Source organism: Cyclopterus lumpus, chromosome 16 (genome assembly GCF_009769545.1).
Source record: "Cyclopterus lumpus isolate fCycLum1 chromosome 16, fCycLum1.pri, whole genome shotgun sequence".
NCBI classification, from domain to species: Eukaryota; Metazoa; Chordata; class Actinopteri; order Perciformes; family Cyclopteridae; genus Cyclopterus; species Cyclopterus lumpus.
The window spans coordinates 15,919,070-16,061,791 of NC_046981.1; the positions used below are offsets into that span (position 1 = coordinate 15,919,070).

The 142,722-nt window shown below is 42.9% G+C and overlaps 9 protein-coding genes across 12 annotated transcripts; 5 read left to right on the plus strand and 4 right to left on the minus strand.

Annotated features, from left to right (window-relative positions):
- Positions 1–28,819: 28,819 nt before the first annotated feature.
- Positions 28,820–29,894, minus strand: hamp (hepcidin antimicrobial peptide). The gene is made up of 3 exons (XM_034553477.1): positions 29,614–29,894; positions 29,436–29,513; positions 28,820–29,276 (listed from the first exon to the last, which is right to left on the minus strand). The coding sequence occupies exons 1-3, from the start codon at positions 29,698–29,700 to the stop codon at positions 29,169–29,171; spliced, it is 273 nt and encodes a 90-aa protein (XP_034409368.1). The 5' UTR covers positions 29,701–29,894; the 3' UTR covers positions 28,820–29,168.
- A 7,034-nt stretch (positions 29,895–36,928) lies between these two features.
- On the minus strand, positions 36,929–51,479 carry LOC117745674 (upstream stimulatory factor 2). Of its 3 annotated transcripts, XM_034554160.1 has the most exons (12): positions 51,374–51,479; positions 50,121–50,329; positions 49,634–49,674; positions 49,229–49,326; positions 47,599–47,718; positions 46,775–46,928; positions 44,192–44,279; positions 42,497–42,535; positions 40,586–40,644; positions 40,157–40,251; positions 39,946–40,074; positions 36,929–39,047 (listed from the first exon to the last, which is right to left on the minus strand). In XM_034554160.1, exons 2-12 carry the CDS (start codon positions 50,153–50,155, stop codon positions 38,958–38,960), a joined length of 948 nt encoding a protein of 315 aa, XP_034410051.1. In that variant the 5' UTR covers positions 50,156–50,329; positions 51,374–51,479; the 3' UTR covers positions 36,929–38,957. The 3 variants fall into 3 exon arrangements, with proteins under 3 accessions (XP_034410051.1, XP_034410050.1, XP_034410052.1); XM_034554159.1 differs by lacking the exon at positions 51,374–51,479 and having other exon boundaries at positions 50,121–51,367; XM_034554161.1 differs by lacking the exons at positions 42,497–42,535; positions 51,374–51,479 and having other exon boundaries at positions 50,121–50,364.
- A 253-nt stretch (positions 51,480–51,732) lies between these two features.
- On the plus strand, positions 51,733–63,505 carry etfb (electron transfer flavoprotein subunit beta). The gene is made up of 7 exons (XM_034554162.1): positions 51,733–51,882; positions 53,026–53,184; positions 54,153–54,311; positions 54,728–54,790; positions 57,633–57,791; positions 57,986–58,201; positions 62,905–63,505. Exons 1-6 carry the CDS (start codon positions 51,829–51,831, stop codon positions 58,154–58,156), a joined length of 765 nt encoding a protein of 254 aa, XP_034410053.1. The 5' UTR covers positions 51,733–51,828; the 3' UTR covers positions 58,157–58,201; positions 62,905–63,505.
- Positions 63,506–64,603: 1,098 nt separating this feature from the next.
- vsig10l (V-set and immunoglobulin domain containing 10 like) lies at positions 64,604–70,185 on the plus strand. Its single transcript, XM_034554366.1, has 12 exons — positions 64,604–64,676; positions 64,953–65,282; positions 65,682–65,954; positions 66,044–66,307; positions 66,606–66,848; positions 66,957–67,235; positions 67,841–67,933; positions 68,311–68,535; positions 68,638–68,757; positions 69,072–69,112; positions 69,297–69,383; positions 69,472–70,185. The coding sequence occupies exons 1-12, from the start codon at positions 64,604–64,606 to the stop codon at positions 69,544–69,546; spliced, it is 2,103 nt and encodes a 700-aa protein (XP_034410257.1). The 3' UTR covers positions 69,547–70,185.
- Positions 70,186–75,904: 5,719 nt separating this feature from the next.
- Positions 75,905–78,557, plus strand: lim2.5 (lens intrinsic membrane protein 2.5). The gene is made up of 4 exons (XM_034553968.1): positions 75,905–76,102; positions 77,547–77,696; positions 77,974–78,108; positions 78,473–78,557. Exons 1-4 carry the CDS (start codon positions 75,925–75,927, stop codon positions 78,532–78,534), a joined length of 525 nt encoding a protein of 174 aa, XP_034409859.1. The 5' UTR covers positions 75,905–75,924; the 3' UTR covers positions 78,535–78,557.
- A 357-nt stretch (positions 78,558–78,914) lies between these two features.
- On the minus strand, positions 78,915–81,353 carry si:ch211-231m23.4 (free fatty acid receptor 2). The gene is given in 4 exon segments (XM_034554367.1): positions 78,915–79,006; positions 79,009–79,276; positions 79,278–79,759; positions 81,269–81,353. Coding segments are annotated over 4 exon segments (927 nt in total).
- A 13,314-nt stretch (positions 81,354–94,667) lies between these two features.
- Positions 94,668–101,224, minus strand: LOC117745596 (NLR family CARD domain-containing protein 3-like). Its single transcript, XM_034554031.1, has 9 exons — positions 101,118–101,224; positions 99,250–99,485; positions 98,804–99,145; positions 98,335–98,412; positions 98,138–98,188; positions 96,211–98,017; positions 95,958–96,044; positions 95,435–95,602; positions 94,668–95,312 (listed from the first exon to the last, which is right to left on the minus strand). Exons 3-9 carry the CDS (start codon positions 99,129–99,131, stop codon positions 94,979–94,981), a joined length of 2,853 nt encoding a protein of 950 aa, XP_034409922.1. The 5' UTR covers positions 99,132–99,145; positions 99,250–99,485; positions 101,118–101,224; the 3' UTR covers positions 94,668–94,978.
- On the plus strand, positions 100,281–106,147 carry LOC117745597 (sialoadhesin). 2 transcript variants are annotated; one of them, XM_034554033.1, is made up of 8 exons: positions 100,281–100,408; positions 101,171–101,569; positions 102,582–102,893; positions 102,979–103,242; positions 103,899–104,171; positions 104,609–104,711; positions 104,799–104,964; positions 105,074–106,147. In XM_034554033.1, the coding sequence occupies exons 1-8, from the start codon at positions 100,366–100,368 to the stop codon at positions 105,227–105,229; spliced, it is 1,716 nt and encodes a 571-aa protein (XP_034409924.1). In that variant the 5' UTR covers positions 100,281–100,365; the 3' UTR covers positions 105,230–106,147. The 2 variants fall into 2 exon arrangements, with proteins under 2 accessions (XP_034409924.1, XP_034409925.1); XM_034554034.1 differs by having other exon boundaries at positions 100,284–100,408; positions 101,174–101,569.
- A 15,578-nt stretch (positions 106,148–121,725) lies between these two features.
- Positions 121,726–138,518, plus strand: xrcc1 (X-ray repair complementing defective repair in Chinese hamster cells 1). The gene is made up of 18 exons (XM_034553596.1): positions 121,726–121,744; positions 122,148–122,211; positions 122,335–122,427; positions 123,089–123,196; positions 123,301–123,459; positions 124,118–124,195; positions 124,392–124,515; positions 124,766–124,872; positions 125,301–125,463; positions 125,560–125,794; positions 126,712–126,828; positions 129,710–129,791; positions 129,904–130,003; positions 135,937–135,985; positions 136,351–136,487; positions 136,753–136,843; positions 136,956–137,031; positions 137,461–138,518. The coding sequence occupies exons 2-18, from the start codon at positions 122,161–122,163 to the stop codon at positions 137,566–137,568; spliced, it is 1,878 nt and encodes a 625-aa protein (XP_034409487.1). The 5' UTR covers positions 121,726–121,744; positions 122,148–122,160; the 3' UTR covers positions 137,569–138,518.
- Positions 138,519–142,722: the final 4,204 nt, after the last annotated feature.

Below are 142,722 nucleotides of genomic sequence, written 5' to 3' on the forward strand. Positions count from 1 at the left end.
CGTGACTTTGAACATTTCTGAATATATTTCTGAATATGTACTGCAATCACTCACCTAAACTATCTCGCTAAATCAAAACTTGATTTCATTTTCATTTCATTTCCAAATGTGATAAATAATACTGCAGCTGTTTAGCGTCATAAAACGCTGCTGTCAAGTGAGCCGTTGTTTGAGAATTCTGATGCACTTGTATTGTTGCTGTTACATTAGGCTACCGGTACTCGCAGCGGCCAAAAAGGATGAAGAAAGACTCGTATTCCAGCTGCAATTTCTCATGTCACTATCAGCAAAGAAGACCAGATTTGATAAAACAGTTTCCATTAATAGGTTTTCTTTTTTTCCGCAGGTCCAAATGTTTCGACAGCTATTGAACAGACTGTTGAAACTCTCAGAAACAACTAGTCGTGCAACTTTGGAATCACAACACAGAGTCACGTAGGGAGAGCTCAAACCACGGTACAACGGCTAATAACATTGACCCTTCTGAGAAACTGCCTGTGTGGCTGCTGGCTGCAATTTACGTGATATTATGAAATGCTCACCCACACAGATATCACTATCCAATTACCAGTACCATCAGTGTTGCAAGCGAAGTACCGGCCTTGGAGAACAACGATGTGGGGGGCACTGTCACACTACAAAAATGTATTACACATAAGTTTGTTCAAATAATTGCAAAAAAGTATCAAATATACTCATTTCTTAACAATGTTTGTAATGTCATTGTATTAAAAGCAATGACTTTCAGGCACCGAACAAGTTTAGGATTATAAGCATTATAATATTGCCATATTGTTAAAAAGAAGTTGTAAAGGTGCAAAGCAGATCGTTTGGGAATAAGCGATCAGCTCATCTAGCTATTAGTAGACTTATATATCTTTAACTCAGGAGATCCCACTAAAGCTCAATATATGTCACCTGCATTGTCACTTTTTAACACCTGGACGGAATATTTCGCCACGATCTCATCTTGATAATGAATAAAAGTGACTTGCAAGGCCATTGTGCATTCTAAATGTCACACCCTGTCTGCAATACCCACTCTGCTCCATGACACCCTGTGCCCTGCGGCAAAAGAGAAGCAAAGAAGTTAAATGAAAAAGAGAAAAATGGGCAGACAGACACAAGAGGCTGAAGCCTCTGTAGTCTGAACAACATGTCTCAGGCCACAGTAATGGAGGTGAAGAGAGGACTTTATTTATTTATTAAGACCTGGGAGATGTATTAAGTAGCATATTTGATCAATCAAACGCCCGAGGAGTCACACACACTGTGGGTCAAAGGTGAGTTATTGGACTGAACACTTTTTTAAAAGATTTTACTTACAAAATGTGGTCACTTTCTATTTTGATGCATGCAAGGTTAACAGAGAATTGTGTGAAAATGGTGTCTGTATATTAAGTGTTATAATCACCATAACCTCAGTCGCTTTTCATTCTTAGGGCCACTAATAAAAACACATGCATTGATATATCCACAATACCGATGGCACAAAAAATGTATCTTTCTAAACATGTCGGACTCACATTGAGCTGGAATTAGTGTTTGTACCTTATTGCTGAGCCATGTCCTTTTTTCCCTTCATTACAAAAGGAAGAAAGGGAGTATAGGTTGCATGTCGCTCAACTACTATTCACTCTGCTGCTGGATAATAAATTGGATCTCAAGAGGTCATACGATGTTATGGGCTGAAAAAGAATGTGTAGTCATGTAAGGACCCAGCTTTGCAGTTTGTCATCAAAGAAGAAAAAGAAGGAAAGGAAAAATAAAATAGAAAATAATAGCTTGCATTACTTGAATGATAAAGCTGAGTATCTCTGTGTGGTTTCCTGATGTTCTGCTGTGATGCATGCAGTTTTCTTTATTTCACCACATGACGGGGAAACTCGGGCATGGGAGGAGTTCGGGGAGGCCATGGAGAAGGACTTTCGGTTGGCCTCAAGGAAGTTCTGGCAAACCATCCGACGGCTCAGGAAGGGAAAGCAGGGTCTACCCCAGGCTGTTCTCAGCAGGGGGGGGGAACTGCTGACCCGGACTGGGGACATCGTCGGGCGGTGGAAAGAGCACTTTGAGGAACTCCTAAACCCGGCCAACATGTCCCCCGGAGAGGGGGCAGCGCCGGAAGACTTTGGGGTGGATTCACCCATATCCCTGGCAGAGGTCGCTAAGGTAGTCAAAAAGCTCCTTGGTGGCAAGGCGCCAGGGGTGGATGAGATCCGCCCTGAGATGCTGAAAGCGCTGGACATTGTTGGGCTGTCTTGGTTGACACGCCTTTTCAGTGTCGCATGGGGGTCGGGAACAGTGCCCATGGACTGGCAGACCGGGGTGGTGGTTCCCATCTTCAAGAAGGGGGACCGGAGAGTGTGCTCGAACTATCGTGGTATCACACTGCTCAGCCTCCCGGGAAAAGCTTATGCCAGGGTGCTGGAGAGGAGGCTCCGACCGCTTGTCGAACCTCAGATTCAGGACGAACAGTGCGGATTCCGTCCCGGTCGTGGAACAGTGGACCAGCTCTTTACCCTCGCAAGATTACTGGAGGGGTCCTGGGAGTTTGCCCAACCAGTTTACATGTGCTTTGTAGACCTGGAGAAGGCTTTCGACCGGGTCCCTCGGGGGTTTTTGTGGGGGGTGCTGCGGGAGTATGGGGTGCCGGACCCGTTGGCACGGGCCATCCGGTCTCTGTATGCCTGCAGTAGGAGCTGTGTTCGTCTCCTCGGTAGTAAGTCAGACACGTTCCCGGTGGGTGTTGGCCTCCGCCAGGGCTGCCCTTTATCACCGGTCCTGTTCGTGACCTTCATGGACAGGATATCTAGGCGCAGCCAGGGGGCGGAGAGGATCCGGTTCGGGAGTCTCGGGATCGCCTCTCTGCTGTTTGCGGATGATGTGGTCCTGTTTGCCTCCTCGGACCGTGACCTCCAGCATTCACTGGGGCGTTTTGCAGCCAAGTGCGAAGCGGCAGGGATGAGAGTTAGCACCTCCAAATCTGAGGCCATGGTGCTCTGCCGGAAACCGGCGGATTGCTCCCTCCAGGTGGGGGCAAACTGCCTACCCCAAGCGAAGGAGTTCAAGTATCTCGGGGTCTTGTTCACGAGTGAGGGTAAGGTGGAGCGGGAGATCGATAGGCGGATCGGTGCGGCTGCAGCAGTAAAACAGGCGCTGTACCGGTCCGTCTTAGTGAAGAGGGAGCTGAGCCGGAAGGCAAAGCTCTCCATTTACTGGTCGGTCTACGTTCCAACCCTCACCTATGGTCACGAACTCTGGGTCGTGACCGAAAGAACGAGATCTCGGATACAAGCGGCCGAAATGAGCTTCCTCCGTAGGGTGGCCGGGCTCAGCCTTAGAGATAGGGTAAGGAGCTCGGACATCAGGGGGGAGCTTGGAGTCGAGTCGCTGCTCCTTCGTGTCGAAAGGAGTCAGCTGAGGTGGTTCATCTAGTTAGGATGCCTCCTGGACGCCTCCCATTAGAGGTTTTCCGGGCACGTCCAACTGGTAGGAGGCCCCGGGGAAGACCGAGGACACGCTGGAGGGATTATATCTCCCGGCTGGCCTTGGAACGCCTCGGGATCCCCCAGAATGAGCTGGAAAGTGCTGCGGGTGAGAGGGAAGCCTGGGTCGGCCTGCTGAACCTGCTGCCACCGCGACCCGACCCCGGATAAGCGGGTGATAATGGATGGATGGATGGATGGACGGGGAAGCTTTTACTGATGATAGGCATATATAGTGACAATGACTTTTGTGAGACTTGGAACCTATTGAACATCTTTAGAAGATTCCACCCAAAAGAATACGAAAACATATTCTTGCTGTATTGATGTGTGAGCCAACTTAACTCTGTGGCCTACGAGATCACACACTGCTGAACGTTACCAATAAATATGCAATGATATTTGAGCCACTTGGGGAAAGTGGAAACAAGACGTGAACAAAACACCAACATTTGAAGTTGCTATGATCTCAATAATGTCTTAACAAACAGCCTTTGGGTCATTTCTGGCCACAAGTCTCATTCACGCTCTTTTTAGCTCCGTTTTTGGTCTCCACCGACTCCTGGGGGAAATTTCTGGCTCTTTTTTCACTTCACTCGTTACTCGTTATATTATTATGTACACATTCGGTCGGGTCACAGTAGGCAGAAGAGAGGACATTTCTAATCTTGAAAAGCAATAACAATTACTCTTTTCTAAATATTGTTTTCTGTTGATATTGTTTCCGACATGAATAAATAATGTAATCCATATTTACACCTGAACAGAGTTTCCCTTGAAACATATCCTCTTTTTTTCCATTCCACTCTCCTGTTTGGATGCATCAGCTCTGGATTATCCAATTAATCATTCCAGTCTGCCTACTGTAAGACAATACAGCGCTGCGTCTCCCTGTTCAGTCTCCTCTTCTGCCCTCTTCACCCTCCCATCCTTCTCTCTCTCCTCACCTTGCCGAGCAACTACACACACACACAAACACGCATACACCAGCACACACACATGGTGACGGATGACACTGAAGGCAGGGGGTCTGTGCCAGTCTCACCCCTCTAGCTTGGCATATGCCAGCCTCTGCACCAGTGCCGCCATCACCTGCTCGACTCTCCACTAATGGCCCCGCGGACAGCGATGCAGCCCCTAAGTACTTTGCACTAAACTGTTTGACTTTCACTCAGCGTCCCAGGGCTGTCCATATCAGGGATTTAGTCGGCAGCCTCCGTCTTTGTCTCTGTCTGAGCGCATTTAGGGGAAGCAAGGAAGACACTTCCATTGAAACAGCCTGCTAGCGCATCGCCAGCCCGTCAGGCTTTTCTGTCACACGCCACTGCTTCCTCTCTGCTCTGTATGGCATTAAAGTGCATGGGCACACTCAAGTGCATGTAGTCCCAGGCTTGGATCAGAGGGAGATTTCCCAGTATTGTAGACGAAGGAACACGCCAGAGGAAGAGGAAGAGAATTGCCCGTGGACTGTGATGCCTGTATTCCCCTCCGATCGCTGCAGTATGTTAAAGTTTTTAACATTGTGAAATTAAAGCGGCTCTAAAGTAGATTCCAAAGCAAACTCACATGAACAAGCTTCAGTAACCAATTGATTCATCACAAGGCTAACGTGTTAGCAAAACAATTGCCAAACATTACTCGCACATCCGGAAAACCAGAGCAACATGGGCATTCAGTGAGAGCTCTCCTTCTCACCACCTGTTTGGTGAAGTCCAATATTCACTGGCGCTTTCTTCACGATTTTCGTCTGCCAACTCCTGAGAAAAAAACATCTGGCCCTCTCTGGCTTCCTGGATGTTCGACTGTGTTGACCAGCCACTCAGTTACTTTGGCTCTCCTCCATTTCATGCTGGGCAGGAAGCCCAATCAGTTTGTGTGTGGATGAGAGCCGAGCGCGGCTGCCCACAGTTTTATGCGCAGGGGTCGGTTGAGAGCCGGAGTGACTCAACAATGTGGACCAGCGAACCCAAAACAGCGAGCTGAAAGGGACTGAACCTGCCCTCTGGTGCAGATGTAACCGACTACCTGTGGTATCAGAGTTACGGGGAGTTATTGGATTGAATGTGAACAGCAAAAGTATTGCTACACAGACCTTTACCTTTCACTGTAATACCCCGTGCTGTGAATACCTTTCATTTGTCAGCAGAGCAAAATGTGAAATTAGCTGCCTCGAGACTGGGAAGATTACAACAGTTCAATCAGGGAGAGACCAGTTAGATAAAGAAAGGATGCATGTTTATTGTTAACAGATGATATGAAATGATGAAGGCTCAGAGTCTTTGGCGCTTGGACTCTGGGGGGAGATTTGCTATTGAGGGCCGACGCCCCGATCAGCAACGAGATAGATCCCCCCGTGGAGTCCAGACCTGGTGGTGATGAGCTGATGGAATGATGAGTTGATGAAGCTGATGGATCTGATGAAGACTGGGCGGAGATGGGGAGGTGGAGGGGTGCGTAACTGCAGCATGAAGAACTGAGAGACAGTAATATTTAAATGAGACAGCAGCAAGATGATTGGCTAACCGTGCCAGCTCGCAGCCTTAGATCCTCCGGTGGGGCCCTTCAAGGCCCTTCAGGCCCCTCAAGGCCCTTCAAGGCCCTTCTGGCCGTTCCAAAGTCAAGGCTTAAATCAAAGGGTGACCGTGCTTTTGCCATCAGAGCCCCTCGACTTTGGAACGACCTACCTGAGGGGATAAGACTAGCAGAATCAGTAGCTTCTTTTAAATCACTTCTTAAAACCCATTTTTATAGAACTGCTTTTAAGTGATGTCGTCCTTTTATGCAGTTTCCCCTATTTTAGTTTGTCTGTTCTGCTTTATTTTGTATTTGTAATTTTCTATTCCTCTATTGTGTTCATTGCCACATGTATTTTCTGAAGTGTTTACTTGTATTGATGTTATGTTTTTACCTTGCTTATATGTAGAGCACTTTGTAAACTCTGTTTTTAAAGGTGCTATATAAATAAATGTATTATTATTATTATTATAAATAAATGTATTATTGTTACCGTGTGATTATTGGATAGAGGGGATCAGCTGATCTGCGCAGCTGGTGATTGACGGCATGCAGGTTGGATCCGCAGCTTAATGGGCCTTGTCCGTCTCTTCTCCTTTCCCTCAGCCGGTTCTATAGACCCTGGCTACAACCGTCCCTGCTCATCCCTGACCCAGTCGCACACATCCTCACGACACACTCCAATGGGCCCCCGCTCTGTTCATTTCATGCCCTTCACTCTGCGGGCCACAAATCTCTCTTGCATTCCTTTGCCATTTCTCCCTGTGTACACTATCTCGATCTGCTTGAGGTGCGCTGTCCCATTTGCCGTACCTGCAATGTCAATTTCGGTCTGCCCGTGCTCTGTTTGCATCTCCTCCCTCTGCTCCTCCTTTCATAGGAGTTCTTCTTTTCTGTCTTTCTTGTTCCTTCTGTTCCTTCTGCTCTCATCTTTCATTGCTTCCTCCCTTCTTCCCTGCGGTAACCCCCCTCTGTTCCCGCTGCCTCTTTCTCTCCAAATCCCCCAATGTGCTTTATTGGTGCGGTGTGCAACCCATTGCCAACACAATTCTCGTGGTTGAGGTGTAGCACCACGGTCGAATATAATAGAATCTGTCATGCAGGAACATTACAGGACATACATATTTATTCTCTGCTCTTCATTGCTGCCTTCTCCATCTTAATGTGTTCCTCTCCAGGACTCCCACCACCCACCTCTCTCTATATTATTTTCCATAATTTCTTTTTGACTGCTCTTGTTCCAACATGTGCTGGGTTGGTTCCAAGCCTGTGCCTGTGCTCATGCGGTGAGGAAAAGGCCCTTGTGTATCAAAGAAAAACACTTCTGAAGAATTGATCCGCCATATCAAAGACCTCACCCCTTGATGAAAAAAAATAAATCCATTTCTGTGGTGCAAGCCAGACCAATCAACATACAACTGATGTGTTTTTGGCAGTCTCTGTTGGACTGGTAGAAACAGTACATTTAAGCAGAATAATTGTGTGTAGGTAAGAACTGGGAGAATGCAATCATCCTTTTTGCCTGTATTATTTTGCATATCTCTCTAATTATATCTTCTATTTTATTGTGGCCTTTGAGGGACGGCATCCCTTGCAGAGAATCTCACTGAAAGTCTAATTTCTGTTCGCAAACAATAAAACAGAATTGGTGTCCTCGATTCCATTTGGCCACTTGCTTCAATTTTTATCCCAGGGAAAAATGAAAACACTTCATCCCTCAGACTAAACTAAAATTCAGTATCAAGATAATTTGCTCATTAAGTCGGAAACCCGCAAACAAAGCGACCTGAACAATTACAACAGAGTCCCACTAGCAAAAGGCTTTGTGTGACCGGTGTAATTATAATGCTTATACGTTATCTGTCTCTCTTTGTGCTAGTGTTAAAGCAATTTACTTTTTTCCACGATTTACCTGTTCTTTGATCCCATCTGTTATACTTTACAATGTTCACTTTCAATTACTACATTCACAAGTTAAAAAAAAAAAAATCTAAATTCCTCGGCCTTTAGTGGTCACATTTCTCTTGACCTTGTGCCACCTTCTGACCCTATGCGTCCTACAAAGGCTGTAACTCTGACATGTCCAGGCGTCTCTCACATATCTGATCAGCTGGTTGACACCGTGTGCAGTCATGGCTGGGTTATGAGTGACAGGAAGGCACTACCTGGTAGGAATAAAAAAAATGTGAAGTAGAGAGTTGGTTCCCATAGCGCCTGGAGCTCTGATTCAGCACAGGGACGAGCGAGACAGGGCATCAATCACAGTGCCAGTCTGTGTCAGCCTTTTTCCTATTTTCCCTGTAGTTCTCTGCAGGATCAGTGCAGGTCCTACAAATGAGTCAATGGTGCGATAAAACCTGAATGACAATAGGTTTTGTGGTCATGCAGGACGTTGCCTTTGAAGAGAAAAATCGGTTGATAACACCGGGTAGTTTGAAACAAAGTGGAAATGTTATTTATGCATATGTGTTCTTATGCACATGCAGGCTTTGACTGAGTACTGCTCTTGTGGAATTTGAACACTAGTGACTGATTTCCTCTTCTGTGCAGCCAAGTTCCATTTTTTTCTCCCTGCCGTTCACACTCGGCGCCCGTCTATGTCAGCGGAATCACAACCGTGAGAATAGCAAGGTATTTATGATGTTGCTCAATGCGTGTGTGGAAGCGTCTGGAATAAGAAGGTCTTCTCTCTGATGCATCTGTGTTTCCTCTTCTACCTGTCCTTGTTACATGACTGCTGCCTGTAGCTGGCACCACCTGCAAGTCTGCGTTAATTAAAGTGTTTGATCTCCTTTCCCTCCCCACCGAGACACACATTTCCAGACCGGCAAACACTGCGCTGTTGCCACCGTGATCAATGACTGAGGGAGAAGTGAGAGTCACAAACTGACAGCACAGAGATTGAACAAGGAGGTGTGGGGACGGCGAGGGAGGGCAGCAGGGCGGAGAAGCGAGGCAGAATAAGTTAGTTAAGAGGAAGAGTGAACGGGACGGGGGTGAAGTGAAGGCCGAGGAGATAAGATGAGGAATGTACCGGCTTCACGTTGGGCTGCGCATTTGGGAAAAACATTAAAAAATCTCAGTGTCGTCGCAATGTTCATGTTAATAGAGGCTGTATTTTCCCCCGAAAGATGTTTCACAAATCAAGTTTCATGACAGAGAAAATCACATTTTGATTAAAGCAGATCCTATAAGCAGTTGCACGCTATACAATAAATGATGTAATTTAGAAAGAGCGACGTCCTATTGCAATTTGTATTTAAACAGCATTCGCTGCACAAAATAAAAGAGCCACATGATTTGCAGGCCAAGCTCTAAGTGTAAAGCATAGCAAACACATTTTGAAAAAAAAGAAAATGTTATGTGGTTTTTTGTTACCCTTATGGGGCACAACATTGATTTTTCTGAGCTATACTTACTCAGCCGCATCCACTAAGAGATGATCTAGTGACATTTATACAGTACAGAGGCTCACATACATACGCGCACTGAGTAAACACACACACACACACCTAAACATGTGGGTGTAGGGAGTAACAGCGATAGCCGAAAGCAAGTTTATCACAATCTAAAAAGATAGGATGTGAGGTATCGGAGGAAAACAAAGATGCCCCCACACATCAAAAATGGCCTTCACACTATAATGCTGCAATGTATTCTGGTTTATTAAAGCTACAGTTGGTGGGGGAAATATTGTATATCTTCCACTTACATATCTTAAAGGAAACCCTTGCTCTTTGATTCCAAAAAACGAAAACCGTGTCAGCCAGACATGTCTCCCAAATCTCTCACACTGCTGGTCACGTCTGGAATAAGCTGGCGAAAGGTCCTGTCATAGTTTTAGAGAAGGATCTAAAGAGGGCAGATTAAGCCACTGTGTGATGATGCAGAAGAGAGGCAGTGTTAGCTTGTCAGTCTTGATTATAATTGCCCTGGGGATGTCCCATGAGCAGAATGTTTTAACAGTTCTAAACTTGTGAAAGCTTTGTTTTTTTTCCTTTATTCACAGATCTAAGTCCAAACCTTTGTCATCCTATAACCAAATCCATTTCCTAAAAACACTCACGTTGAAGTTAAGAGCAACTAAAATAACCTCAGTTTGGAGGAGCCTCATATCACTAGGAGTTACTTTTGATGATTAAAAATGTTATATGAAGGTTAGTTTGTTGCATTAGCATTACGTGTCACAATAATAATAGATTTGCCATGATTTTTGAAGATACTTAAAGTACTATAATACTAAACACACAAAAGGCACATACAAATTAAAGCTGGGGTCCGTGACACTGCCAGACCCAGCAACAGTAGATAGTATATCATTGACAAACCCAGTCCAGTGGTGTTGTCCAGTACGGAGCAGCACCAGCTCCAAACATCGCAAAATCCAGCAAGAGTCGGCAACACCAACAGCCCGTCCCTTCCAAAGCCAAACCCCCACATAAACATAACATAATGGACGTAAACAACGGACATGTTTTTTGTTAGCAGGCTACTCGCTGACTGACCAGAGTAGAGGCCAGAGTGTTTTACTCTGTGAAATCAATACTGCACCCAGCTTAGGTACAAGTCAGCTGAATATGACCAGAGAAATGGATTTCTGGCGTAAAACAAACGGGTGTGGTAACACAAAAGCTTGTAAATATTGGTGGATTATTCCAGAGTTTGTGAAAATAGGTGGTAACATAATAATTAATGGCCACAACAGGAGTTGAATATAGGGTTTATAAGTGAAGCTCTAGGACATAGAATTGAGTGTGCTACTCCATGGACCAGCCCTTGGTTTGCACAGTAATCTATAAATGAATTGAACTTAACTAAACTCAATAATATTGGAAAGTATTAATGTGTTGGTGGACCAGGCGACTTCTTGGCCCGGTTGAAGTTTTTTTCCACCACAGCAGGCGTGCAGTTAGCGCAACAAGCTTATTAAAATCCTGCGACAGCCACGTATTCCAGATTTGTATTTCTAAGAATGTTTCTCAAAAACTTCTAAACGAAGCTTTAAATCAATCATTGACAGGAATTCTTACAGATGATTTATTTGTTAGATACCCCTCAAACCTAGACAGAATTGTGCAGCATTGGTTAAGGTTAGGGAATAATTGTGCTCTTGTTTTAATACGGACAAAGTTTATTGGTTAGTTGGGTTCTGAACCTCGACCTCTGGGGTCAAAGTCCTGCCCTTGAAACAGTCACCATCCACCCAAACGTCTGCCTTATGACTTGCAAGCAATACAAAAATGTTGCACTTGCTTTACTCAGTAAAACATTGCCACTGAAGATGATCCTGGCAGCAGCAATTATGTTTCCCCTAAAATGTATTTGGCAAAACAAGTAAGTAGGTACAAACATAATTTATTGGAGACAGAGTCGCACTGAGCGTAATTGTGGATTATACTCAGGCGTCAAATATCAATGTTTTGGCATTTGAAAAATGTTCTCAAGTTGTTTAAAAATCAAATCTGTTCTCACGATGATAGAATACAAAGTACGCAATGTACAGGCACAAACACACACTTTAGAGCGCCCCCTTTAAGTGAACCATCAAGGTTGATATTGACTTCTCTTCTAACAGCAGAGTTGGGTAAAACGCAGGAACTTGGCCCTGGTTTAATTCCACGAGGCTTTGGAAATCAAAGCGAGACCAGCGCACTTAACTGGAGGTGAGCCAAGCGAGCTGCATGCTGGCAGGCTCTGTCTCGTCGAGATGCCGGTGACGTTTGATGTATTTCCAACACAAAAAGACACACATTGAAGACACACAAGACACACAGAGGGCACACGAAGAGACCTGCTCAGACCCAAGTCATGTACCTTGCTTGCAGACTCCCTGACATCTATCTTCCCCCTCTCTCGCTCACACAAACACACACACACACACACACATATATACTTTCTCCTCTCACCTCTGCCTCTGCCCCCATGCACCTCTCTCTCCCCTCTTCTCCAGCCAGACAGCCATCCCTCCCAAGCCTGCATTCCCAGTCTCCACAGCTCTGTGGCTGGCTGACCTTGGAGCAGCGAGGACGGATCAGAGACAGACAGGCCGGGAGAGGGAGCCGCAATTCATCTTATGTCGGCATGCCAGCCTGGCCAAACAAGCTTGGGGAAACAATCCCTAGCAAGGGAGAACTGGAAGCATCACCGGCCTGAGTGGCACGATCCGTCAAATTACCTGAGCTCTCTGGACGGAGGCCCGGCCCCATATCGGGAGGCCGGCTGCAGCCTCATGGCCGAGCACATAAACACACACAGATGTATAACTCCCCCTCAGCAACTCGGGATCACAGTCTTTTCCATGACATTAATTCTTTTGGCAGAGTTGCTCCTCTGTTGTTGATGCCTTTATGCCTCTGACCTTGTCTCATCGCAGTGTACCTATACTTCTTGTTTGTGCAGTCTTCCCTCTTCGCACTACACATTTGAACATCTCATAACGTCTTAGTTTTATGTTTTTGGGGAGGGATGGGGCAGTTGAGGCTCTCTCAATCTTGCTTCCTTTCTCTCTTCTTTTTGTTATTGTCTGAAAGCAGCTAACCCCGTCGTCTTCTGTCCCCTCCCCCTATCCAGTGGGATGCACAATCAACGCTATTGTAGCCTTCTATTTTTTTCTTTCCCCCCTCTGCTGGCTTCTCCCACCTTCTGCGTTATTTGCTTCTTTTTTTTTAAAAAAGAAGAAAAAGAACCTGACACCTTCAGATCCACTGCTGTGTTTTTTCTTCTTTTTACATGGTAATCAGTTTGCAAATCAACGCGGTGTCAGGGAGAGTGTTGCCAAGTTGTTTGGATCACTCTGCCTTAATCTGCAAGACGGAAGAATGGTTGCGGCCTGCGGAGCACGCTAGTGGAGTGGATTTATGTTTTAAAGGAGGCTCAGAAAGCAGAGAAGAAATAGATATTATATTTTAGAAATTAAGTGCTCTATATAAGCACCAACGATTCAACAGAATAAAGAGGCCCAGAGTCATAATATTCTTTATGATTCATTGATGAATTATATTTTAAAAAGATAGCTAGTTGGATGGTTTTACTGCTGTCCCACTCAGTTTTTAAAGATGGCAAAACGTCTTGCCAAGTTTGATCAGTAACTGGTGGTATTCTCAGCATTGTAATGAAACATGTTCATGTTTAATCATTAATACAGATTTGATTATTCTGTTGTAGCATCCACAAGGAGTAAATAATCACTGGTAAATTGTCAGTGGCTTTGTTTTGTCTCACTACGATAGTCTACAGAAAACAGCTTAAGGTCATAATGGTTTACAAGCTAAAAAGTCGCTACTTTATCAGTCCTGGTAGAATAATGGAGAGCATAAAACTGGAGGAGCAGTAGGTGGATTTTTATACAAGTTCCCCCTGGGGACCTTATCTCACCTCAAACTGTTTCTCGAGAAGATGAGAAAATGAAAAGGCTCTCTGAGCGTGGCGGTTTCTCTTGATAGAGTTACTTCATTACAGCTCGATACCAATAGAAAACACACGTTTAAAAACCTGGTTCTTGGCAATAATAAATCGTATGTGATTAATTGCTTGATTGTTTATTCAGTATAATGAATGATGCCATATGACATTATATCAATAAATAGCTGCTATTTTAAACTTCAAATAGCCCACAGCCATAGACAACAGGTCCCTGGATACAGACCTGCAGAAGAGCAAAGCATCAATACTGAAGGAGACACATGTTGTAGTTTTGTGTCTCTTTGTGTTCTTTGTGTGTCACATTGGTTTGGTGTCTCCTTCACCGTGGTTCCACTGCATGGTGAGGCTCTGATCGACTCAACTCGACTCACTTTTGGTCCCAGGACCTTTTCTCTATGATGTGTTTCAACTGCAAATAGTGCAGGCAGGATTCTCAGTTAGTCGCCATAGCAACGTCATGTGAAACTACCATGACATAATCGTCAATGTGAAACTCGTTGAATCACTTCATCAGCAACCAACCTGAGGAAGGTCTGCTCTTTGTCAATTGAATGGCGCTTCAATCTTGGGAGGAGTGAAATAAACGATAAAAACCCTCGGTTTGTGCAGGATGTTCCGCGTTGATGATTCTCTCTGACCAATAAGTGGTCTTCAATGTTTCAACTCCACCTTCCCTTACCGGCCCAGCTCGCTTGGAACCCGAGAATAGAACGGTTCAATCGGTACCATCCACAACTTTTGCTAATGGCAATGCAAAAAAACTAGTGCTGGGCAAAGATGAACAAAATTAATTGATTAATCGCACGATTTTTCTGTGATTAACAGCAATTAATCGCATTATGCGCAAAAAATCAAGAATTAATTAAAAACTAGTGTATTAAACGCTTTCATTTTAAAGAAATGTTATCAGAACAATATAACAGGCACTCTCACAGCAACAGCAAGTTAACATACAGTATATAAATCTGTTTTAAAAAAATTCTGAAAAGGTCTAGCAAAAAAAGATTAAAAACACTGTTTTTACTGTGCAGGGGACTTTTTTGTCTGTAAAGCAGTGGTCACCAACCTTTTTAAGGCCAAGATCCCTGACCTCTGCCTTGGTGACAGGCAAAGTATATCTGTTGAGGCGTTGAGGGTTAGGGTTAATATGAAGAAGAGAAAATACATTTGCATTGAGCAGGCTGGATAAACCACCAATATTAACTGTTGTATTTATCAACTGAAGTTACAACACAACACTGACAACATGCTCAGTTAGTGCAACTAATGTAAGTTCAGTTCAGCTCTGTGTCCCATCACAATGCCATCAGAAGTCATGTGACTCCAGTCAGTGAGCTGTCTGTGACTGAACACTGTCTGTGAGCTTGTAGTTGGGCTCATCAGCACAGACAGACAGTCTGAAGCAGTCTGTGAATCGGCTCCTGGATTTTGATTTGGTGATTTTCTGAACTCCACTTATGCAGTTTTCGGGACAAATTTGGCATTCATGAAAGTTTTTCTCATCTAGGCTTCGTTCTGAACTTAGAAGATAATAACAATAAAGTGCAACCTGTGAAAAACTAAACTAAACAAAACAAGTTCAAATATTTGGAAATAAAGAGTTTTACTGAGTTTTACACTGAATCTAAAAACAACAATATCGTGCAACCAGTGCAAAACAAAATTAGTACAGATATCTGTGAGCCATCATGTTTTATCAGTATTAGTGGCTGCAATGAGCCGGCTTTCCACTACAAATATTTTTTAAACGGGGTTCGAGGATTGATACGGCCACTCAATTCATGCTCAATGTTGAGCTTTTGTTGGGCAACAGCAGAAAAAACGATCTCACGGAGGTCGGACCTGGCGAGTCGCCAAGAATATTGGCCGTCACGCATGCGCAGGCGTAACTTGTTAACGCCGTAACGTAAACATTTATTCGAAGGTACAGGGACTTCAACATGTATTTATTAATGACTTAGTTTTATGTCCGTGTGCTTTGAACGTGTGTAATATGTGAAGTTCTCAATAAAGGTCTTTCTGCATGTCGCCCTGCGCCCCACCTGTAGCACCACGGCTACTACGTTCCCCTCATTGGGGAGCGCAGCTGAGAACACTTCCGCTGTGGAAGAACACATTTACAGGCGTTCATGAATCAGGCGATCAGAGATCTTTTCTGACGTTGATCTTCCGAAGTCCGTAAGAAAACATTTCAGAAGACACTTCAGAAAATGTTTGAGAATGAGGAACAATGTGTTTCTAAATTTATTTTTATTTTATTTTGGAGAGCGACAGATCGACCGGTGGATTGCGATCGACGGGTTGGCGACCACTGCTGTAAAGCCTCTGAAAAAATAAACACTTTCAGCGATGCAGGTTGAGCAGTTACCCCACCGCCATTTTTGTAGTCCGCTCCGTTTCATACAAATCGTGTATCCTCCTTAAGACTTGAGGCTCATACACGCCGTCTTTCGTTGCGTTCGAAGGACGCTCCTCAGACCGACATCTTCCACGACAGGAATCGGCATGCAGTCCGTTGCTCTCCACTTGGCCAAGGCATTTGTTAATTTTTCCTGCGTTGGTTTATCCACAGTTCTCCCGCACGCCGCATCCAAAGTAGTCTGACGAAGTTTAGCTCCACTGGTTGTTTGGGTAGCTAGTTAATGCTGTGTGACACCATTAAGAGGTACTTCTTGCTTGTGGTGCTCCGGTGATAAGATAACTCCAGTTTAAGTGGTTACAAATAACTTTGCTTTTATCAACTATGCCGTCTGGTAGAGATTTAAAATGCAAATGTCCATTTAAAAGTGCATTTCTCCATGTTCTTGGTCAATGTGTGCAGCAGTGTTAAGGCCCTCCCAATGCAAAAAAAATAATGCCGTTAACGCATGATAGAATTATTGTCAGCGTTAATGGATTGCTGCGTTAACGCATTAATAACGCGTTAACGTGCCCAGCCCTAAAAAAAAATAATAAATGTGAACGTGTACCAAACTGAACTCAACTGCTTGGTGGGAACGTGACCTCTGTGGTCATGTGATTTCCTTTCCAACAAGGGAGGGGATGCCTGCGTGTGAATAATAATAATAATAATAATAATAATAATGCATTTAATTTATATAGCGCTTTTCATAATACTCAAAGACACTTCACATAATTAAAACATCCTAAAAGCTAAAAATAAATAAATAAGAATAGCTAAAATACAGGTAAAAAAAATAAAAAAAATAAATAGGGACTTTTGAGTCGCTTGGACCCTGATAAGAAAGACAACAAAAAAATCACACATTAAAAGCAGTTCTGAACAGGTGGGTTTTGATTTGCGATTTGAATGAGGAAAGATCAGTGCAGTCTCGGATGAGTTTGGGGAGAGAGTTGATTGGCTGCCAAGGGAGTCATGCAGGATGTGAAATGAGCTGATGGGCGCTTGGAGGATAGGTGTGATGGCAGTGGATTAGCAAGGTAGACTAACTAGAGCCAGGATTTGCACAGTTCCCCCAGCTAGATTAATCCGTGCTCCCCTTCCCAAAACTATATTCCTCGCCATTTAGCTCGTCACACAGTGGCAAGCACAGATGGGATGTTTTTTCGCGGGAAAGTCACATTTGATGACACGGGGGACACCAGCCCCCACAGCTGTGCCGCGCGGTCGGCGTTTGGCTCCGGTAATACAATTGCCTTGGAAAGGCCGGGGCCTGAGTGGGACATTTGGTTGCAACAGAGGACACACTGCAACCTCGGAGGACCAGGAGCAGGATTTATGCTCTGGAGCGCAGCTGAAGAGCTGAATCAGCAGGACGGGGAGTGTGCGTGTGTGCGTGTGTGCGTGTGTGCGTGCGTGCGTGTGTGCGTGCGTGCGTGCGTGCGTGCGTGCGTGCGTGCGTGCATGTCGGTGTTAACTCTTCTTCAAGTCGGTGTCTTCTACCGATTTCCACATAGAGGAGGGAGGAGGAGCCTGGTGGAGGCCTTTGCCCCCTGTGTGGAGTTTGCATGATAGATTTTTTCCCCTCGGGTCTGGGTATGACAAGACAGGTGTTCTAACAAGTTTATTGACAATAAGTAATTGCCATGAAAGTGCTAAATCAGCTCTCTGTCTCTCTCTCTCTCACACACACACACACACACACACACACACACACACACACACACACACACACACGTAATGCATACAACACAGCTTGGATTAAGCTACAGTAGCTGCTCAGAGAACAAACACCTTTTTTGAAATCCCTCCAAGGTGACATGAAAAACAAATAATTCTGTGTTGTTATCATTAACGTGTTGCTTTCAAGAGGTACTTAGAAAATCCTGCTACGGCCTTCTCTAAGGGAATACATTCAGAATTACATTAGAGGAGGAAAGGCGTATGCAAACAACGGCACAAAGCTGCAAAGGATTCAGGCGAGGGTTTACTTAATTAGGGCGGATTCTTCAAATGCACTTTACTCCCTTAATGCTTTGGCCTGGAGCATCCTCTGAGAGTCTGCACCACAAGAGATGAGTCACGCAGATATTCAGCTGGCCACAAATCAGCACATGCACTATTTAATCAAATATATTCATGCATCTTCTTCTTGTTTACTGGCCTATTTTCAGATCAAATAATTTCCTTTTCCCCACTTTAGCTGCTTTTGAGAGAAACTCTGTATCATGTTTTGTTTTTCTTGCTTTAATTCTCATCCAGACTTTCTTGGCACTATCTGTATTGAACTGAAATTAAATTGCATTGTTCACCAAAAGAAAATAGCACCGGGGAGTTTATGTAACCGGCTGGAGAATAAGGAGAGCCTTCAGAGAGGACCTTGCCATCAGTGGGGGAGGAGGAACGCCGGATCGATGGATGGATGGAAGTCCGGAGGGAAGTTATTTGTGTATGAGCTCCCCCATGGAAGAGGGGGGAGCAGTAGACACATGCACATTTGCCTACAGATGTGATGATGTCAGCAGGATACATAGCTCCCGTGGGACTCATATCCGTGCACTGTATCGCCACACGTGACCTTACAAATCAGCAGCCTCATAGCGCTCTGGTCCGCTCGCCATGCCTCTGTCGAGCATGTATACAGAGGCGGCTAATCGAACCATCCATTATATGAGGGCAGGCTTGTTTCAGGCCACCGGCCATTCATGGTGATGCATGTGAATGAAGGCTGAGGGAGAGACAGAGAAAGACCTTTTGAGAATGTGGGCAGATTGAGTAAGTCATCAAGGGCATTATATTATACATGAAATGCACTTATGTCTGATCTCAAGGCAATGTACATTCCTCGAATCAGTTTGTGACATAAGGCCAGGACTAATGTTGACTACTCAACTCTGCACACGCTCTCACAGTTTGACAATATGATTCTCCGGGCCACGTATGACTCTTTAAGTCGTTACATGCACATTAACATGCACCAATTCACAAAGCTTCTCTTTGGGGTCGGGCAGAGAAGCTCGTTATCTTATTTGTTAAAAATTGTTCACACTAATCCGATACAGTTACATTTATGCAGCGACACTAAACGACATCCACTTTAGTGTCTCAGCGCTCATTGGCCAGTAAGTGATGGAACGTGTGTGAAACCTGGAATGACAAATCCATGCTGTAGTATTTTTTGTTGCACGGTTTCATTGACTAGTAACACACAGGGGAGCCTATAGAGCTCCATAGTGGAGTATGAGTCAGTAAAACAATGACAAGCCCTATCTATCCACCCCAGGGTGGCTCCCTCCGAAGCCTGGCGTATTAAACTGAGCCCTGAGATAAAGCAGCTTCTTGCACAGTTCAGCCGTGGGGGGAGACGCTCCCACTCTCCTTATGTATTCCAGTCGTGATGCATATATTGTTTGATATCATCAACGTGGACCATGGTGGTATTGCGCAGCACTCAAACCCATAGCCCTCCCATGAGTAATTTAAGTCTGAGTAACACTGACATGATTTATGCAGATTTCAACACATGGCTGTGTGCATTGTTGTTTGTGATGGGAGACAATTTTATGTCTACAGGTTTTGGAACGCACTGACATATTTATAGGATGCTGAGTGATGTAAGAGTGTACAGTATGCACATGCTGGTGTGTGTATATATGTATGTATACAGTGTGTATATGGTCAGAATCCGAGGGGAGACATTGCCGAGAGGTGTTTTCTGTTTGTCAGAAGCCGGCCACGTGGCTATGCTTTGCCCCAAATTATATCTTTTAACGATACAAGTGGCCCCATATCCCAATGCAAGCGGAAAGTGTTTGCATACATCTTTTCTCAATGCACGTATACAATTCCACAGTTCGGTTGGGACTCAAAACGCCATGGAAAAGGGAGAAAAAAAAAGTTTCACATGTCTGAACCAAGATAGGACTTTACATACCAATGGGACTGCCAGAGTGTTGCGGGTTTCCAAAACACTGGACTTATTCCCCCACTCAGTTTGGCATACACTTTGGAAGATGAGGTAGAGCCTAAGCTTTTCCAGTAGGCTGGAAGGCTGTGTTGAGTATTTGACAGCAAGGGACCGGAAGATTTGATAGGTAATGTAAATCATAGAATATGCCTCAGTGGAAAGGAGGGAGGGGGAAGGGTGGGGCAGAGCGGAGCGATTCTATCAGGAACCAAATCCTCCAAATGCAGCTTTGAATAAGAATCAAATAGATAAAGTTAGGAGGAGCCATCATAGGGACTGTAATATTAGACAAACAGGAGATTTGCAATACCGTTTTTGAAATATCACAAGACATTATCAGTGCCTACCGGCTAATCTCGTGCTTTTGCCTGAATGTAGAGGACAGTGCATTTGCTTTTCCTTCGACTTCAGCTAACATGGCGTCTGAGCAGTGAGTGGGTGGAGTGTCAGGGCAGCGTAGGTGACGACAGGTCTTATCAGTGTTGAGAGCACGGGTTAGAGAGGGGAGGCCGTGTTTACGGACGACGGAATCTACCGCTCAACTTCCTGCAACTGTCAGGAGGTGAATCCCATGAAATATCTGGGGAGAGCTGCCCACTTGATAAACCACATGTCATGCTCTCTCAACTCACTGTTTTCTCTCTTTCAGCCAACACAGATTTTCTACAAAGGCCTCACAATATAAAGTGCCGTCTAGATGAATAACTACTTTTGTATCACAACAATTGGCACAATAATAGAAAGAAAGAAACACTGCTTTATTTAACCAATTCAGCCGAGCTCATGTTGACCTGATTATTTATTTCTCCATCCGAACAACCAATCTGTTTTGAATTAATAGAGTATTGTGGTAGAATGAGCCAGTCTGGATCCGTTATATCAATTAAACCCCAATAATAAAAGAAAACAGTAGTATCAGTATTCAGTTGCTCTTTCCCTGAGGGAATGGGTGGGTGGGAGGGTAGAGGAGCTCCTATCACTCCCCTCCGCTAATTAAAACTAACGGCTGCAGGTGCTGCATGTGCTGCACGGCGGCGGGCAGACGAACGGCCGGGCGGTGTGTTTGTGTTGGTGGTTCGCCTTCATTACCGCCACCATCCATTCTCCTTAGGAGCCCACCACAGTATCGACTCGAATCCCAACACAATGTGCAATACAAGAACAAAAGGGGTGATCTAAATGCAAATGGTGCGGTGTGATGCGTTACACACGGCGTGAGGAGAAGTGATATGGGCAGCAGGAAGAAGAGCCTTTCTTTTAGAGGAGGAGGTGGAATCTAAATGATGGCCGCTGGTCAATAGTATCAGGCTTCTGTCCTCCAAAAGCTTGGGAAGGGGGAAGCTGTTTCTCAGCAACTATGGAGTCGATTAACATGTTCTTCGACTCAGCCTTTGAGCAAGATCAATGCAAGACGGGAAGAAAGTGAGAGAGCGACTATGTCTCTTCCCATCCCCGTCTTTTTAAATAACACCAGGTCTCGAGAGGCCTGAGGTCATCCCGGCATTCCTCTCACATGCACATACACACACTGCGGAGTGTGGCTCTAGCCTAAGGCAGCGCTGAACAGATCCATGATTATGACAAATGGTTACCTTCATGATACTGCCAGCAATATCAAGAGTGTAAAATGCAACTGAATTTAATTCTTGGAAATGAATTTGACTAAAAGGGAGTTTGAAGTGACCTTCCTAAGTTCACACTAAATCTCCACCGACGGTGATTAACACATGCGGCAAACATTTTTTAAATGACTAGATTTAAAGATATGATTTTTTTTACACACTATTGTACAATGATCTTATTGAAATTGTATAAATGTCTGTGTGATGTAGAAAGAAAGTGAGAGAGAGAGAGAGATCATTTGCTTCTTGGAGATTTTGCAACGTATTGAGCTTTTTCAACATCAAAGTGTTTCCCCTGTGACACAGGGGCCAGTGATCAGTGTAAAGCATAGACTGTCCATAAGAAGAGGACGTATCAACGTGACGTCACATATTAGTTTGCGGACTGCTGTTTTGAAGCCTCGAGTTCGGCATTTCAGCTGTCGCCATCTTGTTTTTTTGCTAAATAAGTCATTTTGAGGCAACCAAAATGTTATAATTGATTTTAATTAGCTGAACACTGCAAAATGGTTCTCATAGACTTCCATACAATCAGACTTATTTTTGTAACCAGAGGAGTCACCCCCTGCTGGCTATTAGAAATAATGCACTTCCTTATTGTCTTCACTTTGTTTTAAAACACAGCATTCTTATTCACATTTTAATAACAAATAAAACCTTAATCATAAGTATAAGGAAGTATTTTAAACACAAGCGTTGTGACTGGCTAAAAATCCTTCACCTGATCATCAAATATTGTCCCTGTCATAGTCCCAACAGCAACATCTCCCCATCAGCCTTGACTTTGTAGCTGCATCCCATTGCAGAGGCAGGATACGGTGAACTCCTTCGGTAACCAGTCTATCTTCACAGAGGCTAAAAAGTAATTTCCCTGTAGACTTTTTCTGGTGCCGTTTGCAGCAAAATGGCAGCATAACTTTGGTTTATCTGTAATGCAACAACATATTCAGGCTTATGAGAAGACTAATGACTAATTTCAATGACTGAAGTTGATTTTTCATTTACTCAGTGTGATGTGATGTATTTTCCGGTAACTGGTTCCCAAGTTAAGGCAATAAATACAACATAATCGCATTATATTTCTTGTGCGCCATCCCTTTCGGTTGGGACAAAACTGCAGAGACCCAGAGGGGAGATAATCTTGTGTGGCATCTTGACTTTCTAAGTTTCATAAGATTTTTTGTTTCAAGTGATGCGTTTGTGTCCAGACCAATCAGGGTCCTTGGAGGAGCTAATAGCAGCTACGATTTAAGTGTGCGTGACCCATCATGCAGAGTTGACTGCTAGTTCAAAACAACAATATCTCCTCAAGAGGTTAGATACTGCATTAGCGTTGGTTATTTCAGAACTGGACTGTATTTCCTTATAAAAAGAAGAGTAAACACTGGCATTTGTGCTAGAATTTTTTTTTGCTGTTCTTCCAGCTTTGGCAAGAGTTTGATTGACAGATGTTTCATCCAATCACCGCTCTGGTCGTAGTTTAAACTGTTAGCACTGTTAGCATTGTTAGCTGCAAGCCGCCGGCTCAGGCGTCTCCATGTTGATAGGCAATAGGAATGCTCCCAAAGTCTTAAATGCACCTTGATAATAATAATATGATAATAATATGCAGCTTTATACAATCTCACAGAGATTGTTGGCCTTTTGCACAGAAGACAGTTTACCTTGTTACATTCGAAAGAAGCACAGATGTAAATAACACGATTATTGAAGGTTTGATTCTTTCCAACTTTTCTCTGTCAAAGCACGACAAGCTCAGGTGAATGAAATGTCTTTAACAATGGCTCAGTTCCATGCAGTGTCCCAGTAAACCATAACAGCATGACAGTGAGCCAGCATACCAGGACCTCCTCCCCTGTGTGGAATGGAGCCATCACAAATGTTATTAATAAATACACCCATGCTTTTTTTTCAGCTATAAGGCAACTTGCCGGGGTTTGTCTCAAACATGTTACAGAGCAGAGGTGGAAATGTACAATGCAACACACTCATGTATATTGCAACACCTGAGTAATAATTCAAATGAATCTTCTCCCAGACTAAACCAACAGACTGTTTTTCACGGAGCACATCTTTACTCGTCACAGTAGGAAATGCACAGGGGTAAATAATAAAATGAATAATGGCTGAATTCCAGCTTATATTTCAGGAATCGTGCATGCTGGCTCATTGTCCCTCTCACCGGGACCCTTGAAATAACAGAGACAACCATGAACATTATTAGGAGCAGCCGTGGTTTTCCTATGTGACAACTCAAAATGTCTGCAGTGAATAAAGGCTTGTTAAAAGTGGACAATGTGTCCATAAATTGCTCTACAATAGAGAAGATATGAATAAAGAAATGAGAAGTGTTGACCCCCCTTTTGACAGAATTGGGGCCCAGAATATTTCTCTCCCAGGAGAAAGATCCCGTTGTGCTTGACATGAGGGAGTCACGTCTTCTCATTGCAAATTAATGGAAGCGGTGTCTTCACACAGCTTTCCACATTCAGTCCAGTTTCTTGTTGCGCCCTACCTGTCCACCAGACACCTTCAGGGAGTTGTAGCTGACACCTGATTGGCCCCCTGCCTGAGCAGCTGTTTCTCATTTGCACATTAACTCCCCAGTATGGAGGGGAGAGTTTCCCCACACATCATTTGCGTGTTGGTTGAGACGTTCCTGATCTTACTCAAAGCTAAATGCTCTGTAACCCCTCCTCCGTTATCTGAAGTGATGTCTTTCCCACGTCTTCATCCTACACATTAAATGTCCAAACACGCGTTATCACACTTGATGAGGTAACTTTAATTTGAATGAAATCCAATAAACACATTTGCCTGAAGTAGGAGAGCTGATGAGACGACCCAGGGATCATTGTGCTTGTCATTAAAAAATCATTTTGAAGTTGTATTGGTGCTCAACAATGTTGATTTTCTTGTGATGACTCTTTTCCTTTCTCCTCTCTGGCATTTGACTATGTTGGGTAGTTTAAAGGCTGGGTCCTGGCTTTATTGAGTTTATTGGATGAACCGGAGCTTGGACTGAGCTCTCGCTTCTCTTCCCCTGTTGTCGAGTACTAAGAAGCACTAAGAAGTACCTCATGATGTGCAGCTGTCTACCTCTGGCAGACACTTGATTTCTAGAATAACTGGAGCTCTCGGTTAAAATAACTCTTGAGAATGGCACAATTCTGCCAGGTTTGAGTAACTCTGAAATAAAACATTTTACCCTTTTGAGTTTGTTTTTTTTCATTTCGCTAGACATTTAAATTAAAGGGCATTTTAAAAGCTTTTTTCAATAGTATTTCCAATAGAAAACTGGAAATGTGTCTGGCCATATAACAGGGTTATTTCTTCTAAATTGGCTCTTCATTTGATGTGGTTATCTGCAATTGTTTTTAATGAGAACAACCCATTTTGTTGATAAAATGTTGTTGTGATTCATGAACGCTTTTTAACATTCAGGTCGAGCTTTCCTGAGAACAACCATGTGCAGTTTACATGTACATCACAGTGATGACCGTTTATCATCTATTTAGATGATAAACGGTCATCACAAAAAGAGGCAATATTTACTTTTATTTATATGGATGCTAATTGAAAAACAAATAATAAGGCCAAATGAATCCATCATGTGAAAGCACCAATGGCTGTTGTTAGATGATGATAAAGGTTGAAGGATGTCAGTTGCAATCTCACTCCGGAGTGTGCATGGCGGTTGTGGCGATGACGATGCACGGTAGACATGACAATTTCTAAAATGAACACAGATCATTGATTAACATGATATGATGAATAGTCAAAACTGACCGATGGCAGCATATTCTCTCTATGTTTGTAGGTGTGTGTGTGGGGGGGGGCAAGAGGAGACCTGCAGGTGTGTGAGTGTTCAAACCGCAGGCCGGAGGAGGGATTCTAACGACTCGCCAACACATGGGTGTTGGCATGGCCTTCAGCCCAAGGAATGCCTTCAGACTACAGGGGGGCTATTTAACAGCCTGCATACTGAAATAATCAGAATTCTTAAACATAACTTTATTATTATCATTTTAAAAGAAAATGATATGTCTCTCTCAACTTTAGTGGAAGTCCTAACTAGTTTCAGGCCCTGCATTGTGTCAAAATAAAAGGGCAACCAAGAAGGCAGTGGGATAAATAATGTTATAAAATCTAATAATGTTATAAAATCTAAAAATAGGATAAGAGAAATAATATGAATTTCTTCTCATTTAAATGAATCATTCCAAATACATTTAACAACAGACCTCCAAGACCTTTAAAACATTTTCAGTCCAAATAAAGCTCTCCAAGCAGGGTTCTTTGAATTTGTCTGTTGCCTAATATAAAAAAGGTGCAGACTTTAACTGTTAATGATAACAGCGGTCCCCTGTCTGCTCGTACGTAATGACACAAGTTCCCTGTTAAACAGCCTGAAGCGACATTCATTCATTATGGATGAATTAAAAAAGCCAGTAAACGGTGTGTGAGAAGGATGTAAATAGTGCTTGTATGATGTTGCCCTTAACAGGGCGACGGCACAGTGTCTCCGTTGGCCCAACCTGCACATCTGTTAAGTCAAAGGATTGAGACCACACCGAAACAATAAACGCACGATGAGGGGCGGAGCGGGGCGGCGAGGGGAGGTTTTTAAAATACCTTCAACTTTGTGTCATTTCTGGATCAGCAAATCAATAGACCAAAAGTAGTTTTACTGCCATACTGTATATATCCGCCCTAACATTGTCATGGGGGGAGGGGGGAGTTCTATGCTGCCGGAGCTACTTTGTTATTCCAAAAGAAATATAATATAATAGATTTCAAATGTTCTTCTGTGACCTAATATTCGTTTCAGAATATTAAGGACCACAAGTACTTGGCATTGATGGGGATCCTTGATTTGAAATTAGAGCAGGACAGAACTACTCCAGCAAACTATGCCAAAAATAGGTTTCGAGATTAGTAATGCTGTTTATGCCAAATTCCTATATACCCTACTAATGCAGGTCAATGTTATGCAACTTCATAATAGTAAAATCCAACAAGTGTGGTGGCCCTCAGAATCCTCAGAATGAAGAAGACCGCTTGAGAACAATTATATAAAAATTAAGATGGAGGCTCCACAGGATAATTGCCCTCAGTATATCATATTTTTACCCAAATGATGTCCAGATTTTTAGACTTTCTTATATCAAATGGCTTAAAAAACAGTGCATATAGCTGCTGTAAATGGGGGGGACATCTTGCTGCACATCACATGATTCAATCTACGGTGGACACCCAACACCTTACTAAGACACTTTTATTTATTTTTTGTTTCAATTTGTCCCTCTCTAAGGTTATGCATCTGTGAAACATATACAAGTTTGAGTGAAGCGTTTGAAGCACAAAGTGGTTCTACGCATACGTCACGGCTCCATCTTGTTTGCACTCGCTGTGACACATACCACACAAACATCTTTTTGGCTATTGCAAAAATATTGTCTACTGCTGCGAGGCGTGAATAAACAAAGAGTGAAGTCAATTGCAGACTGGTATAAAATATGTTCTTTATCAGTAAAAACACTTCATGTTTAACCTCCTTTCAAGTGTCAGTCACTCTGCCTGTGAGCACTCAGCCTTTCACATTTCTCTCAATTTTGACTGCCTGCATGATATTTCTAGTGTGAGAAGTCTGAGTTTCTGTATGTGGTGCCTTTCCCTCTTTTTGCTCACACACACGTGCGCACAAACACGTGCACACATTTTCTCTGTCGAACAAACAAGGAGTGACACGATGACAACCAAGAGTATCTGTTTGAGATCTCAGATTCCCAACACCATCAGGACCTTATGGAGACACACCAGCGTGACATTTTAAAATAGTTTTGCCTGCAGCAGTTAGTTGATGAAGAGCAGAATCGGGAACGTAACCCACGCGACGCGACGCGTGTAGCCCGAAATAATCTTTCTGGAAAAAACAATGATTCATCTTTCAAAAGGAAAGTTACATGCCAGTCATTCATGTGAGCAACCCTCTTACTGTTAAACCGGATGGTTCATGCATGATGTGCATTTCCAACTGATAATCCAGAGAGGGAATTCAGTCTCTGCTACCTTGTTTTGTTTTGTTTTGTGAAAACACCATAGGATTTTTTTACAACACGATTGTATTTATTTTCTCTGTCTTTTATTGATTTGATTCATTTGATTTGCCATGGTTCAGCAGCAGCTGTCTGAGGTGCAACAGCAAGAGCAACACCTTTTGAGTGAAGTGATTATTGTCTCACCAGTAGGAGCTGCAATAACCAGCAGAGCAAGCAGAGGGCACACTGTCGATAATGGTAATCGGGCGACTCCAGTGCTTTCATGAATTTTCCACTACATGTAATATGTTTGACACAGACACTGACGTGAGCGTCCCTGCTCTCACAGATCAGGTATATGGAAGTGCACGTGTATCTAGATTTCTATTATTTTGCTTTCCAACACTGTCAATACTGCGTGACTGCGTGCTGATACCAGACGCCACTGTAAATCAAGTTTAGCTGCTTTTTATGCAGAACATATGTTCTGTTGTGATGAGGATCTGCAATAAATGCCCAGTATAGCCATCGACCCCCTAACTGCCCCCCCCTCCCTCCCTCAAATAAATTGCAGGACACTTGAACGAGACAATGCTAAGATTCAAAGAAACAACAGGAATTATGTGTTGTGAAAAAATGTCTTTAAGAGTCCTGGTTATCATTGTCATCATTATAATGTAACGTATAAGTAATAAAAAAGATGTTTATATGAACAATGCATATTGATTGTTTAACACTTCATATGTATTGTGTCAAGTGTTTCAAGTGCTATTAAATTCTGATGTGGTAATAAATTGTGACATGTCAAAAACCTCATTGTTTTTTCTGCAGCAGAATCTGACAGTCTTCCCCACGCAGTCCTGGTCCTGGTTCTTCGGTGCTGCGTCCCCAGCGACATGGTCCAGGGGCCCCAGCAGAGCGGTGCCTTGTGTTGGACCAGCGCCCTCTTCCTCCCACCAGAGCTCCCACTGCAGATGGAACCTGGGCCTGCTGGGCGTGTCACTGGCCCTGCTAGAGTTTGAGCTGCTCGGTTTCATCTGATTTTGCCAAAATCTGATTTGATTGCACTGATGAAAATCATTAAGAATAACAGAATAACCTGATCGCCTCGCTGATGGTGTTGTTTTAATTATGCAGGTCATATGGAGGCATCAGTTTGGTTTGAGAACGTTTCATAACCCGGAAAAAGTTTCATTAACCAGTAAAAGTTCTTTACTGGTAGCAACTTTAATATCTTCATCTGATTTAATAAAACATACTAGACAACAGGTATAATATTTCCCACGTGCCCTGATGATCATGATATCTGACTCCATAAAGACCTACTGCTGTTATATATGTCCTCATTAATGACACAAAACAACATCTTAGCAGTTGCTTAACATGTTCATCATTTATTCAACACCGTCTATGTACTCGTTGGACTCAATTTAAATGAAGAAACAGTCACACGTGGATTATTGTTAGAAACCAATTGACATATCATTGCCCTTACAAAAAGACTCTTGTGGGAAAGTATTAACACATATAAAATAAATACATTTTCTTTTCCCAGTGCCACCTCCATGAATCATATACCACATTTTTAACATGGTACATGTGTACAGTGTAGCACAGGCAATACATTGGAGAAAGAGGTCAAGAAAAGGTCAAGACAAGAGAAAGAAAAGAAAAAAAGCGTAATAAATTAATATTTCATGGTTGTTGCGGCAGTCCTCAGAACTTGCAGCAGAAGCCGCAGCCCTTGTAGGCCCTGCAGCAGTTGCAGCACCAGCGGCACAAGGAGAGGTGGCTCTGGCGCTTCGGCCTGATGTGACCCGGCATCTGTGCGAGACAAGAGACACAAGCAGAGTGTTCATCTCCGGCATTTCATCCCCTCCTCGTGTGGAGGGGGCACAGGACACTCCGTGGGGAAAACGCATCCACTCACATTTGAATTAGCTCACGGTAATTGCCTTAATTCATTCAGTCAATTGAACATACCGCCTTCGATTCCATTGACATTTCTTGATATGCCGCAACTGGAGTGTCATTGCTCCCTGCCTCCTCCAGCTCTTGCACCTGTTAATGAATTATTCACATTTAGGAGCCACGTTTTAGCATCCTGTGAAAACATTTATGGCTAATAAGCGCTTGAAGTGAGTTGAAGACAAATTCTTACCCCGGTGAATGGGACGGCAGAGCTCTCCAGAATGCAAATAAAGGCGAGCACGAGTGTCACTGCAACTGCAATGCTGAATGCCTTCATTTTAGGGGTCGGGGGGGTTAAAACGGTTTAGTTATTAAATCCTTTGAAGAGTAGAGTCGATAGGTCTTCTTTCTCATGGGGGTCGGGCGACCGGAGAGCACTACAATATCGTGACGGATGGTGATTGTCTGGGCAAGTGGATTTCTTCAGATCTTTTGGTGACCCCTCAGCTCGTTAGAGTCCTTCCGCTGTCTAGTGGTTGAGTTTGCATTCTGTTATTTATACACACTCGGGCTCAGTGTTGCCTCATCGCTTCGGGAGGCCCGGCCCATTCCTGGCAGCAGTTACCTCACTCCACTGGGGAAGTTTTGACCTCCTCCTCTCTCCCTTCCATAGTGCCGCAACACTGGGGAAGGCAGGGGGGGGGGGTTCTATTTTTGAATGTGGGCCCCACTGTCCGTTCAGCAAAATCAAAATCGGCAATGAACTTTTTAATTAAATTACTTTCCGCAGACAGAACACTGTACTGTAATTCCACACATGAACAAGCTGCCGCTGCTGGGGACCGTCATGTTTTACAATGTATGAGAGCAATATGTACTCTGTATTGACGCGGAGCTTCATCTAAAAATGAGACATTTTTTCTTCTTCCTGGAAGCACCTGGAAAGAGCGCTGGAGATTCCCACAGCAAAGGTCAACACTGCATGGGTCAATGTATTGCGCGGCTGACTGAGCTGCACTTGTTTCGACCCAGGGAATCCTTCACTAAGGGGAGGGAGCCACTTTGGAATATCCATTGCTCAGTCTCAAGGATGTAATTCCAACCTCTCAAATGGAATAATTAGCCCCACATTTTCAATCCATTCAGTTTTTGCATAATACATAGGAACCTGCAGTTGAACCAAATTAAATCCCTTTGAGAGCGGTCGGAATAGTAGCCAGGATTAAAATCCTCCAATTGAGAGTTAAGGTGTTTCAATGTGCATTTATTAAAGATGAATATGATGTCATCTGATGAGGTTTATTATGTCTGGAAGGTGTTGAGTTGCATTGCTCCAGGCACAACTTAACAAATCTGTTGTATATCATGACTACATGACACAATCTCTCTTCGCTCTCAGCTGCTTTTGTTTCATTAAAACAGTTATTAATTTTTCCGACACACCGCATGTTAACGATCGTTGATAGGTTGATAAATATTTCAAACTGTGTGGATTTAATGACAACGTCATAATTACAATAACCCCGATTGTTAACAATGCCGTGGAAAAAAAGCGACCCTAAAAATGGTATGAATAATTCTTCCCCTTATCACTGAAGTGGCGATAAAAAAAACCAACTCAGATTAATTAGCCTGTCAGAGAGAGAACTATTCCAAAACGAATAGTACAAAATCAATAATTGTGGAAATGAAATAACAAAAAAAGGCCAAAATAAAGCTACAAACTGATCAACGGGAAGGCTGTGAGAGCTGATAACATCAGGGGCCTTTTGAATTCTCATTATATCTTCAAAGTGCCTCCAAATTGCCTGTGCTGACTCAATTAGTGAAACAACATGTGGCGGGGCCCCTGCGTCAGTCTGTCTCGTTCACTGATAACCCCGCTGGCCCGCATGCTTGCTTTGGGTGACCACAACATCAGTGTCAACAAATACGACAACGAATGCCTCCACATCTGTTGGAATCTACCCACGCTGGCCTGATATGACGAGAAGGCGTCACACTGTCTGCACTTCATGCATTTCACCCTTTTCTGTGCGTATGTGTGTTTTTATGTGCGACCGAGGGACAGAAACGGGCTCTGGCCCACGACTTGAACCGACACACCGTGTCGAATCAAGATGAACACGTGTCATTTTGTATGCCATGCATCAGTAGGCGTGACTCAGCTCATGAGAAATCTGAATATGTCACTGTACCAGGACAACAATATCATATCCAGGTTCCCTGTGTGAGCATTATTTGAGAAGATTTACCCCTTTAACAACTGTTAAAGTGTTAAAAGTTGTGGGTTTTCCAAGTGGTGTGTTTTGGCCTGTGTTTCCTGAGTGTGTGTGTCTCATATCGGGAAGAATCTTCTGGCCAAACAAAGTCAGGCACCAGCATGGCAGACAGATTCACCTCGGCAGGCGCCACTCTAGCTTTTCCCTCCCCGGTCGAGGGCAATGCTCCCGTTTGTCTCTGTTTCATCATCTCTGTTCCTGCCCCTGCCCATTTCTCACCCCCTTTCCTCTCCTTCCTCCTCCTCCTCTTCCTCTCTGAGCTGCGAGACACTCCACAAATCCAGCTCATTTTCCCTCCGCTATGCCGACAACTCTCGTCACCCCCAAAAAACACAGCCAGGGTGTCGCCTCGAGTGTTTACATCTTTCCTTCAAAACTAGGACACGCAGCAACCGGTGTTAGTGTGACATAAAAGCGTCAATATGTAAATAAACACGGGCCTCCTGACCGTCACAGCCTAAAACAAATGTAGTGTCACGTTTCAGACTCCGGGGGCAGGATGGAGCTCAGGGTGATGGGCTTCTGCATTTTGAGAATGGACTGTGGGAAATTCCATTGTGTGTGGAATTGTAAGAGTGTTGCAATATATTGCTGGGATTTTCCAACAGTCAATCTTAATGGCATTAAAAAAATGTCCTTAGTTTTAATAATAATAATAATAGTAATAAGAGGATTAAACCATATGTATATGGTTTTATACTTGGTTTTATAAAAAGAATGTCGCTCAAAGTTCGTTACAATAAAAAGTCAAGAAAACGCACAGAATAAATGGACGATTGAATAACATTGGTAAAAGTTATATAATGAGCATGAGGTCAAGGCCCTGCCATGAACACAAATGTTCCTGGTTCAAAGTCTGCGAAGCGGCCCTTCATTCCCCGTCTCTCTCTCTCCCTTCTCCACTGTCAGAATCTCTCAAGGCAAAACAATTCCCCAAAACATACTCAACTGAGAAGAAAAAACCAAGGGAACATCTGGTGGCAAAATACTAGTCCAGTTTCACACTGCAAAATGAATATATAGATATAGTTTGACAAATTGACAAAGGCCAGAGAAAATCCATTGAAAGGTTTTTATATAGTCACAGTAATTTTGTAAACAAACAGAAACAGGGAGCTTGTGCTGTGAGTTAAACCCAGAGTGAAACTGCATGCTCCTTCTTTACGTCTTGATAAAAAATGCATGAAAACAGTAACTTACTCGGGCAGCTGTGGCTCAGTCGTCCTCTGAACCGCGAGGATCGATGGATCCTTCGCAGCGGTCCACTGCTCCTAATGGTTAGGATAGCTTAAACGCAAAGGTCAAATTTCATGCATACACTTGTATGTTTATGACGATTGCGATACAGTTTCAGTCTTCCAGAGCATGAATTGGGTATTTCAGGCCTCTTGCTGCCACAACATGGAAATATTCTCCTGATGTGGGATTTAAAGCTGAAATATGAGTCCGATACATCTTTTGTAACGGGGCAATGCATCGTCATGTAAATGCAAAATCACTAATGGAGTCGTCCGCCTGTTTCGCTGGGAGGCTTTGCTCTTCAATATAATCTAAACTACGATCTTGTAGTAAAAAGGTCTTTTTTTTTAAGTTGTTTTACAGCCTGAAAACTTGTTCAGCGACAGTGATGAACAAGAACCCTTCTTTGATCATCGGGCATCAACCATTTCATGTTCTTCATTACATGAAACAATTATCCGGGCTCCAGCCGACCACTGGTCCCTTCTAATGTGTGGGTCAGCTTGATCAAAGCCCGGGATGTAGAAGAATCCTCCAGTCCAATGTTGATTTCAGCTGCTTCACATAAGGAAAAGGTGTTCAGTCGTAGTGGTATATTGGCACAACCCTTATTGGATCCTTGTTTAGTGTTAATATGTACAGGAACTCAACCATTTAATGGACAGAACAGGCCTCACGGACAGAATAAAAGAAGTTGAAAAAATTAAACAAATGAGTATGAATGACAGAGAGGATAACGTCTAATCTGATTCTGACCCGAGTCATCTGATGTTCCTATTTGTGGCTCAGGAAGACTTTTATATATCATATTTAATAATGATAAGGAAGATCACACAACAGAGCGTACAATATCATTTAGAGTACTGCAGAGATGACATACTTCTTTGGCCAGTGAAGGCAGACTACTCGGGTTAATGATGTTTTGTAGTCCCATTGAACCACTTGTTATAGCAACTGCCCTTTTTAAGATGGGTAGAGGCTTAAATATTCCCTCTTGGGGTATGAATTTACTTTATGTCGTAGAACATGTTATAACCTTATTATCAAAAAACATTTTTGAACAAATGCAAACAGAATTTTACATTTGTCAGTTCAACAGCAATAGTTGGTCAAAAACAAGAGAAAATCTCAGATGGTCCATGTGCCCCATATCTTTGTGCTGATGCTATATATTATGATACAGATGCTGTGTAGTTATTCATGTAGGAAGATGAATCAGTGTGGTACACAAGGACAAAAAAACAATCTCTGAGATGGGGAATGTGAATGCTAGTCTGTACTGTCTTTCTAATTTGAACACTTTGAGCTGCGATTTGTTGCTTTTTTACACAAGTGTCTGAAAAGTCAACCAAACCAGCTAGGATTTCAGTATTTGCTCTGTAATCCAAATCTACTAGGGACTGAACTTTATTCTACTTTTTACCTTGAGGTAAACTGATCTTTGTCCTTAATCAGTTTGGCAAGAATTTCACATTCTAGCAAACTGAGACTTCACGGTTAGCAAGGATCACCTGCTTACCAGTATCGATCACTGAGTGGGCAATTCCGCGAACAGATCGGGTCCAGTCTACACCCAGGACATGGTCTAACCTCACACCCCAGCCCGTTCACTTCGCTCGGCTTCTGCCAATCTGCTTGTAGCTCCTTCACTTCGAGCTAAATCACGACTGTTTGCTGTGCCGGCTCCTCATTGGTGGAACGAGCTCCCCATTGACATCAGGACAGCAGAAAGTCTCTACATCTTCCGTCGCAAACTAAAAACACATCTTTTTCGACTATACCTTGAAAAGGTAGCACTTAAATGCCGTAGTAGCACTAAAATGTCCCTTACCGATAGCACTTTAGTAGCACTTAAATGGCACTTACGGATAGTACTTTGTAGTTTAACTTTATTGAAGAAATTGTACTTGCTTGATTCTTGTTGTTCTGAGTTTGGACTCACGGTTTAATGCACTTATTGTAAGTCGCTTTGGATAAAAGCGTCAGCTAAATGACATGTAATGTAATGTAATGAACCAGGCCGAGGCCGAGTAGACATACGTGCTGCAGACAGTGAGCGCCTGTACGGCACAAAGGTAAGACGAGCCTGCAGGACACAAGACGATGCCAGCAGAATGTGTTGGCCAGTTCAATGGAAACCAGTCATCCATGTGCTGTGGTAGACGTGCTTTAATGTCAAATAAAAAGGGTATTTCCCAATTCACATAAAGGATTTGACAGTAGTTGGCTTGGTCCCACCCTCCAGGCAAACGTGGACATTTGCTCGATACTGACCAGACATTGGGCCGCGGTTTCAAATCCATTACAAATAATTACAGCACTAACAATTAACACAAGGCGATGGCACTTTCCTCTTCCAATGAATGCATCAATTAATTGTAAGTGAATTATCAACACCGAGAGGTAAAAAGTGACACTCCCTGGCACCTTCTGGGGTTCTTTTTCCAAACCGACTGTATTTCAGCTCTGCCTGGTTCTCTTCAGTGATCTTTTTACAGGATGGGGGTGAAAGAGGCAGCAGACAGACAGGCATACAGAGCAGTATGTCCCAATCAGAGAGGTACGCGTTATCGGAGATCAGCCACTTCAAACAGAGACAGGAACACACAGACGCCGGGCTGGCTGGCTGAGTGTGTTTTGAATGGCAGCTGACGAGCCTGCAGACTCTGCAGAAGGTGGGGGGTGGGGAAGGGGGGGGAAGACAAAACCGAGGCAAATGTAACACATAGTTTGTCAGCCTAATGAATCCTGATAGATAATGAGTCTGGGTTATAAATAGTCTTAAGGTTTGGGCACGTGCGGCACCCCAGTCTGCACTTAAAAGAAGATTATCCAAATCACTGCCCCCGACCTGCAAAGTCAAGCTCAATCTCACCGATGCCTTTTATCCACCATTGATCTCTGTCGCCCAAGGTGCCCTCTGTGGGTTCTAACTAACTGGTTTCAATTTTACCAGTGTGTTGATCAATCGATTGGGTGAACTGGAGAGCGAGGCTCACTCCTCCAAATGTGTTCTTTCAAACAGAAAGTCTGGAGCTGCAGAGTGACTCGAGCTGATTGGCTAAGCGGTTTTGTAGAACACCTGCACACAATGTCCAGCAATAGTATAGCGGTGTACGGTGGTGATTTGTGGTTATTTTCAGTGGCTCTGACATCTAAATGCATCATATTTGTGTAGATGAAATATGATGCATATATTTCCCTCCCAGAGTAAATGTATCAATCTAAATTTGGTCAAGTACAAGTGTGGCAGATAATCCCAAGTAGCCCACATCAATAGGACATTTCTTGGCTCATCTAAAAGCCATTATTTTCTCAATCAGTTTCTAACTATGAGGAATGAAGTCCTACACCATTTCTTTTTTGCCAAAGTTAGAAAAGTTTAGTTTGCTTTGACAGACTTCTGTGTTTGCGTTTTGGTCTGTGTTCTTCTCCATTGAGACAACAGTGATACCTGCAATCAGGATGTGGCATAAATTGAATCAAACTCTAATGACAGTTGATTGGTTGCTGCCAGCACTGTTCATCAAATCTGGTCAAAAAAGACCCAGTCGTGATGAAGTTTAGCTGAGTTTATAATTATTAATTAACAATAACTAGGTGCGTTTTTCCCCTTAAAAACGTAGATTGTTGCAAATTTAGTCACACATATTTTACGGTTAAAGGGAAATGTCTAACATTTTTAATCAAGTTGTTATGGCTTTAATGGGGCTTCTGTGTACCAAATTTAATAAAGATCGAATAAAATGCGAAGCAGAGTTGAACAAATTCAAGATGGCATATTTGTTGATGGAAACAGGTGAGGACTGCTGAAGAATTCATCTGAAACCAAGAGCAAGCAAAATAGGAATTTTACTTTGAAGCTACATTTGAGTTGTCAAAATGTTAAGTGAAGCCCATGTCTCATTTCACTCAAATCTATTCAAATTATGATAATATTATCCTGCTAAAACTAACAGATGGACAAACACACAAAGACAACAGTAATAAAGTATTGACTTGTATATGTCCTGCAGAAGGACAATGAGCCACAACCAAAGCCCATAAAGGTCATCAGCTAGTGAAAGTTTTATTTTTTCACCATATTACTTAGAAAAGCTGTCTTTAAAATCTAACCTGAGAAAAGTGAGGCTGCTACAGAAAGGACTGTTTTTCTCTCTTCATTCTTTTGCCCTTCTCAAAAAGAAAATTAGCCACGAGTGACCTTTTCATTTGTGAACATCCGTCTTCCAAAGCATTATTCATGACTTCACATTCACATTCTCTGCACTACTCTTACCGAGGTGTAATAATAAAAGAAATCTACCGCAAAACATCCATCATTCAACTTTGGCGAGGCGCCTCGTTTGAGAGTTCAGACAGTCGCAGTATCCATATCAGAGTTGAATCTGGCAGCACTTCCAGAGCACGAGCTGGTAACTTGCACAGTCTGAGATATTAAAAAGTGATGGTCGGCCTGATTTTGCCCGGCTGGATCCTCAGCTGTTGACACAGGGAGACGCAAGCGTGCTCTAATAAGTGGCTCCAGAGCTTGATATCTCTTCCGCTCACATCACCCCAAAGCCGGGAGAAAAAAGAAAAGAAAAAAAAACACAACACATCATGTATATTCATTCACAAAAATCATCAACAATGTTAATATTGGTTTTGCCATTTGTACAACGCATTACAGTTTACTTATTGTTCGCCTGAGTGGGTAGAGCAATACGTGAGCTCATTTCCAAGTTTCCCCACTTTCAAAGTATTCCTTCTTTTCGTGGAGAACAAGTTATGCTCGACTCAGAAGTACGACACAGTATTTTCTGTGTACTCCTGTTCCATAGTGAGCAGAGTCTTTTGAGTGCCACTCTCCGGGGTGTGCCCCCCCCTCCCTGCTTGTGCATTGAGCTGCATTTGAAGTGTCGCAATACCAAAATAGAGCAAACAGCTTGAAATGAAACATGTGGGGATTATTCTTACGCGTATTGAGACGCCGGTAAATCACACATGAACAAAATATGAAAAAAGAAAGTTTGACAAAAGTTGGCATTTGCGCCGCACCCACCTCACTTCACCCCACCCCCTCCTCCTCCAGTCCAAATCCAGCGCGTTGGGTTCGTTATTTGTCGACATGCTCCACACTTGTACATTTCAATTTGTAATAACAGTTGGATCTTTAAAAATGTGATTAAATACCCAACAATTCAAGTATACCACCTTTTTGCACACACTTAATGGTAATTACTACGTCAAAGGGCCACCATGAACTTAATGAGTTATTGATTGTTTACTCCCAGAGATAATCTGCTCTAACGTTGTGTAAAATCTGTATTAAAACACAAGAAGTCTTATTTACATAAATCGGTGGATAAGAATCGTCCGGCACTGCTCCTTGTTTGTGTTTGGGTCTAGATAAGCCATGTGTGTGTAGCATTAACATTAATTCTGTCTGTAGTATCAACAATGTTTTGCATACTTTGATGTTTTCTCACTTAAAAATTAAATCTGCTACTCTGGGGGTGCGTGAGCGTCTGTGTAACTGGTCTCCATCAAGGCTTCTGCCAGCAAGCGGACTAATAAATTAAAGCAGCTAAAAACAAACATTAACACAGAACTCAAAAACACAAACAGAATAAAAGCAAAAACTAAATCAAAATTAGTAATTTGAAGGGGGGTTAAAAGAAATACACCGACGAGGAACAACAATTAAACGGCAAAACATCATCGTCCATGAGTGAGGCTACATAAATACAAAACAAGGGAGGAGTTCAGCAGAGGTTCTCTTTCATAGCCAGTGCTCGTGACGCCATGACGACGTGAGCGGGCATCTTTTCCTCGGAGCACATTTCTACTGAGTCGTAACAGGTGGTTATCTCAACAGCAATTGTCCGTGAAGGATTTCTCAACCTGGGAACCCAGGGAAGGATGCATTCACAAAAAAGATAGTGATTCTTCACATGTTCTTGTTTTTTTTTTTTTTTTTTACATTTTCTTTCCCTCGTCTATCATCTCGCCTCCTCTTCCAATGTGTCGGTTGTGTGTCTGAGTGGTGGTGCCCCTCCCTGTTCTTTGTTGTTTTGGTTTTGTCTCTGCTTCACTGCGGCGGGGTCTCTCCAACCATCTCGATGCCGTGCTGCTGAAGTTGCGCTCGGAGCAAAGCGTTCTCATTCTTCAGCTCTTCAATCTTAAGAACAAAGAGGGGTGGAAAAAAAATCTCATTATCATCGTCTTCATCTCCGTGACAGCTAAATATAGCTCCAAGTTTACAGACCAAACTTTTTCGTTTGAAGACCGAGAGTGCCGGCTGTGTGTAATGCATACACAGGGCTATTCAATCCCCGGGATTATAGAGTAGTGTGTGCAGCCCTTTTCAAATACACCCCTGTCCACAACCAGCTGGATTATCAAATCTTGAGATATGTCATCTATGCTACATTTCACTTGGGGGGGAAACCCAAATTCTCTGCCACCCCACTGAGGGACTGAGGAGACAACTTTGAGCATCAGAATAAGAGTGTATTGCAGAGCGCCTCGCAGACCCGGGACTCAATGGGGAGAAGTGGCAGCCTCGGAGCTGCAAGATTTCACAATACTTGAGTACATTAGCATGCAGTTAGATCTCACACAACCCGTGTATATTATTCCCAGTCTTTCAAAGCGCTGATTTCAGGTAACATTATATGAGTGCAAACTCTTTTGATCCCCTTTTGTCAGGCTGTGATGATCAGCTACATAGGTGGAAGTCTCAGAGGGTTTTTTTCTTGAAAAAGTGAAGGTATGTATGGGGCTAGGTGGATTTCATGCCTCCGAGACTCGAGCGAGAGGATGTTGCAATGCACTCCAAAGCAAACTCATCTATTCAGTGCAGTGGCAATCTTCACAGACACACATGCAGCCCGCTGTGGCCGCCTTATTATTTGTCACTCTTTATCTGGAACACCCGGCCACCTCAAAGGAAGATTTTTACATTATCATTCATAGACCTTCTTTACCCATTGAATTCCTGGAAACTTCACATGACGCCAATATTTGTAGGGCTAGAGCGCATAGCCAAATAGACTCACACAGACTGATACTCCTACCTGCTGCCTGCACAACTCATTGTCCACTTGTATCCTCTCCACTTCCTTCAGGCCCTCCTGCAGTCGCACGTTGCTTTGCCTCAAATCGCGAATGTAGTCACAAGCTTTAGACAGGATGCCCCCTTTGCTCTAGGAAGGACAGAGATAAATGGTGACCATTTGAAAACAGAACTAGTTGGCGTCAGTGTAGAAGTGAAGTGAGACAGCCTACTGCTCCAGTCTTGGTGCTGTCAATATTGCAGTCTGGGATGATCTTGGAAAGCGTGACAATCCAGTTGTTTATCTTGTCTCTTCTCCGCCTTTCAACTGATGGAATGTTAAATACAAAACAGCTTAGGAAATATATAAAAATACAACCAGAATTTTTTATATCGAGAGATCAGAGTTGAAAGAACCAGGTTTTTATTTCTTCCGTCTGGTCATTTCAGTTTATGCCCTCTAGATATGAAATATTGTTTAACTTTGACGGCTTAACAGCACCCTCTAGTGGCCAGTGCAGAAACATACGTTATATATTCCTAATAGAATATTTAGACAAGGCCAGGTGGGTTTTTTTCAACAAAAATGCTCCATTTAGACACCGCACTGCATTGTGTTGCACTGATGAAATCAAAAGCCACAATCGCAGCCAATTACCCACCTTCATTGTGTTGCGCTCTTCTCCTTTCATCTCTCGGTGTTCGCGGTCCATCCATTTTCCTGCAGAAATAAAACACTTTTCACACGCTATAATATCTCCCATCTCCGGCTGCCCTACAATCAGGCACAAATCCAATCCAGTCCCCCAAATTCACCTAATCCTGGGCCTATTGAAAACCATTATTCACTGTTATCTTTAAATTCAAGCCTATTGTAACCACAGCCCTTGCCGCCACCAGTGTGCTGTTTTAAATAGGAGCCTCTGAAGGCACGTAGTTCGTTTGGTAGAAATACAGAAAGCTGCACAGCCATGAGGCCACATATGCAGCCCCGGTAACTCCAATGTCCTGAAGCTGGGCTGCTTTGACTGGAATAGTGTCCAACCATCGTATTCTTATTACTGCCCTCTTCCCAGGTGTGGCCTGAAGGGAGCGCTCTGCTTTATTATGCTGGAAAATTACAACACTGAGAAGAAGAAAAAAACCTAGATGCTGTCTATTGGAGTCTGGGCTTACGGCTAATGACACAACTGTCTCTTGTCTGTGTCCTCCCTTAGGTATTCTGTTAATTAAGTCCCTGAGACGTGACGGGGAGAGTTATCCATCCGGCCACCACAGCATGAAAAGGCCAATAACACACTCTCATGTCAATTAATACATCACTCGATCTATTTATAATGAATCAACATCCATGCAAGAGAACAGCAACGGTGCAGAATAGGATGCAAAAGAAACATCTTGGACAGGGGGAAAAAAAACAAACATGAACTATTGTTTATTGTCTGCATTTCTGCTTACTCAAAGTTCTGATGTCCTGTGAGGTCCCATGTGTTCCTTGTCTGTCGCTCTACGACACTTCTTTAGTCTACAGCAGTGAGTTTGTGACCTATCAACACAACTTGACTGCTGATATCTGTTTTGAGAGCCACACAAAAATGCAGTCCGTCTTGTATCTCAACAGATTTCAGCTGTATAATGGATCACTAACAGTACTCTTAGGCAAAGTGTTTAAAAAAATAAATAAAAATGTGGATGACTGAATAACTAAATGTACAGGCCTAGAGGACATTGTACATTGAGATACAAGTGACTGCAGCTTGGGCTTGATATGAGATATATATATATATATATATATATATATATATATATATATATATATATATATATATATATATATATATATATACACACACATACATACATACATACATACACACACACACAATATATATATATATATATATATATATATATATAGTGAAATTGACAAAACACATGACTTCATTTGTCCCTGTACTGCTGTAACTTCTAGAGTGCTGAAGGAATGTGTGTGAAGGTGTGTATAATCCTGTGACCGCGGTGTGGCTCGATTGTGGTCTAACGTTAGCTTGTTACTTGATTTGTCTTAACTTTAACAAAATACGTAAACATCAAAAAATGATGTTTGCCACAGAGTTTATTATTATTATTATTATTATTTTAATAGTCCAAAGCTTAATGGAAAAAAAAATAATAATTTTTTGCCATTTGGGATCTGGTGTGAAGCTCACGTCATCCTTGCAGCACTCTTCAAAACTAGGCTAAATAAGTAAAAAACTCAAACAGGGGACACTTTGAAAATGATACTAAATTAATAAGTGTGGAACAAGCCATTTGTTTCCGGATGGAGAACAACGACCTGATTTGTTAAATCCTAATGAAAAAACGAGTTTGCCACAAGGACAACTAACAACAATGGATCGGGGTCAGCACTGAAGAAACGCTACATCACGAGCAGGGAGAATCACTGGGGACTTATGGGACGGGAGGGCAGAGGTCTGTGTGCGTCTTCTCTCTTCTCGTGGACTAATTTGATTGGTTAATTTGCGGTGAAAAACAAAAAGGTGTGAGAGAAATGTGGAAACTGTCCTCACCAGTCTAAACCTTCATGCTGCAGCAGCTCGTTTTCATCTCTGCGAACGGCAGAGGGTGGGAAATGTTCATTCATTTTACTCACATGTCAACGATAATGTCACTGTTCATTAGTTTACACCTAAATATAACTCTGAGGCTCGTTCACAAATCATACATTATTCATGAATCAGGAAATAAACAGAAACAAACATATTGCAGATAGGCATTGTGAGAGATGAAAAAAACATTTCAGTTTGTATTTCAACACATGGCAACGTAGACTTGTTAGTTACTCTCGACTGGAGAGCGGTCGGCTGTACGCTGTGAATATCAAGCGACATCAAAAGGTGGCGGAGCGGCTGCCAAATTTGAGGCAGATCTACAACTCTCCGTAATGCGGCCCACAACAAAGCAGCCTAAATCTTTGAGAAATCTTAAGTTCTTGAAAATCACAGAAGCAGTCAACATCCTGGCTGTCGAACCATATACGGCTCCCCCCTCAAACTGACAAATTGAATGAAAGGCAGAGACGGTTAAAAGTGTCTTTCTTCTGTTTGTGTGTTCTTTTAAAAAGAAACCAACAGAAAAACAGGAGCTGGTAGCCAACCGATATTGGTGAGCTAGCTGAATAACTATTAAGTACATGTTAAAAGGTTAATTATAAGGGGCTGGAGGAATATTCACTTAGGTCATTGCTAACTCAATTTGATAAAAGGGTGACCATGTAAGCAAATTGCTGGGCTTTGGCTTTTACCTTATAAGAAACATAGTTACAGGACGTTAAAGAAAATTAGTAGTAGGCGAGAACAAGGCTGGTATCATGCAAATAAAAACGACAGCTCAGTTTGTCTTTGCTCACGTGAGCCTGCTGATTATCTTAATAACAGCAATCACCAGCATGTGGCTAACAGTTGGAGGGAGTCCGAGTCGTTTGATGCATGATTACAATGATACATGTTGTGAATTTGAGGGATAAACATCATATGAAGATATTGGAGAGGGAGAAAAGCCAGGATGTACCAAAATTAAGTAAATAAACTACAATAGAATTTTATGTTGTATGAACTGAGCCTCGCAGTAGTTGAATTATAGTCATACGTACATATGACATACAATAATTGACCAAACTTATCGACCACTAGGCGGTCCATATAAACTGGATTTGGTGCTCAATCTCTCTGCTAAATACCAAATCATTCTACTTCCCCAGCCTGCTGCCGGATTAGCATTTAGATTCCGGAGAATTCAGCACGCTTTGTTCACTCAATATGCGTTGATGTTGATTTAAGGGTTGTATCTGAGGCTTTGCCAGGTGGGGTTTATTGAACTGAAAGAAGTCCCTGTCAAGCTTGTAGGGATTTGTGCTGAAGCGTCACAGACTCAAACGTGTGTGATTCTTGCAGTAAATGGTTAAAACCGGGACAGAAATGTCAAATCGGAAATCATAGCCAAGGTAATGGCTGTGAATGGCTCTGAACACGAGACATTAAAAAGCAATTTGTCCCATTTTTAAACTCCAACCAAAGTTCACCATCAAGCAAGTCACAGCTTGTCAGCTAAATCCACCAAATGGCCTATTTCAAGTGGATTTCCATTGAAGATAACAATGGTGTTTTACGAGAACTGACCAGCAGTTACTTTGTTTTTAGAAATAGCAAGACAGCTATTCTAATAATTCCTTCTGCCAGATAGCAACTGACAGAGCCGATACTCACGCAGGGTAAGACTGTGTACGAGGAGCGATGGTCCGTGGTGTGCCTGTCTGAATGACATCAGGGGGGGTCATCATCACATAAAACTGACCTGTGGAAGGCAGAGCAGTCATCAGTTTGCAATGCGGTGAGAAACAAAAGGGCAACCCGGCATAAAAGGCAGACTCTCGTTGCTCTAATGAATTATCTCACAACAAATTAAGAGTGCGAGGGTCGACTTTTAACGATGCAATTCGCCCCCGGAATGGCTTGATAAGCTTAAAACATTACTGGCTATTTTATCGGTGCTTCTTTACGCTGGGTCTGAGCTCCTCCAACTACGCCAGTTACTGACAGTGCAATAGAACCGTGGCGAGTAAAAAAACAGTAATAAATAAAAAGTTATATTTCAATCCGTTCTGTCTGGAGTTTTACACAACCACAGCTCGGCTAAAAGGAGTGATGGTCCGTGGTGATGGTCAATTATTTAGTAATGAAAAATAACTGGTTAAGAGTATCGCAAGTAATGTCACATAGCTGGCACTACACACCCTGTTAATATATATTTGTTCTGCTGGCGTGTGATATGTATTAACAATGCTTGCACCAGGACTACACTTTGATACTCCGTAAAAAGGTCAAGCCCTTCCCACCCCTGAAACCAGTCTTGTCAGAATGTGGTTCATTGCCAGAGCTCCATGCACTATCCTCCCCTATCCCTCACCTTTATAGGAGATGTCACTATCTCACCCCCTCCAGTGCACTACTCAGCCCGAATGCCATGCCTGCTTAAACTACCGCAGGCTCACAGAAAAGAAAGACTGCTGCCCACTTCCTTCTCCAAGGCCCTGGCCTCGGTCGTTACCCCACAGCAAAGAAACCTCATGATCTTCTTCCCTTTCTGTGGCATCGTCGGGCAGAGCTTGCTTTGTGGGTTTATGCTGCAGACACTATTGAGTAGGGCTGCGCAATTAATCGAATTTTAAACGCAATCATGATTTTGGCTGCCATGATTAAATGAGCAGTCGACTCTGGTCGAGGAGAGAGACAACAGAACAGACGGTCACGGGTGTGAAAGGTCAAAGGTCGGGAGCAGAAGGCTGAATCTTCGTCCATGTGCAACGTCGTCAACCCAGAAAAGCATAACCGCGACCCTGCATAGCACGACAGCGTATCTGCCCAACTCCCAAAGACGCACTGAAATAACGGCTGCAATCACATTTCATTTGGCCAAAGACATGTGTCCAATGAATACTGAGCAATGAAGGCTTCAGAAAAATGGTCAAGACACTCGACAACAGATACGCCATTACTTCTCCAAACAGGCATTACCTGCACTGTATGAAAAACATCGGGGGGAAATACAAAGGGATGTCACAGCTGTCGAGTATTTTGCAACTACGACTGAGCTATGGTCAAGCAGAACAATGGAGCCGTACATTTTAGGTAAACATGTTATTCGTATTTTGGGTAAACATTTTATTCATATTTTGATGCAAAGACGTGTACATTTGTATATTAGCCAGAATGTAACACAACAATGGAAGTGGACGCAGAGTTTTTGTTCATTTAAACGTTAAAGCGCAATGAAAAGATGTTGTTCCTAAAATTAATGAATAATCGTGATAAATAATCGTGATCTTAATATTGATCAAAATAATCGTGATTATGATTTTGGCCATAATCGAGCAGCCCTATTGAGTGCATCATTGATTCTTTGGATCCATTAATCAGCAATTATTAATATAACTATTAACTCTATTATTAAGTGTTTTTCAAGCACAAATATTCTCAAATGAGAGAATTTAATGCCGTTTGTTAACATACACGTCAGTAAATTGATACCATTGGCTTCTGTTGTTGGTCCAACAAAACAAGCATATTAAATCAAGTTCTCTCACATTTAATGAACTAAATGATTAATCAAGAAAATAATCAGCAAATTAATCAATAATGAAAATAATTGTAAATTACAGCCCTAGACTTGTATATGTTTATTCTGGCCACGAGCATATCCCTCTCTTTTGAAAAGGAATAACTAAAATACAACATTGAATCAAACTGGATTACAACTGGGTCTCGAAATGCAGGTACAGGTCTTGTTTGGGTCACGGTTTTTATGCCTGTGCGGAGGACTAGTCTGGGCCAACAGTGTGGCAAACCAGACACCAGCAGAAACACAGGGTTATTAATTACACCGTCCTCCCAGAAACACTGTCTCAGCAACAGGGTACCAGAACAAGCAGCTGTTGGTTGTGTATAACGTCCTGGTCTCCAGGTCGAACAAGCCCTGACCACCCTCATTGACAGTCCACCAGCCTCATCTGGATCCCCACCACTAAATATGATCAGCGCAGCTATCTTCATTTGTGTCTCTTGTAATATTGTATTGTTACAGTATTCAGCAAAAGGCAACATCATTTATGACTTAAAGCATCCTATGTTTTGGTGGAGATCTTGGTTCATCTATAACTATAAAAAAAAGAGCTGCTGTTCTCTCATTTTGGAACTCAATGCACTCCTGTTTGTTTTGGGTCTAGTTTATACAGTATTTTCAGTGACACTGTGGTAAGTTTAAACCCAAATTAAGTGTGAGAACCGACTCACCCCCTGCCTGTGTGAGTGTGGGGTCCGCGGCAGCCTGCACGGACACAGTCCCGTCGCTCACCGCAGTTGCTGGGAAGTAAGCGAAGCGCGTCTCCCCTCCCACTGTCTCTCCTGCTGGGCTTCCTCCATTACTAAAAGGGTTTTGGATCACAGCCTGTGACAGATAAGAGAGAGACAGAGGGGAGGCTTGAACAAGTCGCAATGGAGCGGTCACAGCAGGTAAACGTACACCTCAGTCTCTGTCAGATTTGATACTAGCGTCCCCCTCGAGACCCCCCAAGCAACACACAGTACAGTTTGACAGCTGAGAAGAAAAAAAGACGTAGCAAGGATCTTGTTAGCGGAGATAACGGCAAGGTCAGTCAGGCCGTCAGTGTATTGCAAATGAAAACAAATTTGAATCTGTTCTTGCAAAGATAATTGTATGTTTTGAACCAAAAACATGTTCTGAATCTGGCTATGAACATAACCATGGTGCCTCGTTCGGAAACAGTTCTGCATTTTCATTTTTATTCTCCATGAGTAGCTCCGTGTCGGGCAGCTGTCATGCTCAGACACATGCTTAAGTATTTACATGGCGTTGTGCAATGCTACGTCTCATTTATGTGTTTTTAATAGTGTTTCGACAACACTAACTTCTGTGTCTGCAGAGACGATATGTTAGCAGAATAAATTCATTGTTCGTTTTAATATTTAATCAGAAAGACTTGTTGATAAAAGCTGAAATACTGCAGGCTTTATACTTTAAGTAATAAGTCTTTAAAAGCAGTCCATAGCCCCAGTGGGTTCTCTTTGATCAATAAAAGGGGAGGAGACTTTGGTACCTGAGCCACAGCCTGAGACGCCCCAGTGAAGGCAGCTGTAGAGACGACACTCACTGCTCCTCCCGCATCCTCTCGCCCTTCAAGCTGCTGGTCAGTCACCTGAACAACACGGTACGTCACCTGCAAGGTGGAGAGGAACCAGAGAAACCAGTTGTTTATTCAGGTGGTTTACTCCAGTCCTTGTGACAGACGTACTGTGTCCAAATCGAAACCGTACCCGAATTGTAGATTTATATCTCTAGTACCTGACACTATAGTCCAATACAGTAGCGCATTGATCACACTTCAGGCACATTCTGTAGCATGAGCATATTGTATCCCACTCGATTTGCTGATGCTTCAGAATGTGCCAGATTCAATTTTTTTAAACAAGGTCACATAAATGAGCTTGTTTGTGGCATGAATCAGTGTTTGTAACCCTCCATCATGTGACTCTCCTCCTGACTGACATGTGACAGCATTCCCATGCCAATCCCAGAACCGGCTGCAATCACATGATCACTCACACTAGCCTTGTTTACACCAAATGAGCCACATGGATCCCTGACTTAATTCCCTCCAGTGTAAATCATCTGGAAGAGGATAAACCAACTTTTATCCTTTTCAAATCAATGTATTTGCACTGCTGTCCCATTGTCAATCACTAGGTACTGCTGGAGCAAATACCCCATTAGTGGACTGCAAGAAAACACTCATGAGACTAGAAAAAGAAAACCCACACACTCATACCTTCAGGTAATTTAGAGCCTGCTATCCTCCTGACTTGTTTTTGGTATAGAGGACGGAGCCCAAGCATCCGGAGAAAACGCATGACAACATAACACTGTTCATGAGGAACTCAGGTTCTTCTCACTAATGTGAGCGCACCTACATCAAAACGCTCAGTATGACAGACCATAAATTGCAAAGCGCACATATACAGTACATGTGGGGTGGAATTGTGTTTACAGACAATCATATTATCTACCACTTTCACTTTGCTCTGTAAATGCGTAATCCATTCCACGCCATTTATCAATATGTAATGTGAAGCTCTTTCAGTTGCTAATTATGTCAAACAGCCCGCTGATGTTTATTCCACCGTAGCTATAAAGTGATTCCGAGTCTGTTTTCTGTTGGGAGTGCTGTACAGATGCAATCTAACCCTAAACGTTAGACCAATATGCCATTAGGGGCTGTGGTGAAATGTAACTAAGTATATTTATTCCAGTACTGCGCTTAAGTACAATTTTGAGGTACCTTACCTGAAAATTGATCTGGGTGATTCATTTATTTTTAGCAATTCATGGTTTAGGACAATGTTGTCAAGTAGTTAACAATAGCTACATCTTTACCAGCTGCAACATCAGTGATGCTAACACATCAATGCATCACTAACTATAGAGCAGTAATAAAAATATATTTAGTTTGCAGGGACAGCTCACAATTAAAAGTAATTGCACCAGAGTTAGCTAAAAGCTTGTTTGCATCCAATGTTCCTGGCCTGGATATGACAATAAATACACTACATAAAACAACAATACCACATATACAAGTCTGCATAATGACTATATTTGTATTCTCATCCTTTTGTACTATTACTTGAGTACGCTTCTGCATGCACACTTGATGTCTTTCAGAAGTCACTCACCTGACCCCCCTCAGTGCGGAACTGATAGTGTATGTTATGGTCACCAAACGCTGCAGCCTGCTGAACACTGGCTATTGTCACAGCGGTCTGTTCTTCTCCTGTTCCGTCACAGGGGCGGGCAGAAAAAAATCAGTCAGTCGTGAGAATGGAAAAGAAAAAAAAGCTAATAAAGAAAGCTAACAAGCCGGGAGTTGCTGAACATAATATGTGCCTCCTGCATGATGTAACGTTAGCTAGTTTGAACAGAACAGGAAATACAAGCCATACTCTGTGACACAACGCTTATTTATCAGATGGAGTAGTGTGTCATCCGTTAACGTTATATCTACTTTGGGCTATTGCACAAAATATGTATGCGCAGGATACCAGATGTGATAACTGACAGCTTGGTGAATTCATTCTTACCTTCAGACGTCTGGACAACCTCTTCTTCTTGCTTTTCTTGGCTGCAAACCAAATAACTAGTTTAACGCAACCAGTATTGTGGATACAAATACATATAATTACTTTCATCCTCAACTTTGCTTTAGCTGATGGCAAACTTGTGAAAGACTGCCAGTCGACCAACAGCACGATCGCAAAGTAAAACACAACACGGCTAAAGTCCCTGTACTTCACAGCGGTTGTGTATAAATACTTCGCTTAAGCTAACTTAGCTATTGTGTTATTAGCTAATCATGTTTTACACAACTAGACACTCTGGGATACAATTAGTCGGCTATCCAGCTAGCAAAGTATCTTACATCTCTTTCGAATTCAACCGCTAATTTAATTCGTTTATACAATAGTGTTTTTAAGGTTAGGCCTAAGTCCGCGTCCTAAACTAGCTATCAGAAATAGCATGTTGGAGCTAGCCTGTGCTTGTTAGCCATTTTGACCGAGTCCCGGTTACCTGGCGCTGTCCAGACTCTGTTCGAGCATATCCATCAGGGTTGGAGTAAAAAGTGATATTCGGTGTCACAGACGGAGATGGAAGTGCTGATCACGGGAACAAACACTCGGGTCATGTGAGAGAGACAGACCAGGACACGTGAGGTGTTGCTCGGTGTCGGAGTTAAAATGGAGGCCGCCGCTGCTGCCGTTGGGTGACCCGAGCTGACTCTGAAGATGTGGAACTCACACGGTTAATGCGTTCAAAAACAACGGTTTCTGCCCTGGTCATAATATATACAGTGCGACGTTACCAGTGGGGAGGTTGGTAACCGTGAGAGAAAGTGGGAAAGACTAAAACAGTCCAATAAATAAATAAGTAGATATTTCAAAATAAAATGTCCAAAGAATAACTTACTTATCTCGAGAAAAATACTTAGCAGCTCAAATAATGACTTAGTTGCCCACTAGGCCTGAGTAAAAATATTGATACGTCGATGTTTAGAAATTATAGGACAAAGTCATTATTTTGAGAAAGTGTCTCATTACAAAGCAGGATTTTTTACAATGCAAACAAATCTGCCCTAAATCTGTCTATCACTATAAAGTTTACTTTTACTTCTGAAGTTATGAAGTTTATTATTCATCGAGGGAAAGTCAACTCTTTCAGCTAGACTTAAATGTAAAGGGTCCTTTAGTTTAGGGATTTTGAATGTGGCTACTTTACTTTACCAAGATTCACTTCGTCTACACCAGTTTATTAGGTACACCTAGTTAGAACAAAACAGTCCAATAAAAATGCCAGTCGGTTATAATGTCCATATTTTGTTGAAGCCATTGAGTGGTGGTAAGGCTGTAGTTTGTGGTGTTGTTATATAATGAGGAGTGTTTCTAATATGTGGTCGACCATATATGTGTCAGTAAGGGACATGATATTGCTGTAATTTGAGACGAATGTTCCTCCCTTTTCCTAATTTGAAATTATATTATTGTTGAAGAAAGGTTTCGCTTTCTTTTAAAACACGCCAAGGCAACATAGCATATACATTGGCCAAAGTCAAATTGTAGGTACTTAATAATTAGTGGCCTATGTGGCCAATTAATAACAAAATAGACCAGTAATACAATTTATATTATGATATTTCTTTCTACTCATCTTTGGTATTAGAAGAAAACTTTTCTGAATATCCTAAAATCTGAAATATGTTATTAGGACACTTTTCAGAATATACTAAAATCAAAAATGTTATCAGGTCATCCTTATGTATAACTTACCATGTATCATGTTACATTGACCTCATTGCGTCACTCTGTTGTCCGCCGTGAACTTTGCCACACAGACAGCGGAACGGTTCATTCTTGGCCTTTGTTTACGACGCAGATAAGAGGAGCACTACATTATTCACAGGTGATTTGTCGCGGTTTGAGCTATTTAAATTATCAGACAAATGACAGTGGATTCAACAAGTAAAACAAAAAAATCTTAAATAAGTATTATTTGTCATTAACTCACTATATTGAATTTAACAATGGCTTCAAGCGCGTCTTGGCCAATCAGTATAGAGAGCGTTGCCCCTTGTCTGTTCTCATTGGCTGGAATAGGAGGCGGTCCCCTCAGCTGGAGTCACCCTAAAATACGTCCGACCTCTCCTCCCTGGGTGAAGGTTCACTGCGGTGACACTGTCTCGTTAGCTGTCTCTTGTACCGCACAGGTAAACGCTTCAGCGACAATGTCTGGCCGTGTCCTCGTTGGAGTTAAGCGTGTTATTGACTACGCCGTTAAGGTAAATATCCTTCCACTTTTGCAACGGGTGTATTCACTTTTTTCAAGTGTAGTTTTCCTGTACTCACTCACTTGACTTTCTGTGTCTGCTAGCTAACGTTAGTTAGCCTGCTGGCACCAGCTGGCTGTGGCTCAAGAGCTGAGGAGCAAAACTACCTGGTTACGTATTTGATAACTAAACGCAGTCTGCAGATAAACTGATATGGTCACCTGATCGGATGCAGCATGCATGATTAATCATTTAGATTATTGTCTGCAATGTCAGACTTGCTAGTTTCCATAACGGTTGTAAGGCTCATCTTTGTAAGTTATGTAACCTAATGTCTGTCTGTCTGAAACATGTTCATGTCCTCCACTGAATCAGCGTTTCCTTTATCTTAATTGAGTCTGTAAGACCATGGTGCAGTCACTCAATTAATGTAGTTTTATTATTATTATTTAGAGGTTACAGTCTCCTATTTACAACCACAATCAATATGTGCTGCTCTTTCATGCAAGAACCCTCCTGCTTCAGCTGCCCTCAGCAGGATATGTGTGTCAGTGCTCAATTCTGACTCAATGACACAGGCACGGTATATGACCAAAACAATATGGACACCTCTGGCCACTTACCTCTGTGTTCCTACCACTGTGGCTTTTTCATCAGGGGTTTAAGCAAAGTCCTTTTTCCCCCACTTTGGTTTGGAAGAACTTGTTCCGCCCGGCTCAGAGCCCTGACCTTAAGCACATCAGATGCCTTTGGCATGAATGGGAATGTGATCTGTGAGTTAAACCGTATCACTAGATATCACTGATGCTCTTGCTCTTCTACAGCACATATCAATACTCATGGTTTTAGAATTAAATATCCACATGTTAATTAACACCAGACCAGATGTCATGTTTTATACACTCACAATAAGTTATTCTCTATACCTTTTCAAATAGTGAAGCAGTGCAGAGCAATACAAGAGGTGAGAGCATCTCCAAAAATGAGTGTTTAGCCAGTTGCAGGGCTCCTGTTTTAAACCTGCATCACTAGATGTCTTGCCTTTTCACCTCTCGACATTGTGCGGGCTCACTCTTTCTCCTGTGTTTGGCAGGTTGCCCTAGAATTTGGGCTCCCTGGATTGTTTGACTCTGTCCTGTGGTCTTCCTCCTCCAGATTCGTGTGAAGCCGGACAACAGTGGCGTGGTGACGGATGGCGTTAAGCACTCAATGAACCCCTTCTGTGAGATCGCTGTGGAGGAGGCGGTCAAGATGAAGGAGAAGAAGCTTATTAAGGAGGTGGTGGCTGTCAGCTGTGGGCCACAACAAGCACAGGTAGGTAAGACAGGGCCGGACTCTGCAGCCCTTTCTTGTTAATCAAGTCCCGGAGACATACAGCCCAGGACAGTGTGGCTCTTTGTCCTACTTTTGGAGGAGTTCTTTTAGTGGTTCTATAGGTTTTTGCTGGGCTTCAGCTTTATCCTTAAAAATACTTCAGCAGAATCGTGCTGAAATGAAGCACTGATTGTCCACTCATCATTGTTTTGTATTGATTGCTTCTTTTTTTTTTACGTGTCCTACTTTACATGATGCTGCCGTACTCCTCTAAGTGGTTTATCCTGTTCAGCTATTGTGTTTTGCTATCTCTTGTTCTTGTTTTATATGTTGTCTTTTTATTTGTTGTTTTAATGGCCTCAGTTGAAAATTAGCCTTCAGGATAACACTGGCATATATATATATATACAGTGATGTTGATTAATATCCATTGTTCCTGAGAACAAATAAATACATAAAAAATAGAAATTATGTATAACTCCACTTGAAAATCTCTTCCTGTGCAAATTGATAAACACTTTTCCTATTCAATTTGTACTTTTCTTGTCTTGCAGATGACTTAAAAATAAGTTAATAATTATTGTCAATTGTTTGTACGTATCGCCTAATTAGAGTGCAGGCTTGGTCTATATTTACTTATGACCATTCTTTGGACGGTATATCAACTGAGATTAGTTACAACACCCAGTGGCATTTAAATAGGATTTTAGGTCCAGAATGTTTAATCATTCATACTGTAATTAATCAGGACAAACTTCTGAAGAAAGCCAATATGAGAAAGAAGTATTACAAATGTAGTTATTTTTTAATATGGAGATGAATGTCATATCAATTTGAGTCACTAGCATATTGTGGATTCATCCTTTTTTGGTTTGGTAACACAATGTAGTTTCCGGGAGCAGCACTTCCCAGTTATTCTTATTGACCCTCAAAAGAAGTTCTTTGACCCGTATTTCCCCCTCACTTAGGAGACCATCCGTACTGCCCTCGCCATGGGAGCAGATCGTGGCATTCATGTGGAGGTGACTGGGAAAGACTATGACATGTTGGGACCCCTGCAGGTCTCCAAGATCATGGCTGCTTTGGCCAAGAAGGAGGATGCTCAACTTATCATCCTTGGCAAACAGGTTGAAATCAGGATTCATTTCACTTTCTAAATCACACTTCCTGCTGTTAGTGAATAACTTAACATGGACTGTTGCCTTCAATTAATGTCACTCTTAATCGAAAGACATTTTATTTGACTTGGAGCAAAATGACCGATTAATCGACTAAGAGGGTGAAGCCTTATGTCACTTTACCTTCATAAACTTTACTTCCTGTTTAACCCTCTGTGTATTTATAACCTTTCATATACATGTACATGTTTACGTTCCGATTTTTTATTTTAAATACACGCATGTATGTTACTTTATTTGACATTGTATTCATGTTTAGATATTAGCCCTATAATAGAACTTTAACTAACTCTAATTGTTGTGCATATGATCATAAAGAACTGTAATTCTCAACTTGAAACCAATGACTCGTGTTGCTTCCGTAGGCCATCGATGGTGACTGCAATCAGACCGGCCAGATGACAGCAGCCCTACTGGACTGGCCTCAGGTGAGTTCTAACTTTAATGCAGTTATTCTTAACAGGACTTAAATTATTTAATGATCTGAAAATGTTCCGACTCCTGGCGTGATTGCTGTAAATTGGTTGACCAAGTTTATATTTTTTCGCACTTTGTCCTCACAAGTGTCAAATGACGCTGAAGTAGCAGTGCTGCTATCAATTCATTAAATCTTATGCAGCTCATTGAAAGCCCCACACACCCCAATTCAAAATGTCCAGATAAATCATCTTTAATTGACTTGTTCTTGACTAATGTCCCGCACAAGTATTCTATGTCAGGTGTTTTTGCAAACGATATTAGCGACCACTGTGTGATTGCTGCAGTCAGAAATGCCAAAGTTCCAAAATCCAAACCTCGTATTTTGATAAAACGGAATATGAGTGCCTTTGTTGAACAGGCGTTCTTCCGTGATTTATATGATCTTAACTGGGATCGTATTGAATTAATTAATGATGTAGAGACTGCATGGCAATTTTTCTCTGAAGGTTTATCTTCCCTGCTTGATAAGCATGCTCCCTTCAGAAGATAGAAGGTTAAGGGGAGGGATAATCCCTGGTTCACGCCCGATTTAGCCGATCTACTGCATAATAGAAATCTTGCCTGGGCTAAGGCCAGAAAGACACAGTCTGAGGCAGATAAAATTATATTTAGGCAACTCAGAAATTGTTTTACCTTTCTTATTAAAAAAGCAAAGTCCAGCTTTTATCTCTGCAATAATGAAAAACTTAAACGACCCTAAAAAAATTTGGAAAGTGATCAAATCTATCTCAGCCACTGATAATCATAGCGAACTCCCACCCTGTATTGTTAATGATGCTACCACTGTAACTGACAGGGCTACTATACTTGATTGTTTTAATTATCATTTTTCTGCCTCTGGTTCCTTATTCTCTCGGTCTTCTTCCACGATTGCTATGCCTGCCCTTTTAATATAGCGTCTCCTGCCCCAGATGTTGGAAACATGTCTCTAGGCCATATCTCTGCTGGTCAACCTTCCTTTGTTTTTAGGTTGTTTTCAGTGGAAGAGGTCCGTTGAGCTCTTTGATCTCTTGATATTAGTAAATCTGCAGGCCCAGATCACTTGGAACCATATTTCTTAAAGTTAGCAGCCGATTTTATTGCCAAACCGCTCCAATATCTTTTTAACCTCACTATCACCACAAATTGTATTCCTGAAATTTGGAAAATCGTTTACGTCCTTCCCCTTCTGAAAGGGGGGGGACCCTACTTGCTTGAATAATTATCGACCCATCTCCAAGTTGTCCATCCTGTCAAAGGTCCTTGAAGGTCTAGTAAACGATCAGTTGAAAGATTTTCTTCATACTTACAACATTCTCTCCCCATATCAATCCGGCTTTAGGAAACAACACAGCACAACTACAGCCTCACTCAAACTCTCAAATTATATAATAGACTGGCTGAATCAAAAGAAAGTGTGCACAACTCTCTTTTGTTGACCTTTTCTAAGGCCTTTGACACATTCCATTCTGAAGCAAAGCCTGCTTGATATAGGTTTATCTGAGCAGGCTGTTGGCTGGTTTAATAAATATCTGGCTAATAGAAAACAATGTGTTTGTTTTGAAGGCAGCTTATCCACACTGCTAAATGTCTCTACTGGTGTGCCACAGGGCTCAGTTCTGTGCCCGATTCTGTTTGTTATTTATGTCAATACATTTGGCAGTAACGTCCCAAATGCCAAATTTCATTTTTATGCTGATGACAGTTATATACTGTTGTGGCACCACTCTTGCCGAGGCCCTTGGCAACTTACAAATTGCTTTTAACCTTGTGGAAAATCAGCTTGTCTTGAATGCCGCCAAAACCAAACTGTTGATATTTTCCAATGCCAGGAAAGTGCCTGTGTCTCCACCCAGCATGTTGTCATTGCAAGGGTATGAAATTGAACTTGTGAACTGTTACAAGTATCTCGGCATTTTAATTGATGATCGACTTTCTTTTAAACCACATGTAGAAAATCCGGTAAAAAAAAAGTTAAGAGTGAAACTGGGATTCTTTTTCTGTCACAAATCTTGTTTTTCTTTTTTTTACCAGAAAAAAGTTGATTGCTACCACTTTCCTCCCTGTACTTGATTACAGTGATCTCTTATATATGAATGGCCAAACTGTCTGCGTTCTCTAGACACTGTGTATCATGGTGCCTTAAGGTTTGTCACTGGTTGTAAAGCCCTCACTCAACGCTGCATCTTATATGCTCGAGTTGAGTGGCCATCTCTGGCAGCACGCCGCCTTATACATTGGCATATTTGTATTTATAAAGCTATCTTGGGTCTGCTCCCCCACTACTTATGTAACTACATCTTTAAATCCCAGAGCAATTATTGCTTACGTTCCAATGAGTTTTATTTATTAATTATGCCCAAAGTTTACTCTGAATTTGGTAAGCACTGTTTTAAGTTCACTGCACCTGCTGCTTGGAATGCACTGCAAAAAACTCTAAAGTTAAAGGAGCTCATCAACCTTGAAACTTTGAAGACTCGTGTGAGAAAAATTGGAGCGGCTTCATACCGTTCTTGTTTTGGAGACTCCAGTGCTGCTCAGACAGTCGAGGTGAAGTTCCACTAGTTGACCAGTAGGTGGAGCACTTTGTTGACCTCATCTCACTGGTACAGTTTGAGCAGCACGAGGCATACTACATCTGTAACCAACCCCCAGTGCTGTTAAATCGGACCAATCAGAAGTGACACATTTATTGAACTGAAGTAGCCTCATATCATTTTTGGCTGCCATTGCAGAGAAATGTTTCCCTGTTTTCTCGATGGACCGTTTTGTTTCTGGATTACATTTTATGAATTTTTATTAATATCGCAGGGTACCTTTGCATCAGAGGTGTCATTGGAAGGAGACACGGTGAAAGTGGTGAGAGAAATTGATGGTGGCCTGGAAACTATCAAGATCAACACACCAGCAGTGCTTACCGCAGACCTTCGACTCAACACCCCCAGATATGCCACCCTGCCTAATATCATGGTAGGTAGCAGGAGGAAATGCTGTATTCTGAAAATGCAATTGTAAAAAAAGGCATCGGGCCCAGTTATGTAAATCTTTACAAAATGTTTATTCTACACAGTAATCAATTTTTAATAAATATCGGATTGACGGATAGTGTTTTAAAAATGTAACAGAATATGTACCTTCTGTCTCTTGTGTTTTCTTACTTTCAGAAAGCCAAGAAGAAGAAAATCGCTAAAGTGAAGCCCGCCGACTTGGGGCTGGACATGACATCACGGCTGGAGGTGTTGAGGGTGGATGAGCCCCCACAGAGACTGGCTGGAGTGAAGGTGGAGACGGTCGATGACCTGGTGGCCAAACTAAAGGAGACCGGGAGGCTATAGAGGCTTTAGATGCATGAGCTGTCGATCACAGAACTTGGCAGAAGGGTGAGTAGTTACGCCTTAATTATCCTATTTTTGTCTCAAATTATTTTCCCTAAAAAGTAATTTTTTTTACATCTACAAAGGTACTGTCTCTCGAGTATAAATAAGGTTGAAGGAATTAATGAAATGTATCACTGTATGTAGCAAAGTAGAACCGTAACCTGAAACTAGTTTATTATTATTATTATTATTATTATTATAACTAACTAATAAATTCAATTATTTTAGTATCCCACACATTCAGTGTTTACACTGATTTGTAATGAACAACCAACATTTTATTAGTCTGTTAATTAGTCAGTAAATATTGTTTTCAATTGATCGATTTGAGTTGTCAGGAAAAAGAAAAGTTCTCAGAGCCCAAAGGGACGCCATCAAGTTTTGTCCAACCAACATAAACCCACAAATGTTCAATGTACAAATCATCACATCAGAGAAGCTTAAAAAAAGATCATGTTTGATAATGTTGCTTAGAATATTACAGGGTTATTTTTTGTTTAAGTGATTTAAAAAAAAAAATGTAAAGTGTTCTTTGCCTTAATTAGATCATGCCAGTAGAGAGATGAAGTAATGAGGGCTAGAGATGGTCGCCATCTTAATCTCTAAACTACAAGGGGGTGCTCCAATTATCAAAATAGTTGCAGATTCCTTTTCCCTCAATTGATTATTCAACCGTTACAGCTCTAATGTCAGCCAATTAGTGCGCAGTGCAGAGGTCCCAGTTTATTTCCTGTATGTAATCGACATCGGCTGAGATCAAACATGGACCCAAGCTGTTGCCTAGCAATGCAAATGCCTAAACACAATCTGTGTCTTTACATGGCAAATAGTTGTTTGCTGCTATATTAATGCTCCAAATCTGTCTTATAGCTCCTTTTTAAGTACTTGTAATATTCCTACATTTGAGGCCAAGTTTGACTTTATTTTATATTTTCTAGGAAAGTCAGCAGTAAATCATTGCTGAACAATTCGTAAAAAAAGCACTATACCGAAGAAATGCATTATTCTTTATAAACCTTTTTCAAATGTCCAGCTTGTGTATGCATGCAGAAGGGTGTGAGGAACTATCTGTTCAGATTATTATTGTTGCATCCTTCCAAAATTCACCATCTCTCCAAAAAAACGAGGGCATTGCTTTGACAAAGTGTTTTGTATCTTTTTGGTGATGGAAACAAAGCTAATTCTCCTGCGGGCTTATTTCGGATTTTTATTATTCTTCCGCCAGAACTTTGGTCGAACGTACAAGCAGCAGCATCCCAAAACCTATGGGAAAAATACTTTGGACCACTAAGGATCCCAAAGCAGAGCTCGCAAATGCGTCAAAATACATCAAAACATGCGGCCTGATCGAGAATCGTGTGGAATTACTTTTCTAAGAGATCGGACCGGCGCTTAGCCCCCAAAACGCCAAAAATACTGCAAGAAATTGTCCCATTCATTTGAATGGGGTTTCAGAAGAGAAAGCATTAATCAACGCTAATGTTTGTGCCCACAGTGACTCACCATACGTTAAGGTAGAAACATGATTTAAAGTTTAAAATGTTAACAAAAGGATGGAGCTTATTTGATCAATTAGACATTTTTTCATAGCTAGCACAGTTTAGATAGAATCTTTGTTCAGGTTTCGGAAGATTTCCGAGCTGTTTCAGAGTTTATAATGGGTGTGGATGGCACGGAATGTTCAGATCTAGAGTGAGAGAGCCAACTGCTAGAGTGTGAGGGTGGAAAATCTTTTTTTTTTTTTTAAACGTATTTTGCCACAAGTCTCACAATTTTCATTCTTTTTACACCATTTATGGATCAAAAACGTAGGGAATCTTGTGCTGGTCCTCACATGTGTCGATGGAATCCACAATGTTTCCCACATTTGTCAAGAGAAGCCTTAACGAGGGAGCAAGTCCACCTCTCTGCCCCATAGAGCACCATTATATCTTTCCCTCCAAAACGTCTTCTCAAAGTCGTACCTGGTTTCTAAATCGCCACTAGAGACACATTTCTTACACTACAGTCCCACCGTTCACAGTATCTGTTTATCAAGTTATCCTTCCCCTCAAAAAATATTGGCGAAAGAAACAAAGCTACGGTTAACTGACTTTTTGAGAGAGTTTGGTAGGTGTTCCTTAGCTTTAACTCCATGTTAAGCCTGGCAACTGTCGTCCCTTTGAAGTTATCACTATGGCAACCTTTGATGTTGGAAGCACACAGGTGTTCTAATTAGTGCAGTTTGAAAGACACACAGATTCTCATTTATATGATGTTGTGGGCCACACAGACACAGGCAACTGCAGGCTGCTGACTGTGTGTGTGTGTGTGCGCACACGTGAACGGCCATGTGCGCGTGCGAGCGTGTTTGTCATGTGTTTGTCTTTTTAAATAGAGAGATCAGAGGAGAAACAGCTTCAGAGTTGCTCAGGTCACATTTACTCCACAAACATATCAGCGCGTTTGGCTCATATGCGTTCCTCTCTATTGATGATAATATTTTGGTGATTTGATCATGTTTTTTTTGACAGGGTTTTAAATGGTTTAGTAGAAAATCCACTCCCAGTGTTAAGATATCATCTACCCTTCACCCCTGCCCTGGTTTCTCTCTCTCTCTCTCTCTCTCTCTCTGAGCGTGAGGATGGAGGTTGTGAGCTGAGAGCGTTGTTTTGTGAGTAAATGGTGTTTTTTGTCTGTTTTTCTTGTTGGTAGTGGTCGACAGAAGGCAGTGTATGTTGTAGCGTGTGTTGTAGTGTGTGTGTGTGTGTGTGGGGTTATTGTGTGCACAAGGGGGTTTGGGGGTTTGTTGTGTGCGTGTTGGCGCAGACGGCCGGCGCGCGTTAGCAGCGTGCGATGGATCTCAGCTGGTTGACTCGGGGACATGGCCTGAGAGTTGCACCGGTCTTCGCGTGCTCCGTGGAGGACTGCAGTCTGGCGGTGGGGCGGGTGGTGGGTCACGGCAGCGTGAAGTCCGCCGCCCGCATGAACAGCGCGGTCGTGATCTTCCTCGACAGCGTGGAGAAGGTGAGCACGGTGGACGGCGAAAGGCATCGTGGTGAAGGGCACGGTGGTGCCGGTGCTGCCGCTGGTAACGCCGGCGGTGAGAGTCACGGTGGACAACGTGCCCCCGTTCATTAGGGACGAGGTGTTGCTCGGAGAGCTGGCGAGGCACGGGAGGGTGGTGTCGGGGGTGAGGAAGGTCTCCTCAGGGTGCAGGTCTCCCCTGCAGAAGCACGTGGTGTCGCACAGGAGGCAGCTCCTCATGGTCCTGAATAACAGGAGTGAGGAGCTCAACCTCGTCATCAAGACCAGAGTCGAGGGCTTTGAGTATGTGCTGTTTGTGACCTCTGGAAACGGGAAATGTTTCCGGTGTGGACGAGAGGGGCATCAGGCCAGGGAGTGCCCAAGTAAGCGGTCAGCTGAGCGGGATGCTTTTAGTGAAGCGGCTCCTGAGGGACAGAACCAGGAGGGTCCTGAGGGGGTCGGAGGGGACCGGCAGGAGGCACAGGGGGAGACGGGTGGGGCCCAGCAGGGTGAAGAGGGGGGTCGGGAGGAGCTGGGTGGGGCCCAGCAGGGTGAAGAGGGGAGTCGGGAGGGGCTGGGTGGGGCCCAGCAGGGTGAAGGAGAAGGGGCAGAGGTGGTCCAGAAAGTGGAGGAGGAGAGGGCTGGAGTGTCTCAGCAGGTGGAAGAGGATGGGGCAGGGAAGGAAAGATGTGGGCAGGAGGCGGGTGTCGTGTGGTCAGACGGTGAGGTTGACATGGAGGAGGATGAGGAGAAGGGTCGGGCTCACCGTCTGAAGAGGAAGAGCAGGGAGGATGAGGAAAGCTCACGGGCCAAGAAGGGAGCTTCGGGTAAGGGGGACGAGGAGTCTGAGTCCAGTATGGAGGAGGATTCCTTCTCTGAGGAAGGTGAGGAGCACCCAGACGTGTACAGTGTGGACAAATTAAAAGGGTTTCTAGGCAGGACTAAAAACCAGAGGATTTTAATAGAGGATCACTTCTTGGACTTGCCGAGACTGGTTAAGTCCATCCGGCTCCACACGGCCAGTAAGGCCGTGAAGAGCTTTACCGATCGGGAGGGCTGGAGGTTGAGGAAGATTCCTGTTACTGTCTGTAAAGTGATTAAGGAGTATGAGGCATATTTGAAATGCAAGGGCCGACGTCTAGAGGGCCGACGTCTAGAGGGCCGACGTCTAGAGGGCCGGGGTCCAGAGGACCGTACTGAGCGTACTGACGGAGGTGGCCGGTCCTGAACTGGGAGGCGTGTCGGCGGTGGTTTCCCTGCTACGAGGACGAGACGGAGGTGCTGCAGGACGAGGACGCAACGGAGAGGGACCACCTCTCAGATTTATTTGTTGTTCTATTTAGTTAATGTGTTTACAATGTGTGTGTTTGTTCGTACATTCGTTTTTTTCATGTAAAATAAAGGTTTTGTAAAAGTCTGTCTGTCTGTTTTAATTTCTCTTTCTCCCTCTGTCTGACTTTTTCCATCTCTCTCATTTCTTGCATTGTGGTTCATATCTTTGATTATTTAGATAATAGAGTTTTGCTTCCATTATTTACTGTTCTACACTTCCACTACAAGGATTGTCAGCAATTCAGGTCAATGTTTTTGTGCTTTTCAGCAGGAATTAATTTCTTGCGAAATGTTCTAGTTAAAGAATGTAATTGCAACTCATGTCTTGGATTACATATCTATATCTACATTCCCTTCCCTCCTTGCAGGACTCTCTAATGAATAACTGGACTGCATTGCAAAAGCAAAACCGGAAGACGAGTTTCGGTCTAATCCCTCTTCTTGAGACTGACCCCTGAGGCTATGCAGGGAGGTACTGAGAAACGCTGTCCTGCAGCAGACGAGCCCAAAAGGATCATCTTGTCTTTTATGTGCATTTTTGACTTGCATTCATCTGTATCATAGGCTTATAATCTGACTTGTGACGAGCAGTTTTTATGGACTAATTGAAGCCCAGAACTCTCTCACCATTGTTCATGCTGCTGTTACACTGTACTTTACCAGGACGATGCATTTAACCAACATGAATCTTGTCCGTCTGTAGTCAGACGTGTTAAGACGTGCAGATTTTGTAAATTATATTATGTAGATATGGACCCGAACATGTTGAGATGATTATGTGTCTCAAGATTAGTGTCATATCCGCTGGTAAATTGTATAGTTTGTAATTTGTAAGTGGGTTTCAGGACTGCGCAGACGGTGTCTCTCAGTATGAGCGAGGGAAGATGATCAGACTTTTTAAGCGCCTCAATTCGGATTGTACAGAACATTACCATGACAATAAAGCAGCCAGTCTTTTTCATATCTAAATACACCTGTGAATGTTGTTTTTATTTTCCTTTTGATTTGACCTAGACATCAACAACTCTTAGTAGGTAATTGTAGGATTGTGTCGAAACCAGGGGATTCATTGGATCAAGTGTTTCACTCTGGTGGATTTATAGTATCATGTCCGACACTGTTCTTATCGATTAACGTGCTACATTACATTTGGTCAGTAATGTATTTCTCCGTTATGTTGTGTAAAATTCTGCTTTTATTAGGTACACCTATGTGAACCTAATTGAATTTTAATACAAATATCCTGCAGGAACTCCTCATTTGATGTATATGTTCAGTTTTGTAGTGTTGATCCAACATGTGCAGGTGCACGTCAATGAAGTTCATTCATTTCAGTAATTCAATTAAAACTGAAACTCAGATTCATTACACACAAGGTGATTATATTTCAAGCGTTTATTTCTTTAAATTTGGATGATTATGGCTTACAGCAAATGCACTCCACTCTCAAAATTCAAACATCACAAAAAAAGTTATCCAGAAATGTTGGCCTACTGAAAAGTAGGTCCACATTATTTAACTTATTCACACTATTCTAATATTCTAAAATACTGAGTTTTGGGTTTTCATTAGCTGTAAGCCATAATCATCACAATTAGAAGAAATAAACCCTTGACGTGTGTGTAATGAATCTATTTGATAATTTCAATATTTTAATTAAATTACTGAAATTTAACTTTTCGATGATATTGTAATTCATTGAGATGCTGAGGTAAGCAATGTGGTTCCCAACACACAGGACGGGGATATATATACACTTAAATACAGAAAGTAAATCAACATCATGTGCCGTAAGTAGGGTCACGTAAACACGTTAAAAATGCTAACAGGGTTTAACAAAATCGCCACTTGTGGGAAATTAGATGAGGGGCGTGGCCTCACGTTCACAATCAAGGCTTTGACTGCACAGGTGAGCACGCGCCCTGCTGACAAGCTCCAGGTCGAGAGGGGCGGAGGACACAAGAGACGGATACAGTCACGTGCTGTCCAAGACACCAAGGACGTCTTTTCGTTTAGATTTTAACTTCATAGTACAGCTACATCTCTCGGGTGAATTAATTTTAAAAAATGACGTGGCCGGATGAATTTGGGAGACTAAGCGCCGTTTTTCTGCCTATTTTACTCCGCTTCACTTTTCAAGGTAAGATGTGACGTAGGTTAACCTACATGCCTGCTTTGCTTGGTTTTATCCCCTGGCATTGTACAGGGAAACTCCTGTAACAATTATGTTCCCGTTGCTAATATTTCTTTTTATAATTCACAGCCACTAATATGTATTTGTGCTCCTGTAACGGCCACAACATGCATGCATTGTATGTTCACTTACCTCCAGCATTAACTAATTGAACTGTAACAATGATTTAAGATAACTGGGATGACTATTTCCTGTGTAAAAGGATTATTCTCTCACTGACAGGTGCAGACTGTAAACTGCTGGTTTCCCACGCTGGTCCCATGCTGGTGAACGCGTTAGCTGGCAGTAATGTGACTCTGGCTGTGACCTTCGGCGGTGCGGTGGACCCAGCGGTTACCTGGTGCATGGCCGGTTTACCTGTAGTTACGTGGGCCATCAACTCCGGTGCTCCCCCTGACATAGCCGAGAACAGAAAGAAGGTGCTGCGGATTGAGGCCGATGGGTCCCTTAGCTTTGTAAGTGTGCCGCTTGGATATACCAGTAACTACACCATTGAAATGACAAAGCCTGGAGTGGGAAGATCCGTCACGAATTTCACTCTCAAAATATTTGGTGAGTTTAATAGACAAAACAATTGTAATATGGTTTGGATTCAAAACATTTAATAGGCCTACATATTTGGTATTGGTGTGTCCCACAGATTAGTGCTGTATATTACAGAATGCATGTCTGAATTGGATGAAATTAGGAGAAAATTGTTCATTGGTGACTGCTTCTCCAGAGGACACGGCTTCAAACACCGTTTCCTGGATGATGCTAGACCAAGACTCTGAATACCTCCCAGCTGTGCACTGGGAAGGAAAGGAAAACATGCCTTAAATCTCAGAATTTACTATTTTTTCAAATTCCAGATTATCCATCCAAAAGGAGCTGTTTCCATGGAATTTGTGTGCATTTGAAAGGAAGACGGGTATGTGGTTACTCAAGTACTTTCCATAATTTCGTCCTCAGATGTAATCCAGAATGTGACCCTGAGAGCACAGTCGGGTCCTGCCCAGGAGGGAGCTCACAGGTTCTCCCTGCAGTACAGCATACTGCAGGGAGTGGTCGAGCGACAGATCTGGTTCTTCAGTGGCATGGAGATACAATCCAACTCGCACTACTTTGTGGAGGAAAGGAGCCTTGTGATCCTCAATCCAACCCGAAGTGACACAGGACGGTACACAGTGTTACTGACGAACCCCTTCAGCAGTGTGACAACTGGCATTAACATCACTGTGCTGTGTAAGATTAACTACAGGTCTTTCTTTACCTCTGTCTGGTTGTTACCCTTTTTGTAACTCTCCCCTCTCCTCTTTGTGGTGTGTTTGTAGACGGACCAGACAAGCCCATACTTGAGGCCCGTCCGGCTCGGCCTTTCTATGTAACGGGGGACTCTCTGAGTGTCTCCTGCCAGGCTGATGGGTTTCCACCGCCGACTGCTGAGTGGGTCTTTGACAGTCAGACCGTCGTTTCCCTCCATGGAGTCTTAAACCTAACGCATGTACAGACCAATCAAGGAGGCAATTATACCTGCACGCTGATCAATGGGGAGACGAGAAAAAAGCGTCAACAGTTCACAATTTTACACATTTATGGTTTGTAAAAAACAGTTTTACCTGTTCTGTATGCTTGCAATAGTATTTAGCGTTTTGTTGGTAATTGGTCTTAAGTGTTCCTGAATAGGTCTTAAAGAATATTATAATTTGGCTACTACATAAACTACAGGGTTTTATTCTTCAGTAGAGCTATGGGATTAGAGCCTTCACATTTGCACCTACTGATGACCTTTTGTATAAAGAAAATATCAAAATTAGGAATTATGGACCCAAACATGAGTGAATGCTTGGTTCACTTTAATACGGTCTGATTGATTTTAATTTTCTCTTTGGACAGAGAAGCCGTCGGGGAACCCGATGTGCTCACTGCAGTCGGTGAATAACGTTGACCTGCAGTACCACTGTCGGTGGGCGGGCGGAACCCCACAGGCCCAGCTTTCTTTCCCAGCACTAAGCAACACCAGCAGTGGAGCAGGGAACCTCAGCTTGACCTTCACAGCCTCACATAACCTTGACGGGAAAACGGTCATGTGCATGGCAGACCAGCCTGTTGAACAGAATAACTGCAGTATAACTTCAGGTACGTTTTAATTTTTTCACAGATTATCAAGCCAACAATCAGTTGTACTTGTACGCATTAGTGACTTCAGTCACCAGCCCCAAACGAGAACCGTATCTACCTCCCAAGGTAGTCCAAGGATGTTCCTGCCAGCTGTGGGAACCACGGTTGACTCTACGGGCAAAATAGTGGTGACCATCAACTGCACCAGTGAGGCCTCGCCTCAGGCGGTGGTGTCATGGTCCAAAGGCAGCGAGGCTGTCCCCAGCATGCCACCATACCAGATCAGCAGGGACACCACACAGCTCGAGATACGGGATTACAATGTCAGCAACTTTCTCCTCCAGATCTACACTTGTACCTGTCGCAACCCACTTGGCAGCCAGAGAAGGGAAATTCAGTTAAGAGGTACAATATTGCTGTTCTTTGTTTGTTGGTTGTAACATTGTCAGGGGTGGAACATAACCAGACGCTTACTCGACTATCAAGGAAGGTCTATACAGTCTTTGCAATACTTTTATGCATCTACTACATTTCGTGGACTACCAATTACTTTGTAGATGAAGATTTTATACATCAAGGATTTAAGATGACCTTCGGTGACGCGTTTTAAAAGTAGGTTAAACTACTCAACGGTATATAAATTACATAATTTTAGTCCCATGGGAACCAGATAAAATATTGAAATGCTACTTATAAGTGAATGAATCAGTAATTTGACACTGAAGGGCTATTCCACAAAAAAGGGCTGAAAAGATTAGTGCATCTATTTGCCGATGGACAGAAAATGTATCGGCAACTATCATAATGTGTGTATCTATCAATTCTGCTGCCTTTAGCTTCTAATTTGGGCTTCTTGCATTACCAGAGTAAAAGGAAACAACGGGCCTTTTAGATGGAGAGCTAGAAAACCTGAGATTCCCTTTTTTAAACAAAGCTCTCCAGTCTTTATCTCCTCACCTGCCCTCTCTTGAGCTCCTTCCGGCTCACTCACACAATCCCTCTCTTCTCAGGACCGTCGATCTCGGATTCCAGTTTGTTCACCAATCACAATGGAACCATCGTCACACTGACCTGGGAGGTTCCGCCAACCTCCATCGTTACAGGTAAAGCCGTGATTAACTCTAGGAACGCTGATCTTTAAACATCACGCACAAACCAAACCTTCTTGTTTTGAATTTGTACAGCTCAGCAGAACTCCACAGGGTTGAAAACAAACTCCCCATAGAGGAATAGGGGTGTAAATATTGTGCAATGTGGGAAGCCTCTAGCTGAGCAGCGTTTTATTTTTGTTTAATTCTTTTGGAGCAAAATATATAGATATTTTAAGGACAAAAGTAGTGTGAAATGGAGAAAAGATAAAAGAAACTAATATGTCCCTCCTCAAACAGGCTTGTAAGACTGACAAGTGATAACGCTCTATGCTTTTGATCCACTTTGATGGTATTTGAAACGAAACCGAACTGCATGTGCTTTTGCAAAGGGTTTGACATCCAAGTGAAAGGTCCAGACCGCCTGAGCAGAAATCGTACTGGTACCCAAACTAGAGGCGACTCAAACGGATTTCACACCATCCTGCCGAAACCGGGCCCCGCCAGGAGTGCCAACATCTTTAACCTCAATCCCAAGGTGACGTACATGTTTCGGGTCATCCCCAAAGCTCGCATGACTGGAGGACTGCCGTCTGAGGTCCACAGAATTGGTCCAGGTATGGCAAATTGTTAGATTCTGTGTTTTTTAAGTACTGTATTTCTCATTACAGTGCCAGGCTAGAGAAGTAAATCCCTGCTCACTGTCCTGGTCCCACTAGGTGACGGGCTGAGTGGATCTGCCATCGCTGGCATTGCAGCTGGAATCCCCTGCAGCCTTCTCTTCCTCGTCCTGCTGGGCGGCTTCATCTACCTCTGTGTCTACTTGAACAAGAACAAAAGTATGTGTGATGGGCGACTGTGGGTCAGTGGTTAGCAGGTCTGTCTTTCAATCAGGGGGGTTGGTGGTTCAATCCCCGTCCTAGTCGATGTGTCCTTGAGCAAGAAACTTAACCCTGAGTTGTTCCCTGTAGCTGTTCTACAATGTATGAATGTGACATGATTGTAAGTCGCTTTGGATAAAAGCGTCAGCTAAAATGACATGTAATGTAATAATAATGTCTGCTTTGCAAAAAACATCTGAATCAAGTCTTCAAACAAGGGGACGTGTTTTGTTTGTGATGAATAGGTTTACTTTTTACTTTCTGTTTTGTAGGTCGGTCAACAAGATATCCAGTGTCCAGAGCAGTTGAGAAGGTTAGAAACGCATCACACAACAAAGTAGTTGATGGTTACAGTTTTGGAGGAGCTTGTGGAGTATAAAATATATACGCCATACTCCGCATATCATGCATCGGATACATGTATTCATTCATGAACATGTTGCACGATGAACTCGGCTTTTGGCTGGTTGTTTTAGCTTCTTTCTTATCGCTCACAGGCAGTAACAACCCCAACAGAAACTCCTCCTCACAACCTGCTGACAGGAGGGCTGCAGTCTCCTCCAGATTACAACAGACTACAGCAGGTTGTCTTTCAAATAAAACACATCGAAGTGGAACATTGCTTCTTTTGGGGATTTATAGTATTTTATTTGGCTTGTTTTCTTTTTTCAGACTCCCTCTGAAAGATCAGTTGCTCTTCCAGCATTTCTCCCTCCACCGCCTGTCAGAGTTGCTACGACTGTCTGAAATCCAAAATGTGCTGTGATGTGTAGATTAATTTTGTAGCATGCAATATTTTTGTGTTTTATTTCAAGGTGAGATTTTTCTGTATTTTAACTGAAATGGGGATTGTGTCAAACATGTATTTGCAACTTAAAACTCCATGTTGTAACTTTTATTTATTCAAGTATAAGCCATGCCTGTGAAGTTATACATCACATCCGTGACTATGCTGTTCCTCTATAGGTCCCTCAGTATATAATGCTTCCATACACATCATTTTTGTTTTGCATTATGATGCAGAACAAAAAACATGAATCAATGTAATGTGTTTTATACTTTAGGGTTATTAGTGCAGTGCCTGTCTTGACCGCATGCCCATCGGCTGATCGCTTGGCCCCCAGAGGTGCTGCTGGCAGCGCAGTAGAACGCTGACAAGATATGTTTTGTAATATAAGCCATCAGCATTTGAGCTCACTTAGTGGGCCGTAAAGTTAGTTATAGCGCCTCCATCTGGCCAAATTGCACCAGTTGCATCAGTTCAGTAAACGGTTCTCGATATCTGTGAAGGACAAACCCATCTTTCATTACATTACATGTCATTTAGCTGACGCTTTTATCCAAAGCGACTTACAATAAGTTCATTAAACCATGAGTCCAAACTCAGAACAACAAGAATCAAGCAAGTACAATTTCTTCAATAACGTTAAACTACAGAGTATTATCCGTAAGTGCCATTTAAGTGCTACTAAAGTGCTAAACAACAAAGTGCTATCGGTAAGGGACAATTTAAGTGCTACTAGAGTGTTACTACGGCTCTACCCTCCCTATTCAAGGTATAGTCAAAAAAGATGTAGGCAGAGATTCGTGCTGCTACCTGTGTATCGGATTGGGGAAACGAGACGATCAGTTGGGTGTCATCAGCATAGCTGTGGTAGGTGAAGCCATGCCAGCGAATGACAGAGCCAAGAGAGTTGGTGTACAGAGAGAAGAGAAGAGGACCCAGGACTGAACCCTGAGGGACCCCAGTAGTCAGAGGACAAGGCTCAGACACAGATCCTCTCCAGGTTACCCGGTAAGAGCGGTCGGGGAGGTAGGATGAGAAGAGTGAGAGCGCGGTGCCTGAGATACCAGGTCCTGGAGGGAGGACATGAGGATCTGGTGGTTCACTGTGTCAAAGGCAGCGGAAAGGTCTAGAAGGATGAGGACAGAGGAGAGAGGCTGCTCTAGCTGTGTGAATCTGCTCCGAGACAGCAAGGAGGGCAGTCTCTGTTGAGTGGCCTGTCTTGAATCCAGACTGGTGGGGGTCAAGAAGGTTGTTACTGTGAAGAAAGGAGGAGACTTGGTTAAAGATAGCTCGCTCTAGAGTTTTGGAAAGGAAGGGGAGGAGAGAAACAGGTCTGTAGTTATTGACTTCAGATGGGTCGAGAGTGGGTTTCTTCAGGAGAGGGTTGACTCTTGCCTCCTTCAGAGAGTTAGGGAAACAGCCGGTTGAGAGGGAGGTGTTAATAAGATGGGTGAGAAAGGGAAGAAGGTCCGGAGCAATAGACTGGAGAATGTGAGACGGGATGGGGTCAAGGGGGAAGGTGAAGTTACTGGAGGTGTAGTTATGGAAGATGGATTAGTAAATGAAGAGCGTATGTTGTCTAGCTTTGTTGTAAAGTAGTCAACAAAGTGGCTTGGTAGAAGGGTGGAGTCGTAAGAGCACAGAGAGAATCAAGAGAGGACAACAGCGTTGAGAGAAGTGTCAGTGGCGAAGTTAGGCTGCATGAGTGCGAAGGAATCGGTTGAAGGGAGGGCTGACAGAACAGAGGAGGCCAGAGAGGAGGGAGAGAGGGTGCGGATGTTGCGACGGACAGGTGCAGAATCCGTTGTGGGAGGGTTGTCAGTTCCAAAGAGTGGGAGAGAGTATGAGATGAAGAAGTGGTCAGAAACATGAAGTGGAGTTACAGTGAGGTTAGCTGTAGAGCAGTTTCTGGTGAACATATAGTCAAGGTGGTGTCCAGCTTTGTGAGTAGGAGGGGAAGGACTGAGAGAGAGCAAAGGAAGACAGTAAGAGTAGCAGGTCACATGACTTCTCAGTCTGGATGTTAAAGTCACCCAGAAGGATGAGCGGGGGGCCATTAGACAGATGACAGCGTAGAATTATCCAACAAAGGTCCCAAGGCCAGATTTAAACCACGTGCTGCAGTTACATGGTATACTCTTCATTCTTTGATCAATAAGAAATGCAGTAGGACTCCTGATATTGTATTTTAAGTGCAGCTTTCTTTTTCTTGTAAGTCTTAGGCGGCTTTTTTCTCCTCGTTGGGTCTTTTGCCCTTTCCAAAGAAGCTCTCGAGCGAGGTTCATTTTTGGGGAAACGTATCACAAGACCAAGACGAGCGTCATGACGTGTCAACAGGCACAAACGGTCATTTTTCAAAATGAAACATCTTTCAGACCGTGATAGTAAATCAAATATTCTTTTCATTCATTCCTTATTGCCAGAACGTACCGTCGGGAACGGGGCGTACCATCTCCATCCTCTGGGTCATTTTTGGTGTCTGAGAGGAGATGCAAACGTTCTAAAGTTCAAGGTATAGGCCTGAAGAATAATCTTTGTAATATCTATATTTGTGTCGCCTTTCTTTCAAAGCTGTTTTCAAATATCTTTGTTTAATATGTTTTGTTGGTTTTCAATAAATTCAGGTGATGAAGCTCATGTGACCGCTCGCTGTAGTCATATAAATAGCAACTTGGTTGTGGTTTATTAATTCAAAGTGTCAATATACTCTGTAATTTGCTCATGCATGTTTGGATTTGAGGGCTGAATCCGATCTTTTCACTGCAGACAAAAGTATACGTCGCTCATACTGTACTTTAAGATATAAAGTATATCGGAGACTATCGGAACATGTGCATGCCTTTGGTATTTGAATATGAATCTAGTATTTATTTGAAATATATTTCCAACACTGATATGATACATGTATGATTCATTTGTTCTGTGAAAATAATGTATTCAGAATACATGGCTGTCCACATTAACGGGTAGATTCAATATGAGTGGGCTATATGAGCACAACACTGCTCATGCTTTTAGTTATGTGGGTTTGATCTGCACTAATGTTCTGAGGAGAGCAGTGTGCACCCGGGAGTCAGAGTTACAGTACACATATTACCCTGACGGGTCCTCTGTTGTGAGGAAAAACACTCAAATACCTCGGGTGTTTCCATTGTGGTGATGTGATGCTTTTTCTATGTCTATGTTTGTGCAGCAGATGGAGCTATTAAGCAGTGGTGAAGACATCCCATCGCATTAAGATTTCCTCCAGCTGTTACATTGTCATATTCATGTAATGTGTTTATGTAACTTTGTAAATGCTGTTCATTCTGTACACATGACATCTATTGCATCTGTCCATCCGGGGAGAGGGATCCTCCTCTGTTGCTCTACAGAAGGTTTCTTCCCTTTTTTCCCTGTCAAAGGTTATTTTTGGGGAGTTTTTCCTGATCCGATGTGAGGTCAAAGGTCAGGGATGTCGTATGTGTACAGATTGTAAAGCCCTCTGAGGCAAATTTGTGATATTGGGCTATACAAAATAAACTGAATTGAATTGAATTAGTACAATGGAAATTGAAAACACTTTAATACATATATAATATGCTGCTGTTTTCTCTACGTTTGTTTAATTTAATAAACTCATACTAGTATAATATATATATATATATAAAGTAAACAAACCTTTTCTTTTCTAGTTCATATATGGCACTGTTTATTTCTTTTCTGCCAATTTGAATGAATCACTAGGGTCCATTCTCTTGTCAGCATTGTTTGAGGGCTCCTTTCTACTTCATGCTTGGTGCACGTCATGCTGATTGCTGATGTAGGTCAGTAAAGGTCCACAAGTGCTGTTTGTTAATTCATTGGACCTTTTGAATTCAAACAGCATTGTGTATATCTGCTTCTCTCTGTCTAAGATCTTGCCACAAACCTTCCCATCTGTGACGGCGCTGAGTGGTGGAGTCTTATTTACCGTAGATGGTCTGTGCACCCCGAACAGACAATGTACACATGACATCTATTGCATCTTGTGCAACTACTAACCACATAAGTAAGCGTGGCACTGCTACAGTCTGAATGCAGACTAAACACCCCAACAGCTGTGGGCAGTTTAAAGACTGAGCTGATTTTGTTTGAGTCATACAATGCATCTACAATAAAACAAGCCTTTGACTTTACAACATTTGTGTTTCAGGCAGGTTGCTATACATGTTTATCGCATTGTCAAATAAATTACATGACTGACACAAATCCCTCATGTAGCCTAATTAAGCAGTTAATTACAAAAGATGGAATTCTCTGAATATTAACACCGAGCATCCATCCATCCATCCATTTTCAATACCGCTTATCCTCATTAGGGTCGCGGGGGCGCTGGAGCCTATCCCAGCTGACATAGGGCGAAGGCAGGGGACACCCTGGACAGGCCGCCAGTCCATCGAGGGCACATGTAGGGACATACAACCATTCACTCTCACATTCACACCTATGGGACATTTAGAGATCAATTAACCTGCAGCATGTCTTTAACACCGAGCATCTGATATGTAATTAGCCGTGCTCCCCGTATCCCTTAAATAACCTTTAGTGACCCGCTCATTGTGGCAGTTGTGTCTGTTTTGACAAAGTGTGCAAGCCGTGTAAATGATGTTGACGCGTGTCAAATAGTTCAAGTGTTGATTCTAATATTCTAAATACTATCAGTGAACAATTTAAAGTTTTTGTGTATTACGCAGTATTGGGCAGCTTTTGACCATCAGTGTTTTCACGACGTCATTACATATTCAGAGTGAACAGGTTTAAGCTCTGTCTGCATGCAGTCTGTCATTTTTTCTAAGCAGCTCTTTGGTCATGTGTCTGTTCTGTGTGTGTGTGTGTGTGTGTGTGTGTGTGTGCGTGTGTGCGTGTGTGCGTGTGTGCGTGTGTGTGTGTGTGTGTGTGTGTGTGTGTGTGTGTGACCACACCCCGGCCACCCTGAAAGAAAGTGTGCACTTCAGCATGTTCCATTGACCACAGCAGTACTGCAAGCCTTTGCACATCCACAGTTCCAGAATGCCGAATAGAACAACAGACATGGACTACTAGCGGCCTCCTATCCCAGACTCTCCCCCATCTCCATCCAACACCATCACCCCTCCCCTCTCCCATGACACCCCCCCCACCCAAAAAGATACTCCCATGTAGTTCAGTGTGAAAGAGTCACGTGGCTTTTGGCCCGGCCGCTCAATGCATTTGTTCTGTGCCGATTGTTTTAAAGGATTTTGCCTCCATCAACAGAAAAGTGGAGGGGATAACTTTTTGGAATTCAGCCTAGGGCTTCCTCTTTGACGTTTCGCTCACTCCTGGCTGCACTCTCTCACACAAGGCTGATACTTAAGAGGGTTGATTTATACCGAGGAATCCAGGTGAGATGATGCCGGATACTTCTGTTAACTGCCGATTCCACTTGGATGGAAAGAATGTGGAGTAAATGTAAAAAAGTGTGTGTCTCACCGGTGGGTGGGCTGAGAGGGCCTTCAGCATGGGATTTTGTAAACATTTGATAGATTTGTTGTTTTGTTCAAAATCAGTAATATTACAACATTATCGCTCAGATTCTTTTTACTTAACTGTATGATACATTTGTCATGATCGAATGCCGAATTTGAGATTAGAGATCTATCTGGCTCCTTTCATAATGGTGTTTAGACCCTCCACCTGGTCGACACATGCCCTGTTGTGAAATGCTGATTTCTGTGGCTAGCTTCATATCACTGTGTTTCGATTATGACTATATGCAGTCAGTGCAGCTACATACAGGGGACAGGGGTTTAACTTGGTTGTATAGGGTTATATTTGAGGTGTTGGACTAATTCACCCAAAAATTGCCACATGTGTACATACAGCTATGTTTCGTATTTGTTGAATATATCCACATATAGCTCTAACACCCTCATGTGTTTTCGGGCAGCATCTCCCTTGAATGAAGAACGGAGAATGTTACTGCTAGCAGACTAGTCATATTCATATGACAGCAATATCTGATGTTGATCACAAATTTCTTTACCCTTTCAAAAATTAGTCTACAGGAAGGAGACACCTCTGTCTCGTAATGACGGTTTGATAATGTAATTGTTTGAGTAGATGGTGTCTGCCGAGTTTTAACCCCCTCGTCCTGAAGGGTCAATCTAACAGGAAATGTAAATTAATATCTTCCTTCCCATTTTAATCTGTGGCTGCATATACACTCCTCAATCTATTACCTACTGACACAAATGTAATACAAAGCTGCAACCCCTGTTGTATAAAATGACTGCTGAATCCTATCTTTACTATTTTTGCACAGTGTGTAAGCCTCAACCGCTGTCATAGTGTCACTCATGATGCACAGCTTCATGGGAGGGGGCCTATTTTGTGCCATCGTGGGGAACATCCTGTTGGTGGTCTCCACAGCCACAGACTATTGGATGCAGTACCGTCTGTCTGGCAGCTTTGCCCACCAGGGCCTGTGGAGATACTGTATGTCTGGCAAGTGCTACATGCAGACTGACAGCATTGGTAAGTGGGAAATATCTTATTTGGACACCTAAATGTGGGTCTCTCTCTGACGCAGAACGTACTTCTCGGTGTACTTATCTGAATACACTGTCGTGACTTGGTGCAATAACCAGTCACGACAGTATTCAGGTGATGGCAGCAACAATAGTGAAAAGAATAAATATCTTTCACTTTCAATGAACAGTGGGTAACATTTCTGCGGAGGTATTGATATAAATGGAATATGATATGTTTCTATGTTTTCTAGACTATAACCACCTGAAAATAAGAATGGTTGTGTTTGCTTTACCTTAGAATAAGCAGTTCATATCTACATACTGATCATGAAGCCATCCAACACATTATTATTATCCACCACATTCTACAGTAGCCCAGAGCAGAAAAACCAAATAGTGGATTTAGATAGGGTCATTCGAGTTTTTGGGAGAAGTTTCAGTTCGTTGCAATCTACGACCACACCAAGAATGCCTCAAATCCTACACACTACTAGACTTTTACCAAGACTAAAGAGTCTACAGCCATGCTAGCTGCTCTATGAGGCTGGCACAATGACAATGCTAACATGCTGATGCTAAGCAGATGTAATGTTTACCATGTGCACCAAGTTAGTTTAGCGTGTAGCATGCTAAAATTAGCTAATTAGCACTAATTATAAACCAAAGGCCTGATGATGTCGCTGGATAAAAAAAAGCCACAGGATCACCAAAATCAAAAGGATACATATACATTGTATCGAAACAATTAATTCATGTTGATTGAAAACCATCCTATAGTTGCAGATAATATATGCAACAAAGTTCTGGACTGATCAACTGGCAGACCTGTGATACACACACGTGTGGCTAAGAAATAAAAGTGAATTTTAAAAGTACCCCACTAAAAACAAAAGCACCTTCTTGAAGTAGAAGTGATAGTACGCTGTGATTCCTGATTCATTGTGTAAGCAGTATTTTAACATTCAAAAGCAACTCAATTTGGCAGCTTGTCCAGATGTTAACAAGCCTACAGACTTAGGATAGTGGTGGGTAGTTTCACCACATTATACATGAAAAAGAAGTTCAAATGAAATGGAAAAGAAATGCAATACAATCGCAAAATTGTACTTCAAAATGTTCTTGATTAAATTCACTTCCCTTTGGAACTTGACTACAGTTGACTGTACATTTCCCTTCATACGTACAGTATGTATACCTGTACTGTTTATGATTGCCTGGCTTCACACAGCATGCCACTGTTAATGTGTGAGTCCAGCAGTGCAGTTTTCAAGTTCAAGGCAAAGGTTATGTGGAATAAAATTCCAGTTCCAGGGGTCAATAGAATTCTAGGAAAGATACATTTCCAGGAAATTGTTTTTGGGATTAAACAGTTCATATAAAATGTATATGTTTTTATTTATCTTCCTGCACATATATTTATAGTATGTTCTCTCCCTTGTTTTACTCAGCCTACTGGAATGCCACTCGTGCTTTCATGATCCTTTCTGCCATGTCATGCTTTGCCGGCATCATCGCAGGAATCCTCTCCTTTGCCCACTTCTCGGCCTTTGAGAGGTTCAACCGCTCCTTTGCTGCCGGAATCATGTTCTTTGTTTCAAGTGAGTCATGTGTCCAGTAGATTCAGATTCATTCTGACATGCCGCTATAGAGGAAATACAACCGAATAGTGTCCTATTCATTTAGTTTTTTACGTCACATCTGCCATAAATTCTGTTTTGTATTTGTTGAATTTTCATATCATGTAAATCTCAGACAAATATTAGTTGCTTTATAGCAGGTGCACCTGGTATACTTCCAAATGAGACAATCTGCCAGTCTTTACGATCACGGATATTTGTTGTTCTAAAACGTTTTCCTCCCTGCCCACCATGCCAGCTCTCTTTGTTCTGCTTGCAATGGCCATTTACACTGGAGTGACTGTGAACTTCCTGGGCAAGCGCTTTGGTGACTGGCGCTTCTCTTGGTCCTACATACTAGGCTGGGTGGCACTGCTCATGAACTTCTTTGCAGGTTTGTTAAATAAAAGAGTGCAGTAGAGTTCGGTGTAACTTCCTCCTGATAGTAAGCAAAATCTGTTGTGAATATGTGAATATTATACACAGTTATTGCCGACCAAGTGAAACAGTTAGTATTCCAAATTCAGCTAAAGAAAACTAATCATGGAATCATCAATGCTGTCCCAGGAACATTTTCATTTTCTTGACATTTTATGTACAGAAATTCTTCAGTGAGTTTATCTCATCTCATCTCATCTCAGAAAGCCCACTATACATTCTCAATCTGACATTTATTCACACCATTAACTTGTACTTGATGTGGCTGTACTGTAGAAATTGCTTGTGTGCTAATTACATTCCTATGTTTTGATTTGCAGGTATATTCTACATGTGTGCCTACAGAATGCATGAGTGTAGGAGAGTGGCTGGCCCACGTTAAATTAAACAAGAGATAACTTGTCATGGGTGCAAAGGATATTAATCCCCATTGCAAAATAGAGAATTTATTGTAAAATAATAAAATCTGGAATTTTACAAACGCATCAAACACGTTTTATGGTCTTTGTCATGTCTGTGATTGTTTGGTATGGAAAGCCACTCAAACCCTTTGAGCAGATTAGATCCCCCTTAGCAATTTAAAATTGTGGCCAAGTAACCAGCAAAATCTAGACTTGAGTTCTCGGAAGTGAACTGAACTGTGCCGCAGCACTCGCTCTGTCCATCTGACATGGACATATTGTATGGACGTGTATTTTACACGCCAGTGGTTGCGGGCTGCCTTTCTAATCCTGAAACAGTGAGTACATGCTTGCTAAAAATTTACTTTTTACTTGTGCAGTGGAAAGAGGAGGAGAAGTAGAAGATCATGGGATCAATACAGGTGTTGAAGGTGCAAAGCAGCAATGTGTATGCCTCCATTGCAGGCTCTCACCCTGGAAGTAACCCAGGACATGAGAGAAGTTGTATGGCAGCACACAAATGAGAAACACAGCGAGAGTCCCCAAGGCCATGCCGATGGCTTTCTGCCTCTGCATCTGGGATATCCTTGGGCGGCTGTACAGGATCGTAATGCAGCGCAAGTAGCAGAAAACACAAATCTGAAGAGGTATGAGGCAGAAAAACTCCAAACGTACAGGGAGGAGGATCTCCAACTGCTTCTCAGAAAAGTTCTCATAGTAGACGTTGGGAGTTTTTGCTGGCGAGTGACGGGTGGTGCTGGATGATGAAAGTGATGATGCAGTGTGCTGCTGAAATAAGCCAAATAACAGCACTGACGACTATCACGTACACAGGTTTGAGCAGCTGATGGTAGGTGACAGGGAAAGCTACCCCAATGTAGCAGACCACGCTGACTGCCATCAGTAGCAGGGAGCTGGTGTAGATTGTGGAGAAGAACGTGAAGGTGGTGATGGAGCACAAGAAGATGGACAAATGCCATTTCATGCCTGACGCAGCCTTGTGCATCCTCAGAGGCAGGATGATGAAAAAGAGCAGGTCCGGGACAGTCAGGTTGAGCAGCAGGATGTCTGTTGGAAGCAGCCTGGAGTGGATCTTCACGCTGAACGCATAGAGAGACAGGAGGTTGGCCGGCAGGCCCATGAGGAAAGAAATGATGTAAACTGAGAGGATGACCTCACTCCTCACGACTGACAGGTGGTTCAAATCTACAGATAATTTGTATACCAATTCAATTCAATTCAGTTTATTTTGTATAGCCCAATATCACAAATTACAAATTTGACTCAAAAGGCTTTACAATCTGTACACATAAGACACCAGTGACAATCATGATAAATCAGTGAAGTCTGATTTGGTCAAAATAAGAAATATTCATCTTGTTTTCTGATCCAGAATAAACAGAGATTATGAGGGAATATAAAACATGTTTTAACAACCTCATAATCCCAGTAGCTACCACTTGGCCTAGCCCAGACCACAGCAGTAGCATGCCAGCTACCACCAGGCTACACCCAGGTGCCAGCAGCAGCATACCAGCCACCACTGGGTCAGCCCCAGGCCCCAGCAGCAGACGACGACAACAACTGTAGTATCTTGACTACTTCCTGTTTGATAATAGTATTGTTGTGATGACGTCACCAAGGTGCGCAAGTTTACTTAGACAACTCACTGTCAGTACACACATAACATGGTGTCAGAATAGCTGGTTCTCACTTCGACCTGACGACGTAAGATGGAGAACACAGGCGTCCCCACGCCACGGATGGATTGGGATTCGTACTGCGGTCATGTGGGCCGGCATCCGCGGATACTCCGTCATGTGAGCCGCCGCTTGAAATGTAATCTTGAAATGTGCCTCTATTCATGGTATTACGGTATCATGTACGGCCCGAAAAGCAAGACGAGAGACCAATTATCTCCAAGTCAGAAACAACATTATTTTGGACATTATATGAAATAATATTATAATAACATGTGAAGTTACACTACAGTACTGTTTTTTATTGAAAGTCAGCTCAAATTCAATGATTATATTAATAATTTCACAATATTCTAACTGTTAAAGCAGAAAGCAGAAAGGTTATAACCTTTTTTTGTGGGGCGACTATGGGTCAGTGGTTAGCATGCCCGTCTTTCAATCAAGAGGTTGGCAGTTCAATCCCCGCCCTAGTCGATGTGTCCTTGAGCAAGACACTGCATTGCTCCCCGTAGCTGTGTCTACGGTGTATAATGTAAAGTGTCTTTGAGTATCTTGAAAAGCACTATATAAATTAAATGGATTATTAAGGATCTGCTGAAGCATGCTGAAAATGCTCCACCTTTGTTGGGTCTACGTGCATGTATAGATCTAAACTTGATCAAGCTAGTGCACATGTTTAACGCACAGCCGAAAACACACACCAGCGTCACAGAAGAGTTTGCTGACGTGTTTATAGGCATTGGACTATTCCCCGGAGAATGCACCTTTCACCTTAAACCCTCAGCAACACCGGTGATGTGCCCACTTCGCCGCATCCCATATGCCCTGCGCAACCGACTCAAAAATGAGCTTGAAAAAATGGATATAATCCAAAAGGTCACAGAGTGGGTAAATGCACTAGTGGTAGTGGAAAAACCCAAAACAGGAAAGCTTAGGGTGTGTCTTGATCCCCTCCCCCTAAACAAAGCTGTCCAGAGACCCTACTATCCACTTCCCACTCTAGATGATGTCACACCAAGACTAGCCAGAGCACAGTACTTCAGTGTACTAGACGCTAGATCTGGATACTGGACAATAAAACTCAGCCAGGAATCATCCATGTTGACGACGTTCAACACCATTTATGGCAGATATCGGTTCAAGAGGCTCCCTTTTGGAATCATTTCTGCACAGGATCAGTTTCAGAGGAGAGTTGATGAGGCCTATGAGGGGCTTCAGGGTGTCGCAGCTATCGTGGATGACATCTTGGTGTATGGTCGCACCAAAGAAGAGCACGATGCCAACCTGCACGCCATGCTGGAGAGAACCAGGGAGAGAGGAATAAAGCTAAACAAAGACAAATGCACAATCTGCGTCTCTGAGGTGAGCTATTTTGGACATAGACTGACACGAGAAGGCATCAAGCCTGACCCTAACAAAGTCAAGGCAATTCAAGAAATGGCTCCCCCACGCAGCGAAGTAGAGCTGGAGACCATACTGGGCATGGTCACCTACCTCTCCAAGTTTGCACCTAGACTTTCAGAGACGATTGCCCCGCTCAGACAACTGCTGAAAGAGAACAGTCAATTCACATGGGACTCAAATCAAGAAGCTGCATTCCAACAAGTGAAAGACCTGCTAACGCAGGAGCCCGGCCCAGTGCTCACATACTTCGACCACACCAAAGACGGGAAACTACAAGTCGACGCATCAACATGTGGCTTAGGACCAATCTTGCTTCAGGGAGAGAAACCAGTCGCATATGCATCCAAGACACTAAATGAGACTGAAGAAAATTACGCTCTAATTGAAAAGGAGCTGTAAGCAGTGCTCTTTGGATGCAGACGCTGTCCAGAAAGCCGCTCGAGTGTCTTGATAACTCTTTAAGTGAAGGCATGGATTTACAAATCCACTCTGTGATCAGCAGTGCACTGGTGAGTGATCGCAAAATGGCAGAAATCAAAACCGCCACAGCACAAGATGAGCAACTCTCAATGTTGAGACAAGTTATCCAAGCAGGATGGCCTGAGGCAAACAAACGATGTCCGCCGGCTGTCGCTGAGTATTGGAATCATCGGGACGAGATATCCGAGACAAATGGGATTCTGCTCAAAGGTGAAAAAATCATTGTGCCGCACTCACTCAGAGCTGAAATGCTTTCCCGAATTCACACAGGACACTTATGGATGGAAAAGTGTAAGCAGCGAGCAAGAGACGTACTGCTCTGGCCCGGAATGTGCAAACAGATAGAGGCACTAGTAGGATCATGCAGCATCTGCCTTGAGCGACGCAGCTCCAATGCAAAGGAACCAATGCTCTCACATCCTATCCCGGAACGACCTTGGCAAACAGTAGCCACAGATTTGTTCACCTGGCACAGTACTGACTATATAGTTGTCGTAGACTATTATAGCAGGTATTTTGAGGTAGAAAAAATCACCAGCCTCACATCCACAACTGTCATCCAAAAGCTGAAATCCATGTTCGCCAGATTTGGAATACCCCAGACAGTAATCAGTGACAATGGACCGTGTTACAGTTCACAGAGTAACGGGTACAGACTGTTCAGACTGCCAAAGCACTCATGGACAAAGCACATGCACAGCAGATAGACCCTACTATATGTTAAAGATACTAAAATGCAGCCAACTTATATCCCCCAGTGAAGTTAACATTGAGTCTGTTGGTGTGAAAATCTCTATCTGCTGAAATGTCTTGTGTTTTAATATGTCTGTACCGCCCACCCTCTGACAAAAAAGCTTTCTATGACCAACTAAAAGCCCTCCTAAATCACCAGGCAGACCATACGGAACCAATTGTAATCAGGGATTTTAATATCAACTGGGATGTGAATGTCACGCGGCGGGAACTGTGGAGGAGGACTCGGACGCAGAGTGGAGGTTTAACTAACAGTATATTTATTTCTTAACAAAAAATCACAGGGAAAAAAACCTGGAAACGACTAACAAAAAATCACAGGGAAAAAAAACCTGGAAACGACTAACACTAAGTTCCTGGACATGACCATGACTAGGCGTGTGTGCAGGACGAAGGATCAGACACACTGGACCAGGACAAGGGGAGACACAGACTATAAGGACACATGAGGGAAGTGGGGACACAGGTGGACACAATCAGGAATCAGGGAAGACAATCAGACTGGTGACACAAGAGGAAGGGCACGGAACCTGAAACGAAAGGAGAGTTAATTTCCAAAATAAAACAGGAAGTCACAAAACAAACATGGAGACAGGACAAAAACCCAACTTGACATACAGGTGTGACAGTGAAGAAAGACAAAATCCTTAAACAAACCATGGATCATTTCAACCATTTCCAGCTGATTGAAAAACCCGCCAGGTTAATTTTCAATTCAATTCAGTTTATTTTGTATAGCCCAATATCACAAATTACAAATTTGCCTCAGAGGGCTTTACAATCTGTACACATACGACATCCCTGACCTTTGACCTCACATCGGATCAGGAAAAACTCCCCAAAAATTAACAAATTGGTTGGCCGTAAATGCAAACAGGACAAGGAACTAGAGCTCTCTATAAATTACTCTCTAGTGAGGGATCACATCACTCTGGCTACTAGTCTAAACCACTTTTTTTGGAGTCAGTGGGTGAGATAGCCAAGCTCTTCTCCTCTCCTGAATGCAGTGAGAGCCCGGTCAACTCTATCCAACCTGTTTTTAAGATCACTGAAATAACTGACTCAGAGGTAGCCAAGCTCATTAGTGGTATGAGAATCTCCAAAGCTAACTTTTATAAAGAACATAAGGACTCCTTGGTCCAACCCGTAAATCATCTGGTTAACCTATCCCTCAAACATGTAGTGGTCCCCTCAGCCTGGAAGGTGGCGGTGGTATCTCCAATCTTCAAGTCTGGGAAAAAATCTGACTTGTCAAACTACAGACCAACTTGCATCTTACCGATAATATCAAAAATAGCAGAGAAATGGTTTGCCCAACTTCTTGTAGAGCATCTCAACAAAGACCATCCCCTGTTGTATCCTATGCAGTTTGGTTTTCGTGCCCACCACTCGACTGAGACGGCCCTGTGTGTCCTCATTGAAAAGATCAAGTTGGACAGGAATGCAAGAATTATTATATTATATATATTTTGATATATATATATATATATATATATATATATATATATATATATATGCAATTCTTTTTTATCCATTGTTAACTTTTTATTACCGAACTGTTGTGTATTAGCAGTTATAGACTATAATTGATTGTAGTTTGTTACTACTGCACTTTGGCATGACCTTTTCCTCTAGGACACTCAGCCTGTACATTCTGGCAGGGGGACAGACAATGGAAATCAGCCTTGCAGCTGTAATTAGGGTGCATTTACATTTTAATTTAAAGTGTTCATCAATGTGCATTGTCCCTCTCGAACAAATAAACTTGAATGAATGAATGAAAGTACAAGTCCCAGTCACCTAAATGTAAATCATATGATAGCCCTACCACCAAGAAACACAACACATTGATTGAGAGATATTAACTGGCACCAACAAAATTATCACATTTGGTGCAGTTGTGGGTTTAGTTACATCAGCAATTGCTCAATGTATCTGGTGAAACACATTACTGACTTGAAATAAGAGAAATCAGCATATTTAGATTTCTCTCAGACATCTTGCAGATCATTGCAATACCTCATGTGTTTGCAGGTCACTGAGATTCAATAAAGTGAGTTAGGAAATGTCTTTTCATGATCACAGAACAGACAACACCAGATGAGGAATTTCAATAGCAAAAAGCATTGTCAATGTTAAATAAATATATTTACTTACCCAAAAAGTCTTTTGACCTTGATTTCAGAAACATTGGAACAAATGTCACTCAAATAAGATTATAATAATTTTGCGGTGTATAATTCAAGTATGTTCAAATACCGTCATAATACGTAACTGCAAAACATTTAGTAATTTGTTGACTCTTAAAGCCCTGAAGCACCTGTCAGCTAATCAGGTACAATTTTCTTTCTTTATTTTGAGAATTCATCTTTTTCTTTGAGGGATACCGAAACTTACATTGCCAGATGAGCTGCTGTGTGAATGTGTCTGCAATGGCCCACTGATGAGTTACTGTGCCTTTTTATCAGACCCCTAACCCCCTCCATTCTATTCAGTAACAGGAAACTTGCTGAGCTCATTTAACGCAGTCAGCCTGAACGGCTCTCGTCTCCGGCTTCTCAAATCTGGCAGACGCTTCACACCACTGTTGTAAAGTGCATGTTTTAAACCACGGCAGCAAGTTTACAAAATATGACTACGGTTGGATTGTCCAACTCCAATATTATTTTCAGCCTTACAGAACAAAGGAATGTAGTCTTTTGATGCTTTAATGTTTAAAACAGCTCCAGTCCCAATAAAAGTCTCCTGTCCTCCGTCAGCTCTTCTGTACCAGGTGTAGTTATCTACTGGAGGGTTAGCAGGACTACTGCAGGTCAGAGTGTTATAGAAATCAAACCAGGATCAAAGCAGAAGAGTTGGTTTAAGTCTAAGTCTTGATTAATACGTTCACAATATGTAATAAAAGACTGTTGATACAAAGAGTGTTCTTTATTTTCTGGCTTGCAAGCAGAGAGAAGTTTACACAGCCACGTATCTCAGAGACAGTGGAAAGGACTCACACAGTCTTTCGTTGTTAAGTGCTCAAATCAAAAGGTGAGTTATTATCTGTGTTTACACAGTCTCGGACGGATCCACAGACAGGCTATTATTTTCTAAGAAAATAATGAGGACTTTCCACAGTAAAGAATAAGATCAAAGTTTGAACTGTTTTCATATCACAATCAAAGCAGACAGGTCATATATTTTCTACGAAAATAATGAGGACATTCCAGGCTAACGGTCAAGGTTATTTTATCATTACAAGAGTCACATTACTGCCCTCTGGAACTGGACCAGAAGGACGGACTCACACTGGTGCTTTTGGGTGAATCTGAAAAATGTAAGATAAAGAATTTGTATGTATATTAATTATAGATGAAATATAATCTGGTATTTCAATTAAACAAAGGCAGATTATGTCATTATTTTTCTTTTAAAGTTAGTACTGACACCTTTTTGTAAAAAGTATTTAATTGAACAAATGTACTCTTTTTGCTTTTTAGAGAGATAAAGAGAGAGAGAGAGAGAGAGAGAGAGAGAGAGAGAGAGAGAGAGAGATTCTGGAGCACATTTAAATGGTGGTTGCTGTTTCCCAAAGTGAGAAATTTGACATGAATAATGGATCAGTTGACTCAATAGTCAAAAAAGCTATAAGCAATGACATCATTTCAATTAAAATATATTTAATTACAATGAATGAGGATAAATTAACTCACATGAAATATTAGCTGTTGTGCTAACAGCTGAGTCTGTGCTTCCATCTTGTTTGTTAGGAGATGGTCTTTCCATGATGCTTGTGAGAGACATTGAAGGTCACAACAGAGGTCATGACTTTAGTTTGGTCCTGATTCTCCTGCAGTGTCTCCACACTGGGACCCAGATCGTTAGTCCATGTCAGAGTTGGAGGATGAGACGGACAGGGAGCTGGAGCAGAGCACGTCAAACTCACTGAGGTTCCCTCCTCCACCTTCACTGCTGACGGAGTCAGAGTCGGTCTGGGAGGAGCAGCTGGTGAGAATGTACATTTGAACCAGTCACTAAACCATAATTTCTACATTTTCCAAATGCAGTGAATGCAACACAAGATCAGAGCAGTTCTACAAGGGAAATGAATGAGTGAATGTAAGTAAACAGACTTTAATACCTGTGACTGAATTAGAGATTTGTTCACCAAAATAATATTTCAGTCTATTGTCACATTCCACTCTGAAGATATATGTATTGCTGTTAGCAGGTTGCATGTTGTTCAGGGTGGTGGTGCAGTCTTTTTTTGTCAAGTCTCCTCTCAGTTCTTCATTATTTGTAGTTGTTTGTGGATCATTACATTTACATTACATGTCATTTAGCTGACGCTTTTATCCAAAGCGACTTACAATAAGTGCATTAAACCATGAGTCCAAACTCAGAACAACAAGAATCAAGCAAGTACAATTTCTTCAATAAAGTTAAACTACAGAGTACTATCAGTAAGAGCCATTTAAGTGCTACTAAAGTGTTAAACTACAAAGTGCTATCAGTAAGAGACATTTAAGTGCTACTAAAGTGTTAAACTACAAAGTGCTATCAGTAAGAGACATTTAAGTTCTACTAAAGTGCTACTACGGCTCTACCTTCCCTATTCAAGGTATAGTCGAAAAAGATGTGTTTTTAGTTTGTAGAGACTTTCTACTGTCCTGATGTCAATGGGGAGCTCGTTCCACCAATGAGGAGCCGGCACAGCAAACAGTCGTGACTTTGTTGAGTGATTAGCTCGAAGTGAAGGAGCTACAAGCAGATTGGCAGAAGCCGAGCGAAGTGAACGAGCTGGGGTGTACGGTTTGACCATGTCCTGGGTGTACGGTTTGACCATGTCCTGGGTGTGAGGTTAGACCATGTCCTGGATGTGAGGTTAGACCATGTCCTGGGTGTACGGTTTGACCATGTCCTGGGTGTGAGGTTAGACCATGTCCTGGGTGTGAGGTTAGACCATGTCCTGGGTGTGAGGTTAGACCATGTCCTGGGTGTGAGGTTAGACCATGTCCTGGGTGTGAGGTTAGACCATGTCCTGGGTGTGAGGTTAGACCATGTCCTGGATGTGAGGTTAGACCATGTCCTGGGTGTGAGGTTAGACCATGTCCTGGATGTGAGGTTAGACCATGTCCTGGATGTGAGGTTAGACCATGTCCTGGGTGTATGGTTAGACCATGTCCTGGGTGTGAGGTTAGACCATGTCCTGGGTGTGAGGTTAGACCATGTCCTGGGTGTGAGGTTAGACCATGTCCTGGGTGTGAGTTTAGACCATGTCCTGGATGTGAGGTTAGACCATGTCCTGGGTGTGAGGTTAGACCATGTCCTTGATGTGAGGTTAGACCATGACCTGGATGTGAGGTTAGACCATGTCCTGGGTGTGAGGTTAGACCATGTCCTGGGTGTGAGGTTAGACCATGTCCTGGGTGTGAGGTTAGACCATGTCCTGGATGTGAGGTTAGACCATGTACTGGATGTGAGGTTAGACCATGTCCTGGGTGTAGATGTAGATGTGGATAATGGCTGTCAAAAACCATCTTCTGATCAATGTGTTATCCAAATTTGATTCATAGTGAGCTCGCACATCAAAGGAGCAGGGGATGGTCACACAGGATCCAGTAAGAACCTCTATAGTCTGCAGCATAAATGCCTTAAACTTTCCACACAAGGAGCCTGAAACACATTTTGAATAAAAATAGGTGAATAATACTTTACAGTCATTATGAATTTTAACTGGTAACTAACTCACTGCATTCTTCATTTGCTTCAGCATGTACTATAGATACTGTTGTACTGTGGTGTGAAAACCTAACTAACTTTGTGTAGTTAATTTGTAATACTCAGTGATCCAAATATGACTGAACTTCAGCTCACCTTGCAGCAGAGAACCAATGAGAAGGAGAGTCAGAGCTGCATCCATCTTTGTGTGTGAGGAGAGGCAGAAACTCTGGAGATCACACACGAAACAATTCACATGTTTAGTGCATTTTTAATTCTTAATGAGCTATTTATAGATTATTAAAGCCTTTTAGAGTGTTGTATTAATGAGGACATTATTAAATGCAATAGTTGCAGATGTTGCTGATGGAGAATTGTTTTGCTGAGCCTATATTTCTCTTTTTCATTTTCTTCAATGTGAAGGTTTAAAAGAAGCCTGGATCTGATTCTGAGCCACTGAAAAAAAAATAGAACAATTATCATAAACATTACTAATTTAAGAAATACTAGTTTAGAAAAACTAATAGTTGTTTGTCTCACACTAATATTTAGTTTATCAAGTCATGGAAGATGAAACAATGATAACATGGAGAAACAGGAAGGTAATTGCTAAAAGCTAAACAGACAATCCTACAGTGTCTTTTATTTATGTCTTTAAATGTATTTACAGAGATACTGTTTAAATATTTCAAATATACTCAACAGTAACAATGTCCAAAACCACAATCAAATGACGGCTTAAAAGTTTCAACATTTTAATGGAAGTTTTTCCACCTTTCAATGTTCTTTTTCTTTCTTTTTTGTTCATTAATCTAAAGTCTTGTGACTTAATGTTTACGTATTTTGTATTTTACTAAATTAGTTTTGATTTGATGTGTCATATAAGTTATAACTGACCTTTTCTTCATGACCTACGAGCCGATAGATGGAAAAGGTGTAGAGAAGTGGTGTAGAAAGGTGTAGAGAAGCTGCTTTTACAAATAGCGTTCATGACTTGAAAAAGAGGAAATCACTAGTGGGTGCGACAATGAAACTTACTTATTTATCAGATATTATTCTAGACAGTCCCACATGTGTCCCTCATGAGCCTTTTTGTCAAAGTGATTTACACAGTGTTTTAAAAAAAATATATCTTTAAACTATATACTGAAATCCCACCAATTAGACGTGTTAGTCGTTGTTTAAAATCTACCGAATGAACAATACATCTGGATTGAGAAGGCAATGACATGTACTCAATTCACTTCCCTGTGATAATTAACATAAAACAATAAGTGAAAAATCTTACATTCTTCATTATTAATTCTAATCATCGAATGTGTATGTTAATTTGACATGATTGTTGAACATCTATGTGAATAATGCTGGAACGTCCAGCTCCAAGAAAATGTTCAGCCTTGCAGAAAAAAGAGCCGCTGACATCTTTAATGTTTAAAACATGTCCAGTCCCAATAAAAGTCTCCTGTCCTCCGTCAGCTCTTCTGTACAGGTGTAGTTATCTACTGGAGGGTTAGCAGGACTACTGCAGGTCAGAGTCTCATCACTGCCTTGTGGTCCTGGACCAGAGGGACGGACGCACACTCTGGGGTCTTTTGGTAAAAGTTTGCAAAATCAAAATGTATTATTGATCGGTGTAACATTATCTGTTACAGGTTTCTGTATTTGTGTTGAAATAAAGTTACATCTTGTGTTTTTAAGGATTTTTAACTATTATGTGTATTGTGAAGAAACATTTTTCCTTGTGTTCTTTTTTTTTAAGGAGCCCCCAAAGTCCCAAAAAGATTTTGGTTGTTTTACCTTCTGTGAACAAATGTCCAAATGTACGCACCCACATCAAAATGAAGAGAGCTCAGGAATATAGAAACACATTTTGGTGTCGGCATCGTGTTTGAGAGATGGTTTCTCAAGGAAAGTCTGTTTGCCTTTAGAAGAGCTGCACTTTTACCCAGCTGTTGGATTGCTTTGAAGCCAATACTAATTAGTATCAACATTATGATGCCTAAACATGATTTGAGAGGTTTTGAGACCATATGACATTAATACAATTTTGAAAACAACAGCTGACGAAATTATTTTCTACATTTTAACATAAATAATAATTTATCTCCTTTTTGTATACTATTTGCAAATTGCAATTATCCTATAAACAAGACCAAAGCAGTTCCCCCAAAGGAAACGAGTGAAGCGTAAGAGAACAGACCCTTAAACCTTTGGATGACATATATGATATGCGGTATATATTTCAAGGGATTGTTGCATTCTACTCTGGAAAAAAAATAAATATATATATATATATATATATATATATATATATATATATATATATATATACTGTATATATTGTTGTGAGAAATGTGCAAGTTGTTCGGGGTTGTGGTGCAGTGTATTTTTTTGGATAATTTGGCAATTTATAAATGAATCCCATCTCATGTTGCAGCAGAATGGCAATCAGAAGGAAATTCAGACCTCCAGCCGTCTTTGTTTCGAGCAGGATTTATTTGAAGGCCGATGTCCAATGTGACTTCAAATGTGAAAATAAGTAATATCAAATATAATAGAACAATTACATTAATAAGTAGTCATTTAGAAAATACATATTGCAGATTTGACAGACTGTTTTTTATAAAAGATCTGATCATGGTAATATTCATTCAAACACTATTGGTTAGGATGTTTCTGTACTGTAACGATGAAAGAAATATCTTGTTTTTATCATACATTTCACAACATGGTAAGGAGATACATGATTATCAACAAAAAGAAAAAGGAAGTGATATGCTAAAACATACAGTGACAAGAATTTGATCTACTCTTTTGATTTAAAATCATTTCTAATTAACTAATAACTGTAGAACAGTTTTAAACAATGAAAAAACAAACATAATTTGTAATAAGAAATAAAGAATAATTTCTCAATGACCATCTGTACATTTCCTTTGTTCTCCTTTCAAAATGTGCAAATGATGGTTGATTTAAAGCCGAGTAAACATACATCCATCAAAAATCAATCTTCTATTTTAAACAAAGAAGATGTTGACTTATTCATGTTTCTTTTGGAAGTTATAATGACTGAAGTTTTCACCAGGGCTGTTTTACAGATGGATGAGAAATGTCAAGTTTCCTAGGAGTGATGTTGCCTTTTCAAAAAGTTAGTTAGTATTTTCAAAATGAAGAAGTTTAAGTGGTCGATGTTTGCAGCACATGTTCAACAGAAGAGTGACATAGTTTTTAACTGATATGATAAGGTCAAAATGTCGACCGGTCGATCTTGGAGACGTTGCCTGTCGCTCTCCAAAATAAAATAAAAATAAATTTAGAAACACATTGTTCCTCATTCTCAAACATTTTCTGAAGTGTCTTCTGAAATGTTTTCTTACGGACTTCGGAAGATCAACGTCAGAAAAGATCTCTGATCGCCTGATTCATGAACGCCTGTAAATGTGTTCTTCCACAGCGGAAGTGTTCTCAGCTGCGCTCCCCAATGAGGGGAACGTAGTAGCCGTGGTGCTACAGGTGGGGCGCAGGGCGACATGCAGAAAGACCTTTATTGAGAACTTCACATATTACACACGTTCAAAGCACACGGACATAAAACTAAGTCATTAATAAATACATGTTGAAGTCCCTGTACCTTCGAGTCAGTGCCGTAACTGAAACACATGAGGCCCCCCTGCAGAATAACCCTGAGAGGGCCTCCCCTCCCCCCCTCCCCCCGATATGTAAGGGATAATGTATTGTCCGGCGGTCATTATCCAAAGATAAACGAACAGGACCCAAGCTTTTTTTTTGACGGAAATTTATTGAATCAGAAAAAACAGCTCAAACAGAGAACACATGTATTCCAACAGAAAAAAACATATGCTAGGGCCTATCAAACAGCTCAAACAGAACATATGTTACAACAACATAACAAATATGCCTACATATAGTCGATACACCGGTAGGCTACTTTCTACAGGTTTGAATTTGAATACATATGATTTTAGGAAATCTGTGTGCAAAGTCTTTAACCACGCTCTTTACATCTAAACTGACGTTTATTCTCTATGCTAAGGATGGCCACACTTGACAGCCTCTCTTGTGACATGGAGCTTCTGAGATATGTTTTGATCAGTTTTAGCTTGGAAAATGACCTTTCTTACTTAACGGTTACTTTTATTATTTTGTACAGAGCCGTTGTCTTCTCAAAAGGGTTGCAGTGTTGGACAACGTGAAATGAAGTTAAACAACGATGTGGTTGTGGAGATAATTAAGGAAACGTGTCCGATAATGGGCGCAGGGGGTATAGTGAGAGCATAGGTTTAATAAGGTTAATGTATTTTCAAGCACAACACATAGACAGAGCAGTACAGCTGTCAAAGTATAACGTTAGCTACGTGCTAATGTTAGCTATAGCAAACAGTACAATACCTGTCTCTTCTGGCAGATGAGTTTCTTCTTCACCAGCTGGTCGAAAAAGACTTATCAGTTTGGGAAGTTTGGCATTTAATTCAGAAATGTTCTGTTTTGAATGCCGCTTTTGGGCACCACTTTTAAATGTGCGTTTCATTTTTCCTCAAGAGAAATTTCCTCGTAGTTCTCCCAGAATACACCGCGGCCCAACAATAACACCAGTCCGCGTAGACCTAGTGGTTGCCTGTTACGATTGCCTTTACAACTATTATTTAAAACTTATAAAGCCAGTTTAAAATACTTTTTTTTATTGTGTAGCTTTATATGAGAGAGACAACTTTGAGGGATATCTTAATGTTATTATGTAATGTAATATTATTTATTTATTACATTATTCGGCCCAGATTCGGCAGCCGATAAACCGGTTGCCATGTCTAAGACAGAATCTGCCCATGTCCGTAACAGCTACACCTGGGCCAGACATGGCAACAGTGAAATGTGCCAAAGGTGGCTCACATTTGGCCGCATCGAGCCGGAACACAGCCGAGTCAGCCGTCACTTAGCCGCAATACGGCCGAGTGCGCTGGCTAGTGTTGGATTTAAAAAAAAAATTGCCATGCGAGGCCCCCTGTCACTGCGAGGCCCCCCCCCCCCCCCCCGCAGTGCGGGGGCTGCGGGGGTGATCTCTACGGGCCTGCTTCGAGTAAATGTTTACGTTACGGCGTTAACAAGTTACGCCTGCGCATGCGCGACGGCCAAGATTCTTGGCGACTCGCCAGGTCCGACCTCCGTGAGATCGGTTTTTCTGCTGTTGCCCAACAAAAGCTCAACATTGAGCATGAATTGAGTGGCCGTATCAATCCTCGAACCCCGTTTTAAAAATATTTGTAGTGGAAAGTTGGCTCATTGCAGCCACTAATACTGATAAAACATGATGGCTCACAGATATCTGTACTAATTTTGTTTTGCACTGGTTGCACGATATTGTTGTTTTTAGATTCAGTGTAAAACTCAGTAAAACTCTTTATTTCCAAATATTTGAACTTGTTTTTCACAGGTTGCACTTTATTTTTATTATCTTGAAAAGATATTCAGTGCGAAACAGGTTAATTGCAGCCATAATAAGCTATTTGTTTGCCAAATATTAGTTCATTTTTGCACATGACTTCTGATGGCATTGTGATGGGACACAGAGCTGAACTGAACTTACATTAGTTGCACTGAGTGAGAATGTTGTCAGTGTTGTGTTGTAGCTTCAGTTGATAAATACAACAGTTCATATTGGTAGTTCATCCAGTCTGCTCATTGCAAATGTGTTTTTTCTTCTTCATATTGTGTGCGGTTAACAAACAATTAACTTTTTATGATGCACCGAAATTAAGTAATTTAGTGTGTTCTTGGTCACATCAATTTGAAAGCTGGACCAAAGTGTTTGATTTAATTCAATTACAAGTAGGCCAAATAAAAAGCCTCAAGTTGTAAAGTCTGGACAGAGCTTTTCTCTCAACGCCTCAACAGGTAGCTCTTCACCAAGGCAGAGGTCAGGGATCTTGGGCTTAAAGGTTGGTGACCACTGGACTATAGGATCTGGGAAGTCATATTCTGTACACGTCATTATCTTCAGTCCTGAGCGTCCCCCAAATTATTGCCACGCCTTTTTAACGCAATAAACATACAGTGAATGAGGAGAAGAATCATGTTGTGGTAAAGTATGAACTGTGTCTCTCAGACCACAAACAGTGTAGCTGACATCTGAAGCAGGTCATTAGTTCAAAATCGTGTTTTTAAGCAATTATCATAATAGTCATGAAGAACGACGCAGATAAAAGAATGTCCAGTATATGTTTGAGTTGTTAAAAGGTCTTCAGGACTCCAAACAGACCACTCGGAATAATATGAATTCCACTTTTACAGATTGAAGTTCGATTGTGAGTTGACTCGTAGTGGATGATATAGGAAAGCATCTGCCCCCAACACCTATACACACAATTTACTACATAACTTGTCTTTCTCCAATTAGATTCTTGGAGGACTTCAGCAACTCTACAATATTTGCCCGGAGCTCCTTGGCCTTCTCTGCGTTCTGTCCTTCCTCCACCTGTTCTCCTGCCACCTGGAGCCCCTTCAGCACCGACTGCAGGGCATCGGCATTCTTCACAGAGTCCATCTGGTCTCTGTCTGCCCGGATCTCCTCCACCCAGTCCAGGTACGCCTGAAGTAATCCGAGGTCATCCACAAAGTTTGCAATAATTCGGAGTCCTGGCCGACATTGCTTCAGCTCCCTCAGCCTACTCCTCCCCACCTCACCGATGTCATTCCCAACAATGCTGATGAAGGAAAAAATAGGTGAAAGCTCCTTTTTAAGGCATTAACTCACACTAGATGGCAGTGTCTTCACACACTATTACATCGAGAACAATGAGCAGAAGTTGATGCATGTTAGTCTTACGTCAGTGTCTTCAGAGAGATGTTTTTGCTGAGGCAGGCGACAATGTTTTCTGTTCCTCGCTCTGTGATGCCGGTGATGTCCAGATAGAGTTCCTCCACAGTGGTGTTGTGCTCCAGCGCGTTCCACAGCTTCAAAACCCCCTCCGGACCCAGGTTGTTGCCACACATGCTGTACACACAGTTGCAGTTAAATATATATGTAGTATTGTGTCTAATGGCTCGTAGCAAGGGCGTGGAGCCAGAAGGATCAGTGTATCTGCAGGTCCGGACAGTTCTTGACAAGCATTGAATTCAGTCCCTTCAAACCAAGACCGTCACATGTATTTAAAGGTCTTGAATTTCATCTCTTCATCAGTTACAACTTTGTTTTACCATTAATAAATAATTGTAGGCCTTGTTGTCCCTTGTTGTCATTCTTTCTATGACTAGAAAATATCTACTAAATAGCATTCGGCTGTAATCAGAATTATTTAAAAGTTCTCAAATTATGCTTTTTTGTCAAAGTTATGATAGTAATGACTTACAAGAGCTTCTTAACTTGGCACTCATTTGATTTGAGAAGCGTTGATTCTAAAATAGCTGCTTGCTTATCCAGGCAGTTGTATCTCAGACTGAAAGAGAATAGAAAAACATGAGGTCAACACAGACTGACAAGCGATAAAAAACTCCACACCGAAAGGCATCGGCCAGCCAGACAATTTAAACCCAGACTTTTCAAATTCAATTTGTATTTCTCCTCTATTTGACAGGTTGATAACAGTCAAGTCAGTTACTCACTAGAGGGATTCACATCGGTGTAGGATTGGCCCCAGTCTGTTTAGTCCTCTGTTTCCGATGTTGGAGTAGCCTAAGTTGAGCTCCTGCAGCGTGTGAGGCGAGAACTGCAGCACGTAGTGCATAGCTGCACAGTCCACGACACTCAGCTTCATCTTAAACAGGTTGAGACTCTTGATCTCTGGTGCTGCCATGCTGGTGGCTTCCTTCGTGTGGAACTCCATCAGGCAGTGGAGGAGATTCAGGGCTGCCCGGTTCTTGAGCTTCCTACCCTTAAACTGGTCTTGGAACCACAAACCTAGCCGGCCGGGGACACCACCCGCTCGCTCCATGGGGCACATCACAAGGCCATCCAACTGACCTGCCAGTCGAGCACGGAGCATTCCCATGAAGAAGCGCGTGAACATCTGGAGGCTCTCCAGCTTGTCCGTGCTATCTGTGTTTTGCAGGGGTGCAGCTGTGGAGGATGGTGGAGGTATCCCAAAGCACCAGAAGTCCAGAGCTTGGATGATGTCCTCCTGGCTGAAGAGATTGATTGCGCAGTAGAGCGCAGCCAGATGTTCTTGAACGGTCAAGTGGAAGAAAGAAAACATCTCCACGGTCTCTTCTCTGAGAGGCTGGAGGATGTGACAGAGAAAGGTGGTCTGAAGATCAGCAGGTGTAACACCAAAGCTCTCCAAATCTGCTCTACTGAACATGATCTTTTTCTGGAGAAGATTTTCATAAGCCAGTTTCCCCAGGTTTGTCAGTTGCTGCTTTGCCAGTGAGAGAACCTCAGATCTCGGGGTGCCTCTCTCTGCACTTCCCCTTTGCGCATGGTGCTTGACTGCCGTGAACAGGTAGCAGAAATAAACCTCGCTGATTGTTCTGGGCGGGTTTAGCTCCAGAGAATTTGAGTCACCGACATCTGGATATCCTTGAGAGAAGAACTCAGCCATGGCGGTACAGATGATGTAGCAATAAAGAGGGATGAAGGACAGCACAAAAAGGTTGTCATTGTTCAAGATGTAATTGTAGACTTTTTCAGCAACTTCCCTGTCTTTGTAGAACTTCGTGGTGTATTCCTTCACCTGGTCCTCCTCAAAGCCCAGCACCACACAACATCTCTGGAAGAAACGCTTGGGAGCTTGAGTGGACGGTCTTGTCGTGAGAATGACCGATGCCTCTGGGAGAAGGCTTCCCTTGATTAAAGCCAACATCAGCTCTGACACTGGCACCTGAGAACGGACATCAATGTTTTTGTCAGGACCGCTCCAGTCCAAGGGGAATTTGAACTCGTCTAATCCATCTAAGATGAAGAGCAGAGAGCTTGGTGACGTGAAAAGATCCGGCAGAGCCGCCTTCAGGTACCGGAAACGTTCTCCGAGCAGCTCCAATAAGCTCAGTGGTGCTTCAATCAGATTGAGCTCTCTGAAGCGCAGGTCAAAAATACAAGTGAATTCACGCATGGTCTTCCCAATCGCCCACTCGTAGACGAGTCTCTGTACTGCCACGCTCTTTCCAATACCAGCAATACCCTTCACTTTAACCCGCTTGGGGGGCCGCCCCGTTGTTGCTTGGGGTCCCAGCAGATGGCACGGCCGGATACGCTGGCAAGCCTGGTGGACATAGATGCGAGCACGTCTGCTCGCCAGGTCAAAGTACTCATGTTGGCTGCTGTCAACTAAGTCGTCATCTTCCGTCACAAAAAGGTCAGTGTAGCGGATCTCGATGTGAGAAGCTGAGTTTGAAGCCACGCCCTCGCCCTCTGAGTAGCACTTCAACTGCTCTGTGCGTTTCAGAAGGGTTGTTTTATGGGCAGAAATAGGAACTGGAGTGAAGGACAGGAAGAGGAAATACATTGTCACCACACTTCAATTACTCAAACTGTTTTTCTGTATGATAAATATTTGTACTCGTCTCCTTCAGTTCTCCGAAGATGATGACGCACCTCGGATGTTGGCCAGCTTTACACTCCTGCTGGGTTTCAGTTCCTCTTTAGCTGCACAATGAAGATCATTTAACTTGGATGTATTTTTAAACATGTCAAGTCAAGTATAATTTTTTTACCACAAGAAAGAAAATACATCAGAAATTATATAAATAATATTCTAATATCTAGTTTGTGATGAGATAATAAATCCATACCTTTAACCTCAGTAGTCAGGGTGAATCCTCTGCTCTTTCCTTTGAACAGTTTAGCAATGGGGCCTTTAGGCTTCTTCTCTGTGGATATCACAGGATCCATAAAATAATGCATTTGATATTAATGATATTACAAAAGTCAGAATACAAAGTCAAAAGGATTCATCCTCTGGGCACTGCGTATGTTTATCCATCCACAGTTGTTGAGATATTTCAGTCTGGACCAGAGTGGGGGACTGACTGACAGACAGACTTTGCCATTCCAAGAAATCTTTAACATGTATACTCCTTCATTGCCAAAGTCCAAAATAAAAGAACTTGGCAAGACATCACGGTTTATTGTACCCTGTTAATAATCTTCTCACACCTCTGGAACACATGCAGTAAAAACTTGTTGTCCCAGTCTGTCATTTTCACTTCAAATGCACATTTTCTTCTCACAGTCACCACCAGAATATTAAAGCCTCCTCACCTTCCGCTCTCACAGGCTCAGGCAATGGCTTACTGACATGCTCGTCCCTGCAGTGTCTCTCCACCCAGACCTGCAGATCTCTGCCGTAATAATCCTGCACCTCCCTCAGCACCTGCAGAAACCTCTGGCTGCCCTCCTCGGTGGCACACACCATCTCGAGAGCCTGGGCCACGCCATTGGAAGGTGACCTCTCCAGCAAAGACAGGTAGTGGGCCGAGGACAGCACCTCGGCATCATGCAGCCAGCGCAGTAAGGGTGCTGGGTGGTCAAGAGTCCACTTCAGCAGCAAGTCCCTCTGGGACCGGACCAATTGCTGAGCTGAGTTCATGACTTAAGCAAATACTGTTGGGAGGAAGAAAACAAATACACGACAAGATGTCAAGCTAATGACTTACACTCTATGCTAACCATGAAAAGTACAGCTCAGTATGGTATTATTAGCTTACCTTAAATAATGAATTTGTTGTTATGTGCGGTGTCACTTTCCCTCTTGTGTAGTTTTGCCATCGCAGTCGCGGGTGTTAGCAGGAGAGCTTTTGTGCTCCGTCTTAAGGTGCAGGGAGGCGGAGTGCGGAGTCCACCTTTTCAAAGAGTCCATAGTTCAAAGTGATCAAGTCTTTTTCCCGGGCCTCTGATTCACTTTTGTTTGATCTTGTAGAAATGCGCCAATCCCCTCAAGTGACTTTGAAGTATAGCACACGAGGTGAAGAGAATTATCAAACTGCAAATTCCATGACATACTGTGAAAAATAACACTTGCTAAACATTTTTTTAATTTTTTTATATGAACAGACTAAACAGTCTCTTGCTGAAGTACGAACAGTTTCACCTTTGCCTCCATCCTCTTACATGACTGCAGTGACCTATTTACATTGAAGGATATTTATTGTCGCCTTAAGAGCTATAAATCTGTCAGACAGAAAAGTGAATCATTAATCAGTTGTATTCAACTTTCAATGGAACTTTTGTCACTATCACTTTTATGGCACTGGAAGAGCTTTGGTCAGGACGGTCGGCGTAGACCGAGGGGATCAGAAATGAATACATGTAGTTGTTGGAGACTTTGAGGAAATGGCCAGCAGCATGCAAGTGACTCATGTGATGTCATATACTTCTTATATTCTTCTTTCCAAACAGTTCCTACTTCCACCACTTGCATGAGCATCTGAATCCTGTTGGAAAGCTACTATTGTAGATTTTAAAAGCCATAATTTATAAATTAATTCATACATTATAATCATAAGGGCATTTTTTTCTGTTTTTAAATGATATCTTTTACTATTGCACTATTGTTTATTGTCACGTACCAATCGGCGAGCCAAATTCCTTGTGTGTGTAACGTATTTGCCAATAAAGCCGTTTCTGAATCAGATTCTGTCTAATGGATGGACAGCATATGGATAGCATAGAAGATATTGATGATTTCGGCAGAGTTTAAGAGGTGAGTGGAGGCATCAAAGTGTCATCGTACCAGCAGCACAATAAAACACTCCCAACTTCCTCCTCTTTGCTCCCTCGTTCATCCTGTCCTCTGTCTGTGCTGGCAGAGCAGGGTTGCAGTCATGCATCTGGACACTTTCTTTCTAGTGTGTCCTCTTATGTTTGGTGAGTAATTTATTCATTCATCCTTTTTTCTTTTTTTTAATGGATAATCTTCCGATTTCTGTAAAAAAGTTATTAATTATTTTGTCACGTTAACCTCAATAAATGATACCCCGTTAACTCTGTTATTACCATAATTATTAATGTAGGAGATGGATAAATTGTGTCATTGAATGTCTCCTGCAGAATATACTGTAGTGAATTATATTCACAGATGAGGAGACTTTCTGTTGGGTTCATTTTTTCAAATGTTTTATTAATTTTTTTATAAATTAGCTCTCCGAAGTTGAGGACAATGGGATAACACATATGCAAATGTTTCCTGAAATCAATAAAGAACATTTAGATTTTAAAGTAATTACTACCTAGTAGATACTCCAGAGCCAGAAGTGCAGTTACCCTCTTCCCTTTTCTAAGTATAAATGTGTTGCGAAATTGTTCTGGGTCATATTATGCATTTGCAGACAGTGCAGGAAATTACAACATAACCTCATGTTAGCTCAAATGTATTCTTTGTGATAACCTTTCTCGAAGATATCAAGGGAATAATTCAGTTAGACCTGAAGCTTTGTAGCTTCAAACACACATGTTTTAATCGGCCAGGCACACTAGAAGTTGTCTTGGTCAAGTTACAACTAAAAAAGACATCAAGCACATAAGGCATGAACGATCATGAGGCACAATGATACGGCTGGATGGCTTGATAACAAACCTACTGTCTTTAGATCCTGTGTGTTGATCATTATCGTTTGCTCTCTATCACAGCAGCAAGTCTGTGGAGGAGGGTGCAGACTGTCTCTCCTGTTCCCTCAGTCCCTGACCATGTCCAAGCGCTGGTGGGCTCCTGTGTGGTGATTCCCTGCTCTTTCACACCTCTGGCTCCCCTCAGGGGGAGGAAGGAGAAGGTGGAGGTCCGGGTGAGGTTCATAGGTGGTGGCCGCTTCTTCCCTCTCCGCAGCACCGCTTTTAACAGCGAAGACAGAGGTCAAGTGAGCTGGGATTTCCTGGGCCGGACGTCACTCTTTGGGCGAACCCCAGAGGGAGACTGCTCAGTGAAGATGGAGAGGATCAGCCAGGATGACTCACGAGTGTTTGAGATCGCTCTGAAGAGAGGCGATGACTTACTCTGGGGGAGGCCAAGGAGCTTCAATCTGGATGTTTTGGGTGAGTGGGGGAGTCACTGTGCTTCCAATAAAAGCAGTTGTTCTTTTGGATATCTAACAACCACATAATGTATGTCTACCCAGGCTTTAGAATTTGGAAAACGTATAAATGCAATGCGTAAATATGCTATTTTCATGCAAATACACATTGAAGAATATCCGACGCATGACTAATTGCATACAAAATCCCCAAATGTTCTTGTCAATAATGTTGTATTGCATATTGAGTGCAGAAGTGTGTCGGTGGATATTTCTTCCCTTTGGTTCATATGGCAAAAAATAAATGAACAAATTAATACAAATAAACATTTTTTATAGGGAATAAGTACTTTTTTAATATTTGAATGAAAATAGTAAACAATAACCTAAGGATTGTGTCCTATAAAAATAAGGATTGTGTAATCATCCACCTCAAATAAATCACTTTTAATACACAATCACATTTGGGCTGATTGATTAATAGTTCCTGTAAGAGCCATTTTTGTTTGCTCGTGTTTTGTTGGACTTCCCACCACTAGGGGGCGTAGGGCGGCGGCTGTCAATTGAGAGGCAAATATAATCAAGAGGAAAACTAAGGCCAGGTGTTGCTAGACTGGCAGGAACAGTCTTTTGACCTTGCGGAAGTATGCAGTGTTAGACAAACACGGTTTGATTTCTTTCAGTATTTTGGGAAAATACAAGTGGGTTGAGACAAGGAGTGTACATTTTGGTTTCCGTTGACACCATTACAAATAAATAACATTTCAAACTAAAAACTGGACATGGCATCAACTTATTGCACGCGTCAAAACTAAACCTGAAGCAACCATAGTGACCACTTGTTGATAGGCAACGGGGTCACTACACAGTTCCTATATCTACATAAATGTGAACATATGGGACCAATAATCCACAACAATGGCCTTTGTATGAGATTCTGCACAGTTCTTTTGTAGATATTGTTATTTGTCTCTAATGAAATACACATCAACAGAAAAAAACACAGTAATGATGGAGATTTTCCTCACTATCAGACACCCCTGAGGCTCCCGTCATCAGTGGCGTGTTGTCGGCCACAGAGGGACAGCTGGTCAGCCTGAACTGCTCTGTCAGCTATCACTGCCCCTCCAGACCTCCTGCCCTGCAATGGAGCTGGGAGAGAGGAGCCCAGCTGAACAGCACAAAGCCTGGGGAGGTACACACACTCCACCCAGAGCCCCACAGGCCGATGTTACTGGCCCCTCTGTCCTTCACCGTGTCTCACCAGGTGAAACCCAGGCTCAGATGTGAAGTCAGCTACCCAGGAGCAAAAGCAGTGGCAGTTTCAAGGGATCTGCATGTGACGTGTAAGCATTGCTTTGACAAGTGTATATTTCTGTTTCCCTGTGCTCAGTTTACACTTTTTTCTTCTTCTTTTCTCATGCTCTGTAGTTTCACCAAAAGATGTAGTGGTTCAGGTCCAGTCCTTGATAGTGCAGGAGGGGGGCGGAGCCTTGTTGGTCTGCTCCTGTAAAGCTGACCCCCCGGTGACTGAGTACCGCTGGTCGTACACTCAGCGCAGCCGCACGGTGCACCTCCACCAGCGCACGCACATGGTCCGGGTGTTCAACGTGACCCGGGACTTGAGGGTCCACTGCACAGCACGGAACCTGATTGGTCGAGGAGACTCTCGGCCTACTGCGCTGAATATACAATGTAATCCTTCCTCCTTTTGGCCCACCTCCAATGGCCTACACACATACATTTAGTCTTTTTGACAACACGCCTAACCTGCACAACACCAGGCTGAAATGTTTCACTGTCCTTTGTTGTTGAACGTCTTTAGTTTGTTTCACCTCTAACTGGTCGGGTGTGGTCAGAGCAACTGTCACCACACCAAACTGATGTCACGGTGTACTGGCCACACACACCCTGGAGTACACTTAGAATTCACTGCAACAATCTGAGAAGATAAGAGGTTTAAGAGTTTCAGCTGATGATAAAAGTTTTTTATGGTGATCTTTTAGTGGTTCCCTTTTCAACTACAATGTAGTTGAAACATAAATGGAGAGGGGTTTCAAAGGTCAACCTTCGACATTTTGGGACATACAGTTATTAGCTTTTTAATCGATACTGCTTGCGTGTCTGTACGGTAAATATGAAGCTACCACAAACAGGACAGCTTAACTTGCAAGCAGAGTGTCCAGAAGGTTACTGATCCAGGCCAAGACATTCTCTGGTATATAACCAAATAAGCACTTTTTTTTTTGTTGACAATTTCCATTCTGTACAGACTAAAAAACACGATATAACATGTTAATTTGTGAGTTTTAGATGTGCTTTTAGGCATATTTTTTCTTTCTCTCATACAGATAAACCAGCCATTCTCCGGCTCTTCTCCACCTGTGTCGTGGAGGATCTGGAGGTGCTGTGCCGCTGTTCAGTTGGCTCCAACCCCAAACCAGCAGTCACCTGGAGCGTGAATGGGACTGTTCCGCCTTGTGACTACAACGTGTCAGTAACATCTGAGCCCGACACGCTAACAGCCACTCTGAGGGGCCGCATGGACAGACCTCAGACTGTGATCTGTTTTGCGTTCAACGCACTGGGAAACGACTCTCTGATGTTGCTGCAGGGAGGAAAAGGTGTGTTCAAAGTCCAGTTTTTCCATGTGAACAAAAAGACTGCCTCTTGTTTACTCACTCTGGAGTGGGGATGGTGCTGAAACATCTGTGCAGCATGCCTGCAGCTTGGAAACTCAAGTAGAAGAGAATACGCTGAGGAGTGCCGCAAAGACAACCGTATGTTGTTGTACTTTTATTGATCTATTCTATTATTGTTCGAGTACAGCTTTTCAGTTGATGCAGTCCATCTTATATTCCTTCACATTGCAATGCTTAGTTAGTTACGTTTAAAAAAAAAAGAAGCTTTTAAAAGGAAATCCATTACATCAAGCTTGAATGGCAATATCTGAAAAGGCATACCATAATTTATGTTATTTCACCCATGGCGTGGAGAGAAAATTGTATTGTAGTTTCACATCATATGCTGATCCATCGCTGCTCTTTTTGTCCATAAACAGAGATGGCACCGTTGTTGTGGTTGGTGATACCTGCTGTGTCCATTTGCCTGGTCATATTCCTTCTGTCTCTTCTTTTTTACTGCTGCCGAAAGAGAGCTGGAAAGTATGTGGTAAAAAAAAAAGAAATCAGCCCACTTGTATTTGTCACACTTGCTTGTGAGGTTTAATGTACTTGTTGTGCTCCTCTCAGACATGGCCTGAGTAGAGGTCCAGCCGTGTACCCTGAAGGAATGGGAATATATCAGGACCAGATGCCGCTTTACATTAACTGCACAGAAGTGACTCATATCTACACCAACGGCAGCTACCAACTCGTATACCAGAACTGCACACCTCTTTTTGTCCATACTAAGCAGGTTGGTTATATCCTTGTCACAGAGGACATTGCATAAACATAAATCGCTAAATATCCTACATCTGTAATTCAAAAAATTCTGGATTAGCAACATCTGTCCTTTTTTTCAGATCCGTCCAATGGGCAGAAGAGGTGGGGAAAGAAGAAGAGGAGGAGAGGACGGAGGAATAGACAGACGAGCAGGTTTCGGAGTCAGAGGCACAAGAGAGGTACAGAGTACTGCTCTGGCCGATGCAGAGACGGCAATCTACCTGGAAATCCTTTGAGCTCACTGTGGAGAAGACTCATGATTCACTTGTTACATTAAACTCACACTTCAACCTCAGATTCATTATCACACTGATTAATGCACAAATTATGTAACTTTCAGTTATTGCAAATCTTGCACATCCATTGTGTGATCTTTGTAATATCTAGTGGTGGTCTATCCCTCTCCTAATCTCCATATCGAACAATTTCTGTCTCTTTGACTGTTTGCCTTTAATTTGCCTATGTTTTTGTTTTTTTTATAAATGATGAAAACGTTTGATCTATGTACATAAGCACTCTGGTTTGATTTGGTCTTACCAGTAGCTACAGCATGTCTAGCACAAAGTGATCCTCAAACGGAGTTTTAAAGTTCCTCTGGAGGGAGAAAATGTGCTCAGACCTATAATGTTTGTATGTTTGTATATATATATTGATATATATTTGATATATATATATATATATATATATATATATATATATATATATATATATATATATAACAATGTATATATAAATATGTTATATATATATATAATATGTATGTAGTGAGACAGAGGATGATGTTGAGGAGGACCCTGATTATGAGGCATCCTCCTCTGATGAGAATGAGACCCTCAGTGTTGACCCTCTCTCAACCACCAGCAAACATATTGCCTTCCAAAAATGGAAAGTTATTATGGTCTGTCTCCCCACTTGAACAACAGGGTAGACTTAGTGCGGCTAATGTTATCAAAATGGTTCCAGGCCCCACCAGATACTTTGTCAGCCATGTCCAAGACATAAAATCATAATTTGAGATCTTCATAACACCATCCATTGAAAATGTCATGAATATAACCATGGACATGGCAGAGGTCCTCCTGAACAACAATCCAGTGTCATTTTCATATACACTTTTAAGGATCTGCTTCAATAAAATATCAAATATTAGAATATTATGAATATCATTATTTCTTCTTAGCTGACTTTAACTTTGATTTTCTTAAAAACCGTACAGTAAAATGTCATGAATATTTCCAAGGACATAGCAGAGGTCCTCCTGAACAACAATCCAGTGTCATTTTCATATACACTTTTAAGGATCTGCTTAAAACAAAAATCAAATGTTAAAATATTATGAATATCATTATTTCTTTCTAGCTGACTTGAACTTTGATTTTCTCAAAAACCGTGCAGTAAAATGTCATGAATTTGTTGGGTTTTCTTGTCTTGTCATTTCCTGTTTTATTTTGTAGTAACTCTCCTCTCGTTTCAGGTTCCTTGCCCTTCCTCATGTGTCCCCTGTCTGATTGTCTTCCCTGATTCCTGATTGTGTCCACCTGTTTACACTTCCCTCATGTGTACTTATAGTCGGCGTCTTCCCTTGTCCTGTGTGTTGGGTTGTAGTGGATTTTATATGCACTTGCACATGTTAATAAGAAGTTTATGTTTTAAAGTAATACATAAAGAAATATATGATAATTAATTTGGGATATAATGAGGAATATTCTGGAGGAATGTATTGTGAATCATAAGAGAGGATCACTGTTTTATTATTCTGTTTTAATGACAAATGTAATGATTAACTGTATGATGCATGAGAATGAATGAATGCTTTGACCTCGCCAGCTTATCAATTGGCTTAGCGAACAGAACTGCGGCATTCCTTTGAACTGACCAATGGAACTAACCTTTTAGGTGTGAATTCATTTGCATGACCATACTAACGACCGAGCATTTGTTCTGGGGAGACATGGTTCTACTGGTCTGGAGACATGGTTCTACTGGTCTGGAGACATGGTTCTACTGGTCTGGAGACTCGAGACAGCCCCGGTCTGGCGCTCCCTGGGAGCTCCAGTCCGTCTGTGGAGAGTTCCTCCTTTCTGGCCCCACGATCGTGAACGCTACATGAGTATTATCTTTGCCATTAAATATTGTTAAACTTTAACTCATTGAATCCTGAATTTCCTGCGGTCACGGGACCCGGAGCTTTGAACACAAATCTTACAACTTGGTGACCACCGACGTGAGCTTCTGTGGCCTCGTGGCTGAGAAACTGGGCCCGCTAGTTTCACGCCTTTCCACACGATGGCCAACTCATTATCGGTAAGCTTGGAACCTGTTTCATCGAATCCTGCATAGCTTAATATAGACACTTTAGCGTGTGGATTGGTGGGGAGCTGGTTGGATCAGGCTAAACATTTAGCGTGAAAACACGACATAGAATGAGGACTAAGCTAGGTCCGTGGTGAAGATGATGCTCATTTAGTGTTTTTATGTTTGTTTTGTTTTGTGTTGTACTGTTAAATGTGTGTATTTCTGTTGTGAGTCGCACAAGCATATTGAACGAGACTGGTTACGCAAAGATTCCTTCTTTCACACATTTTTCCAAGATGGCCGCTTGATGGCAGCCTCGATTTTTCGCTCGTGTTTTCGCGTTTTTATTTTTGCTCTTGTGTTTTTCACTTCTTTTAGCCTGTTTGTTTAGGTTGCTAGCTCTGTGGTCACAAACACTAGAGTAGCACCTTGAATATATTTAAACACTTGACTAACCTCAAGAGTAATTAGCCCACTAGCCCCAAGACTTCCGGGTTTAGTCCAATTGTTGTTTTTGTCCTGCAACTGGAACGACTGGTCTTCTCACCCCTGGCTGCCACGTCGCTAGCCATCACAAGCCCACCTGTTTACTCTGCCGGGATCTTTCCGTTCCGGTGCGGTGAGCAGACCTGGGTTAGTCTCCGCTAGCCACCACTGCACCAGGTGGACCTCCATTCTCCGGGCAGGATCGTCAGGTTAACGGGCTGGTAGCCCCTCCAGGCTACCACTCTCTCCTCACCGAACTGCTGGCGTCTTCCCGCTGGTATGCTGTGGATCATCTCGCTGATTCTCCTGGGCTGCACATCGCTTCTCATCTCGCGGACGGCGGGCTCTCGGTCACAGGTTGGCGCTAGCTTAACGCTACTACTCCGCCACCGGACCATGCCGCCACTGTACTCCGCGTCGGAGCTTCGCGGCTTTGATAACCACCTGCGCCCGGACTGCATGGACATTCTGAAACAACATGGAATACTTCACCGAGGCCATCCTTCACACAGAGGCTCTGGCCGCATGTTCACCTACAACTTCACGTCCCAAAACTCCATCCCATCCCTGTGGTCCTGTCGCAATCGTACTTCCTTGTTACGTCATCACAACAAACCACACGTGAATTGGTCCAATCTCCGTCCCCTTCCTCAGTCCTCACAGCCTATCACAACGCAACGTCACCTGAAACTGGCCTTGCTCAACACCCGCTCACTCAATAAAAAAAGCCTCCTTCTGAATGAATTCATAATGGACAGTAATCTTGATTTTCTCTGCCTCACTGAAACATGGCATAAACCCCTGGACTATTTCTCCCTCAACCAGACCACCCCCACAGGATTCACATACACAGATAAACCTCATCCAGAGGGGCGGGGAGGTGGTGTTGCTGCTGTCCACCGGGAGGACATTAAAACAACCACCATTCCCATTCCTGCCGTTCATTCTTTTGAACATATTGCCCTCAAACTCTCTGGTCCGACTCCTCTGGTAATTGCTGTTATTTACCGCCCCCCCAAGCCAAACCCCTCCTTCCTCTCTGACTTCTCTGATTTTCTGACCCAGCTCTGTGCAATTTCACCTGCCGTTCTCCTCCTTGGTGATTTTAACATCCATATTGATGACACGGAATGTAAACCTGCCATAGAATTCCTAGAATTGCTACAATGCTTCAACTTCACACAACACATCAACTTCCCCACTCACAGCCAAGGTCACATCCTGGATTTGGTCTGCTCCACTGGTCTCACAATACTTCAGCTCTCCAGCCTCAACCTCAATATCTCCAACCACCTGGCTATCACCATGGACATCGGCATCCCTATCCCCATCCCAAGAACCAAGCGCAACATATCCTTCAGAAATCTCAAAACTATTTCCCCCACAACTCTTTCAGCCTCTCTTGCCAGTACCATGTCGGCCTCCCCTTTCCCACTGTCTGATAATCCCTCCGATCTCGTAAATTACTACAATAACACACTCTCCTCCTGTCTTGATCAGCTGGCTCCTATTAAAACCCAAACGGTCTCATTCACTCACTCAGCTCCTTGGTATACTCCTGATCTCCACCACATGAAATCCCGTAAGCACCAGCTTGAAAGACTCTGCAGGAAAACTGGTTTAACAGTCCATCTCCAAGCCCACTCTGACTACCTTCAACAATACAAAGACGCTCTCATCTCAGCCCGGACAACCTACTACTCACACCTCATACACGCTGGCTCCTCCAACCCAAAGGCTCTCTTCTCAACAATAAACAAGCTTCTCAAACCCAGGGACAACACCTCCAAATCCTTTACAGTCGACAAGTGCAACTCTTTCCTTTCATTTTTCAATACAAAAATTGATATCCCCATATTCACCCCTCAGCCCCTTTCTCAGTTCTCCCCTGTGTCCCCTTTGGAGCTATCTTCATTCACAACAGGAATGAGAAGCTCCACCTGTATTCTGGATCCCATACCATCTACTCTCACCAAGGAATGTCTCCCAGCCATTGCTCCACTCATCATAGCAATAATCAACGCCTCCCTCAACTCCGGCTCAGTCCCCGACACACTTAAACTGGCTGCTGTCACCCCCATCCTCAAGAAACCTGGACTCGACCCTGAGACCATGAGCAATTTCCGGCCCATCTCAAATCTTCCCTTCCTGTCAAAAATACTGGAACGCGTCGTCGCTGCACAACTCAAAACCCACCTCATTTCCAACGATCTGTTCGAGCCATTTCAATCTGGTTTCCGCTCACAGCACAGCACCGAAACAGCCCTTCTCAAAGTCACCAATGACCTCCTCCTCTCCTCAGACTCTGGCCACCTCAACATTCTCCTTCTCCTGGATCTCACTGCAGCCTTCGACACCATCAACCACAACATCCTTCTCTCCCGCCTCGAATCGTCCCTCAACATCACCGGAACTGCTCTCTCCTGGCTCAAATCATATCTAACAAACAGACAACAATTTATCGGCATCAACAACTGCACCTCCTCCACTGCTCCTCTGTCTCAGGGCGTCCCCCAGGGTTCGGTGCTTGGTCCTCTTCTGTTCATCCTCTACCTGCTCCCTTTTGGAAACATCATACGTCATCACGGTCTCCTCTTCCACTGCTACGCTGATGATGTCCAGCTCTACATCTCCACAAAAGCCATTACCACTACTACTCACTCCACTCTGACCAACTGCCTCACTGACATTAAATCATGGATGCAAACCAACTTTCTCAAACTCAACTGTGATAAATCGGATATGATCATCATCAGCCCCAAATCTTTCACCAAAACCAGTCACAACTTCTGCCTCACCATCGACAACTCCACTCTGTCTCCCTCCCCACACATCCGCAACCTCGGAGTCATGTTTGACAGCAACCTCTCATTTGAACATCACATCAAACAAATCACCAGAACCTCCTTCTTCCACCTAAAAAACATTGCCCGTCTCCGCCCATCACTTTCCTCATCTGCTGCTGAAACTTTAATCCACGCCTTCATCACCTCCAGAATTGACTATTGCAATAGTATTCTTTATGGCACATCTTCCAAAATCCTAAACAAACTCCAATACATCCAGAACTCTGCTGCTCGCCTGCTCACCCACTCCCGCTCCCGTGATCACATCACCCCTGTTCTCCAGAGCCTTCACTGGCTCCCCGTCCCACAACGGATCCAATACAAAATCCTTCTCCTCACTCACAAAGCCCTCCATAATCAGGCCCCCTCCTACCTCACCGACCTGCTCCACCACCACACTCCATCCCGTCGGCTCCGCTCCTCTGATGCCAATCTCCTGTCCATCCCACATAGGACCAAGCACCGGACGTGGGATGACAGAGCCTTCTCCATATCTGCCCCCTCCCTCTGGAACTCTCTCCCCAAACTCATCCGAGACTGCACTGATCTTTCCTCATTCAAATCGCAAATCAAAACCCACCTGTTCAGAACTGCTTTTAATGTGTGATTGTTTGTTTTCTTTTGTTTTCTTTCTTATCAGGGTCCTAGCGACTCAAAAGTCCCTATTTATTTGTTTTATTTGTTTTACCTGTATTTGAGCTATTCTTATTTATTTATTTTTAGCTTTTAGGATGTTTTAATTATGTGAAGTGTCTTTGAGTATTATGAAAAGCGCTATATAAATTAAATGCATTATTATTATTATTATAATTATTATTATTAAGATAGTGCCGCATTGTTCCTCAAGAGTTAAAGTCTGCGAGAGCGGCCTGCCGGAGTTTATTTAAACCACCGTCAGTAAGGAGTTAGTGAGCTATTCGCCATAATTTATAGTCCGCTAAGAACATTTTCCCCTTAAACTCTTTGGGGACGCACATTGAATTTAAGTCCAGTAGTCCACAATAAATAAATCATTCCGCGACACGACTGATTAGCAGCGTGGAGGGTTCAATTCCCCCGGCAAAGACCGGCGCAAGAATTGATATGGATTATTGTTAGAAAATAAGATAAATAAAGTTACCGTGATAAACCAGTTGTTATGCAAGCAGGTCTGTAGAAGTGAAGAGAGCAAAAGCCCCACCTACCTTGGGACCGCTTGGGACAGTTTTCTATGCAGTACAGCGTGCTATTGTTGTAAATACTGTAAATATATATATATATATATATATATTCCATAATTAGAAGAGATAAGCATAGGGAAGACAGGATAAGGGTAGAATAGAATCCCACTTATACCAATTTGAGCCCCTGATGAATAAGTAGTTAACATTTTTTGAGAAAAGAGATGGAAAAGGAGTCAGATCAGACAGAGGACAGACAAAGGGTTATACTTATTTATTTTTTTTAAAGCCATTTTTTTCCCTGTAAGACCACATGTGGGTCACACGTGTTTAGAATACACGTCTTTGCCAGTCGAGAACCATTCAACATCAGGTTTGACACCTAGTGGTTTGACACCTAGTGGTTGATCCCCCCACCCCCCCATAGAGTGCCCTAGGGATTAACCTTATTGGCACCATCGTGTGGCAAACGTTGAATAGTGAAAGAGGACAGTGATAAACCACTGATGCATTATTCTTTTTGATTTAAGTATTGCCAGTTTATTACAGCAATTGATTTTCTCATTATTGCCAGTTTTTTGAATAACAGTAATTGATTTATCATTTGCTTTACTCATGATTGTCGGATTTTGATTAAGACATATCGTTTGATTTCTCATCATTACCGGTTTTGATTAAAAGTAATTGTTTTAATCGTTTGCTTTTCTCATAATTGGCGGTTTTGGTTCTCATGCTATTTGTTTTTCATTATTGACGATTCTTTGATTAAGAGTAATTGTTTTATCGTTTGCTTTTTCATAATTGGTGGTTTTTGTGATCATGCTTGTTTATGGTTGGCAGTTTTGTTTAAAAGTAATTGTTAAAAATTTGCTTAAAATAACGTTTTTCCCATTGATTTGGTTGAAACGCAGGAGAAGCCTGTGTAAGCGTAGAACAGAGTTCCGTTTATACCAATGGGCCCCTGTTAATTAATTTGCTTATTAAAAGTACACAGGAGAAGCCTGTATAAAGTGTTGGACAGAGTCCCACTTATACTGATTGGGCCCCTAGTGATTCATTTGCATAAAGTAACACATTTTGCCCATTTTTGTCTAATCTATACATTGTCCTATTGCAGTGTACAACTTTATTCCCTTCCTAACTTGAATATTTTTCCCAATCGCATCACACTTGCACGTTAGACACATAGTGTGAAAATATTTTTATTTTTTAATTTATTAAAAAAAATTAATTTTTCATTTTTTGGATAAATTTTAATCTGAAATTTTTTATTTTTCCTTCTACATTTACATTTCCTTATATAAAGCCAGTCAGTACCTGATTCTCGGAAAATGTCGAGCCAACTTCAATCAAGACTCCGGTCACTTGGATTGAAGACATCCTCTATGCTGCTATGAACCTGATAGTTCAAGCCAAAAGACTGAATAAGAAGCTGAGGAAATATGTTCAGCAATGTCATGCCGAGGGTTTACTTGACGTAACAACCCTGGAGGGGCCCACAGAAGACCAGAAGTTACTCTGATGAGAGTGCTCAAGCTGAGAGACAGTGCAGCAAAAGAGGAGCAGAAAAGGAAAATTGGTTCACGTCCCGATCAGCAGACGTCACCAGAACCAATGAAGCCATTGTGTAGGCAAGACTGCCACGACATGGCATAGCAGTGAATGAAGACAACACTGCCCGGAGGTGCCAGGAAGAAGCAACACCCCCGAAAGTCCCCAAAGAAGAAACAAACAGGAATAAAGAGCTGTCAACGGAGACAGCCCCTGTACTTCTGCCATCAGCCCCAGTTCCCATCCCTTCCATCTATCCCATAATATGTTAATACCCTCCCCCGTACGCCCACAGCCCACTTAAAAGAGAAGCTCCACACACCATGGCCCCAGTAGAAAGACTATTAGGAGGCAGTGTAGAGTTTGACTCCGCAGAACAGTCGCAGACCTGATGAACAAGGTCGAACAGCTGCAGAGGGCATTAGCTGGCCGAGAAAAGGGCAGAGAAGGGGATGCTAGACAAAGTCAGCAAAGAGAGGAGGAAGACAGGGACCTAATGAGAAGAGAATTATGGTGGAAGAAAGAGAGGGAAAGAAAGGCAGAGGAGGAAGGTGCACTGTCACAAGCAGAGCTGTCAGAACAGGGGAAAGACAACGTCAGTCCATCACATTACCAGTAAGAATGTCTCAAAGGAAGCCCGGGAGAGGCGCCAAGTCATGACCTCCCCAATTCAGAGCGTCCCAATAGATACAAATAGGAGATAGGTCCCACCCAGATACCACTCCATCGCTCATTAACGCCATCCCTGACCGAACAACAGGCGATGGACGCATATGGACTGCGCCCTGGTGGCACCCCACCTCCAGCTCTGAGCCTCCATTCTAATCGCATGGCCAACTGCGACACCTCAGCGAGAAGAGAAGCCAAATCAAGGCCCCAGCCCCCTCCACCCCCATCTCACAAGAAGAGGAAGTGTGGAAGAAACACATCACACACCACATCACTCAGCACCACGAGGATGATGATGAAGAAGAAAAGGCAACCAAAGATAAGCTGTCAATGAGACTCCTGAAGCTACAGATAGCAAAAGAGGACACAGAGGCTGCTAAGCACGGCCCACAAGCGCGAAAGCAGATGGCTGCTGTTAGCAACCTCATCGTCCAGATCCAGGAAGCAGTGGGCAAAGCCCTGGACCAATATAAAGAAGAGGAGAAAAGACAGAGACAAGTCCAGTGGATGCAGAAGAGACAGGTGGCGAGAACCTTGTCGTATCTGTGACAGACTTGGGCACAGGGCTGAGGAATGTTACAGTCGCCCTGATGCAGCTAGAGGCAGAGCAAGCCCACAAAGAGGAGGATTTGGACGACATATTCCAAACCAGAACCAGATGCCTGCAAGAATAGTGCAGGATGAAGATTATGTGGATCTTCTATGAAGAGGCCCAGAGGGCCCGGCGCAGTGAATAATGGTTCCAAATGGGCGAGAACCTATCATCACCTGTGCCATAGATGCCATGGATTATGACACAACATCCATATGTCATGCCAGAAGATCCCTACCGTTGCACCTACAACTACGCTGCCGCCTAAGAAGAAAAGGAGGGTGAAGCTGAAGTCATCAGAACAGAAGCCATAATTGTAGGAAAAGAAGGAGTTGCAGCTGAATGTTTACTGTCTGCAGACCAACGAGACTGGTATGCACTGCGACCTGACTGCCCCTCACATCACACTACTGATCAGAGCAGATCATGAAGCAAGAAATATTAGCCCCATGATGGAGAGTCTCAAAAGAAAGGTGGATTCCTACCAAATCCCCATATCTGTCCCACACCCCCGATGGTGACTATTGGAAAATACATCAACACTCGAATTCCAAGGGACAACTCAAACAACAACTTGACAGAAATCATGGAAGGGAACACTCAAATCATCCCTCCACTGATGAAGTGCCACCACAAATATGGTCAAGAGGAGACTATGATGTTGGCCACACCACTCAACATAACGTGGTAATGACTTTGAAACCAGATCAAGACACGGTCTGGCACTATCATTATCCGCTTCAGCTAGAACAAAGAGATGGCATTCGAGAGACAATTCAAGGATTGTATGAAGCAGGCATACTCATCGACGCAGAGTCCAACTGGAATACACAGATATTACCAGTCCCAAAATCCGGTAACAGAGGCTGGAGAATGGTTCATGACCTAAGAACCATCAACCAAGCCACAATTGCACAGAACATTCAAGTGCCAAACCCGTAATGCCACAAGGCTACAGAGATAGCCCGGGTTTGTTTAATGCAGCCCTGAAGCAAGACCTCAAAGACTTCATATTACCGGAAGACACAGTACTTGTACAGTACGTGGATGATTTGCTGTTAAGCTGCACCAACTGCAGCAATTTGTCTTAGAGTGACGAAAGACCTTCTAACGCAGTTAACCAAAGCAGGTTATGAGGTGAAGCGCTCAAAGACTCAGATTGCAAAAATGCAGTGTCATTCCTGGGACAACTGATCTCAGCATACTCGTGCGCTCTGTCTGCGGGACAGAGGTTGGCCATTTTGAGTGCAGCTAAACTAAAGACAGTACAAGAGATGCTGTCATTCCTGGGCCTAACAGGCTACAGTCAACACTACGTTCCTGACTTCACGTCCCTCACACAGCCACTCAGAGACATAACTGAAGCAGGAAGCCGAAACATGAAAGCCCTGCTCACATGGACAAATGATGCAGAAGAGGCATTCGCAAAGACCAAACAAGAAGTTGGCTAAGCCTCAAAGCTGTCTACACCTGACCACAACAGGCCCTTCCACTTTGATGTTTCTGAATCAAGCGGGATGGTGTCCGCTGTTTTGTTTCAGAAAAAGGAGGGAGGAAAGAGACCTGATGTACTACAGCTCAAAGTTAGACCACATCGAAAAGGTCAAAACAGGTTGCACAAGGCAGTCCTGAAAAGAGCAATTGAGAAAACTGCTCATGTTGTGATGTGTCACAAGCTCAAGGTCAACACAGAAGTGCATTCTCGATGACAAGATAAGATTTTAAAAGTCTTACAACAGCTACATATCACAGTCTCATACGAGCCAAACGACATGGCCGATGGACTTAATGTGAAGATGGAAATATTTCCGCATACTTAGTCGTGCAGCAACAAGAGAAAAGACATTCAACCATTTCTGCGGAAATCATCGCACAGCCAGCATCTGCACAGCTAGCAGAAGTAGTGGCATTGACAAAAGCACTCGAATAACCAGAAGGGAAATCGGTCAACAGCTACACCGATTCAACCGATGACGACTGCCCCCAGTGGTCGAGAAGAGGATTCTTGACTACAGCAAACACACCAGTAAAGCACAAAAGTCAATTGGAGCAATTACTGAGAGCCATCCTGCTACCACGACACGTAGCAGTGATGAAGTGTAAAGGACACCAGACCACAAAGACAAAAGTGGCAAAAGGCAACGAAGCCGCTGACCTTGCAGCAAAGAAGGCATCAGGCTATGTGAAACAAAGGACAGACGTAGCCGCACCGGAACTCCCAAAACTCGGAATAGAAGACATCAAGCTCATGCAGAAAGAAGCAGAGCAGAGCAGAATCAGTGGGACACAATGGAGCCGTCCAAAAGAAAGGACTCTGGAGATCACATGATGGGCATAGTGGCACCTGCAAGGATGTGTCAAGGACTCATCAGACAGGCACATGGTCCCTCTCAAGTGAATCCCAAAAGAACAGAGGAGGAAGTTTCCATCCTCTGGTGGCATCCTATATGACTGAGATGGTGAAACACTACCACCATGAATGTCCCACCTGCAACGACTTCAGTATGAAGAGACCATACAGATGTCCCCAAGGAGAGTTCCCAGTGCCAGATGCTCCATTCAAAGAAATATGCATCGACTACACCGATATGGGTGCAGAAAACAGGAAGAGAGGTTTCAGATACCTACTCGTGATGATCGACAGATACACCCGATGGGTGGAAGCGATCCCCTGCAAGAAAGAAGACTCAAAGACAGTCTTAAAATGGCTGAAGAAGGAACTCATCGCGAGATATGAAGTTCCAAAGAGAATAGGGTCTGACCACGGCACACACTTTGCAAACAAACACTTACAAGAGGTGGAAAGACACCTAGGAATTACACACGCACACGGAGCAGTCTATCACCCACAATCACATGGTATAGTCGAGAGGGCTAATCGGACGATTAAGTCAAAGATAGCTGAAATATGTCATGGCACAAAATACCTAGCTGCAAATATTTTTGAGAAGAAATGAGAGATTTCATTTTCTCTTTCAGTAGGTGTTCGAGCAAGAGAGGAGAGCCAGATGAATACCAGCTCACAATCAGATCCTAGCAGGATTTGAATCAATTCTATGACCTACAGTTAAAAGCACGTAGAGTGGATCAATTACATATAATATAATCCGCAGAGATAAATAATTTAAGATAGATGGGATTGGACGAGTAATTAAGACTCCGTTGGACAACAGAAGTGCATTTAATAGTTGATTCCTCCCACGGGTGAGAAGACACGGAGTTCGAGATTGCTGATCTGATCCTTGATAATTTAGTTCGAGATTGCTAGTCCGAACCTGGATAATTCAGTTCCTTAAGAAATCATTTTTGAGAAGATTAAAAGAAAACATAGAATGACTACTTCTCAGACATGTTGGAGAATTGGTTCGGGAAATCCATCCATCCATTTTCAATACCGCTTATCCTAATTAGGGGCGCTGGAGCCTATCCCAGCTGACATAGGGCGAAGGCAGGGGACACCCTGGACAGGCCGCCAGTCCATCGAGGGCACATGTAGGGACATACAACCATTCACTCTCACATTCACTCCTATGGGACATTTAGAGATCAATTAACCTGCAGCATGTCTTTGGACTGTGGGAGGAAGCCGGAGAGCCCGGAGAGAACCCACGCTGCCACGGGGAGAACATGCAAACTCCACACAGAAGGACCGCTCCGACCGGGAATTGAACCCACGGCCCTCTTGCTGTGAGGCGACAGTGCTAGCCACTACACCACCGTGCAGCCCATGGTTTGGGAAATATGAAAATTATTTCCAAATATATTTCAGATATCCAACTTTAGTTAGAGCCGGCGCAGAAAGCCGCTCTTTGTGTCTCTCCATCGTCGACCTTCACCGTGTACCTGGCTGCCTGCTGTGATGGACCTCACCAACAGATGAGTTGCCCACAGAGGAGTATCGTGCACCTTTAACACATTGATTCAAATTATAACAAATCACAGAAGTATGATGACAATAAAATAAATATAGAGATTGAACTTGCTGTTTTTCTTTTACTCGAGGAAAGGATTGAGGATTGGAGGAATGCAGAGGAGGAGACCATGGAGGAGATGAGCATGCAGAGAAAGGAGACCATCAAGAAGATGAGAGTGCAGAGAAAGAAGATGCACATAGACATATGCACAGATAGACACATAGATCTGATCACAACACTCATAGATTTTTAGTTACTTTGCAGAGCAGGGTCAAAAGGAGGGAGTGATATTGTTTTTTCTTCCACAGGTATTGATAATAAAGATTGTATTACAGTGATGTTTACAGTGTGGTGAAATAAAATCCATTACAAAGTTGTTTATACTATGGAATAGTATAAAAGGAGGGACTGTTGAGTTGTAGTGGATTTTATATGCACTTGCACATGTTAATAAGAAGTTTATATTTGAAAGTAATACATAAAGAAAGATATGATAATTAATTTGGGATATTATGAGGAATATTCTGGAGGAATGTATTGTGAAACATAAGAGAGGATCACTGTTTTATTATTCTGTTTTAATGACAAATGTAATTATTAACTGTATGATGCATGATAATGAATGAATGTTTTATTGTTTAGACAATAGTTAAAATGGATGCTGATTGAAACCTAATGTGTTGCTTTTATTCTGAAGGCAGGATAGTGGGTTTTATTCTGAAGGGGAACTTCCTGTCCTTGACCGGAAGTGTGAGCTTTGACCTCGCCAACTTATCAATTGGCTTAGCGCACAGAACTGCGGCATCCTCTGAACTGACCAATGGAACTAACCTTTAGGTGTGAATTCATTTGCATGACCATACTAACGACCGAGCATTTGTTCTGGGGAGACAAGGTTCTACTGGTCTGGAGACATGGTTCTACTGGTCTGGAGACTCGAGACAGCCCCGGTCTGGTGCTCCCTGGGAGCTCCAGTCCGTCTGTGGAGAGTTCCTCCTTTCTGGCCCCACGATCGTGAACGCTACATGAGTATTATCTTTGCCATTAAATATTGTTAAACTTTAACTCATTGAATCCTGAATTTCCTGCGGCCACGGGACCCGGAGCTTTGAACACAAATCTTACATGTGCCAGTGTGTTAGTTTCTGTCCTTGCGTCCATGCGGTCCCTCTAGCCCTGCCATAGTACAAAGCTTTGAATACCAAGCCATCGCGTTCCGTTTCATTGGATTCCTCCTAGAGAGTGATTTTGATTTTGTCTGTTTTGTGTGTCCTAGATTTAGGTTATTTGTTAAAGTTTTCATAGTTTTTTGTTTCCTCCGTAAGGAGTGATTTTTGTTTAGATAATCTTTCGTAGTGCCTCCAGTTTTTAAGGAGTGTTTTTGTTTTCCTCCAAGAGTGGAGTGATCTTTGTTTTTGATCATCTTCATAGCCCTGCTTTTTCCTTTTTATTTATCGGAGAGTCGGTCTTACTTTACCTAGAAGACCCTGCATTTGTGTCCTGTGTTCTGCCCGGACGTGACAGAACACACGTCCGGGCAGATGGATTGTCATTTTCATATACACTTTTAAGGATCTGCTTAAAACAAAAATCAAATATTAAAATATAAAAATTATTTCTAGTTGACTTTAACTTTGATTTTCTCAAAAACCGTACAGTAGAATGTCATGAATATTTCCATGGACATAGCAGAGGTCCTCCTGAAAAACAATCAGTGTCATTTTCATATACACTTTTAAGGATCTGCTTAAAACCAATATCAAATATTATGAATATCATCATTTCTTTCTAGCTGACTTTAACTTTGATTTTCTCAAAAAACGTACAGTAAAATCTCATGAATATAACCATGGACATAGCAGAGGTCCTCCTGAATAACAATCCAGTGTCATTTTCATATACACTTTTAAAGATCTGCTTAAATAAAATATCAAATATTAGAATATTATAAATACCATTTTTAAGGAACTGCTTAAAAAAAATCTATATTAGAATATTATGAGTGCCATTATTTCTTCATAGCTGACTTTAACTTTAATTTTCTCAAGATCCGTACAGTAAAATCACATGTCTATAACCATGGACATAGCAAAGCATAGCATTCTCTTGAATGAGAATCCAGTGTCATTTTCATATACACGTTTAAGGATCTGCTTTAAGAAAAAAAGAATATTGGGGAATTATGAACATTATTTCCTGTTACCTAACATAGACTTTGATTTTTTTCAAAAACTGTACAAAAATAGAATATAACCTTTTAAAGATATGCTTTAATAACAGTTCAAATATTGTGAAAATAAGAATATCGTCTTTTCATTTGAGCCACTTTTGCCTTTAATTTTCACAAAAACTGTACAGTAAAATCTCAATAGAGGATATACATGAACATAGCAGGGGACCTCACGAACAACAATCCAGTGGAAATAGAATATATCCTTTTAAGGATCTGCTTGAACAGTTATAATAGTGTGAAATTATTAATATAATCATTGAATTTGAGCTGACTTTCAATAAAAAACTGTACTGTAGTGTAACTTCACATGTTATTATAATATTATTTCATATAATGTCCAAAATAATGTTGTTTCTGACTTGGAGAAATTATTGCTGAGAAATGGGTCTCTTGTCTTGCTTTTTGGGCCATACAAGCCCTCGTACCGTAATACCATGAATAGAGGCGCATTACATTTCATGCGGCGGCTCACATGACGGAGTATCCGCGGATGCCGGCCCACATGACCGCAGTGACATGAGAAACGTTTTCCACGGATGCACAATTAATGGAGATATCCAAATCAACATGAACAAAGTGTAGTAGCAAGTGTATTGTCATTTTTGTTATTTTAATGAACACTTTTATAAAATGAGCAATGTGAATGAATGAGATGGTGCGAGATAGCGTGCCTCCAAGGACAATAACCAGTCTCCGTGTCATAAGCAAACGTAGCGAAACGTTACAATATGTATCGTCAATAATGTCCTGTTCAAGGGTTTGCTCCCTTGAACAGGACATTATTGTACGATACAGTCCTGCCTCTCGAACATTATTGCTTAAATATATGTAATATATGTGGTATTTGGTGATATATTTGCCTCTCACGAAATGTCTGTACACATTCTGAGCGAGTGGTGGCGACAAATCTGCGACGATGCTGTTATTGAACTGCAGAAGAAGAACCAAAATCTCTCTCATTGGTTGAAAAGAGGAAGTTGCGTCATTACGCAACACAGCCTTTTGGTGGGAATATGACTTAGCCTCCATGCACATTTATCTTAAAATTAAAAGCGTCAATGTACATAATGTTGTGTTTACTGTAAAGCCAAAGTAAGCGGCTATTATTTTATACACATAACAACGTCAAAGGCTCGTGCGTAACCGCCCTCTTGGTGTTTTAAAATCACCACGCGAATCAGGAAACGTTCACTGCCTATTGTTTGCTAGCATGCTTTCACGTTAGCCGATGGTAGACCAGCAGCAAATTGAATCTACTTCAGTTGTCTAGGCTGCATTTACAGCCATTTAAAGACCACTTAATGTTTGTTATGTTAGATTAGTTGGTTACGATATCGCTTCGTGGTAAAACAAGCCCCCGTTTGGTTTGTTTTCCTTCAGCTTGCTAATTAATCTGCAACCTATTTAGAAACAACAACAACATGCCAGAAATCCAACTCAAACACGTCGTGTCTTGCAGCACCGAGGACACCGTAAGTTCACTTCTCACTTGCATTGCCTTTGTGTGTCATGATGGCAAGTTTTGCAGATGCACATTTGTATTTAGCCAAATGGGAGCCTTCCTTCCACTCACTTGTTGTCATGATGCCAAACAGACTCACAAAGCAGACAACCTGCTGATCTCCGACACGTACAGAAAGTGGAAAGCAGCACGAGATGGGGAGAAGCAGATCTCGGTCATTCTGCAGGTATGTTTTTGATCCAAATCTGTTGCTCAAATCTACATTACTGGGTTTTCACAGAACTAGATTTCTTTATGTCTCCTGTTGCCCTGCCTGTTCCCTTTCATGATGTTACTCCACTAAAGGAAAGGAAAGCTTTGAATCCAACTTGCCGTTTTCCCCATTAATTGATGTGCAGTTTTCTGTTCAATTCTGAAGTGTGATGTCATTTGCAAACACCTGCGGTACTTTCACCAATGCAAACATGTTGACTTCAGCTCCCACTCCTCCTTTGTTGAGGTACTGTACTGTCCTTTTGGAGCAGTTGTCTTTATTGTTTTGGGATTAGGCATAAATTGCCTGTCAATTCAAAATGCTGCTACTACAAAGCATTTAACTAAGTCTGTGAGACAATGTCACAACTGATTGTGCTTATCTTTTTCTCTTTTAAATATTTAAGTTATACAATGTGACACTTTGACATTTGTATTAGGAGATCCATATTACAAAGTATTTAATCAGTATGAGCAGTCGGTCTATTCCTACATATGTTTGAATGTATTTATTTAGCATAATCATGCTACAAACTAGGGATTGCTTAATTTAACCTATTTCTACTGTCGGAGCTCCTTTGTCTTAGTTTCTAGCTTACGCTTTGTTGACTTGTGTTGTTTTACTCTTCTCTCAGTTCGAGAAGCAGGAGCAGGTGCACAGCATTGATATTGGAAATGAAGGGTCGGCTTTCATTGAGGTGCTGGTGGGGAATTCTTCAGCTGTCAGAGACCAGGACTATGAGGTATTCTTGCAAACCAAGTACAAAGTATATCACCTCCAAGTTATTGTAATTACTGTACTGCTATGTTTTGTTCCTTTTTATATGTTGATGTCAATCTTTCCTAGGTTCTCCTGGTCACGTCTTCCTTCATGTCCCCCACGGAGAGTCGCAACGGCACCAACATGAACCGGGTGCGTTTCTTTGCGCCTCACCAGCTGCAGAAGAGCTCGGCTCAGGAAAAGTGGGACAGAGTGAAAATTGTGTGTAGCCAGCCATACAGCAAGGTAAGGGTCCAGCTAGCTGTTTGAATTCAAAACTCAGTGCACACTGACAAATCCATCTAACTTTGAATCAACAGCATCCATAATGTAACCATTTTGTAATATTCTCACAGCACTTTTACTGGACAGCAGTAAAACAGAACAGTTAGTGCTTTACACACACGGCACGCTGAGGGTCTACTACGTATTGAAGCAGCATGGCTGCTCCTCTGGATTTAGATTTTGAGTTTATTAATTAAGTTGAGATAACAACCAAATCAAAGCTTACCTCTGTGATAAGAAAGTGTACACTGTTGCGTCTTGCAATACAGCCCATCAATCATTGTGTTCACACGGAGATAAACTGCTTAGCTTTAGAACTTTGACATTATGTAAGATATGCAGAATTGTCCTTCCAACTCATGAATTTAAGCGGGAGTAACTGTAGCTATTTATTAGCTAGAAGGAAACTAGGGCCTATTGAATAGGAAAGTTATGTTGTTGTGCTCTTTTTTTAGTGGTTTGAAACACTAGTATTACATCTGTATTATTAAAATTAAAAAAATACAGTACCGGTAATATATTCATTTCATTTACAACATTTGACCGTATTTCCTATTTCTGCTAACGAGCATTTATTCATTGTTACTTGTGAGATTAATTCAAAGAGTGTACTTTGCAGAACATAGCGTACGGACTGGCCTTTGTTAAGTTTCATTCGCCGCCTGACAAAAATGATCCCCCTCCAACATCCTCCCCGGTGAGTCATGCCAAGTCTGTTTTTTACTTTTTTGTATGCGCATTGCTGTATTAACGGTGCGGCTGCACTGCTTTACTTTATATTTATATTTCCAGAGCTAAAACGTGGCACACCTTCTCACCACAGTGTGTGTAGCAGTATCAGTCCCTCCGCATTCACGTTGTGGTTTCATTTTCTTGTTCTTCTCTCCTGCCAGAAACTGACAAAGTTGGGACAGTTCAATGTGAAGGACGAGTCTCCTTCAACGAGTCCCAGCCTTCAGCCTGGAAGTCTCTTTTTCAGTCGGGACAATGCAACAAAGTCTAGTACCCCAGTCAAAGGTAAATCCATTTATTTTAACTTAGCAGCTGCTGAAGCCCAATAAGAAACGTTCATGTCCTTGTAACAAAAAAGTGCTAATCCTGGTGACTAATTAAAAAAAGTGCCAAGAGAGCACTAATTAGGCTTTAATTAAAGCTATTTAAGTGTGCCAGGAGACAAGCGGAAAGGGATGTTTCAAAGGCATTCTTTATTATTAAGCTACTTTGTTTCCTCACCAGCACTTTTCTGTCTTTTCTGTCTTCTTTTTAGTGTCTCCTCAGAGTGAGCGGTTGAGTTACGCTGCTGCTGCCCTGCAGGTTGGTGGCGGCTCCCATTCGTCAGGCCAAGCGTCCTCCTCCAGCTCTGCCTCACCACAGGTACTAAACATCATCAGCATTTTTTTGAAGGAAAGCCGTTTCAGGTGAGAGGTGCTTGAAGAAGAAGATGAAGAAGGACAGGCAATAAATGTGGTTGTAGAATGGGATCTTGATTTATACATTTCAGAATAAAAATTAACTAGGTTCTTGAGCAGATCACTCACATTATGTGTGCTCCTTCCTCTGTTTTTCAAATTTTTTTTTTTATTTGTCAAAATCCAATTTTTTGAATGAACTTGTCTCGTGGGCAAGAGTTGCAGCTTTCATCAACTTTGAAAAAGAAAAACTCTTTGAAACATTATATTGTCTGGTTCAGATTTAAATGCATCAATATAACTCGACCTGAGCCCACACTGAAACAAACCCTCAATATCAGCTCCATGTCACTTTGACTTTGACACAGAAAGATACATATTTTTACCCCATAGACGCCAGCGAAGAGAAAATTTGAGTTCAGCAAAGAGCGTCAGTCTGACTCCGGCCCGCCGCCCTCGAAGAAAACAGGGCCGGTTGGCTCACTGGAGGGTAAGGCTGCGACCCCCAAACACAAGCCGAGCCCGGCCAGCACGCCGAGCCCCGGCACCGCCAAAGGTAACGAACTTACATCGGCGTCTGAATCTTAACACAAAGATCCTTTTTTTTTTTATTCTTTTCTTTTTTTTTTACCTTTGCATATTGTCTCTCCAGCTTCCCCGGCACAAAAGTCTGCTGACAAGAAGCGGGAGAGCCAATCCAAACCCGAGCCGAAACCCAAACAACAGAAAGCCAGCGGGACGCAGGTCCCATTCAAACGGATGATGGAGGGGGTCGTGTTTGTCCTCAGCGGCTTCCAGAACCCCTTCCGAGGGGAGCTGAGGGAAAAGGCTCTGGACATGGGAGCTAAATATCGACCCGACTGGACACCCGACGCCACACACCTCATGTAAGTATCAAGCAGCCGTGTGAAAACTGTACACTTGAGTTGCTTCACCATTTATGAATCCATTACCTTAATTACTACCTTTTTTGCACAGCTTAGTATTGTGATGTATTGCATCAGTGTTGATTCAGAGCATCTACCAAGTGTTTTTTTTATTGTTAAAAATATTTGAAAGGCCACGTACAGCTCCGCTTGTTTGAAATACCTGCAGTAGTGAAGTAGTCCAAAAACACTGGAGTCTGACATGTTTGAGTCAATGTAATTTTAATGACAGGGTTGTTTAGTGTACGTGACCGTCTTTGCCAGTTTTCACAGAAGGATTTTTAATTTTAATTTTAATATTTCCACCACATCAAAATGTTGTTGCCGCAAGCAACACAATAAACTAAGTCCTCTGCTGGCAAGGACAGCTCAGAATTATGCCTCCATAAAGAAAAATACCAGACATAAAATGCAACTGTGTATTGGCAGACGATAAGATTCAAAACATAATTAAAAGGATGAATACTTTATCACAGTCAATAAAACATATTTTTCACATGCATCTTAGAAGAACATAATCAAAGCATAACCACTCATTTCATTGGAATCAATATACATTTAAATATTATGGGACGTGGTTGATGTGTAAGGAAGTTTAAGTTGTGGGACAAAAGACATATGATATCTATTTATATTACTTAATATAATAATTTTTCAAACGATGGCCTCTTAATTGTTCCAGAGATGTTCTGTTATGAGTCTGCAGTTGATTACCGGTATTTATCATTGAAACAGATTGCTTGATTGAGTAACGGCCCTATTAGCGCTCTCAGTCATTCAGTTTGATTGCATCTTGATCTCTGCTGTCAGAGCGACTATTGCCCTGTCAGATTCTATCCAATGTGTGTGTGTGTGTGTGTGTGTCCACTAATCTGCAGCTGTGCCTTCGCCAACACCCCCAAGTACAGCCAGGTGAAATCAGCAGGGGGCATCATCGTACGGAAGGAGTGGGTAATGGACTGCCACAAGAGGAAACAGAAGCTTCCCTGCAAACGGTAAGAGGGCGAAGCACGAAGCAAACTACTGAAAAACAGAGTGAAACTGCAATGAAGCCCATATGGAAACTCTGAACTGTGGGAAGGCCGCACACAGCAGCTCCGGCTCGGCCATTGGAACAGCTGGATGGGATTCCGCTTCTTGTTGCTAAGCCACGTCTGTGCGTCTACATGGTACAATCTGTGCACAACACTCGCACTGATTGAAATAATCCCCACCACCCCACCCCCACACAGCAGTGAGGCTCACTTGCCACAGAGAACATTGTAACCTTGAGCAGCTGATGCCCTGCTGTGATCACAACCCAGCCAGCTCTGGCAGATCACTAATAGGCCTCATTACACAGGGAGCTCTTGCAACATCTTCTGTCATTGCCCCTCTTTCAGTCTGCACAGAATAATGTAGAACGGAAGACTCGGCTTGGGCAGCGTAAGGTCCAAATTAGTTGGAGGAGTTTGGTTCTCGTGTTACGGCGCATGAAACTTTGCTTTATCATTTCGGAAGTCCCTTCGTACTTGTTGCTTCTGGACTGATTGCGTCTGGTTTGAGGACTAATACATTTGCGTTCGGGCTCCCACACAGCAAGGTTACGGAAGGCATTAATTAGTCTCTGTTAGGCTTCTGTTTTTGTTAAATTAATGATGAGATTATTCACAATCAGTGTTGTGGTAGATTATAAATTGTAATGGCTGTCAAAAGTGTCCGTCCAAATACAAGTCTTACGCTCAGCCATTTATATTGTTCCAAAGCCACTTTCAAACACCTTCTAGAAAGTATTCCAGTTTTACTGCATTTCATGGTGAAACACATGGTGACATTATTACATTATACATACATTGTAAAAAGCATGTCTAGGTCGTCCCAAAGCAAACGTGGTTCAAAGTAGGTAATTACTGAAGCTTTCTTCAGAGACAAACTCAAACTTGTACATTTACTTCTCTCTCTCTCTCTCGTTCCGCCACACACTCGCTAGGCTACATAGCCGTTTTTCTCAAATGGCCCATGCTGCTCGTATAACACCATGTTTCCATCCAAACCTATTTATGTAAATTATCTAATTTGAAAAGTTGCATGAAAACACCAACTCCAGCATAACTTTCCCCCGGAGATGTCAAACGCACTGCTGCACCTGAATAGTGGAGACACTCTAGGAAGCTATAAATCTAGAGACCCCTCACCGGCACCTCTCTGTCAGCGTTTTTGCGTTCGGAAGCAACAAATTGAGTCTCGTAACCGTCCAACAGCTCTTTGTTTCCATTTTTAGTTTGTTCAGACACTTTGTTTACCCGTCTGATGGATTCGCACCTAAATCACTTTATGTTTGCTGCCAACTTGGTAATTTTGGCTTCATATCGCCTCTGCTGTGGAATCTAAAGTTTATGCAAAATACTCATGGTCGGCTCACATATTTGCGATCGGCCAATTATATAAATCCTAATACATTTCTGTGTTTTTTTTAATTAGTTATATGGCGCTCTGAGGCTCACCAGTGGTCTCCGGCCCAGTGGTTAAGAAGAGCCGGATTAGTTGATCAACAGAGAATTATTTGGCAACTATTTCGAGAATCGATTAATCTTTAATTTCTTGAGCAAAAACGTCCAACATTCGCTGATTCAAATGTGAGGATGTGCTTCTTTTCTTCATCTCATATAATAATTGATTGACTGTTACCAAGCAATTTGAATTTGTCACCATGGACTATTTCATTCCCCCACGAATCAATAACAAAACTAAACTTTCAGGTTGCTACCATAATGGGCCCCGGCAGAGTTGGGATCATTCTGGACAACCAGTGTGCACATGAGCCACGCAAAGAGTCTGGAGCGAGTAGTGGAGATCGCTTTATTAAAGGACCCCTGCTGCCGGGCGATGGCACACAACGCTGTCTGATCATTACTTTTAAGGTTCTCCAAGAAGTCGATGAAATGAGAAGTTCACCGCAGCCTGTCCTCATTCTCCCTCTCGCTCGCCTTTCAGTCAATTCCTGGTGGTGTCGAAGATCCCCCCTTCCCCTTCCCCTTCCCCCGGCTCTCTCGTTGCCAGATTAATCCATTCCCCTGCCCAGCACCGCTATTGTGCGGCGCGTGGAGTGCGCAGCTTTGATGATGTGTCCTTTATTTAAAAGCTGCATCTGATATGGGTAATTAAAGGGACCACTTACTTTGATGATGACAAGTGCCCAAACAAATACGCGCACTCTCAAACTGTTGCTCCATCAGCCACGAGAACACAGTCTCGCTGAGCATCTGGGGGGGGGACACAGACTCACCGCTTCAGCTCCTGCCGTGCATACGCAGTGTGAAGTGTATGCATATTAAAATATATTGTGACATCAGCCAAGAAAGCCCAGAAATGCATTCTCCATAGTTACTATCCGATCAGTGAGGATCCGGAGATGGACAGAAAGAGGTTTGTCAAACATCCCATCACAATAGAGCTGAATAATTAAACACATTTCTCATTAAAACTCAGGCTCTGCTTGCAACATCCTAAAGATGAATTGGAAACTAGTTTGCATGTTGGAGTCAAATTATCAGCGCAGTCACTCACTGCATCCTTAATTGTACAGTCAAAAGTGTCAAAGTGTAGGGCTGATATTGATCATATATAATTTTCTTGGTTTTCCACATAAATTGCCCGAAAATTGTTTTCTCGAGCACAAAGTGGCGCCAACAAATGTCTTGTTTTATGTGATCGATAGTCGTAAACATATATTCAATTTACAGTGATTTAAAACGGAGAAAAGAACCAACACATTTTCAACACCTTTGCTTAAAGCTAACATGGGTAATGCATTTTAGAAATATTTTTATATATATATATATATATATATATATTTGTTGAATAGCAATAAAATAAAAATGCTTTGTCTTCCTTCAGGTATTTGATGGATGGAGGAGAGTCAAGCTCGGAGAGCGAAATGGAAGTGGACGACCAGAGTGAGGAGGAAATGAACACAAAGGTGGATTTGTACTTTTTAAGTGAGCCTTTACGAAATGATCTAATGAGTAATCTTCATCTTCCGTTTATAACCGTCAGTCGGTTTTAACGCTCTGTCTGTGGGGTTCTTACAGAGTCCACAGAAGCTGCAGAGACAAGCAACCTCCAAAAAGACACCAGAGAAGAGAAAGGAAGATAAAGAGTATGCCGGCTCCACTGATGTGGAAGAACCAGGTTTGAGTCAAAGTTCTTTAATTGAAATTTCCACTGTGAAAAAAGTGCATTTGAACAACCTTGTTTCAGATCCAATACCATTTAAATGACTCTACACTTCTCTTTTATTTCTTTGCGTATTACAGAAAGCAAAGAAAGCACATTAGTGCTGAAGGCTACAAGCCATACAAAGACTCGCATTGTGTTTTTCCAATTGTCTTGTCGCTAAAGTTAACCTCAACAGGCGGACAGATGGGTGTAACGATGGGAGGAGAAGGTCTATTGTCAAGGTGAAATAGAGGAAAAGGAAACATGACATCCAAGATCAAAGAGGCATGAAGTTTAAGAATATAGGAACAAACAAAAGAAAAAAACTTCACAAAAATGTAAATTCTCCTGTCTGCTGAAGGTTCAAACAAACATTTTCTTGTAAAACGTGTCGACCCGCTGGTTTCCTTTGATTCACTTTTGAACTCACTTAAAGGTGATGTTGAACTGTAAATAACAGATAGAAGACGATATACAAGTAATAACTGAATGTTATAACTGAATAATCTCTGTGCAAACAAATGAAGACCAGGCCAAAAAGAGGAGGACACAAATGTAGTGCATCACATGCATACATAGTTATTACGTAAAATGTATATTTCCTCTGACTTTGCACTCTATTTTAACAATAATACAGTCCTGCCATACTCATCACACCTGTAAGCTTCTCTCTTCGTCCGAACTCAAACACTGTTCTCCTTCATTCTCAACAATTGTTTGATTTTCTATAGAACTTTATGCATAAATCTGTGGTTTCCAGACAACGGCTGCAGCCTCTTAGTGTTTTAATATAAAGTTTTTTTTAAATGTTATCACTTTGGGCCACAGATTGTTAAAAAATAACACAACATGACTATTTTGTTACAGTTTATTAACTTAAGCTTAACTTCTGTCGCAGATCAGAAAACGGAGACTTTGAAACAAAGAATGATAAAATTCCTCTTTCGGTTTTATTAATTCCCCTTTCCCTTCCTTTTTTCATTTGCATTGAAGTTTGCCTTTTTTTCTCTGGGCTCTAGTGCTGGGCAAAGAAGGAAAAAAATTAATCGATTTTAATCGCATCATTTTTCTGTGATTAACTGCGATTAATCGCATTATGCCCAAAAAAACAAGAATGAATTAAAAACTAGTGTATTGCACGCTTTTATTTTAAAGTAATGGCAGTACAATATAACAGGCACTCTGAGAGCAACAGCAAGTTAACATAGAGTATAAAAATCATAGAGTATAAAAATCTGAACAGGTCCATACAGTGTGTGTGTATATATATATATACATGTATGTGTGTGTATATATATATATATATATATATATATGTGTATGTGTATGTGTGTATATATATATATATATATATGTATGTATATATATATATATATGTGTATACACACATACACATACACATACATATATATATATATATATATATATATATGTATGTATGTATGTATGTATATATATATATATATATATATATATATATGTATGTATGTATGTATGTATGTATGTATGTATGTATGTATGTATGTATGTATGTATGTATGTATGTATGTATGTATGTATGTATGTATGTATGTATGTATGTATGTATGTATGTATGTATGTATGTATGTATGTATATATATATATATATATATATATGTGTATTGCTCCTCCTATGAATCGCCACCTTAACGTGATGGAGGAGTTTGAGTGGCTCAATGATCCTGGGAGCTATGTTGTCCGGGGCGTCAGCCCCTGGTAGGGTCTCCCAAGACAAACAGGTCTCGGGGGAGAGCCCAGACTAAGAGCGGTTCAACAAACCCTGATGATAAGCAGCCCACCGATTGTAGCCACCTTGCCCGGACAAGGGAAACCGGGGCACCCTTCCGGAGCCAGACCCAGGAGGGGAGCTCGTCGGCGAGCGTCTGGTGGCCGGGCTTTCGCCCATGGGGCCCGGTCGGGCTCAGCCCGAAAGAACAACATGGAGCAGCAGTCACCCTGTGGACCCACCACCCGCAGGGAGAATTATCGGGGTCGGGTGCTATGTAGACCGGGCGGCGGGCCAGGCGGGAGACCTGGGCGGGCCGATCGCCGGCAGCATAGACTAGCTCTAGGGACGTGGAACGTCACCTCACTAGCGGGGAAAGAGCCGGAGCTGGTGCAGGAGGTGGAGCGGTACCAGCTAGATATAGTTGGGCTCACCTCCACGCACAGCATGGGCTCTGGAACCAAGCTCCTGGAGAAGGGTTGGACTTTGTCCTTTTCTGGAGTTGCCCAGGGTGAGAGGCGCCGGGCGGGAGTGGGGATACTCACGAGCCCCCGGCTGAGCGCCGCTGTGTTGGAGTTTTCCCCGGGGAACGAGAGGGTCGCCTCCCTGCGCCTACGGGTTGCGGGGAGTAAGGCTCTGACTGTTGTTTGTGCTTATGCACCGAACAGCATCTCGGAGTATCCGGCCTTCTTGGAGTCGGTGGGAGGGGTCCTGGAAAGGGCGCCGCCTGCCGACTCCATAGTTCTCCTGGGAGACTTCAACGCTCACGTGGGCAATGACAGAGAAACCTGGCGGGGCGTGATTGGGAGGAACGGCTTGCCCGATCTGAACCCAAATGGTGTTTTGTTGTTGGACTTCTGTGCTAGCCACAGTTTGTCCATAACGAACACCATGTTCGAACATAAGGTGGCTCATAAGTGTACCTGGTACCAGAACACCTTAGGCCGGAGATCAATGATCGACTTTGTAATCGTATCATCTGATCTGCGGCCGTATGTCTTGGACACTCGGGTGAAGAGAGGAGCAGAGCTGTCAACTGATCACCACCTGGTGGTGAGTTGGATCAGATGGCGGGGGACTCGGCTAGAGAGACCTGGCAAGCCCAAACGTGTAGTGAGGGTGAACTGGGAACGTCTGGCAGAGGATCCTGTCCGGGAGGTCTTCAACTCCCACCTCCGGAAGAACTTCTCACAAATCCCGAGGGAGGCTGGGGACATGGAATCCGAGTGGACCTTGTTCAAAGCCTCTATTGTGGACGCGGCTGCTCGGGGCTGTGGCCGGAAGGTCATCGGTGCCTGTCGTGGCGGCAACCCTAGAACCCGGTGGTGGACACCCGGGGTGAGGGTAGCCGTCAAACTGAAGAAGGAGGCCTTTCGGGCCTGGCTGGCCCAGGGGTCTCCTGAAGCAGCTGATGGGTACCGGCGGGCCAAAAGGGCTGCAGCGACGATGGTCGCGGAGGCTAAAACTCGGGCATGGGAGGAGTTCGGGGAGGCCATGGAGAAGGACTTTCGGTTGGCCTCAAGGAAGTTCTGGCAAACCATCCGACGGCTCAGGAAGGGAAAGCAGGGTCTACCCCAGGCTGTTCTCAGCAGGGGGGGGGGAACTGCTGACCCGGACTGGGGACATCGTCGGGCGGTGGAAAGAGCACTTTGAGGAACTCCTAAACCCGGCCAACATGTCCCCCGGAGAGGGGGCAGCGCCGGAAGACTTTGGGGTGGATTCACCCATATCCCTGGCAGAGGTTGCTAAGGTAGTCAAAAAGCTCCTTGGTGGCAAGGCGCCAGGGGTGGATGAGATCCGCCCTGAGATGCTGAAAGCGCTGGACATTGTTGGGCTGTCTTGGTTGACACGCCTTTTCAGTGTCGCATGGGGGTCGGGAACAGTGCCCATGGACTGGCAGACCGGGGTGGTGGTTCCCATCTTCAAGAAGGGGGACCGGAGAGTGTGCTCGAACTATCGTGGTATCACACTGCTCAGCCTCCCGGGAAAAGCTTATGCCAGGGTGCTGGAGAGGAGGCTCCGACCGCTTGTCAAACCTCAGATTCAGGACGAACAGTGCGGATTTCGTCCCGGTCGTGGAACAGTGGACCAGCTCTTTACCCTCGCAAGATTACTGGAGGGGTCCTGGGAGTTTGCCCAACCAGTTTACATGTGCTTTGTAGACCTGGAGAAGGCTTTCGACCGGGTCCCTCGGGGGTTTTTGTGGGGGGTGCTGCGGGAGTATGGGGTGCCGGACCCGTTGGCACGGGCCATCCGGTCTCTGTATGCCTGCAGTAGGAGCTGTGTTCGTCTCCTCGGTAGTAAGTCAGACACGTTCCCGGTGGGTGTTGGCCTCCGCCAGGGCTGCCCTTTATCACCGGTCCTGTTTGTGACCTTCATGGACAGGATATCTAGGCGCAGCCAGGGGGCGGAGAGGATCCGGTTCGGGAGTCTCGGGATCGCCTCTCTGCTGTTTGCGGATGATGTGGTCCTTTTTGCCTCCTCGGACCGTGACCTCCAGCATTCACTGGGGCGTTTTGCAGCCGAGTGCGAAGCGGCAGGGATGAGAGTTAGCACCTCCAAATCTGAGGCCATGGTGCTCTGCCGGAAACCGGCGGATTGCTCCCTCCAGGTGGGGGCAAACTGCCTACCCCAAGCGAAGGAGTTCAAGTATCTCGGGGTCTTGTTCACGAGTGAGGGTAAGGTGGAGCGGGAGATCGATAGGCGGATCGGTGCGGCTGCAGCAGTAAAACAGGCGCTGTACTGGTCCGTCTTAGTGAAGAGGGAGCTGAGCCGGAAGGCAAAGCTCTCCATTTACTGGTCGGTCTACGTTCCAACCCTCACCTATGGTCACGAACTCTGGGTCGTGACCGAAAGAACGAGATCTCGGATACAAGCGGCCGAAATGAGCTTCCTCCGTAGGGTGGCCGGGCTCAGCCTTAGAGATAGGGTAAGGAGCTCGGACATCAGGGGGGAGCTTGGAGTCGAGTCGCTGCTCCTTCGTGTCGAAAGGAGTCAGCTGAGGTGGTTCGGGCATCTAGTTAGGATGCCTCCTGGACGCCTCCCATTAGAGGTTTTCCGGGCACGTCCAACTGGTAGGAGGCCCCGGGGAAGACCGAGGACACGCTGGAGGGATTATATCTCCCGGCTGGCCTTGGAACGCCTCGGGATCCCCCAGAATGAGCTGGAAAGTGCTGCGGGTGAGAGGGAAGCCTGGGTCGGCCTGCTGAACCTGCTGCCACCGCGACCCGACCCCGGATAAGTGGGTGATAATGGATGGATGGTATATATATATATATGTATGTATGTACATGTGTGTGTACTGAGCTGAATTGCAAGTGGCTGTGACTCACGGGAAGCTTTTCATTCTAGCTAAGGAGGCAGACAGAGGGTCGCACTGGAGCTGAAGACGACTGAATGAATTGAGAGGGGCAAGGGGTCAACGTTCGGGCCCCGGCATTAGACAAAAAGGGAGCGCCTTTTGTAAAACACTTGGAAATGGATGAGTTGACAACGGCACCGTAAAAAGGTGCCGTTGTCTGAGGGGGGAGGGTAGGGTACAAGATGCGATCACCGTGAAGGGACTTGCGCATGATTCTCATTTCTATGTTAATGCAGAGCCAGAAGTAGAGTGCCGGTGTGCATCAGTGAGGTGACACAACAAACACGGAGCAGCCCAAACACATAGCAGGGAGACAGCATTTTAATTAGACCTGCTTGTCTTTGTTCCCCCTCAACAGCACAGGATTGTGTGGTAGCGGAAAGTGTCTCGAACAAGGTTGCGTCTTTTAAACTGCTAATAAGTATGTGTCATAGACATGTGGATTCATCGAGCATTTTCCTCCTCCTGCTACGCATGCTGAAGATATCATGTTGTATTTTGGAGGAAATAGGATGGCAACATTAAGCTCCACCTCTAAATCACAAAGAAATAGCTAAAGCGCACTGAATCCGTTGACGGTTGATTATCCCCGTTAATTTAGGATTGGGGCCATCGTGCAGTGATGGTACTTTAAGATACACGAGCATAGAGCAACAACCTCTAATCAGTTAACTGATGTTGTCAACTATAAATATATGAAACCTATCTCGCACACTATTTCTTTGGCAATCACCAGACATGTCTGCTTTTTAGGTTAATATTTGACCATATTGACAAATACACCCTATTATTTCACAGGAGGCAGTGATGAGGAGTCTGCCGTGGACACGGAGGACGAGTTGCAGAGGTAAACAAATAATGATAATTAATCATGTTTGTTGTTTAATTAGAGGCTGTTGACTTTGATCCATGCTTTCTTGGTGCCCCACTATTAAAATAAATGACCTGTGTATTCATACTAAAATCAGTAATTCCACTTTTACTCCAGTCAAATTTTTATTCATAATCACACAATAACTTAAGTTGGCTACAGGTCGACAGTGTGATCTCTGAGCAAGCCCACTGATTGAAGTGGCAAACGTGACGCCATCGGCCTTAAGATTGGTTCCTCTATGAGCCCCTTTGAGAAGAAGAAGAAGAAGAAGCAGCAGCAGCTTCTAATCATGTCGCATGAAGGATACATAACATGTCCTTCTCCTGCCCCTGTAATAGGGTGGAGAACGAGAGCAGACAGAAGAAAGCAGCAGCAGAGGGGAAGAAGGTGAAGCAGGAGGATCCGTACGGGGGGTCGACAGATGAAAACACAGACGCCGAGGCTGAAGAGGACCACCCTATTCCTGTGCTACCAGGTCCGTCTCCCCTTTGTTCTGGTCCCCGTGTCATCCTGCCTCTTGTGTCTGTCACAGGAACAGATGTCGGTCGTTGTAAACCCCGACAGAAAGTAATTGGATGGCCTTCGGCCTTTCAGGACCTCAGTGTGTGTTCATTTGCTCAGTTTTCTGTGGTGCTTTGATGCTTTCTCCCCTTTTATCAAAGAGCACCAGTAATTACTCCTCGATACTGTGTAGTCATCACTTGCACTCCTCTGCGCCTTTCTCTTCCAATTCCTTCCAGACTTCCTGAGCGGAAAGCACTTCTTCCTCTATGGTAAATTCCCCAACAACGAGAGGCGCCTGCTGCTGCGGTACATCGTTGCCTTTAACGGGTGAGAAAGTACCAGAAGCACAATACAAGTACATTACAACTTTAATTGGTCCTGTGTAAAAATCCCTGCAGTTAAATGTTTGTCTGATAACGCCGTACTGTCTTTGCTCCAGACTGATTGAGGACTACATGACGGAGACAGTGCAGTTTGTGGTGACCAGTGAAGGGTGGCACGACTCCTTTGAAGACGTCAGTTGAGTCTCTGCTTCTTTATGTGTAACAATGGGGTCCAACACGACCTTTAGAACATTGAATATGATTGTGGATGTGGACTCGAATGCATTTGCATGCATGCTTTAGTTTTCTGCTCCTGGTAATGCTCGATAATACAAAGTAAGAAAGAAAGAAAAGATGACTTTGCAATTTGTCTTGAAGCAGTATGCTCTGTTTGCAAGGTATGATCATTTGGTTTGAAAACAAGTTTTCATTTTCATTTGTTGAGACCAAGTGTTTTTTTTATCAGTTTGAAATTGTGGGTGAGAATTGGTTTGTTATCCACACAAATTAGCAGTTTGAGTTATACTATCCGAGCTTTCGGTTTTGCAAAGGCTTCATGCCTCTACCTGTCTGTGCATAACTTTGTGACCTCTGTTCCTCTCGCTCTCACCTCCGTCCCAGGCGCTGGTGGAGAACGGCAATCTGAACTTCGTCAAACCAGCATGGATTTATGCAATCAATGAACGACAAAAGATACTGCCCTACCAACCCTACACGGTCGTCCCCTGAACAATGCGCTGCACGTACAGGCAGGTGTGCACGGACACACTCACACTTCATATCCTGACCAATGGGGAACGCCACTGATGCATTTCTTTTTTCAGATTTCCCCCGCTTCACTTTCATAAAAGCAATACACTTGTTCATCAATGCCTTCCCACTGACTGTGAACTTGCCATTCATGAAATGTGTTCACGCCTTTAGGCTTTCAACACGATGTTCTCACCTTTTGGCCAAGATGGGAAAACGTCTTTCTTTTTTAATGGTGTCTGTTGAGGTTAATTCTCGGATAAGGTTTAGATTTATTATTAGCTTTTTATTTGAAGTTTTTCAGTTCTAGCTTGGTCAGAAAGCAACGTCTTCGTCATCGGTCGTGAACAAAGCACGCTCTCTCTGGTTCAGGACTTGTTTGAATTCCTCGGCTCCTGTGCTGCAGTTTGCTGCTGCTCACCTCGGATACCTCGGGCTCCAGCGTCTGGAAATGAGTTATCTGCCAGCGGCACTGATAAGACTCTTGACTTGTGTATGTGGCCAGACCATTATGAGACCAGCTCAAAGTCAGGTGAAAAGTGCCATTTTATTTAAGAAACCGGGACAACCCAATTCTACAAAATGAATACTGGGGAACTGTTTGTTTTTTCTCCTTTTTAATTGTATTAAATACCACGGGTTGGAAAGTGATGATGATTTTCTGTGCGTTTAAAGTTTGATACGTCTTGAGTTTGTGGTTTTTATTCATGTTTGTGTACTTAATAATAAAAGAAATGGACCGGCTCGACAGATGTGAGGACGTAAAACAGACGTCAGAGTTTTGCGTCTCTCGAGATCTTCAGAACGCCTCTTAAGACGCAAGATTTCAGGCTTACCTTCTGCTCGCTCGGCAGCTTCTTTAAGCTACTTTTTTTTTTGTTCTTTTACTACTTGATTATTTTGTCTAAATAAAAGCTGTTTTAATTAAAGGCATTGTTCTCGTTTTTATTCATCAACCAGCCTCGGCACTTGGGTGCTCTCATCCCTTGCTTTGCCTTCCTCTCCGTTAGCTCTCCATTTAATTCCTTCTCCCGTCTTGAGTCTCTTTCTCTGTGTGGTGGCTGGGGCGTGGTTAGGCTCAGCTGCGGAGGGGTGTGGGGGAGTGGTTCAGGGAACAGGTGCCGGGAATAGGCCTAATTGGCCTCAACTGCAGGGAATCAAGGCCTGAGTTACTCTGCCCTATATATGGAGCATACAGTTGGAGGCACGAGAGAGGGGAGGAGAGACACAGTCTGGAAAATAAAGAATATTACTAAACCTATCCGTTGGTATGCTCATCCTTTGGTGCTGGGCGGGGAGGAACCTGCATGTGACAGCCTAGAACTTTTTACACTCTGTTTTACTTCTCATCTTGTTTGGCACCACAGAGCGCAGAAGACCTGTGTCTTCTGCGCTTCAGTCAAGGGGATTAGAAAACTGAAATGTGGACATGAGATGGGGAGAAGGAGGTGTGGGGGTGGGGTTAAAGGAGAGAGAGGGAGAGGCTGCAAGAAAGATGGAAAGGCTTGGATGTGTTTTTAAAGTATCCCGGGTTCAGACATTTTATTTGTATTATTCCTATTGCCTTAGGTCAATTTGCACACACGCACACACACACCACAACATTTAAGTGAGGCATTTAAGCACCACTTCCTGCAATCCCATACCTGGTGCTGATTTGCTTTTCATAAGAAGGAGAGTGCAAGGTCAAATCCTTTTAGTAGTTGGGAAATTTAATACGATTTGATACGATGTCATATTTCATTTAAATGCATATCTGTCATTGAGATGGGAGAGAGGCTGGGCTGCTTTCAAATTGTCCCATTTGACAAGTTGACTTTGCTCAAACAGCGGAGTTTCCGTCTAATTCTTGTCATCTTGATCTCTTCCAGACAGATTTATTCTTTGCTCTTTGCATTTTTATGTCTTTTCGTGAATCTTGGCAATGACCTTGGATGACTGCTAAAATAGCCAAACATTGCTTGACTCTGTAGTTGTCATTATCACTGACTCCCAATGTGTTTCTTTATAGGTGTAATGTGCAAATAAATACTACTGGGTCCATATTACAATCCTTAGTTAGTTAGCTATTAGCTAACAAAAGGGAAAGTATACTCAAAATTCAACCAGCCAAACTTCAAAAACTTTGAGAGACGCTCAATATAACGCTGCTATCTTATAATCTTCACGTATGGTAGCGTCCTATAAAGTGTTTACTGTGCTACTGACCAGGAAGCTGTATGGTGTTTGAATTATTTAATAGTTTGTTTAATGGATAATGTTCCTTTTTGGTAGTACAGCTAGAGAGACGAGATGTAGTGCCTTAGGTCGGATTTGGCCATTTCTTTTAACAATAATTCTTTCCAAATCTTACATATTGTACCTTTTAATTGTTATAGTTCAGCTCTTTACTTTTTAATTTTTTTATTTAAAATGTATTTAACCCGGGAAAAAGCCTCATTGAGATTAAAAATCTCCTTTACAAGAGTGTCCTGGCCAAGACAGCAAAAGCACATTTAACAAAGTTTCAGACATACAACATAAAACAGTGACAGACAATAAAAACGTTAGTAAAACTAAAACTAAGATTCAAGTCATCACATCCCAGTTCACACAGGTGCACATACCTCAGTCAGAGAAACATCTACAACCAGATGAACCTTCCTCCAACTCATTCAATCTCTTTTTAAAACCACCTAAAGAGACCGGCTCCCGTAGACCCAAATCAGTCTGCAGCAGATTCCAAGCCGCAGGAGCAGCAAACCTAAAAGCCCTTTTTCCCATTTACAGACGGACGTTAGAGACAGATAGCAAGAGGAGGCCTTGCTAATGGGTCACAGAGCGAAGATGGTAGCTTCCAGCATTTTTCTGATGAATTAACGTGCATTCTCGTCATGCTGTTCTTGCGGTACTATACTTGAAGGGGGTGAATACTCGTGCAAAAAAGTAGTTTGTCTCTGCGCTGGCGGCAGACGGGGCCAGTGGAATTATGTTTTCGGGTTGTTTATCCATTATATACGGGTATTTCCGTAAGTCAAGAACTATGAGAGTTTCACAGAAATGTCTAAAAAGATAATATTGTGAAGCGATGACATGTTGTTGAGACGTGGAGGTAAACTGAAACTTGACTGGTTGATTCCTTTTTACATAGTTATTGTGGATTTTTTTTCACTTTGACCTTACATGCTGTTTCTCTGTTGGTCATTGAATCTACTTTAATTAATATTGTAACACAATAGGAACATTTCTAAAGGGGACCGCTAGAACAACATTTCTAAGCTTCGGTCTGATCTGTCAGCCAAAACAAATTAACATTATCATGCTGGTACTGTATTTTTATGTCAGTGTTGTATTAATGGAGAGACTGATCTCATGCATGACCTGGATTATTAAATCTGTCTTTATCACAGGTTTAATGGATTTAGGTGCCCCCCCCCCCCCAGATCTAAGATATTTTCCCAGACGAACGAAACAAACTTGAAACAAAATTGTGCAAAGCACACTCAGCTTTGATAAATCTAAAGACAAAACTGTGTATTTCTATTTTGATACAAAGGAGAGTAGTGTTGTTTTTTTAGGATTGTTTGCCTCATGACGATCACTTCCTTAGAGATTATCCACACTTTATTTACTAGAGTAGAAAAAAGAAAAAAATGTTACTAGAGTAAAAAACACCCGCAACACTTTCCAGCTCATTCTGGGGGATCCCGAGGCGTTCCAAGGCCAGCCGGGAGATATAATCCCTCCAGCGTGTCCTCGGTCTTCCCCGGGGCCTCCTACCAGTTGGACGTGCCCAGAAAACCGTCCAGGAGGCATCCTGACTAGATGCCGAACCACCTCAGCTGACTCCTTTCGACACGAAGGAGCAGCGACTCGACTCCAAGCTCCCCCCTGATGTCCGAGCTCCTTACCCTATCTCTAAGGCTGAGCCCGGCCACCCTACGGAGGAAGCTCATTTCGGCCGCTTGTATCCGAGATCTCGTTCTTTCGGTCACAACCCAGAGTTCGTGACCATAGGTGAGGGTTCGAACGTACACCGACCAGTAAATGGAGAGCTTTGCCTTCCGGCTCATCTCCCTCTTCACCAAGACGGACCGGTACAGCGCCTGTTTTACTGCTGCAGCCGCACCGATCCGCCTGTCAATCTCCCGCTCCACCTTACCCTCACTCGTGAACAAGACTCCGAGATACTTGAACTCCTTCGCTTGAGGTCGGCAGTTTGCCCCCACCTGGAGGGAGCAATCCGCCGGTTTCCGGCAGAGCAACATGGCCTCAAATTTGGAGGTGCTAACTCTCATCCCTGCCGCTTCGCACTCGACTGCAAAACGCCCCAGTGAATGCTGGAGGTCACGGTCCGAGGAGGCAAACAGGACCACATCATCCGTGAACAGCAGAGAGGCGATCCCGAGACTCCCGAACCAGATCCTCTCCGCCCCCTGGCTGCGCCTAGATATCCTTTCCATGAAGGTCACGAACAGGACCGGTGATAAAGGGCAGCACTAGCGGAGGCCAACTCCCACCGGGAACATGTCTGACGTACTACCGAGGATACGAACACAGCTCCTACTGCAGGGGTACAGAGACCGGATGGCCCGTGCCAACGGGTCCGGCACCCCATATTCCCACAGCACCCCCCACAAAAACCCCCGAGGGACCCGGTCGAAAGCCTTCTCCAGGTCTACAAAGCACATGTAAACTGGTTGGGCAAACTCCCAGGACCCCTCCAGTAATCTTGCGAGGGTAAAGAGCTGGTCCACTATTCCACGACTGGGACGGAATCCGCACTGTTCGTCTTGAATCCGAGGTTCGACAAGCGGTCGGAGCCTCCTCTCCAGCACCCTGGCATAAACTTTTCCCGGGAGGCTGAGCAGTGTGATACCACGATAGTTCGAGCACACACTCCGGTCCCCCTTCTTGAAGATGGGAACCACCACCCCGGTCTGCCAGTCCATGGGCACTGTTCCCGACCCCCATGCGACACTAAAAAGGCGTGTCAACCAAGACAGCCCAACAATGTCCAGCGCTTTCAGCATCTCAGGGCGGATCTCATCCACCCCTGGCGCCTTGCCACCAAGGAGCTTTTTGACTACCTTAGCGACCTCTGCCAGGGATATGGGTGAAACCACCCCAAAGTCTTCCGGCGCTGCCCCCTCT

Excerpts from the sequence above, each read along its gene's own strand:
- vsig10l (XM_034554366.1), top strand. The coding sequence starts at position 64,604 with ATGACGTGGCCGGATGAATTTGGGAGACTAAGCGCCGTTTTTCTGCCT. Across the intron at positions 65,955-66,043 it reads CATTAACATCACTGTGCTGT|ACGGACCAGACAAGCCCATA; the intron begins GTAAGATTAACT and ends GTGTGTTTGTAG. Across the intron at positions 68,758-69,071 it reads CTACTTGAACAAGAACAAAA|GTCGGTCAACAAGATATCCA; the intron begins GTATGTGTGATG and ends TCTGTTTTGTAG.
- LOC117745597 (XM_034554033.1), top strand. The coding sequence starts at position 100,366 with ATGCATCTGGACACTTTCTTTCTAGTGTGTCCTCTTATGTTTG. Across the intron at positions 101,570-102,581 it reads CTTCAATCTGGATGTTTTGG|ACACCCCTGAGGCTCCCGTC; the intron begins GTGAGTGGGGGA and ends CCTCACTATCAG. Across the intron at positions 102,894-102,978 it reads AAGGGATCTGCATGTGACGT|TTTCACCAAAAGATGTAGTG; the intron begins GTAAGCATTGCT and ends CATGCTCTGTAG.
- lim2.5 (XM_034553968.1), top strand. The coding sequence starts at position 75,925 with ATGATGCACAGCTTCATGGGAGGGGGCCTATTTTGTGCCATCGTGGGG. Across the intron at positions 76,103-77,546 it reads CATGCAGACTGACAGCATTG|CCTACTGGAATGCCACTCGT; the intron begins GTAAGTGGGAAA and ends TGTTTTACTCAG. Across the intron at positions 77,697-77,973 it reads AATCATGTTCTTTGTTTCAA|CTCTCTTTGTTCTGCTTGCA; the intron begins GTGAGTCATGTG and ends CCACCATGCCAG.
- LOC117745674 (XM_034554160.1), bottom strand. The coding sequence starts at position 50,155 with ATGGATATGCTCGAACAGAGTCTGGACAGCGCCAG. Across the intron at positions 49,675-50,120 it reads CAGAGTCTGGACAGCGCCAG|CCAAGAAAAGCAAGAAGAAG; the intron begins GTAACCGGGACT and ends TTTGGTTTGCAG. Across the intron at positions 47,719-49,228 it reads TCCGCACTGAGGGGGGTCAG|GTGACGTACCGTGTTGTTCA; the intron begins GTGAGTGACTTC and ends TCCACCTTGCAG.
- xrcc1 (XM_034553596.1), top strand. The coding sequence starts at position 122,161 with ATGCCAGAAATCCAACTCAAACACGTCGTGTCTTGCAGCACCGAGGAC. Across the intron at positions 124,873-125,300 it reads CCAGCTCTGCCTCACCACAG|ACGCCAGCGAAGAGAAAATT; the intron begins GTACTAAACATC and ends TTTACCCCATAG. Across the intron at positions 130,004-135,936 it reads CACTGATGTGGAAGAACCAG|GAGGCAGTGATGAGGAGTCT; the intron begins GTTTGAGTCAAA and ends ATTATTTCACAG.
- hamp (XM_034553477.1), bottom strand. The coding sequence starts at position 29,700 with ATGAAGGCATTCAGCATTGCAGTTGCAGTGACACTCGTGCTCGCCTTT. Across the intron at positions 29,514-29,613 it reads CTGCCGTCCCATTCACCGGG|GTGCAAGAGCTGGAGGAGGC; the intron begins GTAAGAATTTGT and ends ATTCATTAACAG. Across the intron at positions 29,277-29,435 it reads TGTCAATGGAATCGAAGGCG|ATGCCGGGTCACATCAGGCC; the intron begins GTATGTTCAATT and ends TGTCTCGCACAG.
- LOC117745596 (XM_034554031.1), bottom strand. The coding sequence starts at position 99,131 with ATGAACTCAGCTCAGCAATTGGTCCGGTCCCAGAGGGACTTGCTGCTG. Across the intron at positions 98,018-98,137 it reads AAAGCTGGCCAACATCCGAG|TTCCTATTTCTGCCCATAAA; the intron begins GTGCGTCATCAT and ends CCTTCACTCCAG. Across the intron at positions 96,045-96,210 it reads CACCGATGTGAATCCCTCTA|TCTGAGATACAACTGCCTGG; the intron begins GTGAGTAACTGA and ends ATTCTCTTTCAG.
- etfb (XM_034554162.1), top strand. The coding sequence starts at position 51,829 with ATGTCTGGCCGTGTCCTCGTTGGAGTTAAGCGTGTTATTGACTACGCC. Across the intron at positions 53,185-54,152 it reads GTGGGCCACAACAAGCACAG|GAGACCATCCGTACTGCCCT; the intron begins GTAGGTAAGACA and ends CCCCTCACTTAG. Across the intron at positions 54,791-57,632 it reads CCCTACTGGACTGGCCTCAG|GGTACCTTTGCATCAGAGGT; the intron begins GTGAGTTCTAAC and ends TTAATATCGCAG.